This window comes from Chanos chanos, chromosome 15 (assembly GCF_902362185.1).
Source record: "Chanos chanos chromosome 15, fChaCha1.1, whole genome shotgun sequence".
NCBI lineage: Eukaryota > Metazoa > Chordata > Actinopteri > Gonorynchiformes > Chanidae > Chanos > Chanos chanos.
In genome coordinates this window covers 3,544,947-3,679,946 of record NC_044509.1, presented here as the reverse complement: position 1 = coordinate 3,679,946, position 135,000 = coordinate 3,544,947, and the positions used below count along the sequence as shown (strand labels likewise).

At 42.8% G+C, this 135,000-nt stretch overlaps 7 protein-coding genes across 7 annotated transcripts in view; 4 read left to right on the top strand and 3 right to left on the bottom strand.

Annotated features, from left to right (window-relative positions):
* Positions 1-31,890: 31,890 nt before the first annotated feature.
* adamts15a (ADAM metallopeptidase with thrombospondin type 1 motif, 15a) lies at positions 31,891-48,604 on the bottom strand. The gene is made up of 8 exons (XM_030792415.1): positions 47,642-48,604; positions 40,347-40,479; positions 39,501-39,668; positions 37,473-37,759; positions 36,590-36,767; positions 36,023-36,198; positions 34,443-34,618; positions 31,891-33,849 (listed from the first exon to the last, which is right to left on the bottom strand). The coding sequence occupies exons 1-8, from the start codon at positions 48,602-48,604 to the stop codon at positions 33,036-33,038; spliced, it is 2,895 nt and encodes a 964-aa protein (XP_030648275.1). The 3' UTR covers positions 31,891-33,035.
* A 2,901-nt stretch (positions 48,605-51,505) lies between these two features.
* Positions 51,506-64,169, top strand: adamts8a (ADAM metallopeptidase with thrombospondin type 1 motif, 8a). The gene is made up of 9 exons (XM_030792935.1): positions 51,506-52,231; positions 55,092-55,331; positions 56,536-56,668; positions 57,366-57,533; positions 60,077-60,375; positions 61,785-61,971; positions 62,154-62,326; positions 62,887-63,062; positions 63,434-64,169. The coding sequence occupies exons 1-9, from the start codon at positions 51,506-51,508 to the stop codon at positions 64,167-64,169; spliced, it is 2,838 nt and encodes a 945-aa protein (XP_030648795.1).
* Positions 64,170-69,303: 5,134 nt separating this feature from the next.
* On the top strand, positions 69,304-78,027 carry zbtb44 (zinc finger and BTB domain containing 44). The gene is made up of 5 exons (XM_030792913.1): positions 69,304-70,378; positions 71,956-72,040; positions 72,975-73,126; positions 74,117-74,200; positions 77,705-78,027. The coding sequence occupies exons 1-5, from the start codon at positions 69,304-69,306 to the stop codon at positions 77,728-77,730; spliced, it is 1,422 nt and encodes a 473-aa protein (XP_030648773.1). The 3' UTR covers positions 77,731-78,027.
* A 16,768-nt stretch (positions 78,028-94,795) lies between these two features.
* On the bottom strand, positions 94,796-95,614 carry timm8b (translocase of inner mitochondrial membrane 8 homolog B (yeast)). Its single transcript, XM_030792859.1, has 2 exons — positions 95,418-95,614; positions 94,796-95,249 (listed from the first exon to the last, which is right to left on the bottom strand). The coding sequence occupies exons 1-2, from the start codon at positions 95,535-95,537 to the stop codon at positions 95,082-95,084; spliced, it is 288 nt and encodes a 95-aa protein (XP_030648719.1). The 5' UTR covers positions 95,538-95,614; the 3' UTR covers positions 94,796-95,081.
* A 315-nt stretch (positions 95,615-95,929) lies between these two features.
* Positions 95,930-98,972, top strand: sdhda (succinate dehydrogenase complex, subunit D, integral membrane protein a). The gene is made up of 4 exons (XM_030792933.1): positions 95,930-95,978; positions 96,884-97,000; positions 97,961-98,111; positions 98,791-98,972. The coding sequence occupies exons 1-4, from the start codon at positions 95,930-95,932 to the stop codon at positions 98,954-98,956; spliced, it is 483 nt and encodes a 160-aa protein (XP_030648793.1). The 3' UTR covers positions 98,957-98,972.
* An 8,471-nt stretch (positions 98,973-107,443) lies between these two features.
* bco2a (beta-carotene oxygenase 2a) lies at positions 107,444-114,189 on the top strand. Its single transcript, XM_030792755.1, has 12 exons — positions 107,444-107,513; positions 108,313-108,499; positions 108,869-109,080; positions 110,342-110,457; positions 110,642-110,744; positions 110,906-111,034; positions 111,224-111,384; positions 111,690-111,857; positions 112,013-112,150; positions 112,433-112,615; positions 112,775-112,885; positions 113,058-114,189. Exons 1-12 carry the CDS (start codon positions 107,486-107,488, stop codon positions 113,172-113,174), a joined length of 1,653 nt encoding a protein of 550 aa, XP_030648615.1. The 5' UTR covers positions 107,444-107,485; the 3' UTR covers positions 113,175-114,189.
* A 19,197-nt stretch (positions 114,190-133,386) lies between these two features.
* LOC115828834 (E3 ubiquitin-protein ligase TRIM39-like) overlaps positions 133,387-135,000 on the bottom strand; it is a 3,092-nt gene continuing 1,478 nt past the window's right edge. The window contains exons 3-6 of the mRNA XM_030792932.1: positions 134,722-134,952; positions 134,594-134,616; positions 134,257-134,375; positions 133,387-133,994 (exon numbers count right to left, since the gene is read on the bottom strand). Of these exons, the coding sequence (XP_030648792.1) occupies positions 133,387-133,994; positions 134,257-134,375; positions 134,594-134,616; positions 134,722-134,952 (981 nt within the window). The remainder of the gene's footprint in view (positions 133,995-134,256; positions 134,376-134,593; positions 134,617-134,721; positions 134,953-135,000) is intronic.

Here is a 135,000-nt window from a genome sequence, read left to right as displayed (position 1 = left end):
GGGGGGAAAGACCAGTGTGTATGTTCAGATGTATAGATGAGACTATTTAACACAAGCAAGACCCTAATGGGACCTTGCAGGTATCAAAGCAGTCTTTCGTGCTTATAACACACAAACCCTTTATCCCTCAAACAGTTCTTTCCATGATGGCCTCGTTCTACCTTGCAGGCATTCTACCTTTCTAGCTTTAGCAGAATCAAAACTCTACACCCTTCATCTCATAAAAATGCTATTAATGTCATTGTCTATACATTCTCATATTTCTGGAGCACCATTCCTGAAGACTTAGGCCATAAGTACATAGTGCATGATGAAGAAGCAAAATTACCCCCCCCCACCCCCCTTAGAGGAAGAAACTGTCATGCCAGACCTCCATCTTGCCTTTTAAGTCCAGGAGAAGCATTCAGCTCTGGACGGAGGGGAGGAGTAATTAAGGAACGAGCTCCAACGAGGACGAAGCAGTGATGAAAACGATCACGCCCACACACAAGCACGCTGCCCTTGTTTCAGTGAGCGAATTCACTTCGGCAGTCAGTACATTAAGAGAGATTAATCACGGTAGTCACTTTACAAACAAAACCCCTGGCATTATGAGTCTAGTGTACCTATTACAGGACTATTATGAAACAGGGGAACATGTCCAACCAAAAAAGGAAGGTGTTCCACAAAGGTAGACCAATAAGTCAGCGCTAAATGAGATGCCTGGGGAGGACCTAACTCTGCCCCAAGCCTTTAACTCAAATGGAGACAGTCAACTTACACCCCCCACCCCCCCACCCCCCCCACACGCAGCTCTTAGTCCTTCCACTCTAACACTCTCCCGTCCTTAGGGGATCCTAAATCACAAAAAAGCACGCATTTTTAAAAGCGGCGAACTCTCGCAGTGTTTGGATGAGGAGAAGCGTACTGTAAAAAATCTTGGACGAAAGGTCGGAACACACTGAGCCTTCCCACCGAAGAACCAAGATCGCGGGGATCTCGGCCCTAACACGAGAGCCCGCGATGGCGTGAAAGGGAAGGCTGCTTTAGGACGGAGCCAATGAAACCCATATGGCCAGTTCTGTCAATGAATGTCATTTCAAAATACATAAAAGGAGCTATTTTGACAATTCGGTCTAAACACTTACATATAACTGTGAGAGGAACAGAATGTTTTTTCACTTCAGAACAAGTTATGACTCCCTTTTCCCTCCCCGTTTCTTTCCTGTGTTCCTATTTTGACGGGGCTACTCTCACTAGACTCGAATAAAGGATGAAGAAAGGCCTTTTTTGTTGCACTTCTGGTCGATTTCGAATGCTTTTTTATCCTCCCCTCCTGTATCGTTTTTTTTTTTTTGTTCCGTCCCAGCTGTAACCTGTGCCTGTCCTCTCGCCTAGCACTTCTGGCTGGGTTTCTCCGTCTAAAGATGCCATTACAAGCCCAGTGACCAAGATCTGGCAGCCGAAAACCGGGAACGTAATCACCTGCAGACTCCTTTCCGCGTCGCCCGCTGGAACCCATTTGTGAATGCGTCATGTTGTTGATTGTGTGTGTGGGTGTGTGTGTGTGTGTGTGTGTACGGTGTGTTTTGGAGTCCTGGACATTGTTTTCATTGTGTATTCCAGGTTTTGCTTTGAACAGCTTATGTAATACATTCATATTGTGAACAGCCAGTGGTTAATTGGTGACTGAGTATGCAACCAAACAATTTCGTATTTAGTAAAATCACCAAGTTTTCCGTTTGAAAGGGGGAAAGGAAAGGAAGGAAGCAGGACCAAAAGTCTGTTGTCGGCTGTGAGAATGTCACGGACAGGGTCCATCCAGAACCATCACCGTCGGTCCAGTACACTCCTTGTAGTCGTATCGCTTGTTTTATTCTGGTTAAACTGGTGGGCCTATACTTGAGGGTTTGAGCCAGAGTTCGACTGTGTCACTCTAACTGCTGAAAACATTTTTCAAGGGGAATTCCTCTCTCACAGTTCAAGAGAATGATAAGTCTGTTTTCTTAGTGAGACAGCAGGTTCCGGGCAGAGGTTTGGTTCGCGTGAGGTCCAACTGGTCTTGCTTAAAACAAACACAAAGGAGAGGGTATGATCCTTAAGGTCACATTGAGTGAGGAATATTTTAAATTAATTTCTTAAATTAATAGTTTAAAAACCATTGTCATCCCGTCGCTAGGAACTCGTTCAGGCCAACCCCTGATTCAGAACTGTTCAGTCTGAGTCACCGTGAAAGTCTTTAGGTCCAAGTCTGAGGTGGGAGAGACCAGTGTGTATGCTGGAGTAGTTTCGTCCCCATGGTGAAGGATCAGGCCCACACTGTTTTTATAAAAAAAAAAAAAAAAGAACCTTTCGACTATTATAAAATTATAGTCGCAGATAAAATATGATAATATATACTTGGCCACCTGCTTTTCTCGAGGGAATTTAGATATCTTTGTTATCTCTCAAACACCACACACTGTCAAAATTTTTATCATTTACACTAAGACTCTGGCAAACCTGTGTAATTTTTTTTTTTTTTTTTTTACATGGCGATACCAGATGGCCAGTATCCCACTGCTGTGAACCAGAGCTTGTATAAGCGACCCAGAGAGCTGAAGCTCTTTCCTCTCAAAGTTATGCAACGGAGCTGGTTAGCAGATAAACACAGGATAGATAAACTAGGTCATAATTGAGCCCTTATGTTCTCTGCCGAGGCGAACTGTTGTAGAAATTGTTCGACATGAAGTTGTGTGAGCTCGTAATGAATTGGATTTCTTCCTAGAAGCCACATCAGCATGAAAACTCACTGTCCAAGTGTCACCAATGCTTCCAAAACGTCATTCACTTACAATGCGTGTCAGCACGGAGAAGCCGAGAGTAGATCTCAATACATCATGTCCCTCGGTCTGGATTTCATTATTCTATATGACCAGCTGATGACCTTACGCATCTGTTTGAGAGCCCTCTTTTAATATACAGCATGCATTTATGTGCCTGCGCACACGCACGCACACACACACACACACCACACGCGCACGCACACACACACACACACACACACACAGGCACACAACTAGCTGTCAGCAACATCCATAGCCCACAGAGAAAGGAGCCAACGGCCCAGAACAGACGAAGCACACCCATAAAGAGACAGTTTGTCTCCCACTGCGCTAATGAGCGGGGCTCCAGCCCTGCCATCTCTGTGTGTTGTGGGGACCTTGACCTGAGAGGACAAGGAGGGGGAGTTCATTAAATCTCTCTGCGTTTGGGGGGGGGCTGTGGTTAGAGGGGGGTGAACATTAATTTCTGTGTGTGTGTGTGTGTGTGTGTGTGTGTGTACGTGTGTGTGTGTGAGGGCTGGGTTTGCTGAGTGGTGGGAGAGAGTGAAGAATCTTGGCTTGTGGCTGATATGGGGTGTGGGGTTGGTGTGTGTGTGTGTGTGTGTGGGGGGGGGGGGGGGGGGGGCGGAGGGGGCTACTGGGTGCGGTTGCTCCAAACTTGGTCCACATCACACCCCTGCTGACTCCTTTTCAGACACCCACTGTTTCCTGACTCACCCCTCTGGACCTGGGCCTAACTGCACAGCCTCAGTGTGTGTGTGCGTGCGTGCGTGTGTGCGTGTGCATGTGTGTGCGTGCATGCATGCGTGTTTGTGTGCGTGTGTGTGTGAGTGCATGTGTATGTCTGGGCGTTAGAGAACTCCACACCCAACATCCATCCACCATGCCTTTTAAAAAATGGCACGCAATTATTCTGAGGCTCCAAAATATATTATTGGCCTCACAGCGTCTCTTTGTGTGTGTGTGTGTGTGTGTGTGTGTGTGTGTGTAAATGTTTACATCTGTGCAAATACTGAATCAAGACACCTAAATACACATTGCCTTTGCCAAAACTCTAATTATGCACATAGAAATTCATCTATTTGATTAAAGGTGGGGAAATGAAAGTCAGACTATTTTTCCTGCAGCAAAAACAATGTGGAAATTCAGTTTCCAATACACACACGTATACAAATTCACAACAAATACAACACCTCAGTCCTCTTATCTCTAGTTTTAATGTTGTCATTCATCTTTTCATTTTTAATTTCAGCACTGTGTCAAATCCAATGTAATTCTCAACTCTGGCCTATTAGATCACTTTTTCACACGATTCCTGTCCAAGCCTTTTCGGGTTTTACGGGACACTGCATTTTGTATGAGTGCATCTCTCCCACTCTACATGTGGAACCAATCTACAAATCACTAATGACTTTAGCAGGTGGCTGGAATCATTTTTAAGCCCCAATAAGCAAGAGAATGGGAAGAAGGGAGAAAGTGAGACAGAGAGAGAGAGGGAGAGAGAGAGAGAGGGAGAGGGTGAGTGAGAGAGGGAGAGCAAGAGAGAGAGAGAGAGAGAGAGAGAGAGAGAGGGAGAGAGAGAGAGCAGTAGACAATCATTCTCCATATTAACAGAGTTCAATTTTTCTCAAGTTAATATTTTCTTCATTTTTCAGAGTAATTTGTCCCTGAGCTACAGGCCTGAAGCTGCCAAAGATAAAAGTGAATTGATGTAGCCATGGGGACCGCAATTTGGTGTAGTTTCATCTTCAAATTCAACTGCTGTGAAATGGATACTCAGGCTGTCAACGATACTACTTCCTCCACAGAGAAGGTTTGGATTAACTTTGATCCGTTCATCGTCACACAGTTGAGGGAAATTAGAAAATAAAAAGACTACTTTATTGTTCGTTGATGGTGTAGGTATAAATGAATTATTTTAAAACTGACCAATGAAGTCTAAAAGAACCGGTACTCTAACCAGTGGCCATTCAAAATATCTGCACCGGAGACGAGAAGCTGAATACCCAGTGTGCATTTTAAGACAGTTAGGCCTAAATCTTCCATACCCCTATGCCATTTTTTTTTTTAAAAAGTGTCTCCTAATGCTTGTGAAAACTCGTAACCATGCTCCGTTTGAGCCCTCAGCTGCTGCAGACGTGTTTCAAAATAAAATGGATGGATTGCCTGTGAGGAGAAAGAAAAGAATAGTATTTGAGTGAGTCAGAGGGTCCAAGACTGTGTAACGTCTATTGAACTCTGAAAGGAGAGGAAGAGAAACCATAGAGATCTGTCATTCCACCAGGACCAGAGTTCATCTGGTCACTCATGCACCACACGCACACACACACACACACACACACAAACATACACAGACAAATACACACACACACACACAAACATACACAGACAAATACACACACACACACACACCCTAACACACACACACACAAACAAATACACACACGCACACCCTAACACACACATACACACAGACACAATTGGTAATTGGTTTTGGAATGTCCTACATTTTTATAGTATTAACTGTTGATTCATCTATACAGCTGAGTATAGTTCAGCGCAGCCCTTGGATTTGTTTCCTCTGAAACCTCACAAAGAGCTCTCTTCTTCTTTCCCTCCACAGCCAAACAAGCTGATAGGTTCTCTGAGTGATGTTACCCCTTGAGAGAGGGTTGGGAGGTAGAGAATGTCTTATCTTCCTTTCTTTATCCCCTCATCTTCAGTTCTGTGAAGTTAAAAGAACATACAGAGCCTCTAACACATATATCAGGACTTTAAGTTTTTACTTTTTACCTCTGCTTTCTCTCTCCCCCCCCCCCCTCTCTCCCTCTCTCTCTGTCTCTCTGTCTCTGTCTCTGTCTCTCTCTCTCTCTCTCTCTCTCTCTCTCTGTGTGTGTGTAATGTGAATTCATCCTTGTTTTAATTATTATCTGCACTCGCATTAACTCTTAACAGATGCGTGTATCTAGAGTGACTCTAAACCATAACTGTCTATTACTGTCTATGTCAAAGGTCAAGGACCTCTGGAGTGGTGTTGAGGTTAAGTGCGGCGCTCAAGGTCACCTCAGCAGTGACCTCAGTCGTGACATGTCATACTTACAGATTGAACCCTTTTCTCACTACATCATTTGTTGCTTGGTGAGTACCTGATTACATTTATAACATTACATGTATAATGAATTATCTCTGTTTAGTTAGTATTACATTGACATTCAATCATTTACCAGGTATGTTGAACTGTACACAAATTCTGAGGTGTGTGATTGTAACATAAATGAAACAATAACTTCAGTGCAAGTGCCACGCCCAAAACTAAAGATAAATAAATAGCGCCATGCAGCAAGATGTGACTAGAGCAAAGGCTAAACAGTCAAGCAGTCATATCAACATGTATCATAAGTCATAAAAACAGTAAAGAAAATATAGAGTACTGCATGTGTAGCACGTGATGAGTAAAATGGAAGTGGAGTTATTACTTTCTAAGGTGTGTGGAAATGCATGAGGGTGACTGGATAGACTTGACTGATGCTAGGGGTATGTTCCACTTCTCTGGGCCAGGAATTCACTTACTTTCAACCAATCAAAACCAGGATTCTGAAAGAAACAAATCCAGTCATTTCAAATCATACCAAACCATTGCAAGTATATGTGGATCTTTCCTGTGTCGCAGGCCATGTATCCGGACATGGTTCAAATCAGTCAGAGCGAGAAAGAGAGAGAGAGAGAGAGAGAGAGAGAGAGATACACGCATGTAATGTAGAGAGCATAGTGTTCCAAGCATTGATCTCTGTGGAACCCCGGGGGGAGAGTCTGAGTGCTACACAGGAGGATCTTCTCCATGCAAACTGAATGGGATCATTCCTCTTAATGATCCAAACCAGGAAAGAACTGAACCTCAGATCCCCACATCCTTTTTACATAGCCGGCGACATCTGACAGTTTACTGCGACAAAGTGTCAGAGGGAAATATGACTAGCTTTAATGTTTCTGTGTCATCAGAGGGACTGAAACAGACCTTGTAAGAGGGTTGCCATTCTTTGTGGAGTTCTGATTCACTTGTTTCCTGTTCACTTTGCCGTTCTAGCGAAGCGCGTTTGGAGCCAAAAAGACAAGAGACCGCATCTCCACTTAACGAAAGCAAGCTCATGCAATGATGAAACCAAGTACTCCTCATTCCAGGGAAAAAAAAAAAAAAAAGAAAAAAAAAACCACTGCTCCTTTTTTCTTTCAAACGCTGTAAATCACTTAAGTAATGTATCTGTCATAAATGTGGCATATTGGTATGTTCACACCTTACCCCCTTATCCATTTCCTCTAGAAAAATGAGGAAAGCTAGAGAGCTCAGGCCAAGAGGATTTGCCAAAGTACCCAATGGGGGATTTTCTGCTCTGAATATTATACATTATTTTGCTGAAGTGTCAAAATTTATTGCTCTAATGAAACTGTAGGTCTCTCTCTCTTTCTCTCTCTCTCCCTCATTGTTCTGCCCATGTGTTTGTGAATGTGCATGTGAGTGTGTGTTTGTGTGTGTGTGTGTGTGTGTGTGTGAGTGTGTTTGAGTCATTCCAGGACCTTGTAACCCAGACCACCAGCCCTCAGTGGTACATGGCAGGGGCAGACTGATGTGAGTTGCTTTATCGACATTTCTGGCATTTAAAGGCTTAGGTTTAGGGTTTTTTTTTTTTTTGGATAACTGTTTTGGTCCGACTTGCTGGAGTCTGGTTTCTTCACTTGACCTCAATTCTTTCTGGGAGTAGACTGGGAAGAGCCCGAGTGAGGTATTTAATCAGTGTTCCTCAGAGTTTCTGTGAATTTAGCCGACTGAAGATTTATGGTTAGGGATGAGGTAAAGGATAGGTTAACAGTTAGGTTTAGAGTTAAAGTTTAGAGTTAGACTTAAGGTTTGGGTTTAAGTTAGGCTTAGTTCAAGGTCTGTCCTAGAATAAGTTTAAGGTTGTGAAACCCCAAACGTACTGTATCTGGTAAGGTGTAACCAACACAAAGCTGTGAAATCGATATCAGACCGATTAGAAATCAGTTAAAATAAATCAAGAGGTTATAACATCCCCGTAAAGGAATGATCATTTTAGGTGGTTTATTCTTTATGCCTGCATGTTTAATTTGAAAATAAAATTTTAAAATGTGACACAGAATCGCATTTCCGGTACTCAGAGGCCCTTCCACACCCGTACTAGAGATCCAGTCTGCATTTGCTCTCAAAAGTCAAAACAGTCCATCCAAATTCCACACTTTCTTTTTTTTTTAACAGACAAACCATGTTCCAGTGGCCCATATTAACACAAAAACATACACACCGACATCTCATCGCTCCCCCTTTCCGATACGCAGGAAGGGATGCTGGTTTACACCTGCATAGTCAGCTCCAGGCCAGAGAGAGGGGGAGGAACTGTTGACAGACACCCCAATCCCCCCCCCCCCCTCCCCCTGGGTGCCTGCGGTGACACCCCCAAATAGAGACGTACATACCTGAGACAGCCGTCTCCCCGCCCCACCCCTGACGGGCGCTACGGGAGCCAGCCGGCGTGTCTCTGAGCCGCGCCGTTTCCGTACAAGCGAAATTAGCTCTCTCTTCGCCGGGCGGAACTCGACCCTTTGATCGTGAAAGTACTCGCTGAGTGATTGCGACACGTTTTGCACAACAGGGTGAGAGATGTCTTTAGCACAAAGTGCCCTCACATGAAGTACTCAGGCAGAGCAAAGTAAATATCCTGCTTATAATTTGTCAAGTTAGAAGTTCATTGTGTGACTCCATTTCATTAATTCCATTTCAATTCCATTTGTTATTCCATTCCAAATTTAAAAAAAAAAAACTGAAATGGATTTAGCTACAGGAAAGAGAAGGCTCCGCTCTAGACACGTAGAGAGAAATCTTGGCTTGTTGTTGTTTAGCCTTCTCTCGCTGTTAGGACGCATCTCTTCCACCAAAGCTGTGGGTGTCGCAAAATTCAACGTGTTCGGTAACCGTTTCCATGGTTCCATGAGGTGAGAGGAATGTGGGCCGTTGACACATGCAGGCAGAATGTGGCCATATCAGCTCCGTCTGATTCACTGAGTTAAGTCCCTGGTCGGAAGCATCTCCATCTGGACTTGGCCTGCGCTTGCGAGAGGGACGCGTGGCCAGATACTGAGTCTAGTCCTGTGGACGTGACGCATTAGTAGCCTTCTGTGCCGCAGCTGAGGGCAGGTGCAGTTGAGATCTTCATACTGACCTTTAGACAGTCTGGATTCCGTCCTTCACTTCGCCACGGTAACGGCATTCGGCAACCTCACATCACTCTCCCTCTACGGAATATTGGGTTACCGCGATGACGCATGGCTACGTGTCACAGGGCTTTAGTCACAATGAAAAAGTCAACGTGGCTGCTACACAGGTGCATGTATGTTTCTCACAAAAGCCACACGTCTGTGCAGATATTCCCTCACACACACACACACACACACAGACACACACACACACACACACACAGACACACACACACCCACACACACACAGACACGTGCACACACACACACTTCAGTGCCAAGAGTAAATAATCAGAGACACTCACATGCATGTCACAGTGTTCTACACTCCAGGATCTCCAGGCTTCCAGCGACAAGACATCTACCATCTGTGACACGTATGGCAGGGAGAGATGTCTGTTTTCCGTCTGTTTCGTATCTCTTTCAAAATGCTGGATGCCGCATCAGTTGCCCGTAGCTTTGTGGTAACATGTTCATTTTGTGAATGCGCAAAAATGATAATAATACAGAGGAATGTGTTGGCAGCAAAACGCTGAACGAAAACCCACTATGAAACTGATAAAATCTGTAAAAATAAGTTTATTTAATTTGGAGCCCTAATGAAATCCATTGTGCATAGTGTAAACAGATCTTTTAGGTTTCTGTCAGTGGTCCTTGTTCTGAGAACTGGATGAAATTTGAGGAGTGAAGAGAGAAATACTGAGACATAAAAAGAAAACAAAACGACACATATTGTACCAATACATCTCTCTCAAACAGGTCCCTTCTCCTAGGCCTCTCTGAGTAATGACATCACCTTCTGAGGGGGGAAAAAAAAGAAAGAAAAAAAGAAAGAAAAGAAAAGTTTGCTCATTTTTGTGTCGAGTGTTTCTGGCCGAGCTGGTTAAAGGCAATTACTGGCAGTGAGGTAAGGGCCAGTCTGAAACTGGGTCCCAGTTCAGGTAATACACTGGAGAGAGGACAGCTTCATGGTGGGATAGACAGACTGATCCAGGCCAGCGCTGCAGACCGTGTTGTGTTTGCAGTCATGCAGAAAACAATCAAACACATGTACGGTTTAATTACGCTCATCTGTGCAACATGACACGGTTGAGCACAGACACTTTTTCTTTCTCTGCGTCTCTCTTTCTCTTTCACACACACACACACACAAACACACACACACACGCACACACACACAATGTGAGCAACATGCACACACACACATACATGGAATGAAGGGATAGAGTATTGCAGGTATAATTTCATCTTCACATTTAAACAGTTCATATTTTTTCATGCAAGAGTGCAAGAACTCATAAGTAATATAAACATCATACGTATTTCAAGCGCACACAGTGCATGACGTATTTTAAGAATTCAAATGCATATGTGCACTTAAGAGCAGAGAGACATGTTTAACGATGCCTCATTGAAAGGGAAAGTGAAGCGTTCTGTAAACCAGCGCTGGTCTCACTGGGACTCTCATGACGCTGGTTCCTATACAGTTTCCTTAAGCACTTACAGACCAGGAGCTGTGGTCCAGGTCACGTGGTGCACAGTTCTCTGAAGCCACGGGTCACTGACCTTTGTCGAGAGGAAACGAAAACCGTTTGACCATCTCTTCAAAATGACCTGGCTCATATTACCGGACAGACAACGTTGGCTTTTAACGCACATAAAGCTTTACAAGAGCGCTGTAAAGTTTGTACGACTACTTCTATAAGCTGTTTGTAACATTTTATATTTGTTTGTAACATGTTTGTAACGGTCATTGCGTTTGAATGAAACTTTCTCGAAACATGGTACTGTTGTGAGCACACATGCTAACAGAGTGAAGTGTGATGTTTTGCTGCGTTGAGACGGCAGAGTGTGGGACACTGTGGTCAATTTGTGTGTTGCCATGGTGATATTCTAACACCTTACATGGACCTTAAGAGAGCGAATTGAAATCGAGCGCCAGCCAACCGACTCAGCTGCACGTAACGCTTGGTTTAGTCTAGTCAGGCCATTAGCTTGTACAACAACGCAGTCTTTCCCCCTGCCCTGCTAGGCCTAGCATTGCAGTCCTCTGCTGTCATCGAAATGGTTTCCACATTAGACCTGCTATTCCTCTGATTTTCTCATTTCTTTCTTTCTGTCTCTCTCTCTCTTGCTCTCTCTCTTTCTCTCTCTGTCTCTCTCTCTGTCTCTGTCTCTCTCTCTCTCTCTCTCTCTCTCACTCACTCACTCACACATCCTGTTCTTTTTATGTCTTTTCTTAAACCGATTTAACATAAGAACAATTTCTTGAAAACAGGTCTCTCAGGTCCTTGTCATTCAAAACTTATTTCTAACTCCCCAAACCCCTTCCATTTTACACTCCGCAATGGGCCAAAGTCATACCACGACTGGGGTATGGCGTACAAAAGCAGTTGGCAAGCCAACCGAGTCACTGAGGGTTGGTCTGTGGTGATGTATCACATGTCTGTGGAAGACTGGAGAGAAAAGCAGGAGAACAACCGGTCTCTCTCTCAGGTCCAATTCAAGCCCCCCCCCCCCCACCCCCACCCCAACCACCACCAGCAGCCCACCTAAAAAACAGTGACCTCTTTTTCATAAATGCACATGCTTAGACCATATAAAAAAGTGCTTGTATTTCATACCTCAAATGAACCTAAAACGGGACAAAGCAAAATGCAGCAGTGCTCTAACGAAACTTCAGGGAGCAATTTTCTGACCTGACACAATCGATAGAGCTGGCTCCATACTACGAGTATTTATCCTGTACATTAAATGAAGGTCGTATGCGGAACGATTTTATGGAAAATAAAGCAAACATGATTTCGGCTTCCCCCCAGAGATTCCCAGTGGGAATGGTGATTAAGGATGGCATGAGGCAAATTTTGAATTTAAGCCAATTTTCCCTCAAATCCATGGGCCTGTGTTGTGTGTGTGTGTGCGTGTGTGTGTGTGTGTGTGTGTGTGTGTGTTTTTCTCCATTCTTTTGTGGGTTGGAGCTACATGCAAAACAGTAAAAAAATTCAGTACTAGGGAAAATGTCATAAAACATAAAACAAGTGTTTAAGTCATAACCACTTAATTACGCTGCAAGAACCTGTCATCAGCCTTTTTTTTTTAAAATTTATTCAATTAGTTCTCTGTTTCCATCTTCAAGTAGTCTGCAGATTACTGTGTCTTAAATTCTTCACTTTTCAAAACGCTTTGGGAAGGATTTGAAAAACATCCTGATACTGGAACACACTGTAGAGAATGCCTGGGTGAAAGGAAGACTGTCTTTCTGAGGTGAAAATGATTTAGTTACATTTTCTTGGATGTTGTTTGTGGAAAAGTGGGAAAGCGTTCCGAGTCTAGGTGGAACGATTCACATCAGAGAAAAGGAAATGCAAAGAATTTCATATCGCCATGGAAACTGTTCGAGAGCAATTTAATAAGGCATACATTTCTGGTGATCCGATATGTACGTGACATGGACACACAGACACCAGTCGGCGACGGTGATTTTCTCAAAGCTCCGAATGAGTGTTGTCTCTGGTTTTTTGGCGGCGTGTTCAAGTTTCCTTGTATACTTCTGTGTATCAGAATAAACAACCAGTCAATGCATAAGAATACATATTAATGCATGTTTGGTCATTCATGTTGTATCTTGGATTCGTGTGTACATTACCAAGGCTTTTTCTTCTCGTGGCCTCTCCTCCCTTCTTCCTGATGTTTCTCTTTTCTTTCTTCCCTTTTTTTCTTTTTCAAGCCCCTCCTCTCTCTTTCTCTTTGATATACAGTTATGCACAACTCCTTTCCTTTCACAAGACTCTCCCGTTTCACAAGACGTCCTCGATGCTTCTTCGCCCTCTCTCTCTTTCTTTCAATTTCATCTATCTCTCTCCATTTCTTTTCCTCTGAACCTCCGTTTCCCCCCTCTCCCCCTCTCTCTCTCTCTCTGTCTCTCCCTCGTGTCTCTGTCCTCCCTCTTTCTTTCACCCAGCCATTTATCAGAGTTTGACCCAATGTACAGCGAGAGAGAGAGAGAGAGAGAGAGAGAGTAAGAGAGGGAGAGAGAGAGAGAGAGAGAGAGAGAGAGAGAGAGGGAGAGGGAGAATCAGGGAAGGAGGTGGACAGTTGGGAGAGGAAGACATTGATCTTGAAATAGCTGATTTGTCACCGAGCCTGTGTCTCGACTCAGTCCAGCAGGATGTTTGGATTACAGGCATTTCTCTGATACTTCAGCTGTTACTGGGAGTTCGTGTTGCCCCAGTACTCCCACCATAGCAGCCTACGTTTACAGCCACTCTAGAAAGTCGTTTTTTGATGATTCTTTGCTTTTTGGCAAGTCTTAGCAAGGGCAGCATGGCAGAAGGACAGGGCTTCTCTTTCTCCCTCTCTCTCTCTCTCTCTCTCTCTCTCTCACTTGACTCCATTGGTTAATTTCCATTTATCTCCAAAGATTTTTAAGGGATGGGTGATCATTATGATGATTATGATGACGATGTTGCTGGTTTCAACACTTTGCTACTCCGTAATTTAAACTCCAAGACCAGCGAGAAAACACGGATGAAACAAGCAAACACGGATGCTAGTAAAATGAACACAGAGGTCTCCCAGAATAATACGGTAATGTTGTATTTGCTGTTAGATGATCTTGGGAATAACTGTAAGCGTCTTTGCTGGTCAGAACCTCGACATTTGGAGAGCACACATATTGAGTGGAGGGTTTAATTCAGTATCAGGAAAAATATCAGTAAATGAGAAATATTTCATATCAGCCTTTACACCAAACATTACCTCCTAGCAAAACTATGTTGCATCGCTCTAAATTTGTTCGCACTTTCTAGCGCTTTCTGTTTGCAGTTTTGAGTTAAACAACCCCCCCCCCCCCAAACCTCCTCAGATTTCTTCAGACTCAGTTTGCTGTGTCCATGTGGCTTTGATTGAAACTCTGTAAACTTAATGCGTTTCCTTTACCTCCAAAAGCTGATAATGGCGTGACAAATTTATCTTCACAACCTACTTTAATAGCCAATAACCACCTCAGGGAGCAGTAATAATAATAATAAAAAACAACACCCTCTTCCAGTGTTTTTTGCCCCCCCCCCCCCCGAGACACGCCAACGTTGGGAGGCATGGCCTTTGTTCACAGGAACTTTGGAAAAGAAACTGATATGGAAAGATGCAAGGGTCAGAGTCGTGGGGATAAACCAGGTGCATGTAATTCTCTGATACTATGCAACTTCAAAAAAAACCTACAAGGACCACTCACTGTGGGCATCTGTACGCACAGCGGGTCTTTGCTTAGCAGAGGAATATAAAACTTTGGAGCTTTTGAGCCTCTGAGGTTGCCGGGAGAACAAAGTTATTCGGACAGTCATCTCTTCGGCGTTTTACAAAAAGAATGTCGTGCAGGAATTTTGTGTTATAAAACTCGTGCGTCATCGTTATCTGTTTCCCGCACTCCCGAATCCAGATTCTACGCCTAACCTGAACTCCCAAGACCCGCACGATCGACGTTCGCCGATTAAAGATATTTATCCACTGACCATTCGTTCCCATCATTTTAGTAACGAGCAGTCCACTCGTATGCACGGGCTGTTGGCTGCTGTGTCGTTTACGTCACGGTTGCATGTCCATTCTTCGCATTTCCAGATTGCGCATAATTAATCTGATTAGAATTACTCAGACAAAACTGACCTCACACGCCCGAAATTCTGACAGAATCCCGTAAAGCTGCGTGCGCTGACAAGGACATGAGAAGGAAAAAGTCGTCTGTCTGCGTGTTTGTTTTGCGAGAGCTGGCTGTCTGTTCTCCACTTATGAGGGCCAGTCATGGTTTGAGGTGAATGAGAGCAGATGTGGGTGGGGTTAATTGAATAATGGGGGATGAAAACTATAGTGTGACCTTCATCCTCCTCTCAAAGTCACAGAGATGGTAATTAACTGATTACCCATGGCTGGCTATAATCAGATGCTACCATCATGAAGATGAGTTTTTTTTCTTCTTCTTCTTCTTCTTCTTTTATGATTGTTTTGATTGTGTCCAGATGTCACAAATAAAACATTTTGTGGTGTTGTTCATGTCTTTTTTCAAAATTGGTTCCAAAATGGCCTCTTTCTTCTATGGTTTATCCAGATTGTAATATTCAAAAATTGTTTGAAACATATATCTTGAGGATTTTGTGTGTGTGTGTGTGTGTGTAATTTATTTTATTCTTGGTTGAGATGTTTGAGGTTGTTAGGCAAACAAGCCTAGCAGTAACCAGCATTGCTGATGTTAATTTTCGAGATCTATAAATGAGTAACATGAAAACACATTTAATTTTTACGACTCTGTTGTTATTAACTTGGACTAAATGAACAGCGATGCTTTTGCGGTAGATAAATGGTTGAAGACTTACAAATGAACTTGACCCCCCCCCCCCCCACCACCACCATTTCAAATGGCAATGCAACGCGTCTGGAGGAAGGGGTCGTCTGAGAGCGTTTTGAGTTTTTCGTTCAACCCGGAGGGGTGACGGTCGTAAAATTTTATGGCTGAAGACTGGGGTGTGGTTGGGTGAGAGAAGTCATCTGGCTTTAAATCAGTTTTTAAAGCTGAGACTTTTAAGGTTAAACTCAAAGTGGTTAGATGGCTTTTTGAATAAGCTTGCTCTTGTCTCAGCTTTTGGGAGGGGACTCGGTTTGGGTTTTGCTTATTTATTGTGGTCGGTTATGCCGCTTGATGTACAATTGGCTGCAGGATTATTTCTTTAATCTGACAATTCATAAAAAAAAAAAAGAGTTTCTAATGACACAGCAGACAGTATGTCAGGGTCTCTAACAGTCAGTCTTTCCTCGACCATTAAAACTTTGGCTACAGTGGCTTTTAGCCTGAGCAGGCTAATGTTCTGTATGAAAGATTTTTGCTGAATGATTTTTAGACTTTATATATATTTATATATGTGTGTGTGTGTGTGTGTGTAAATATTTCTATATAATACAACATTATATGGCAAATTGAACTACATGTTGTATCGTTTAGGATATGTTCTTTCAAGATGTAAATGGAGTCCTAATGCTCAACCAAATATAGTCATTTGGTCTAAGCGCTTAGCGTTCCGCAGGGAATTAGACAAATGGATATGATTTTCGCCAGGGCACATTTTGCCAGATTCTCTGTTTTTTTGGAAGAGGACAACATGGCTTCCACATCCCCAGTTTTCTAATCCTCGCTGTAAATCTCCGTGATGCTGCCCTGGATAGGACTCAAGTTCTGTGTTCAGAAGAAATATGTAGTTAACCTCACCGTTTTCTCTCAAAAAGAAAATGCGCCCGTTTTCATGGTCTTTCTGACATTATCTACCAGGGATGGAGTCATTAAACTGTGCAGTTCATTGACTTTTAGGAAAAATAAAATAGAAAAACCAAACCACTCCATTAGTAAGAGCTTTTGTGTGTCGTTTTTCTGCCAGAAGAAAAAAAAAAGGGGGGACTTATAGAGGCTGTCGTGTAACTACCCTTTTTAGGAGGCAAAGCTTCACTCTGGTCAAAAAACGTAGTGACGAAATGCGGACATTACATGAGAAAACAATGGTCCAGTTTAAGAACACAGAGGCCTGCGTTCATTGAGACTGATCGATTGGACACAGCAGACAAACAGTAATTTATCAAAGACTTGTCAAAACCAGCCATCGCGAAGACGGAGGCAGACGGCATGGTCCAGACCTTGAAGCGAGTCTTTTTGCGAGGTCGTAAAAAGCAAAACGGTCGTTTCCTATTGTTTGGACTGACCCTCTGAGTGTCCGGCCATCCTGGGTCCAGATTCCTGGTCAGGGATGCGTTGCGTCATTGTTTTTCTTTAATAAGGAAAAGTAATTCGTGTTTTTGCTGACCAGGCTTATGCAGGCAGTGTTGACTCAAGCGGATTCAGGCATAACATGTTTATAGGTAATTTGGTCGAGTTAATAAAAAGAAATAAAAAAAAAAAAAAAAAAACCTTCTGAACATAAACAAAGGCTTCATTTCAGATGGTTAGAGGAAAAAGGGTTAGGCGGTTTTATGACAGCACAGAATTTCTGCTCCAGAAACTTTTACTTGATGTAAGACACGGTTTCTTACTCAACCAAAGTTGTTTTCAGTTGGCTTTGACTGATCCCGCTCTATCCACTCTGCGAAGATTACTAGATTACTGTAACAAAATAAATAAGTAAATAAATAAATACAGAAAAATTACACTGGCTCATTTGCATCTAGCTCATTTGCATATAAAATTGTCTGGAACTAATATGCTGCCAACTCCCATGCAAATCCCTCACAGACAAGTGACTCCTCTGGTTTGAAATGAGAGGGGGGTGGAGAACCTCTTTACCGTCCCCTTTAATGATTTATGGCTTTGCTAAACCCACTCCGCTGTTTTGCATTTTCAAAGGAGGGAGATTCCAAGGTAGTTTTCCATTCATGACCCTATGATTGAATGTTACTGTATTTCTAAAAGCTTATTATTTACGCGCTTCATTAAGTACGACGTGTGTATGTAGCAATAGAGCGCTTTAAAAAAAAAAAAAATCTTATCCTGCCTCACGCTGATGTTTAGTCCCTTAGTCACTGCAGTTGTAACCATTAAAAGACGTCGACAAAATAATCGAAGGAACATGTTGAGACCATATGGACGAGATGCAGTAATTCATGATAGTTTATGATTTTTGTGATGACGAATTCCTCTTTTTGCCAAATTACAGAGAATGGTAAGACACATCACTCATAATGGTAAGACATCTGATCTAGTTATTTTAGTGTGCGGGTCACTGGAAACAGCAACGCAGTCCAACAGTGCACACAAGGCCCTGTCCGTGTAGCAGATGTAGCCGACATGGAAATGATACAAAAACATTTGTAATTAATAGAAAACAAGGCCATAACTTATTACCAAGGCTTTTGACTCATTTGAGTATTGAAAGCGAGCCTTGTTTTCCTCTCTGATTTAGTGGTGTTTTTTTGTTTTGTTTTGTTTTGTTTTTGTTGTTGTTGTTGGTTTTTGTGTTAGTCTCAGTTAAGTGCAGAGTTTAGAGTTTTAGAGAATCTTTCTCTTATTTGGGGAAAACACTGAGAATGCTGCTTCATATTCATGCTTAGGGAAGGCCACCCATGTGGAGCGGGTGTGCTGCCCTCAGGGTAACACACACACATATACACACACACACACACACACACACACACACACACACACACACACATTTACGCTGTGTTTGCAGTTTGTGCAATTCTTTCTTTCCTTGCTGAGGCTGAAAATGTGAACAGGAGAACAACAGATGCTGTGTAATAAACTTTTATATCTATTAATAATATCAAAGAAAGTTTAAAAAAACTACAACTTAGTAGCAGTTGTCTCATAATTCTGACAATAAGAAAATCATACTTTTACAAGTGCCCTCTCTCTCTCTCTCTCTCTCTCTCTCTCTCTCTCTCTCTCACTCACTAACTCCCTCTCTCTGCATCTCTCTCTCTCACTCATCCCCTGTCATTCACTCTCTCTAAAACTCTCTCTCTCTCTCTCTCTCTCACTCACACACACACACACACACACACACACACACACAAAGCTGGTTTTGATTGAGTATTGCATGCTCTGTTTGACTTGAGCACTGGAGTTAGATTGGGATTATGGGCGATGCATTTTTCCAAGCACTTTTTTATGTTGTGTGATAGCCTGCTAGCCTGCAGCCGGGTTACATTAGTTTGATGCTGGCCTTTAGCCTGCTAGCCTGCAGCCGGGTTACATTAGTTTGATGCTGGCCTTGATTAAACCCCTGTTCTTGGAAATGTGGGTTTCACAGAACCCTGTCAACTAGAGAATTATCATTCATCATTTGTTTTAAAGATAGATTGTAGGAGACCACCTACAGAATTCTTATAATTACATACTGAGAGAAAATAAGAGTCATTTGTGTGAAAATATACATCAAAAGCAAAGAAAACAGACTAAGAGAATCATCTGTCTATCTATCTATCTATCTATCTATCTATCTATCTATCTATCTATCTATCTATCTATCTGTCTATCTCTCTATCTGTCTACTTGTCTACTTGTCTGCTTGTCAGTCTTTTGATTTTCTTCCCCCATTTTTTGGCTTTTGGCCACGGAATTCTGTCAAACAGAGCCAAGCCAGCGGCAAAGGGGACATTAACCCCCGTGTTCCCCTCTTTTAATGACAGAAATTCATTAAAGACTCAGAAGACTCAGATGAAAACAACATGGTTGTGGAGGATATTTTCTTGTTAAAGAAGAGGAGAGATGCAGAGAGCAGCAGGAATCCCTCTTCCTTTCCTGGGTCAGTGTGTACTCATGAAAAACCCTCAGTCCAACACACAGCTCTGTATCAGGGGACAACACAATCCAATGACCTCATCTCTCTCTCTCTCTCTCTCTCTCTCTCTCTCCCTCTCTCTCTGTGCTCCATTCAAGATGTGTTGTCTGATGAGTAATGCAGCCCATCTTGGTCGACTGACAGGCCACGCTGACGTGGTTGACACACAAACATTGGGAAACGACAGGAAGGAGGAGGTTGAGAACTGAGTCTGCAAAGACACACATCTAAGCACAATGCAGTACAAATGCGCACACACACACACACACACAAACACACACACACATTCATACGCACTCGCACACATACATACACACACACACACACACACGTGTACACACACACATGCATACGCACTCGCACACATACATACACACACACAGACACACACACAAAAGTACACACACACGCGCGCACACACACACACGTGTACACACACACACACACAAGTGTAGACATACACATGCGCGCACACACACACACACACACACAAGTGTACACACACACACACACACACACACACACACACACACACACACAAACAGTGTTTGTTCATATGAATGCCCATACACATTCATGCAAAGATACATATTGCATGTAAATGATGTGCAAAATATTTTTTGTCCCGTGTGTGAGACTGTTTTCTTTGGCGATGTGATATAGTAGCTGACTGGTATACTGGCCATTGTTCACTCTCTCCCTCTCTCTCTTCCCGTGTGAAGTCTCTGGTCCAGTTTGGTTCAGTTCCCAGAGTTCTGAGAAATTCCATCATGTTCTGGCTCCACTCCACTCCGATACCACAACAGGTGAAAGCCAACTGAAAACAGGCCTTCTGTCTTTCTTTCTTTCTTTCTTTCTTTCTTTCTTTCTTTCTTTCTTTCTGTCTCTCTCTCTCTCTCTCTCTCTCTCTACCCGCTTTCATTTTGCCATCCCTGTATTTAACCATTAGTTTGTGTTCAGTCATATGACTCTGCACCTTGTTCTGTCCTTTTTTCTTCACTCATCCGTTTGGTGGGGGTGACATGCCCCACCCTGTGAGGGGTACACTATGTAACCACTGACTTGACTCAGGATGACTGAGATGGCAAAAGGGTTCTAACTCCTGCTGTAAACGTAATCTTTGTTCTCATTTAGATTTCAGTTTTCAAACGCAGTGGTAAGTGCAGTTTGTCCATCCGGTAATCTACAGAAACTTGATGTTAGACTAGACTTAGACTGATTGGACCTGAGGATTTGTATCGACACTCTGGCACCCTGAAATGAAGTGAGTTATATTCCTGGGGGACTAATCGTTTTTCTCTCTCTCAGATCCCGCAGAATAGATAAGATGCCCCTATCTGAGAATATGTTTAGCCTGTGGCCTCTTTGCTGGTCAAAAAAAAAAAAAAAAAAAAACATTGCAGGCCTTAACGAAAGGACAGAAGGTTCTTATTCACATCTAGTTCAATGTTTCACTCAGTAATTAGGTTAGTGCTAACTGGACTCAGACAAAGGAAACATGCGCAGGGGGAACATCAGCTGGAAGGTAGAGTAACATTCGTACAGCTCAGTTGTGTGTGATTTTTAGGGATAAATTGTTTGTTTTAAAAAATGTAGCTGATTCCGACACCTGTGATTCATCTATTGCAGCAAAACAACGACCCTACGCTAACTGTTCGCTTCATTGCAAATACACCTACCGTGGCCCTACGCTCACTGGCCAATTTATGAGGCATACGTACCATAGAGGTAAACTATTTAGATATAGAATTACAGACTGTAGCCCATCTGTTGCCATGCACAATTTGTCAGCCACTCTGTACACTGTTCATCAACAGTCAGTTTCTGACCGCAGAGCCATTGTCGACTGGATATTATTTGAGCGGCGGGTCATTCTCGAAACGGCAGTGACGCTAACGTGCTAACGACACGGGAGTGGGTGTCACACAAGTACGAGTACATCAGGCACTGCTACGTTACTGTTTTGTTTTTTTTCCCGCATGTCACTGTCACTTCTGGGTTGAGGGTGGAACCGCCATCCAAAAATATCCAGGCAACAGCAGCCATGTGGTCAGAAACAGACTATCCACAAAGGGCAGGAGGATGGCTAACGGGAATTCTGCATAGCACCACAAGGGGCCACAGTCTCTAACCCTACGCCAGAAAAATGTGTCCACAAGGTTACCGCTTCCAATAAAATGACCGGTGACTGTGGCGTTTTGCTTCGAAAACTTCCATAGCTTCTATTGCTCTTTAAATGTTGCAGCACCTTCTCAAGAGGGTACATCTCACACTCTAGACAATCTCGAAATTCTGGAGCCTTTTCTGAGAGAGAGAGAGAGAAAAAAACGTATCGTATTCAGACATATATGCTCCTTCCCTGTCCTCCACTCTCTTTCTCTTCTGCTAATGGAAACGCTGAGGAGAAAGTTGTCAGTGTTTTCTTTGGAAAAGACCAGACATCATTGTTCTAAGGTCACCGCGCGTAAGTCTGAACATTCTTTACGTTTTCCAGAAGTTTTCCTTGACTCCCCAAACGCCTGTTGGCATTAAACAGAGCTCTGGTCTGATGCTCTCCTCTTTGTAACGTGGCAGACATTAATTGTCTTCTCCTCCATAAAGACATGCAGATGTTTCAGCCCAAAGCTCTACCATCTCATCCTCGTTAAAGAGGGGAGGAGGGGGGGCGGGGAAGGTCCTTTGATTGTGGTTAGTGAAATAAGAAACCAGTACTTTGGCTTTGATGACCTGGTGCCAGCATGGCCAAAATACTGGACCCAAATGGGTTTTGAGCACTGAACGACAAACAGATACATAACTAATGTAATTTACATAACATTCATATAACATTCAGTTATGTCTATAATACCGATGCCTCCAAGTCGTATGTGTGTTTAACGTAGTGTATTTGCATAAACATTTAGCATGGAGACTGTATCCCTGTTGTATACTAAGTAGTAAAATACATGGCTAAATATGGCTTGCAGCCCAGCACTATTGCAGTCCAGTACTACTGTAGTCCAGTACTATTGTAGTCCAGTACTACTGTAGTCCAGTACTATTGCAGCCAGTATTATTGCAGTCCAGTACTATTACTGAGCAGAAGAGGCTTCTGTAGCTCCTCTCTGAACCTTATATGGAGAGACTCTGTCCCCCTATATAAACAATGAAACTTGGTAAGAACATTCAAATGTACTCATGCCTTTGTGCCAGGGTGCCAGGATTTTCCTAGAAACACACGGACACACACACACAGGCACACACACACACAAGTTTGCACTCATATCCTAGTGGGGACTTCTCATCGACTCCCATTATTCTGTAACTAAAGAATATTAACCTATCTCTAACCCTAACCCTAGCCCTAACCCTAACCAAAAACCATTGACACTTTTTGTTTTATCTGTAACAACAATATAGTTTAGAAAAAAATTGTTCCCCTAGTGGAGACCGGCACTTTATTTTACTGGGGATTTACCAGTCCCCAGAAAGATAGAAATACATGCACATGCACACACTCACACGCACACACACACACACACACACACTTTCTTCTCACTCTAAAAAAGCTTATCCTAAGTGCATGGGACAATCTGCCCCATCACTTGACCCTTGCAATTTTTCCTCTTCTGTTTCTCTCTCTCTCTCTCTCTCTCTCTCTCCATCCTTTTGAGACTCTATCCTTGCGTGTCCCATGCCTTGCTTGCTCAGCAGGGCGGCTCTGAGAGCTGAAATGAAGCTTTTAGAGTAGAGAATCTTTTTAAAGCTACTCTGCAGAGGATTACATAATGTTAGTATTCCACATGTTAAACAAACCTCTGTCCAAATAAATATGAAGGTCACAAGGTCACAAATAAAGAGATGCTTGTTTATTTCAGCTGTCATTTTTCAATGATGATCACCCTTTTAACACAGACTGATTATGGATGGCTCACGCTTTCATAGTGTCATATACAACTCTGAGAGCATGGTGCCTGTGTCACATTCCGTTGCTAATAGTGTGTGTGTGTGTGTGTGTGTGTGTGTGTGTGTGTATGTGAGAGTGTGTGTGCGAGTGTGAGTGTGTGTGTGAGTATGTGTGCGAATGTGTGTGTGTGTGTTTGTGTGTGTGCATGTTCGGGTGCGAGTGTGTGTGTGTGTGTGTGTGTGTGTGTGTGTGTGTGTGTGTGTGTGTGTGTGTCTGTGTGTGTGTGTGATATGATGTTGGGCTCACGTGTCGGTACCAGTGACTGTGAGTCAGTGACTGACGTAGTCTTGGTGGCCTTTTTGTTTCCCACACTCTGTCCTGGCTTGCATTAAGCTGATGGAGGTAAAAGGATGCTCAGATTACACAGAGAAGGAAGCCCTGAGAGAAAGGGATCAGACAAATGGCTAAAATGAGGTTTTTTTTACCTGCTTATCACATCTTGACAAAGGCTATGGATTAGACAGTGAGGAAGAGAACTACCCATACACACAAGCACACACACACGCACACACACACACACACACGCACACACACACACACACGCACGCACGCACACACACACACATACCCACGCATGCACGCACGCACACACACACACACTCACACACACGCGCGCACACAAGGACACACCCTCCTAACTGTGTAATCACTTACAGTTTATGATGTATCCACAGCAGTCTTGCTGTTCTGGAAACCAAGGTAATAAAAACAGTGTAACGTTTAAGAGTGGGGACTACACAGAGTTATTTAGCCTCTAAGTCACCATGCTCATTTGTTTTCTTGTGCCCCAATTATACATGGATTTGTGACGGGAATGGTAGTTAGGCATTTAGGTGTATTTATTATTATTATCATTATTATTATTATTATTATTATTATTATTATTATTATTACATGATATCAATGAACATACAATGGGATGGATGGATGGATGGATGGATGGATGGATCAATCAATCAATCAGTCTCTCTGTCGGTTAGTCAGTCAGTCAGTAAAATGACATCTCTGCACACTGAAGGTCACTTTGCTGTAAATGTGTGTTTCTTTGTACAATGGTTTGGTTGTGTCAGTAAGACAGAGACATACGAGGTGATATTTTCCCGTTCGGGAGGTCAGCAGAGGTGTGACGGAATCCGTGGTGTTAGAGAGTATTGCCGACACAGGGACTGAAACAGGCGGTGGACACGCCAACCTCTTACCCAAGTCTCTCCGCTCTCTGAGACAGAACTTTCATTTTGATCTACTGATTCTCACAAATTCTCACAAATAAATACAGTGTTTGTCTCTTTAATACAATTAAATACCTCTGTGTTTGTGCTCTCTTACCACGGCCAACACATGACTGAAAAATTAAAGTGAGTTGAAATGACGGTTCTCGGTGTCTCACATAAAACCACGACCCAGTGTCTTGATTGACAACTCAATGAAAAGGAGGATATGGTACGACAAAGCACAGTCTTCATTAGTGAACCCCCCCACACCCCCCAAAAAAAAACATTAAAAAAAAGTCTCAGAACTGTCACAGGGATTTTTCATAGTAATGAATTTGGTTCATAATCCAATTTAAACTCATTTAAACGGCACTGGCAAAACGTGTACATCAGCCTTTGGCTACCACAGTTTAGCAGTGCTACATTCAACTTTCTTTCTCCCTTTTTCCCTCTCCACACAAAAGAAATAGCTATAAATCCATTACGTAATGGCAGGAGTGAACAGCATGTACAACAGAGCATAACGCTGTATTTTTTTCCCCTTTCCTTTCTTTGGGCCACACATGCAAAGTTTCAAAGCAAAACTCTGACCCAGAATGAAGTGTGTTTCCTGCAGGTCAACTCTGTTAAGCAGGCAGAGGGAAAAAATTGTGCTTTGAGAGTGAAATTGGAAGGGTAAGGAGTCAGACTGGAGAAACTGAGATGGATTCGTTGTCTCCGGATTGCTTCACTGGTACTGGAGAGCACTTGGGAGTTCCTCCACTAAAACCCATACTTTCACATGGTTAGCATCAAGGAAAGCTCTCCTGAAGGATTCAGCAGTCTTAATTATGGCTGACATTCCATAATGATACTATGTCTCAGCTCTCCACCAGGTTGCGCGGGAAAAAAAAAAAAAAAAAAAATTGATGTATAAAATCAAATATGATGAACTCAAGACATCCATTCAACTGACTTTACAATGCGTTGACTTTTCTCCTGTCTGCCCTATCATTTGTAACTGTGATTACGGGTTACACTACACCAAACATCTACAGGAACAATGGTATTACAGGGGTTAGTAAAAACTCTCTTTTTGTAGGTCTTCTGTCATATGAGCCAACTCTATGTTTCTGTAGCAGTACAACAAGCAAGGAACCTGAAGTCTTGTGACAGCAAAGTTTATCCCTTTCTTCTTCTTCTTCTTGTTCCTCTTTTAGCCTTGGTTATGAAAGCCTTTAGGCGAGGGCGTAGAGTTTGGTAGGGACGGTAGGGACATATTCCTACCAATATCCAGCGACTGCTGAATTGTCCCTGGCAATAATCTCGTTCTCTACCACGAGTCCCGCCTCCCTAACCCAATATCGCTAATAGGATTGGCTATGCTGTTTCTTGCTAACGTGTGAGAGGCTGCGGCTACATCAGGTTGTAGGAAGCACCAAGCTCTGTCAACTGGATGTACATGTAGTCTAGATGTGCATGTAGGCTTGATGTGCATGTAGGCCATCCTTATACTAACAGTTCTGTGCACGAAAACACGGGACAAATTGCATCTCGTATTGATTCAGTGCATTGTATTTTTCAATACGGGACGATCCTGTATTATACGGGAAGGGTGGCAACCCTAAACGTTAGCGTCTCTCTTCCGTTTACACGTAATGTCCTAAAGTTTACTTACTTTTAATCTTTGACCTGTTACCGTGTATAGATTTTATTTAAATGCAAATACAGATCTTACATGTTAATAAACCGTTGGGTTTTCAGCATAAGACTGTGCTTTTTTTTTGACACCCTCCCTACTCAATGGTTTTGCATTAGGCATTTCGCAATGAATGGCGGCGGGGGGGTGGGGTGGGGGGGTAGTTGTGTCCCTACTGATGTTGAGACCAAGCCTTCGCCCTTGCCTTTAGGTGACAAAGTCCTTCAGGTTCTATGTGAACGTTCTGAGTCACAGATTTAAATTGCTGACACCTGGTACAGCTGCAGGCCTTGTATCTTTTTCTGCTGGAGCTGTGAATCTCCAAACGTGAAGGATCACACATTATACCGCGAGCTACGCTGGTGGTAGCTGTGTGGTGTGAGAGTCTCTTACATATGATGCAGAGAGGTATGAAGAACTTCAAGCTTCCTTCCTTCCTTCCTTCCTTCACTTCGACCTTCAAACGCATCCGTTTCTTTTTTTAAAATAAAAAAAGCCTAGATCATGGCATGTCAGGAAGAAGAGTATCTTCTTCCTGACACGCCACGATGTAGGCTTTTTAAAAAAATTTTTCCTTTGGTAATTGTTTTTTCACTTGTTTGTGTCATTGGTTCCCTTCAGTCATAGAAACGTCAGTTTTGTCCTCGGATCTCTCCTGAACAATAACCAGAGTGGTGATGTCAGCACCCAGTCTATAGGCTAGACCTGCAAGGGACATTCTAATCTTGGCTCAGTTTTGGTCCGGCACTTCCAGGCACGGTTCTTGATTTCTAAGAGTGTTGTCATGGCCTGGTAGTTGTAGCTATGTCCTGTTGCTATGTTGTAGCTATCTCCTGTCCCATTATCCGAGGCATAAGCAAATGTGATTGTGAGAACTGACTTGTTACTGGATTTGAAGAGCTGTTCGTAACGTTAGCCCTGAACTGTTAGACCTTGCCGTGCTTCCTTCATTCAGGAAGGTTCATTCAGAACTGCATCCTTGACTGATTTGACAACCCGGAAGTTGGGCCGGATGATGATCTGAATGCGGAGACATCAGCCTGAGCAGGAATATCATGTATTGCCACTAGGTGTGAACTGTCATGTAGCAGCTCTTTGGAAATTACAAGGCTCAGGAAACTCAGCGTTTCCTGACAAAACATACACTTTCCTCAATGGAGCCACGATTGGGTTCAATCGAGGCAAACGCTGGACTGGCAGTGAAGAACTGCTTTCAGATGTATGTCATGCCACAGTGAACCTGTACACAATGAAATCATCTAAATAATGCTGGACATTCAAGAGGCTGGCAAGTATGGTAGCCATCAGATTCTGCAACGCTGTAAACGCTATTGAAACAAAGAAGGCCTCGATGAGTTATAAACGTAATCAAATCCCTGTTATCTTCATGGAAGGGGGACCTGATGGTAGGCATTTGCAAGGTCAGTTTTTAGAAAACAACCGTAGAACCTCTTTGTTTTGAAAAGAGTTCCTCAGTGAGGGGAACAGGCCAGCAATCAGTGATAACAGCTTTGTTTGGGTGAGACATCAGCTTTGTTTGGGTGAAATGTCAGGTTTCTCGATTGTTTCAGCATTCAGTAAATAGTTCAGCTCTGAAGAGCCCAACATCTGACCAAAAAGAAAGACCACCTGCACAGTTTTTATTGAACAGGTATGGCTTTGTCTTTGTCATTTTCGCTATTGTAACAAAGTTATAGGCAGTGTTCAGTCAAACGCTGATGCAGATGGAGAAGAAACCTGCACAATGTATCTAGACACATGGACTTTGTTACCTGAAATGCACAGGTTCAGTGCAGTTATCCATTCCAAGAAAGGACTGGCAGACCTAACAGACGTCATTGGTAAACCAAGTAAGCCAAGTCATTTTGATGGGGCTAAGCAATGTATCAGACATATAATGGCATTGAGAGTTCAAGAACTTCCAATGAAATCCATTATGCCTCTGAATAAAACAAAATACTTTTACGTGATGTCCACTTTTCCCACAAGACCAGTGAGTCAAGGTGTTACCTTAAGTATTTTGTGAATTGCATTTTGCACTTTGCAATTGTGAGCTGCTCTCGGTTGTCTCTATCAGAGTCTTTTCAGAGAGAAAAACGTGATTTTGAGAGTTTCATTATTTCTACTGCATGTACAGGATGTTCATCTGGTCTGTTCAGATGAATTGCAATAAGCACGAAACTTACCATTTGGCTAGCAATTTGAAAAGCTTTATCCAAAGTTAACAAGGAAACATCTTTCATTTACCCCTCCCCTTGTTTGACTCCTCTGACTGCTGCAAGTTAAACACAGCGTTTTTGAACCTCTGCAACAGAAGGTCAGTTATAATGTGTCAAGAGAAAAGATGAAAGGGAGTTGGAAGACTTCAGATGACTTGTAAAAGAGAACTCATTTAAAAAAAAAAAAAAGAATAGCTTCCTTGAACCCTCTGTAGTCCCAAAGGACACTCCACCCCACCTCAGATGTTTTGTGACCTTGGAAGAGAGAGGGTCATTAGAACAACTCAAGCAAAGAACTGGACTTTGCGAAAAAGTCACCAAACTCCAGTCATTATTCCCAACTGTGTCTGCTGGGAGGGAGGTACTGTTTGAGTTTATTCAAACAGTTCGAAAGCTGTAAACAAAACGTGGGGGAGAAAAAAAATTATGAGAAAGCGTATGCAATGTGTGAGAAAATGATAAGGAAAATCAGAAATCTCAGAAACTTATATGGTTCAAACAAACAGGATTAAATGGTTTACACTTGGGAGTCTGAGGAGGGAGACTGGGAGATTGAAGTGGATTAAAATCCTAAGAATGACAAGAATATTTCTGAACAGGTCTCATATAATGATACAGCATCTTTATTAAACCCTACTCTCTGCTGTTGAAATCTCAGCTTGTATTTACCCTTTAGAAAGGGGTTTGGGGAGGGGGGGCAGTTCAGAAAGAACTTCTGCTTTCAACTCAGTACTGTTAACAATGAGGAACAAACATTAGATATTACTTTAGAAAAAAAGTCAGAAAGACAGACAGAGAAAAAAAAGATGATAGTTTTTCAGGGTCATGCAACTCCTAAAAGCTTTTTTTGCTTGTTGTGTTTCTTCTGCTATGTGACCAAATTAAAACAAACCATCTACCACCTCTTCTTCTAAATGGAGAGTGAGAACGAAAACAAACAGAATCAAGAAAAAAAGACTCGATTTATGGGTCAGTTATTTTAAACAGGAAATACAAGGACGGTACGGCACTGATGAGGTCAAATTTTCCCCTTTTTCCTCCATCGACTTCCCCTCACCCCCCTCCCTCCTCTCCCCATTCCATCCTGTCATCCTCTGGCAACTCTTGCCTTGGCTTCATCCCTTGCTTCCCACTGTCTCTGAGCATGAGTGACTCACATGGCCGTGAAGCAGGAGGATACTTATGAGGGAGAGGTGATCCGAGGCAGGGAATACTGCGGTTCAGTGTTTCCCGTTCCCGGGGTAAATTCCCAAAATGTAGGTCCGAGATCCATAAGACCGCTCACACTCTTCTGTTCTAAAAAAAAAAAACCAAACAAACAAAAAAAAAAACAACACACAGTCCACAATCAACACACGGGCTCTCATCAAAGGCCCAGTGCTTATTGGATGAATTGAATCAGGTGTTGCTTTGCTTCATCGGGACAACAGACGGGTCTGTGGAATCCCAGAGCTGAAAACTGGGAGCTGCGGCTGCATCTCATCTATTCAGTCTCTCCACACATTCTTCAACGGCGACTGTGCCAGCATGTTTTTTAAGAGTGCATTACTTGGTTTTAAGGCTCCAAGAGATGCATCCAAGAGAATTTGTCTTTTTTTGCTTATGCCAGGATGAGAAACAGAGACAAGCCAGGAGGGAGTGGAGAGAGAGGGAGAGAGAGAGAGAGAGAGAGAGAGAGAGAAAGAGAGAAAGAGAGAGAAAGAATCTGTCATACAGCTCTCACAGATCTCAACACTCTTCAAAGATCCTTCATATTTTCTTTTTTGACATTTCTAGCTGGGTTTTTTTTGTTTTGTTTTTTTTTTTATGTAGGTCAGCCCGAAAACTGACTTTGTGGCCAATAATATAACAATACCTTCTGCTTGATGTAACATCCCATATCTGCTCCAACGCCCAAGCTGCACGGACATGACTCTGTTCTCCCAGTGGCCAAATATACACAACTCATCTAATGAAGTCAAAATGCCTTATATGGTCTGAGATACAGCACTAACAGCTGTTGTGCTGAACTACTGGAAATGCTCCTCAAGCATTCTCTCGCTCTCTGTCTCTCTCTCTCTATCTGTCTCTCTCCCACTCTCTGTCTCTCTCTCGCTCCCTCCCTGTCTGTGTTCAGATTACTGTTTGCACAAGTGCATCATAAACAAGTAAAAAAAAAAAAAGAAAAGAAAAAGAAAAAAAAAGATAAAAGACTTCAATACAACTAGATTGAATTTGTTTATGAATGTTTTTTATTTGGAATAAATACCTTGATTTCATGACAATTCAAAATGCCAGCATAAAAAAAAAAAACATACATGTTATGAGACATACGAAGATATTCACATGACTTAATTGTGCACAGCCAGAAGTATGTATACATGGTATACAGGGAAGCCCATGCGGGACGTTGAAATCTTTTGTCGCAGAAAAGCGCAAAAGAACAAACGAAAAGATAACAAAAAAAAAACAAACAAAGGACATAAAAAACAGAAATGAAATAAAACATTCCAAGTAATACAGGAACCATCTCTTAGATGGACAATATGTTCACTCTGAAGAACCTTAAACAAGAACATATATGTTTACTGAATGTTGGATAACAAGTATGTCTTTTTTTTTTTTCCACTAACTCTGTACAAAAGCACGTCACAGGGCATAAGGCACCAAGCCATTCCACTCCACACAGCCTAATACCTATGCCGCCATTTTCTCCTCAACCGTTCTAACGGTAATAATAACTTAGTTACTATGGCAACTGTACCAGACAGGGCGTGATTTTAGCAGCTGCACCTCTGGCTCAATGGTAAGAGTGGAGGAGAGGAGGACAAGTCAGATAAAACTCAAACAAACAAATGAGTCCCGTGACAATCGAGTTGAGGAGGTGGAGAAGGAGAGGAGTTTTTTTACGGTGTAGTCACCTGGCATGTCTCTGGGTGTGACGTAAGCCAGGCAGACTAGCTTTACAGGGGGTCTACGTTGGTGGAAACTCTAGCTCTAAGCAGAGAGGGATGCCAAGATTAACGCGGAAGAGCTAACATGCTAACATGGCTTTGAACGCTAAAACACATGTTGCTAATCAGTGGGCGGAGTTCCCGCCCTGGTCTGTTTTGTCTCACAGGGCTGTGACAAGTTGCTCACATCCATTTCCATTACCTCTCTTGTGAAGGTAGAAAGGAATAAATCCTTTTAAGCCTTCTTGTTCTACATCACGGCGCTAGCAAAGACACTGCCGTTAGCAGAGAGAGGCACATGGGAAAGCAAATGGCTGTAAGGTTTATACAATGTTGTAACATTACTATGAATTCAGTTCCTTGCTTACATGCAGTAATGAGTATTTTAGCACTTTATTTTGACGCAAAATGTCTGCAAGTGCTTAAGTTAATTACGCTTTCAGAAAACAATAGCTAATTCTTTTTCACAGAGCATGGTCTGTTTTGCTGTAATTTAGGGAGGGAGGGAAAAAAAAAAAAAAAAAACGCCATGCAGTGCTGTTTTCCATAAACCTGCTTTGTGTGTGTGTTGGTGTGTGTGTGTGAGATCATTAACTTGTGGAGGACATAACCCAGATACATCAGCCAACTGTGAACATGACCCTGTTAAAATCCAACCATACCCCTCCTTTACCTCAGTCCCTCAGTCCCTAATAACGATCTCCATCCAAGAGAAAATATTCTGGTCAGGAAGCTGCTGCCAGTCCTATGCAGTATAAGGGCATTTTCTGAGCTAGTCCCATATCTACATTGTGGAGCTTTTCCTTTCTTTTCTTTTCTTTCTTTTTTTTTTTTTTTTTTTTTAAACCTCTGTCGATCCTGCCAAAGTTTGGGTCGACCCCAACCCAACCCCTCGCTTTGGTAAATATTCTTTGAAAGGCGTCATTTGTCCAACAAATCAATAGCTCACACAACCGTTTTACAATCTGTCGTTCATACAAGACGATGGCGAGATGATTCTGCGGAGAGCTTGTCAAACAGCTTTGTTCTTAACATAAACTTTAACCTGTCTGATTAGAGATGCTAGTGTAATCTCTTTAGCCTGAAAAGAGATGTGCTAGAAACTCACTTGAAGAGATCTAACACATGGTCTCTGAGCTTTAACAAAGGTTTGTGTGAGGCAATACAGTTTTGTATTCTAGCCATACTAATTATGAATTACCTCAGGTCAGATCTAGAATGAATTCACGTCTAACCTTTTGAGTTATGCCTGTGTGAAATCTTGTGAGAAAGACTTGTTTGGTTACAATCAGAGGTAGACTATTGTGTGTAATGGCATGACTGAGATCAAAGCTAAAAACCATTCTCAGACCTCTTCTTGTTCTGTCCTCTGTAGCTCTTTGTCATTCCCTCCCTCTCTCTCTTTCTCTCTCTCTCTCTCTCTCTCTCTCCTTTTCTCTCTCTTTCTTTCAAATATTTATTTGTTCCTTATGTCTATCCTCTGTTGCAGGCAGATGCAAGAAAAATGCACCAGAACACAAAAAGGTTCTGGATCGTTAATGTATTTTTTTTTTTTTTTTTTAGTTTTGTTTTGTTTCTTTTTGCCTCTTTTTTTTGCACTGTCGTATACATCACTTGAGGAAAAATGATAGTGTTCGTGTAGAGGGTAAATGAAGACAAGGTAACTGTCATTAACAGGGTTTTAACGAACAGAAGTCCAGCTCCTGCGGCTTGCGTTTGCCCGTGCAGCGTTCACGGGGCAGCAGAACTCCCATCTGGGTGGTGCAGCGGATCGGCCGTCGTTTGAAACCCTTCCCGCAGGTCTTGGAGCAGGCGGACCACTCACCGACATCCCACATGGGGCAGGGTTCCCCGCACGCCCGTATGGCACTCGGTCTTTGGGCCGGGTCGCAGACTGTTCCCGGACCCCCATCTGCCCTTAGACACTGCACCATCCTCCTCTGAAGCCCACCGCCACACGTCACGGAACAGTCGTCCCAACCCGCTGCTACCCACTTCTCCGACGCAGGGCTCTCTTTGGCGTAGGAGGGAGGGATCTTCTCGTTCAAGAGGTCTCCTTCTTTCCCTCCTAAGTCTGCTCCTCCTTCCTCTGCCAGGACGCTGTTCTGGGCACGTACACGGCCCTCCTTTTTCATCGTGCGCTCCCCCTTGTTCTCCCGGGCCAGGTAGAAGGAGTAGCGGATACGGGGAGGAGTCATCTTACCCACGGACAGCACCTCCACGGTCAGCGCCTCCCCGAGGGGCTTCACCGCCTGCAGGGTCTCGGCCATGCCGGAGGTGCCGCTGTAGCGGAGGAGGCTGCCCCGGACCATGATGTCCCTCTCCACCGCGGAGACCACGTAGTTCCCATTCAGCAAGTACTTCCCCTGGCTGTTCTTCACCGCCAGGTAGTTGTCGTCGTTCACCATACCTTTGTAGCCGCGCTGGCGAATGTCGATGTTTGACGCTCCGACCGGAAGCAGGACGACGAAATTGTAGCCGTGTCTGAAAAAAGGAGAGAAAAAAGGAGGTAAAGAACATGGTTAAGATTTGACGGAAAGAAACTCAGACGGCGCTAAAGGTTGTTTTTCAGAGTCGAGAGACGTCTGTGATTTCAGCACAGGAGAAGTTAAAAAAAAAAAAAGAAACATGCTAGAGGTGGTGTTCTGTGTGTGTGTGCGTGTGTCTCGTAACTCTCCGCCATGTGCACTCTTACTTTACTGCTCCTGCACTTTGAACAGAATACTATGTCTTTCATCATCCCTGCTAGGCAATTGCTTGTTACAGGTGAGAGTGAAACGTGAGTTCTCTATCACTACCTGTCATCTGTGTCTCACATATGCCCACAAACCTCTAATTCAATAAATCTCTTCAAAAACGGCTACAGGTGAAGGCATGATCAACACCTCGTAAAGTCTACACGAAGCTTTTACTGGGTACAAAGCTATGGTATTTACTGACCACTTGAAGCTGGAGTAAAAAAAAAAAAAAAAAAAAAGAGACGTTAGCATGACTGGAATGTACAGTAGGGTTATACAGACTCCTCCGCGGGTTATGGGGTATGGGTGGTTTCACAGTCACGGGCTCTGTTCACTCACATGGGCTTGGTGAAGAGGCCGGAGACCTTCTTGCAGTTCTTGTTGTCTCCTCCACAGATTCCACACTTATCAAACTTCTTGTTGGAACCCAGTTTGCCGTCACAACCAGCTTTCATGCACTTGCCCTGGACACAGAGGGAGGAGGAATCTGGAGAGCAAGGAGTTCCATCCACGACCTGAACAACGAGAGAGAGAGAGAGAGAGAGAGAGAGAGAATAATAGCCTGTTATAGGGTGGCCCGCAGTATAATGGGAGCTTAATGCTGAAGTATCTGAATGTCAGTCCACAGATACTGAAAACAAACTCTGCTAACCAGTTCTGGGCTAACTTTAAATTCCGTGACCAATGTTGTAGTTATTCAGCGTAACACCAGCCAGTCAGCAAGCTAGACAGACAGACGGAGAGGCAGACAGACAGCCTGATAGATAGATAGATAGATAGATAGATAGATAGATAGATAGATAGTTAGATAGATAGATAGATAGATAGATAGATAGATAGATAGATAGATAGATAGATAGATAGACAGGATATAGGTGGACAGAAGGAAAGCATTTTTTTTTTTTTGCTAAATCATTCCATCAGGAGATTCCAAAGTTATGCCCGACCGAAAATAATGAATCACATGCATTACCATCTTGTGAACATTTCCTAAATAGTGCAGAGTTATAAGTAAGAATAATCTTTTTGTGGTAATTTAAGCCTCTTTTTAAGAGAACCAAAAAATGTGTTTTCTGTCTGCAGGGTGAGAATGCTTATTTTCCTCTCTGACTTTTGTGGTGAGACGCGGTATGACGCACGGCTCTGATTAGAATGCCAGCGCACCTCTGTATTTCAGCTGCACTTCAAAAGACATGTCAGCTCTTTCCATGGCTCTGGACTCAATGTCTGTCTGAAAGGGTTGACCCCGGCTGTGAAATCTCAATCCACACCCTTGTATCTCAGAGAGAGATAAACTTCTAACCTTTCCACTCTTTTTTTTTTTTTTTTTTTCATCTCGATACCTTCATCGTTCTTTTTATTTCTCGTGTGCTGTCTCTCTCTCCACACAGACAGGGCTAATGTCTGAGGAGAGAGACAAACTCAAACACTAACTACTAACATCTTGACCATGTTACGTCTTTATCTCTCTCTGTCTCTCTCTCTCTCTCTCTCTCTCTGTCTCTCTCTCTCTCTGTGTCTCTCTGTCTCTCTCTCTGTCTCTCTCTCTTTCTCTCTCTCTCTCTCTCTCTCTCTCTCTCTTTCTCCCTCTCTAAAGTGGATGATAATAACATAGCATGTTTACATAAGCAGGAGACTCAGATTGAACAGAAGTGCACTACCTAACCATAAAGCTCTTAAGTTATGTAATCACCAGGGAACAAGTGCTCTTGATTCAACTATCACAAAGTTATTAGTCTTTAAGACAACACATGGCACCCACATTTTTTTCTGGGGGGGGGGGGGGGGGGGTGGGTCGAGTGGCTTAGCCTGCAACTAATAATGCATCTTATACCCACAAGAGTATTCAGTCTTATCCTACGTTGACACTTCAGAGGCACTTAATAAAGTCTTAGTAAACATTGTTTACGTATGCTTACCTTTGGGGCGAGAACGTAGAAGTACCCTGTGCCGTTTGCCCTGCAGATGAGCTTACACTGGTCTTTAGGGGAGACGCCAGAGTACTTGGGTACCCAGACCACAGAACTGGTGAGACGGTTCGTGTTCAGACTAAAGCCGTTAAAGGCTTCACACTGCTCCTCCCGGTACGTTTTGCCTGCGTAGGGGGAAAAGACGAGAGAGCGTGAGGAGGGGTGTGCGAATCGCGTCATTCGTCCCAACCGTAAAAGGTCACGACCAGGTATCAGCGGGGATGTAGACATGAACTAAGCAAAAAAACTTTTTTTTTTTATCGCACTGTAAAGGCAGGTAAGTACATAAAGTGCCAAGAACCAGTCAGATGTTGCCTTCTATCGGCATTGTGTTTCTAGGATAAGGATGATTTAAACAAACAAACAAACAAATAAAAAAACCAAAAAGTAAGACTGTGATACGATGTTTCGTCAGCCGTCAAACACAAAAACTTTTTTTTTATTATTATTGTTATTATTCATTGTTTTCTAATTCCAGTTTCTAATTCCCGCGGGGCGTGTTCAGATGATTTATACCTGTGTCGGGACATGGGGTGAGGTTGCAGGAGCGGTATTTTACACGCAGACCCTGACAGTATTTTCCCCCGTTAGCCGGCACTGGATTGTCACACTCTCTCTTCGCCAGCTGAACTCCACCACCACACGTCCTGGAGCAGTCTCCAAACGCGCCCCATCTCCCCCATTTACCATCCACCTAAAAAGAGAGGGGAGGGGTGGAGAGAGAGAGAGAGAGAGAGAGAGAGAAAAAAAAGGAGAAAACAAATGAGTTTTAAGAAGACAAAGGACTATATTACTTTTTTTTTGCTCTTGACCGGTCATGAGGCTACAACTCACCCTGACAAACGACACTCTGCTGTGACTTAAACCTTTCAAATTTGCGCGCAGAAAGCGTGTAGCATGTCTACATCATAAAGTTGCTCCCAGGAGATGTTGCTTAGCAACAGGGCCGTCAACCAAAGGCAAGAGTCAGGGTCCACAGGATTGTGTTTTTAACAGATCTGTGTGTTTATATGTTGTGTTGGCCAAAGCCATATAACACTGCAGTGGGATTTCCCGGACCCTGATGAGTGAGCCGGGCAGTTTGTGTGTGAGACAGAGAGCTTGTTTGTGAGTAGATGTGATTTGTGCTGAGTTCTCCTTGTGACTCTTTAGCGTTTGGCTTATTTCTGTGTTTGGGGTCTGAATGAACCTTTGTGTCATCTGAGAGTGTGTATCAATACATCTACAATAGCATCTTTCTTTTTTTTGTTTGTTTGTTTCAGTACGTGTATTTGAACATGTATGCATGTGTTTGTGTGTGTTTGTGTGTGTGTGTGTGTGTGTTCCTGTCTCCACGTGAATGCTTGTGTGGTCACGTGCGTGTCTGTGTGAATTTTTCTGCGTCTCTGCCCAGATTTACCTTCATCTTGCTGACTTCCTGTTTCTCCACGCAGACTCCGCGCATGCACAGTTTGCCGTCGCCGCAGGCGGTGCCGTCTGCCCAGGGGAAGTGGCGCGTCTGACACACCAGCTGCCCGTGGGTCTTCCCCGTGCACCAGAGTCGGCTGCAGGGAGGTTGCATAAACGGGCACGGTTTGGAGCCATCGCCGAAGGCCAGCTCACACTGTCTCTCCAGGGTGTAGGAGGCTCCGGGGAGGACGTCGGGCAGAGCCAGGGGCTTCTGAGGCTGGTCCAGTAAACAGTCACCTGTCACAGAAAAAAAAGACAAAACATGTTCACTCCCTATTTCAGCGAGAGTTCACTTCTCTTCTGATACTTAGATGCTTCAGAGTACACTCATGTACAGTACACACACATGGATAGACAGATAGATAGATAGATAGATAGATAGACAGCTAGCACATGCTAGTTAAAGTAGGACATGATAAGATAATTAGGCATATTTTCTTAACCCGCATTTTCTCAGTCAGGGGGTTGTTCTCAGCCCTGGGCTGTGTGTATTTGTGTAGGTGAAGAGAAGTGGGCAGAGGTGAGGGAGCTCTGTGAGCCTGTGTCAGCACTGTAAGCTCTCTGTGGCCCTTCACAGATCCCAATGTAAACGTCCCCTCCCATCTCTCTCCTCTCTCTGGACCTCTTACACACACAAACAGTTATGTCAGTACTGTTTCTGTACTTTGCTCTTTTCCTGTCTCTCCGCAGGGGATCCATGTGAACGTGTGTGTGTGTGTGTTTGAGCATGGTTACTCCATGTCTGTTGTACACGGCCTCACAGGCAGGAACTCCACAGTCAGCCTAATGACATCTCCACCTTTGAAGATGAACATTCACAAAACAGTGACATTTCCTGACACAAAGTTACTAAAAGCCCTTGATACTTACGAACCCACTGGAACATACTCTAACTCGTTCACTGGTCACAAAGCAAATTCAGGCGCTAACTTAAAGGACATTTGGCATGAGGTTTTGCTATCAATGTCAAATTTGAGTTCTGCATCTGAGTACTTGCTGCAACTTTAAGTCTCCTCATACATTTGACTCTAAATGTAAACTAATGCGAGAGATTAAAAAAAAAAAAAAAAACCTCAAAACCAACTAAGTTTCTATTTTTAAGCAGTATGGGAGAGAGTAGACTGGGTAACACCTTGTGTGCCAGGGACACCCTGACCACAGCAGGTAGTCTGTCATAACCCTGTCTAATTTCAGACAGATGGTTGGTCACAGCTGCCCCTGAAATAATCGCCTGTCCCCGCACAGTTCCTCTCCGCTGCCAGGAGGAGCCGGTCGCCGCAGCGGTTTGGCCTGGTTGGCAAAGGACTCGGGGTCTGTGTGGCACATAGCAGACCGCCGTGGAAAATGTACCGGTTTGCTCTGAGATCTGCTTTAGCTCCGAGAAAAAGCCCTAAATAGGCAGTGTAGTGTGGCATGCGTGTGGTCATCGTCCGCGTTCGGGACAGCTCCGATGCACGATTGCATCTTTATGAGGGATGCTCCTATGTGTTTTCTCTTCACTGAGGGTTGGCATTCCACCGAAACCGTATCCAGATTGAATGAAAAAAGAGCGCTCAAAAAGCACAAAGAAACACAAAAGACTGTAACTGATGTTTCTGAACATCCAAGCACTTCTAACATGCTTTTTTTTTTTTCTTTTTTTTTTTTTTTACCTTAGCCTTAACAAGTTCGTGTCACAGTCTCAATAGCAGTTTAAGCAGTGGTTCTGGATCCCTTATGGGGTCTGTGGATGGAACGGTTGCAAGCAGACGCGAGGACGAATTGGTTTAAACCTTTCTGAGCCTCTTCAGTCCACTTGCGTAGGCGTCAAAGCAAGTTTACAGCGCACTTTAGCATGACTTTAAACTCGACAGACACCAGACCACAGTGTTGCCATGGAGATCAGAAGGCCAGACCCTGGTTCCAGACTGGGGTGTGTGCAGGATATTTAAAGCCGTGCAGAGGTTAGCAGGCTGTCTGACCGACCGTGGAGACTTACCATGTCCGTTATCCAGGAACTCGGTGATGATGGCCGCGCTGCAGGGAGACCAGGGGCTGGTGCGGTTAATCTGGATTAGAGTTGGAGACATCATATGATTGTCCTTCAACTTCCCAAACACCTCCTCACAGGCCTTCACGTTATCATGGGGCATGTTAAAAACATGGCCTAGGAAGAGAAGAGAAGAGGAGAGGAGAGGAGAGGACAGGAGAGGAGAGGAGAGGAGAGTAGAGAAGAGAAGAGAAGAGAAGAGAAGAGAAGAGAAGAGAAGAGAAGAGAAGAGAAGAGAAGATTTAATGAAAAAAGTGGATAAATTCTGCAGTCATCATCAAATACCAAATGAATCAATTTCCTAAGTTTCTCCAGCAGGCATCTCTCCAGGCATCTCCTGCTATTTTCCCGTCCCACAACTCAACCCACAACTTTGTGAGTCATCTTAGACTGTACCTCCAACTGTTTTACCCACTTCCCCTGTGAGCCTTGCAAAAAAAGTTCTACCACAACCGTCAGTTAACACATTCCATATGGAAATTAGGCGACAGTGCAAATGAGACTCATCTCATTTAAGTGTTTTACGCTAAACCCTCCAAATGTAAATAACTTTCAACTCGTAAAAAAGGAATCATAGCTGTGAGGTTAAGAGTGAAAATCGAAACCCAGCATCCTTTTTTGGGCAACCTCCAGCTGTTCATTTTCTCAGTTCTATCCTCAGCTGAATTATGAACCAGCGACATCAAGGCTTTAGGAATTAGATGATCATTTTAGTCAGGTTTGCTGGAAATTAAATGGGAGAGGCTTGGTGGAGGACATGGGGAACCAGTGACAGAGGTAACTGGGAATGCTTACCCAGCTCATGGGCAGTGGTGAAGGCAGATGGCAGGCCATCGTCCTCAATCACAGAACAGCTTCTCTTCGGGTCGCACATGGTACCCACGTCCGCCATACCCAGAGTGTCACAGGTGGACGCCCCGCACAAATCCTAAATGAGAGAAAACCAAAGTGGGTTAATGTCTGTCATGCAGTTCATACAGGTTCATTCAAAAACAAACAAGCAAACAAAAAGAACAAGGCGGATCGGGATCGCGATATCGTAGTTACGCAGGTCGGGAGTTAGATGGAACAGCGTGGGTTTGCTTTGGCGTTGTGCATCAGTAAATTAGTGACATTGTTTGGTTTACACAAGTCCTAGATCACACAGAATGACGTATAGAATGACACATATTGGCTCTGCTATGAATCTGTATAAATTTTTAGATAAAACAGAACAACGTGGATTGATTTTTTTTTTTTTTTTTTAATCAGTTTCCGCTGCAGATGCACATCAGCGTTGGTATCTGCATGTGAAATCACATGGACATGAGATCCAGATCAAGTCTTAGTGGAAATGGACATCATTAATCATAAAGGCCAAGAACATGGCCAGAATTATGCACAGTGTGTTCCCCATGGAGTTTTATCATATGATAGATGACAGGTGACTTACAGACTCGAAACTAAGAGAGTGTACAATGTATTCCCTCGCTGTCTTTTCCACATAGACACTAAACAGAGGATTCAGTCAAAGGAGCAGACTGAGGTGCTGAAGATGAACCACGGTTCTTTGGTCCTTTGCCTTTGCATGCTCAAATAAAGAGATTAAAGGATTTCTGGAAAAGTATGTTCTGCATTACCAAATAAAAAAAAACCCTACAATCCTGGGGTCAGCAATAGCCAGGATGGAATTCCTACTCTAGTGTTTTTGATTTACCAAGAGATATTTGAGGCGCCCTGTGAAAATCTTCCCGAATTTTAGTACTACATGAGGTAATCAGCGCTGTGAAATATCGATGTTTCAAGCCAACGGAAAACTTTCCAGCTGACCTATATTTTGTTTCCATGCTTGTTTTAAAAACACAAGCGTTTAAAATAAAAAAAATAAAAAAAAAAGAAGGAGAAGAAGAAGAAGAAGAAGAAAAGTGAAAGTCTGCTGAACGTACAGTCTAAAACTCTGGGCTTCCTGTCAGTGAAATCTCAGGATGTAACACCCTTCACTAACCAGTTCCCAGAAATGCCTCAATGTGACCAGATTCATAATATTCGGATTCCGTTAATGACAAATTGATGCCTGGCCTTGGCAGAGTTCCTCCCACCACAACCAGTCCAGGAGACAGGAGTCCAGGAGACTCCGACAGTGGGACTGAATATATCTGCATGTTAAACTCTTCTAGCTCTTCAGTCACTATCCCAAACTTTGGCGGTTTTGATCAAACTTTCAAAAAAAACCAAAAAAAACAAAAAAGAATTTATCTCAAATCAGTGTGACAAATTGTTTATGGGCTATAGTTGTTGACTGATGGAAAACACAATCCAGATGTCTGAGTCTGTGCGACTGGGAGAGTTATTAACAAGACCACTTAAGACGTGTGGGGGGAAGAAAAAGAGGGGTGGGGGGGGAGGGAGACTACTTTTTCACCAAGAACTATGTGGCTTACTGGCGACCTAGTTCTCACATCCGCCATACATCTCCTTGCCTGTCCACACCCGGCTGTGGAATCATTGTGACCAAACGCCGGCAAAACAAAGCCCCACTAGTGACGGTCCTGGTGACCAGAGTGCTCCCACTTTCCGAGGTTTTTACCCTGTAAAACTCACTGGCAAAGGTTGAGGGAGCGCGTTGAGCGTTCAATCGTTGAATGTCGTGTAATGTAACAACAACCAACACTCAATAACCTTTACACTGTAATATACGTTGCACGGCAACCGCAGCTGGCCTCATTCAAAGGGACAATGCAGCAATGTCCCAGGAAACCAAAAACCATAACGCATACATTTTATAAGACCAATAATGCAGTGCATAACCAACCCTAAAACCACAATACCTCATTCCACAACACCACTGTCACAACAAAGCATTCCACGGGAACCATACAGCAATATTATACGTTACGTGATGACTGAAAACGGCATGGGTCAAGTTCAATGAGGCCTAATCCTGCACTACATGGCATTTTGTGTAAAGAATCTCTGTTCAGTCTGCAGCTTCGCTCATGCATAGTATAAATACTTATCTTGGAAACTCTCCCATCTCGAACAGTCTCTGGTGTTTGTGTAAGATGTGTTGTATGCACGCAACAACTTCCTCAGTTTGGACTTACCTAGTCACCGCGGGTTGAATTAAGCACTAAGATTTGTCAGGTGTCTCTCCAGACTACAGTTCTGAGTAAGCCTGTGGCTGGAAAACCATATATTTTCTTTGAGCGTCAATAAAAATAAAACAATGCAACCCTGGGAAAGTAGAGTTTAAGAGCTGGAAGACATTTGTAAAGCAGACCTTTGAGTGTGTGTGTGTGAGAGAGAGAGAGAAAGAGAGAGAGAGATTATTTATTTATTATTAATTTTCTTTTAGTTTAAAAGAAATAAAACCTTAAGAGGATGTGAACAGTACTGCCAATTCTGGGTTCGATTACAGAGATCTGGCACCCACTGGATACAACTTTCTTCTTTACTGCTTTAGTAAAGAGGGCTATACGTCAAATCTCTGTTCAGAGCTCTCTCCCACAGAGCTTCCTTAGGGCTGAGTGGAGTTTGCACCCAGCTATGACTTTGAGGTTTTTTTTTTTGTTTTTGTTTTTTTTTTTTTCAATTAAGACACTCAACATTTGCAATGACCAACTGAAGCAGGCATCCAATTGAAACCTCAAAAGCTTAATGACACATCACACTCAATTAATTCACCATGTGTCCTTTGGAAGTGCTGGAAGTCTGCTGACGTCTATTGAGACATGAGTGAGCTTGACAAAGCCTTGTAAAATAGATTATTAGAGGATGTTGCATCCTTAACTTCTGCGGCTGAAGGTGAGCTGTTCTGTGCTGTGACCTAAGCTAAGTGATGTTGTTGCTGTTGTTGTTGTTGTTGTTGTTGTTGATTGGTTGCATGTCACCATCATCCTCTGTGAGCCTGGCTAAACCTCTTCATCATCAGCAAAGAGAGAGAGAGAGAGAGAGAAAAAAAAACCCAAACCACTCTTCTCATAGAGCTGTGACCCAATTGGCACCCAACAATGCAAGCATATGATTTTCATTACTCCTTTATAAAATCCAAACTGTTCCATGTGTGCATTCTCTCTCTCTCTCTCTCTCTCTCTCTTGCATTCTTGCTCATCGATCTTTTCTGCTCTACCCTTATTCTTTCATACACTCCTTTCTTCAACTGCCTCTATGTCCTTTGTATGATAGCAATAATTTGCGATATTTCAAACAATTCACACTCATTATCACAAATCTATAGCTGTAAGATGTCAAATAGGAGTCACCCAGTCCTTTTGAAGTGGTTCTGCTGGGACAGATATACGAAACCCTACCAAAACCTTTCCTTTGCTTTTCATCCTTTCTTGAAAGTCAGCACTTTGTAAATCTAGCCTCGGTCTCCAGTAATTGGGTACGTGTACACATGGTCCTACAGCCAAGGAGCTGACAAACCCCAATGTGTCACTCTCTGGAAGTTCCCCTTTCACAGACCGTTGCTTGGTTACGGACCTGGTGCTGGTTTTTATTAAACGTGAGCTGTTGAGAGTTTATATACATGACGTGGATCGAAACGGATCACCATGAGAGTTAGTCGCCTTTTGGCTCTCAGAAAGAGACCCACAAAAAGAAGTTCCTGAGACCTAGCTTAGGATCTCCTCCAAAGGTGTTGACCCTGCTCCTTAACCAACGTTTCCAAAGCTCACTTTATTATGTGCTAATGGGGCACTGCCCACAAACTCAGTGAAAGTGTAAGGAAGGAAAAAAAGAAAGAAAAAAAAAAAGGAGGGGTAAACTGAAAAGACTGCTGAGAAGTCACTCTGTAAATGGTGTGTTAAACATAACTGCTGACTGACATGGGGAGTACTGAAGATGTGATTCATCCCCAAACCTTGTCCAGACCCCTTCAATGGGGTCATGGCAACAAAGCACCGTGAAAGCACCCAGAAAAAAAAATGACTCACAGAAATGAGGCGTAATTTGGTCCCCCCAGATGAAAGCACTGGGTGTTGTTTTGGGGCGGGGGGGGGGGGGGGGGTGTCTAAGGATTTCGGAACGCCGCCCCATTCCTTTGCCACCCGTGACCATCCTCCACTGGCGATGGGTCAGGATGTGTTAATCAGCCTAACTAAAGGCTAAGTGTAAGGTTTACTGAAACAAACCGTCATCATGGAAGGGTGATTTCACTGAGTGCCCTGGTCAGTTTTATTCATTTGAAGTGTATGGTGACAACACAAAAGGCAAGATGTAAAACATTCAAGGGATTACACTACAACATTAATGCGAGGGGAAAATAAAACATTAAATGGAACAAATGTTGCAATGAAACCAAGGGGGCTTTTCCTGCACTGCAGCTGGGGAGGGTTGATCTGCAGCAGGCAGGACTGGTTACTGCGGGATATCTCTCTCTCTCTCTCTCTCTCTCTCTCTCTCTGTCTCCACCCTGGTTCCTCCCTCTCTTTCTCTCCATTCCTTACTGCAATCTTGTTCTTTCTCTTGCTCATCCCTACAGAGGTTTTTTTTTAATGGGAACCAGGTTTCCTGCTCTGGGAATGAGGTTGAGAGGGAATCAGATTGCTCCCAGCTGGAAGTGTGATTGGGAACATCCTGGAGTAACTGGACTCTTCACCTTATTGCAAACGTAGGATCGGACCAAAAAAAAATCCTTCAATCTTATTGATGAAAGGTGCTCGAGCTGCATATTCTATCATTTGCATCAATCACCTAAAAGTCTGAGACATTAAGGTGGTTCAGAGTGATTTTTTCTGTATTTTAAGTAAACCGTTTGTTTGTAATTGGCCGCAGCATGTAATGTGGTAACCATCTAATGTCTTTTCTTCTCATCAGAGGTACCGAAATGGTCCAAAACATGACTTTGTCTGTACTCTGAAGTAACTTTTCCTCTGATGTCACCTGAATGACATAATGCAGTGGCTGTGGAAAGGGTGTGTGCATGTGTGTGTGTGTGTGCAGGCGTGTGTGCGTGTGTGTGTGTGTGTGTGTGTGAATGTAAAAGGGATCAATCATATTGTGTGTCAATGTTACTGGCATTGCTGACAGCTGGTTTGGCTGTCTTTTCTGTCTGGTAAAGTAATATAGATATTATGATCTGTGCAGCCGTGTAGGCTAGTATTGGAGGAACGTACGAATTTCTTTCGATGTCTGTTACAGTCTACTATTTTGAATTATTTATTATAATAATAAAAAAAAGATAAGAAACGTGAGTAATTGCCAAAAGATGGGTCACGCTAATACTTTACTCATCCACCCATTCCACCATCCATCACTGTCCAACCGCGTCCTTCAGTGGTCGGTATCCCTTGAGTTTTCTCACAACAGTTCTGCCCTGACTGATCTTGGGGCATGAGAAAACAATGCTGTCCTGGAATGCCAGTTCACCATTTCATTTTCCCAGAGTAATAATTTGAAAGAATTTAGGGAGTGACTTTTGGACTGCGGGTTAACACAGCCCAGAGGGATATGAGGGGAGTAACAAAGTAACCTTCTGGTGAAATGATTCACCCAGACGGACCTGAAGAAGGAGGAGGACGGTTAGCATGATCGGATCGGGTCATGTGCGGCTGTGAACCGGTCATTAATGGGGCCAGCTCAGCTCGTTTGTTATTGTTGTGCGTGTGTGTGTGTGTGTGTGTGTGAGAGAGAGAGAGAGAGAGAGAGAGAGAGCGAGAGATAGAGAGATAGAGAGATAGAGAGAGAGAGAGAGAGAGATAGAGCGGCTGGGTAGGCTTTCCAAAACACGTGGGAGTTCCCCAAAAACAGCTGACGGCTCACGCAGAGTTCATACGGGTTTGTTGGGGTGATTCGGTGCATGGCCCAAAGTTTGTTTGCTCATGCGATAGAGAATATAAACAAAAGGTTCAAAATATTTAAGTGAGTGAGCTTGTCTCTGTACCCTCAAGTGTCATATTCTTTGGACTGTTAAACCTCATATCTGAACGGACAAACCCCCCTCCAAAAAAACTGTTTTTATCATTGTTCTACAACTTGCCCACTGTTTTCACCATTTGAGTACCAGAGGTTATGAATGATAAAAAAGTGAGCCCATTTCAGCGTACAGACCTATAGTAAAAGCCATTCGACACAGGACCACACTTAAACCGTTGGGCTGTGTTTAAAAACACACACAGCCAGCTGTGAGTCTCTTGTAAAAACCCTAGCAGGGCTGTTTCTGGCCTTCCGCTTGGTATTAAAACAGGAAAACCTGTCAACCACCCGACCGACGCATGTCTCCAAGTTTGTCCAAAATCCCAAAGGGCAACAGTCTGTTTGTTTGCTAGTTTAGTAATAACAACCCCTAATGCACTGCAAACGGGCCACTCTCAAACCCCTCTGAACCGTGTGTGGAATAGGCTTGTTTGTTTACAGCTGGTTTAATCTCCTCTGGATGCTCTAAACTCCTGGGGAGAGAACCTTCATGTGAGTGCTTGTCCAAAAAAACATATTTCCTTCACCTACTTTTTTTTAACCTGAGTCATTTTCAAATTGCAAATTCAAAAAAAAAAAAAAAAAAGAAAGAAAGAAAGAAAAAAGAAAAAAAGACTCCAGTTCAGCTGAACTTCTGACCATCTGGCTTTTTTTTTTTTTGGAGATGTTTTGATTAGTTGTTCAGGTTCTCCTTACACATTCTTCCTCAAACTTATCTGCCAACAGAGAACAGCGAGCTGCCTCAGGTCACTACTGACCTCCAACCTTAAGCAATACTCTTAAAATACAATACAATGCCCAGAGGGACAGGAGAGGAGTCAAGACGATGCTCCTGTTGAAGCCTGTCCATTGCTTGGTGAGACAGAGCCTTGAATCTAAACAGAGGCACCTTCACCCTGTACTGGTGTTTTGAGTCTATAAAAGACCCATTTACCCATGACTCATCTCTGATACATTTTAATGTTTCAAGGGGGATTTGATGGTATAGAATAAACCAATTAAGTATACACGTTACTTTGAATGATAATTGATGTGTTCCATATGATTTCTTGATTTTTGGCAAATACATTTTTAAAATGCATTAAATGCCTTTGTTGATATTCTTGCAAGTTTGGATCATTATTGGCAAGATTGTATGTTGGCCCCTCTGAGAGGACGCTGTCCCCTATTGGTGCGATGCGGTTCTACCTCACCTGCTTTGTGAACAGGATCGCTGTATCCCAGTAGTCCGCGTGCTTGTCACTGTTTTTGTTCAGTTTCTTCTGCCAGGTGCAGAAATTACGCAGGGTCATCGCTGCGTTCCCGGAAACTTTAGGTCCCTTGTCAGCCTCATTAATCACCATAAACTTGACAACTACGATGTTGATGGAGTTGAGAATGCTTGGGTGCTTGTAAAGTCGAGCTGCGACTGACATTAAGGTCAGAAGGTAGTGTTTCAGATCGTCACCATGGAATTGAGCCATAGACTCGTCAGCAACGACCAGAGTTTCCACATATCTGGGAATGGAGGCGAATCTCTTAGATCGACTCAGGCTCTTCAATACAGACTCTGTCATTTCTTGCATGTGATGTTCTCTGAAATGTTTATACTTCTCCAAAGATCGTGCAACATCCTGTGTCACACCTGAGTCTACAGCGCACCTGGATGTAGAATTGCCCAAATTCGCGTTGAACCTACGTTGGATAACGTGTGTGTTCTCTGTGCTCCAGTGCACTCTCGATGACACGTCGTTGAAAACCGGTTTGATAAAGTATTCCCAACCATTATAACCAAAAGCACCCTGTAAGCCCTTGCACAAACTCAGCGCCGCGTAGGAATCCCGGTCAGAGTTAACGTCGCCGGCAAAGAAACACCGGCTTAAATCTGCGCTCTCAGGCGAACTGGGATCTGCGGCATCGCTCTGCGTGGACAGGGTTGGCGCAAGGAAACTTGAATCTGGATGTAAATCGAGAATAAATTCCTGCTCAAATGCATTAATTCTGAATAAAACTTTTTGTGGCAACGCATTCGTCTCGGCACTGTCAAAGCTATTCTTTTCAAAACGTTGATGATCCAGTCTGACAGGGGTGCAAAGTTGACTCTGCATTGAACGCACAACTTCGCACTCCACAAGTAAGATTGTGAAGAAAAATACCGTCCTTAAAAATAAGAACATGATTGAATGAAAAGTAAACTGCAGCTGACAATATCAAGAAAATTAACTTATTTGTTTTAAAAAAAAATTATATATATAAAATTCAGCGATGCAAATATAAGTTGAATCTAACAGTAATCCACAGCGCAGTGGAATAAAAAAGTTGCCTAGCGTTTGCTCAGTTTGAAGTCCTCCAGTATATGGTCCATTCCCTCTTTCTACCTGTTTGCTGAAAAGCCTCTCTCCTTCTGTCGTCTTTATGTGTGCACGTCATGTGTAAACATCGAGGGCTTGTAATCAGAGGTTTTTGGGGAGGTGCTGAGGTTCGTTCATTGGGTATGTCTTTCAGTTTAAGGTTAGGTTCACGACCACTTGTAGCTCTGAGAGCTTCAGCATCATCACTCTGTCGTGCGGCACGAGCAGCGGTTCCCTCCCACTTCGCGCGCTTGGCATGAGTAGCACCTCCACCATCCATACGAGTTTCAGCATCCACACAGCTGCGTAGGCTGGAAAGACTTGAACCTCATAAAGTGATACTGTTTCCTTTGAAAGTCCCGTGTAAAAGTGACGACCTCTACGAAATTTGGCTTCAAAGATTACTTTTGTCAAATTTTCGTTAATTTAGTCGAAAAGTCATTGAATAGCAATGGTGTTACAGTTTGAAATGAGAACTTGGACACACACACACGCATGCACGCACAGACGAACACGCACACACACACACACACACACACACACACTGAACAAACTGTACACATCTGTTCAAACACCGAGTGTTATCATCATTAATAAAGAGTGATAAAGATTGTGGAGTTACATAACGGTAGAGGGAGAATTTTGTCAGGACATGTTATCCTGTGTGTTCTCGGTTTCTCGGTGTGCCAGACACTAATTAGTTTAGGGCTTACTTATGATTTTAAAAAATTCGCGGTGCTCGTTCCTGCACAGAAAGTGTCGATAATGAAAACTTTGCGTTACCACTGTGTAGTGGTGTAATCTCTTAATTTGGTCATATTCTTTCAAAAACACACATGATTTCCATACCCATTTTACAAAGCATCGAAAAGTCTTACGTCTACGCGTCAATCTTTTTTGTTACATATTCCAATTTAACTTGCAGTACTGCAAACCGAGGCTTGTTGCAACACTGCGCCTTTGTGCCAAAATGGAACTTATTGTCACTTGTAGCTTGATCGCAAAATAAACAGCATTGCTGTAATTGACAGCCTGGAATAAACATTGATTTATACTGTCACTGAGTGGCTTAAAACGTAATTAAGTAAACAGAGAAACTATCCGTTATCTTCATTCTGTACACTTTTCTATGGTTTAAAAGAATAATGTTGCATTGGGAGCACATGAAATTAAGACAAGCGAAAACAGACAGCAAGGCTTTCATGAAACCTCTAATGCTTTCGGCGGCACCACTGCGCAGTTTGACAGTATCTGAAACAAAAGTCAAATTTTAGGAGATACAAGTGAGACACCTCGTGGCGAAAACTTCATTACGGCAATACAATGCGACAGCATTAAGTTTGTTAGACTAACAAACTCTGCTCTCTCAGAATAATGAATCAAATCCCAAACGAATAAAAATAAGTTTCGATCACTTTACTTTTAGGATTTATAACCTTTTAAACATTTAAATTAGCATAATTAAGATGAGGTAAGATCGCCAAGACAACCATTCGTGCTGACCAAAAAGCCCTTTTTTTTTAAATTGATACAACACTGCCACCAAGTGGACGAAGTAGTGGACATTCAACTGACTTGCAGTGTGCATACACTGTACACCACTGTGCCGCGCTAAGACATTTTATTACCGTCTACTTCTATACAACACCGAGGAGTAAGTGACAGCCCTGAATATGAAAGAGTTTGCATCATGCTTTTGTCCGCACTATGCACACAGACGATTTTTCTGACCCCCCCCCCCCCCCATACACACACACTCACACATAAATACACACACACACATACACACACACACACACACACAGACACACACACACGGACACACACACACACACACACGTGTATTTTGGAAGTTGTTGACAAGTATCTTGGAAAGTATATATTGGGTTTCTCTTGAATGATGACTTCACTAGGCAAGAAAAAAAGTTGCAGGTTGCAGGTTAGACCACACAGGACTCATTAATACACCGATCTACAATGACACCTGAGTAACCTACGTCCAAAAAGATTCTCGGGGCAGTTTATTTCACTTTTTTTTTCAACCGCTCATTTGAATTTATAACTATATATCAAAATTAGTTTGGTAGTAACAATGTCAGTTGTACGTGTGCCTGATTTTTGAAAGCTTTGCACGGACTTAACGCGCTCATGCAGTTAACATTGCTGAGCAGTCACGCATGCTTGGTGCAGCTAACAGCATTCCGCCCGCGAACGCTGTCCTATGTATTAATAATAGCTGCCAGAAAGTCAACGCCGAACTATTGAAAAGGGGGCGTGGCGGAAACCCCCCATTGGATCAAATTGATCTTGGAGTTGTTGAGGTTTTGCTATGAAGTATGAGGGGGAGGAGAAAGAAAAGTAAGGATGGATATCAAAAATAAACCGCGTATGTTCAAGAAGGCAAGACTGTATAAATACGGGCGACACGAGCACTCATCACCGATACCTGAAGCTGGAAAGATTATATTCTTTAGCAGACGAAAACACTTCTCTTGAGCTTTTGACAAACTTTGAAGAAATAAGTGTGACTGACTTACTAGCGATGGAAAACGGACTGTGACCCGAAGTCTCTCATTTAGAAGAGGGTTGGTTTATTTTAGCAGCTCATTATATTGCGAAAGTAATTTATTTCATGCCGTTGCTGTTCCCTGTTTGTGACTGTTTTCAAAAGCTTGACACTGCTTAACGTTTTGCTCATAATATATGAACAAACATAAGTGACAGAAAATGGGTCATTATCTGCATGTCATGTTTTTAACGTTTTCTCTGACTGGAGTTGCATTCTCTGAGGTGGTCCAGTCGGAGGAGACTATACCTGTGAGGCTTACACTCAGAAGCATGGGTCGTTTTTCGAGAGGGAGCGAAGAAAGGCAAAGTTTCAAATTCAAAGCATTTGGTCAAGATTTCACATTAGATTTGGCTCCGGATAACAGTTTCGTCTCTCCAACGTTGAGCGTTCAGCGCATCCGAGGGAAGCATCTCTCTGCTTTTTTAAAGGGCTCCGGCAACGAGGATGTCCGAAAGGGTGTTAACAAGATAACAGAGAGTGGAGAAGACCTCAGAGGCTGTTTTTACACGGGAACCGTCAATTCTGACCAAGAGTCGTTAGTCGCTGTTAGTCTCTGTCATGGTATTTATGGGACATTTGTTACTCACGGGGAAGAGTTCTTTATTCAGCCTAAATCTCGTGGCGCCCAGGCGACCGACAGATCTTTTTCGCAGGTGCACGTCGTTCAAAGGAGGGTTCTCACTCAGCCAAAGGAAACTTCAAAGACTACCTTTGATCATGTGGAGGACCGCAGTCAGAACTTGTCGGACGGCAGCTCGGGGACCCACAGAGAGGAAGAAAGTAAAGGGAAGCGGGAAAAGAGATTCGTCTCTGCCGCGAGATACATTGAGACGCTGGTGGTGGCTGACTCGACAATGACACGTTTCTATGGAGATGAGATAAAGGTAAATTTGTCGGGGAAGAGTGCGTATAGAGTGCGTATAGACAATGACATTACCTGTTGTTCTTTAGAGTTTCAGTGCAGTTCATTGTCATCTTCATTGCCTCATTGCCAAATGGTTTATTTACTTTTTTCATCTTTAAGAAATTCACCCGTATATCTTTCTAGACGCTCTGGAGTATCATAGGCAGAGCAGCATCATGTGAAAAAAGTTAGATACACTTTCAACAGCATTTCAGCTGAATAGTATGTCGCCTATAAATGTTTTTTGTTTGTTTGTTTGTTTCTCTTACATGCCATATGCACACTGTTATGTCGTTTCGTCATCCAATGCGATATTAAATTAAGTAATTACGGTCACATGTACCGAGTCACAGTTAATAATATTTTCCGTTTTCGTGGAGACTCTTCGAGAGGCCCATCGAATTTCCAAGAGACAATTAATTTCACATTTCGAGAAGCGTGTGGGCGGCGGAGCCAGAGCACTAGATTTTTGCGTAATCTCCATAACTACCGTCCAATATCAGCCCGCATTCTTTAAACTATGACGTGAGCTTTGAACCCTGCGAGAGGCGAAGCCTTAGCTCAAAGTAAACTTGTGCGATTTAAAAAAAAATCTGGCATCCAGGGGATATAAACGTAAATATGCTAACATTTAAACAATCTGTGCTCCTCCTGCACATCCGAGCGCGAACTTGCTTATTTATTTATTTATTTATTTTTAGATGTTGACGTCCGTCCAATAAGCATATAGGCTACTTTTACACTGAGGAAAGGTCAGATATAAAACGCGTTTTTGCTATCAGAATTTCCGCTATTTTTGTTAGTGCTGTCAAAATTTTCGTTTGTGACACACCGTAGTTGCGTAACCGATGGGTGAACAGCTCTGATTGAGAAAACAGGTTTCATTTTGATCCCTCCACGCCAGAAGAATGAACATACTTTTAACGCTCGTGTCATGAGGATAGCCCTGCCTGTATCCATATCAATTTATCTTACTAAACTAGATTGAGTCCAACGTGTTTTTGATACTCTGTTGAAAGTAGTAGGCGTAGTGACCACAAATATGTGTTACTAACAAAGTTTTGTAATCCTTTTTGTTGTTGTCTATAAGTGAAAGTGACAGCTGTCGGATACTGTGAATGCGCTTGAGCAAACAGACAGATGCAGTTACAAGTGCATGTATTTCATATTTGATGTTACCGTTAAAATAACTATTTTCCTCTTGCCGCAATGTCTTAAACGGTTAGGTCTGCGTTGGATAATAAAATCCACAGCTGTTGAATGAGTAGAAAGGGTTGGGTCCTACCACAGGCCCACTGGATGAAGATAATGTTCATCAGTGAAAATTCTGGAAGAGTTTGGAACGGGTATGAAGTGCAATATTAAACATTTATGAGGGCCCTCACACCACCACAAGAGCCAAAGACCTGGTGTGTGTCTTTATCTCACCTCGCTAGCTGTCATTAATGCATAGTTTAGAGAATAGCTTAAGTGAGAGTAGAGAGAATTGCTGCTCTGTAAGCCTGTTTATGGAGTTCTTGGGCTGTGATTAATTACCTATTTGTATTCGAGATGCCACAACCCTTTGGGGGTACGAGCTTTCCAGTCCTGAGGAAAGTGGGGATGTCTCAAACTCTTTAAAATTGCCTACTGAAACCCGAACAAGTTTCCTCAGAGTACATGGGAGAGAGAGAGAGAGAGAGAGAGAGAGAGAAAGAAGGAGAGAGAGAGAAGGACGATATTAAAATGCTGGCACGAGGGGCTTTAGTTTGAGTTAGCACCATCTGGAAGAAAAGGCCAGCCCAGAGCAGTTTGTTTTCAAGCAGCTTCCACCCATTTTATTGATGGAAAGAAAAACACAAATGTTTAAATATTCGAGTCCCGCAGGCTTATGGATTTGGGTCATGGCTAACCCCGCCTCATCCCTCACCCCCCCCCCCCCCCCCAACCCTCAACCCTCAACCCCTGCATCTCCTTAGAGCACTGGGTGTCAGATTTGATAAAGAGAACAGTCTTTTACTACGTTGAGAAACAGCCACGGTTGCGTCTTCATAAAATGTGTCAGGCTGATCTACATCCAACAATGACTTCTGCAAAATAAATGCCCTTAACACTGCATTTCTTGTGCGCTCTCTGGACTCGCGTTGCAACAGCAGTGTCGATGCACAATTTTTTACTGTTACATTTACTTATTGCTTTGTCAACTAGTGACACAGATTTTTTCCATGCATTTTCATAGAGATAAAACTATCCTGTTTTCCCTGATAACAGTATATTTACTAATTGATAACATTAGTACAGCATAACCTCTGGATTATGACATGAAACCATCCCTCAGCTAATCAAAGGGAATGCAATTAGCCGCTTCCATGAAAGTTACACTTATACACACAATCCAATATAAGGTTTCTGAGCTTTAAATGGTTGATCACATGTGAATTTTGTGTTTTTACTGAGAACGGTTCATTGCAGGACAACATAATGGGAGTTGATGTATGATCCGATAAAGAGTTCCAAGGGGCAGGGCTGAGAATGAATTTAGTGCCAATGTAAACAGCATTTACACACCCTGAAACTGGTACTGCGTGTGTGTTTCTCTACTCCTTTACTGCCTCTCTCTCTCTCTCTCTCTCTCTAGCTCCGCCTCTCTTCCTTTGCTTTCATGTGGTTTTATGAGATCTATCTGCCTGTTTTCGATGAGGTGTCAGAGCAGTGGTCTCTTTGCTCCTCTTCTCTTCACTCCTTTCTCACTTTCAGTCTCACTGCAAAATCTGAGCTGTTTGTTCACATGTTTACTATACATCTCACAGCCTCTCTCTCTCTCTCCCTCTCTTTCTGTGTATGTGTGTGTGTGCGCGTAGCACTACCTGCTGACTCTGATGGCCACGGCGGCCCAGGTGTACGCCCACCCCAGTCTGAAGAACGCCGTGAGTCTGGTGGTGGTGAAGATGTTGGTGGTGGAGGATGAAGAGGTCGGGCCTGAGGTGTCCAGTAATGGAGGAGTCGCCTTGCGTAACTTCTGTGCCTGGCAACAGCTCTTCAACCCTGGCAGTCAGAGACACCCTGAGCACTATGACACTGCTATTCTATTCACCCGAGAGGTGAGGGGGCCACAGTACACCCAATACACTTTCAGTTCAGTCCTGTCATACTATAAAAGGATTATTTGACCTGGTATACTGTAATTCATAGTAACTCCGTAAGTCTGGGATACAAACTGAGCATAGTTTAGCAGATGCTCTTTTTCACTGCACTTATAATCAGTGAGGTAAAGTAAGTGGAGGCTGAGTGTGTAGTTTTGCACAGAGACTATCCACATTACTGTAGTCACAACATGTATTCACTGAAAGTAGACAAGTAACACATGGCCTGCATCATTTAGAGGAAACTGGAGGGAAAAAAAAAAAAAAAAAACGCCTGCAGAGTTTTAACCAGCACAAAAGTGGGACAAAACCTCTAGATGTGTTTGATTTTTAAACCCCACCAAACCAAGCAGAAAACAAATCTGAAAACCAAAAAAACATGATTGTGTTGTTCATTAGAGAGCTGTCTGTCCGTTCCCCCTCGAGACGGCAACGCTGAAACTTCAGCGTTGCCAAATGCAGAGGGTTAGCACAGGACGGTAATGAAATATGTGCTCTGAAAAGAGTTTTGGCTAGACAGTCTGCACAGAGCAACACAGCACAAGCCATGGTGGTCCGAGTACTCCTTGGGCTGGACTTTCCCCCCAGGTGGTTTGTGTTAGCGTAGGCCCGAGTACTGGTCGTTTCGCTCTTTCTCGGGGAGTCGGCGCGTATGAGACATCTTCTCCAGTCAAGGTCAACCAGGTCAAAGCGTGTGCATGCACGAGAGAGAGAGAGAGAGAGAGAGAGAGAGAGTGGGAGAGAGAGACGTTTAAGTCCTTTCAGTCCGGGTATCTCACAGTTAAAGTTCCTTGTCTGTTTTTTTTTTTTTTTTTCTTCTTGAACAGTCTGCCATGTATTTGCTTGATTTTACGATGGAAACACTGACAAATATGTTTTGCTGGCAAGAGTACACTGTGGGAAAAAAAGCGTCTGTCTGGAACGAATGGAGTGATGTCTGGATATCAGTGTCTGAAATGTGTCCCCTTCTCTTCTCTCAAACCCTTACTTTCCCCTTTCTTCCTCTTTCTCTGGCTCCTCTTTCCATTTCTCTCACTCTGTCCTGTCTTTCTACTTCTCCTCTTCGATACCGTCCCCCCGTCCATGTCCCCCATTTCTCTTCCCTTCTGACCCTCTCTCTATTCCTCGCCCTCTCCGCGTCTCTCACGTTTTTCTCCTCCAGGATATTTGCGGCCATCAGAACTGTGACACTCTCGGGGTCGCGGATGTGGGTACAATGTGTGACCCAAAAAGAAGCTGTAGTGTGATTGAGGATAACGGCCTTCAGACCGCATTCACGGTGGCACATGAGCTCGGTATGTGTCACGCACACTGCACACATATACACAACCACAACACCAGACCGTATGTCTGTGTTTGATAGATCCGCTATGCGTCTGAACCAAAATGGATGTCCTAATTTTAGACGGAGTCTTTCAGTAATGTGTGTGTGTGTCGAGTCCTCTTCAGTTCTCCTGACCTCAGTTTATTTTCCACTGGGACATTTGCACCATTGACACGGCACAGCTGAATTGAGCCGCGTTTACAACCGAATCTCGAGGATCACTCCAAAACTGTTCTTAAAAACATTTGATCACCTTCTCAGCGTGACTTCACATCATTCTCGTCCGTCAAAATAAAGGGGAAAAAAAGGCAGAGAGAACAGGACACCCACAGACTTATATGCTTTTGAATTAGGTGAAAGAGCAGTCTACACACAGCTCACTGGACTGGTAAAAAAATGAAAAAACGGTTTTAACTGATATAGCCGCAGTTTTTCTCTCTGGGTCTGATAAACTTGCATATCTCGTGGAAAGTGAAGAATTCTGGAATGATCTCTGACAGTGAGCAGACGTAATAAACAGAAGTATAAGATATATAGACCTCTTGTCATATGGAGCAACATGTGGATCCACTGCAATATGAAACAGTTGTTACAGTCATGCAGACACTAACTCTTTCCCTCTTCTCTCTCCCTCTCTTTTTCGACCCTCTCCCTCTCTCTTCTCCCAGGTCACGTTCTCAGCATGCCTCACGACGACTCCAGAAACTGTGAGAAATTGTTCGGTCATCTGGATTCACACCACATGATGGCACCTTTCTTCGTGCACTTCAACCGCACGTTTCCCTGGTCGCCCTGCAGTGCCCTGTACATCACAGAATTCTTCGACAACGGCCACGGTAAGATCTAATTCCTGCCCCAGCACCCTCCCAAATTCTCCGCACTCCAAAAGATCTGAATTTAGAAGCGCTGAAAGCGTTCCATTTGGAACGCTCCAAAAAGATCTGAATTCAGAACGGCTGAAAGCATTCTGCTTGGAACACTCCAAAAGACCTGAATTCAGAAGTGCTGAAAGCATTCTGTTTGGAACGCTCCAAAAGAACGCTGAACAAAACAATTCCATCACATGTATTTCGTTTTGTAGTTGTCAAATGTGGGTGTATCTTTTATTGACAGATGGTTTTCTCTCTTGGTTAACATGAGGTTTTGTGTTTTTATTTGGTTTTGGCTAGAAAACCAAGCATATTTCCCTTAAGATCCAAACCAAAAAGTAATAACTTTTCAAATACATTTTCTAGACATTTGTCTTAAATCGGCAGTCTGGTATTATACAGTTAATGGAAAGCTGCCACAGAAGACGCGCTGTGTAATTTTGGTCTTAAGGTGTGGTAAGAAATCTCTCTATAATGTGGGGACCGGTCTGTCACAAGTTTATTTTCTTTCGTTCACCCCCTCGTGTTTTCATCGGTTTTTTTTTTTTTTTTTTACATTTTTTATAGTACCTCTTCTGCCTTAACTCGCTCCCCAACCACTAATAACAGGTCCTGGAAACCGCACTGTGTAATTTTGCTGAGAGTGTCAAAACTAACAACCTTTGCAGAGTAAGCCCTCTCTCCCTCACAGGAGCAGTGTCTCATTGGCCCAGTCTTGCCAGGGCCAGGGCGTAGCATAAGCAGTCGCTCAGGTGAAAAACACATGGAGGAAATGGCTAAAGCTCTCACATACCTCCTCACAAAAACTTACTCTCTCCACCCCCAGTCATTAATAAGCCCTCTCTTTCACGTGGGGGTACACTGAACCCTTGAGTCAGTCCATGACAGAAAAAGACGGGGAGAGGAAAGGAAAAATGACAGTGAAACAAACATCTGCGTTGCAAAATAGCAGACATATTTTTCTCCAGTTGTTGATTTATCGGAGTCGATATTTCAGTCTGCGCTCTCCTCGGCCGTTCCTCTGACTCATCTTCTAGTGACTCATGCATTCCAGCATTAACAACTGTTTTCTCTCAGGGAGAGAGAGAGAGAGAGAACAGAGAGAACGTGAGAGCGTAGCCAGGCATATGTTGTCTGTACTGGTCCCACTGCGGTCCCACAGGTACATTGTGAACTGATGTGACTCCAGGTGTGTGTGTGTGTGTGTGTGTGTGTGTTTGTTTCTCGCTGATGATTTAAAGAGGACTCAGCAGTTCTCTGCTCATGTCAGTCACCACACTAACATGTGGCCAATGAATGTTTGAAGCACACTGCAGGATCGAGACAAACTAATGGAAATAACTCACTAAAAAACAGCTGTTAAAGGGAGTCTACATATTTCCTATTCATTTTCAGTGTAATGTCCAGTTGCTTTGGGCTGTACATCATAATAAGCCTTAATATCAGCATTTGAATAAGTAACAGATCAAACATCAAACTGTAAAAAAAAAAAAAAAAGTCAAACAACTGAATGTCCACATTTCAGTTGTGTCAGTGACACAAATGGAAAATATACTTCATGTGCCCGGGCAGCTATGTCAGAAATCATGAAAGCATACATGCAGTGTACAACATGTAATGGAAAATAACTCCATTTGGAAGAGGGGCGCTGGTTCTGACTAAACGCTTGCCAACTGGCATAGACGGACAACTGACAAGATAGTTGCTCATGAAAGGTTCTTTTCTTTTGCTGTTTTGTTGTTCTTAAATGTACTTTACTGATTTATTTCACTGGTACCACAGTCTTGCCGGCTGAATACTGACACTGAATTCCTTAAACTTTTTTAGTGTACTTCGAGAGCGGAATAGGACAACTTACTCATTTATGCTCTCATCAAACGAACAAACCAAACGATAGCTGTATGTTAAAATCGCCATGTATTTGCCATGAAGAGAACACAGTTTATATTAATGTATTTTCCATGAAGAGAACACAGTTTATATTAATGTGTTAATGTATTTGCCATGAAGAGAACACGGTTTATATTAATGCTAATTGGTAGGTTCCATTGTTGGACTGTTGAAATAACTAGGTTTATATGAATTTACAAAAACATCCTGTATATGAAACTACATTCCAGTTGTCACCTGGAGGGGAAGTAAGTGTGCAGGGACCCATCTGCAATGAAAGACATTCCCTCAAGCTAAAAATGTGCACACCTGTTTCAGGATCATGTGAAATAATGCCACTCAGGTACCTTAAACCCACTTGGGTGCTTTGTCAACGTGAATAGAACGGCTGTCGGTGGTAAGATGTCAGTGCCGCCCAGCTAAACAACGTAACTGAGTGGAGATGGTGCACTCAACGCAGCCTGTTCAGCTGAGTCAGACTGGGCGTGTGTTGAGTGAAATGTACAGATTCACATTTTACATACCTGTAGCGCTAAAACGCGCTCTTTCTCTCCGTGTCTCTCTCTCTCTCTCTCTTTCTTCTTTCTCACTTCTTTCGCTCTTCTTCTGCCAACCCACAGGTGATTGTCTGCTGGACAAACCAGAGCAGACCATTCCGTTACCTATGGATCCTCCAGGCTTCACATACAGCCTTGACCGACAGTGCCAGCAGGCGTTTGGGGAGGAGTTTACCCGCTGCCCCAACGTCCCAGAGGACCAGGCCTGCGCTCAGCTCTGGTGCCAGGAGGAGGGGCAGGTACAGTGCACCACCCGAAACGGAAGCCTGCCCTGGGCGGACGGCACGCCCTGCGGGGCGGGGAAGAGCTGCCGGGAAGGCATGTGTGTTCCGAGCATTCCGGAGGAGGAGAGAAAAGAGGAGGTACGCGTGGAGTGGAGTGTGACTGAGTCATCCCCGAGAGTGATTTATCTTGTCATCTACCTGTCAGGACTCACACATTTTAAGCGAGAAAAACGTCCATAAAAAAAAAAAAAAAAAAAAAAAAAAATGCCTCCGTGTAGATTTATGATCCGTGCTATCGTTTTGTTTTTCAAGGACTGTTTTTATGATTCTACAACCCCTTTTATGTCCTGCTGACTCTGCTTTCTCGTACTTTGTGTCTCTTCTCTTTTCTTCTCTCCCGGAAAATTGGTCTGATTGGTCTTAATCTCTCTCTCCCTCTGTGTTACTCTCACTCTCCCTCTCTTGCAGTTCCTCTCACTTGCTTCCATTACCTCTCCAAATTTCATTTGACTTTATTCACTTCATTTCCACTCTTAAGATAACTGTTGGGTTGCTCTGCCACGTTCTTTTAACCGCATTGTTCTGGTGAAGCTGTCTAACTCAGGCCGATTGTCAGTTTCCTCACCTTTAAAAATAAAAATGTTACTCCTGGTGGTGGAGCCCAGTCTGGAGCCTCACAGGCATCGCAGCTTAAAATAATCAATCTGCTTTAAACCCCACTTCTAAATGCCAGACTGACTCTTACCGCTCGAGAGAGTTCATTTGGACAGGGCTTTTAAAAAGCCAGATTATTTTTGGAGCAGTCATTTAAAAAAGAAGCCATACTCTATTCTGTAAAGCCCTTTAAAAAAGTAAGCTTATGTTTGGAGCTGCTCTGTTAAAAGCCCCCCTGTTCATGATCCCAGCTGGCCTGGCTGTGAGAAGACATCTTGCAGCCAACTCGTAAAAAAAAAAAAAAAAAAAAATGCAGAAATGAAATGTGGTATTTTTGCATGCCGTGAGGTCCATGCATAGAGGGAGGCGACGTCTGGGAGGCCTTTACACACGCGCTAGATCAGAGGTCATGACATGCCAATAAACAAGAGCCAACAGCCACAGTATACATACCACTGAGAGAAACGTACATAAAAACGGCGAGAGAAGTGGTCTTTCATTTGTAACGACCTCAAAATTAGCATTTATTATGAAGTCGACACAAAACCCCGTGTGTCGAATGGTGTTTTTCGGGGGGTTGATGTTTGAGTCTGTAAAAAAGTGAGTTGTAACAAGTACCGCATGTCCAAGTCACTTTTGGTCTTTCTTCATGCTTCCTGTCAGTTTTGCAGAATGAATCTGCCCCTGACAGAGTAGAAACAGCCCAAACCAAACGCATGACTTAGAGGCTTACTTGACTTTATAGCTCATCTTTTACAGATGTAGCTGAAATATGCGCAAGGGTAGAAGGTCAGATGTTCAGGTTTATATGACTTAGTTAATAACAGTCTTCGGCGTCTTTCTGATGCTGCAGAGACTGTCTCTGTGCCTAATCACCCTCTTTGTGTTCTCAGGTGCCCATTGATGGGGACTGGGGTGAGTGGGGTCCCTGGGGACCTTGCTCCAGGACCTGCGGGGGTGGAGTCGAATTCTCGCACAGAGAGTGTACTAATCCGGTGCCAAAGCACGGAGGCTCCTACTGTGTAGGGCAGAGGGTCAAATACCAGTCCTGCAACATTCAGGCCTGCCCGGAAGACCATGGTAACCATTTATAAATACATTGCTCGTGTTTTTCCTATGTACATATAGAGTCCATAAGGCACGTTATCAGTGCACCAAGTTTTCACAGTTGAACCCAGTATCAGCTTTGACGTGTTTTAAATTCACAGAGCATCCATCTCTACCAAAGGTCAGTTGGTGAATGTTTTTGCTTTTCCTTGCAGGGAAGAGCTTCAGAGAAGAACAATGTGAGAAATATAACAGTGACCGTTACCTGGACATGCACGGGAACGTGAAGCAGTGGATCCCCAAATATGCCGGGGTGTCACCCCGAGACCGCTGCAAACTGTTCTGTAGAGCCAAGGGCAGCAACGAGTTCAAAGTCTTTGAAGCGAAGGTATATATCCATGGAGAACCATTTCCTTTGTGTTTATGTACGAGGGCCGCGTATTTGATTTGGTCTGAGTAACAGCAGTAGCTTTAAACGTAAATTCACGTCCTTCGCCCAATCGGCGTTGACTGTGTGAAAAAGCTTTTCGGACTGTTGGATCCATTTTGCGTTCCTTTTGGAGCCTGCTGTGGCATTGCTGATATCAGCACGCTCCCACTACTCTCTCGTGCATGGAATAGTTTCCTTGTTGTAAAATGTGTAATCTGAGCTCTCCTAACCCCTACAGTTGGACTACTGTCTTAAGCTCTACCAGTCCTCCTCGGTGAAAATAACAAGTATCGGTTACATTTAAAATATAGCTAGCGTAACATAACCCTCCAAGTATTTTGGTTTTAAATTGGACTTGTTATTTTTCTGACTACGTGTGGTAACCTTAATTGACATTTTATCCCAAAAGCCTTTGTGGTGAGGTTTCACCCTTTCCCCCATCAAAAATTCCAGTGTATGGCACACTCCGGTTCAAGTGGGCATAAATATATTTCTTTATATTTGCTTTGGTTGCATAGGTTGTGGATGGTACCACATGTGGGCCAGATACCACATCCATCTGTGTCCAGGGCCAGTGCATCAAAGCGGGCTGTGACCAGGTGATTGGCTCCAGTCTGAGGCTGGATAAGTGTGGTATCTGTGGAGGGGATGGAACAAGCTGCAGGAAGATCACAGGAGCACTGAACAAAGCTACGTGAGTAACACCAGTAGATCAATACCATTCAGTGCCCTCCAACACCTTCAGAGAAAGTGAAAAACAACACTAAGGCTTTGTGTCTAATCACTTTTAACTTAGAGTCTGAATAGCTCGGTTGGTAGAGCATAGTATTCTAGCTGGTTAGATAGCAGCTCATGAAGTTTGCCACGAGAGAAACCAGTTCTATTCAAAACAGCAATATTGGACCAAAAATGCTAATTTTACTATTCTTATTTGGTGTAGTGATTGTGTGCTGTGTACTGATTATGCATGTACATACTATTTACCAAATCTTCATGAAGGCTATATTAGCATCTAGTGTCATGTGGCTTTTGCACATGGAAAATCATCCCACTGCATTTCCACAGGTTTGGCTACAATGACGTTGTAACTATCCCAGCTGGGGCCACCAACATCGACATTAAACAGCGCAGTAACCGTGGCATCAAACACGACGGCAACTACTTGGCAGTGAAGGCCGAAGATGGAAGCTACATCCTCAACGGGAACTATTCCGTGTCGACAGCAGAACAGGACATTCCCGTGCCCGGTGCTGTCCTCCGCTACAGCGGCTCCTCGACCACCCTGGAACGACTCCTGAGCTTCCATCAGCTCCGACAGCCTATCACTGTCCAGCTTCTGTCCACCATTGGGGACATGTCACCCCCTAAAGTTAAGTATACCTTCTACCTGCCCCATGATGTCCCCTTTAACAGGCCCAGCTCAGAGAGCCGGCTGTCGCCCCACATCATCCTGCCTCTAGGGGGCGCCGACTGGGTCCTGGGAGAGTGGTCTGAGTGCTCCAAGACCTGTGGCTCTGGCTGGTCCCGAAGAACCGTGGAATGTCAGGATGGGGCAGGATCCTTGTCCTACTTCTGCGACCCAGACCTGCGGCCAGCCGACATCCGGCCCTGCGGGGACCTGCCGTGCCCCGTGTGGCAGATGGGCCCCTGGTCTGCCTGTTCGCGGACTTGCGGCCCTGGACAGCGACATCGTAGCGTGCTCTGCATGGACTACACCGGCAAGATCGTGGAGCCCGAAAGGTGTAACCCAGACAAGAGACCAGAGGATGTTTCAGGAGAGTGTTTTTACCAGGACTGCTGAGTCCTCTGAAAGGGCATCCTGTGCTAGAGACGCTGAGATGGCGTCCTGTGCTAGAGACGGAGAAGGTAGTGGTAGGGTGAGGTTCATAGTCAAATGTAGTCAGCGTTTTTTCGCTACTAACACAACATCACTACCACTCTGATCATGCTTCAGAGACATGTGTGGGGGCGGGGGGGGGGGCTCAGGAGTAGAAAGCAAGTGGAGAGATCACTTATCGAGCATAACCAGGGCATTTGGTCTGGGCATAGATGTGTTTACCTGTATCACAGATTAACTTAAGTCATATTTGTTGTTCATTTTCTTCAGTGTCGCCTTGTATTTGCATAACTACTATTGAAGTTTGTTTTTCACCCCATAGAGATCTACCTCAAACAGTATGAGCATTTTAACACTTTTTCACTAAAGTATCTTTAGTAGAAGGTTCTGTCTAAAATGGTTCTGTCTGTTGCTCCTTTTCAACAAAAGGAACAAAATCTTGGATCAAATCCTGCTGAATCACTGTTCAAAGACTGGTCAAATATCTCCACTTCAAACTGCCTGGTGCCCTTGATTAGGTTGTAAACAGAGCCAGAATGAATGAATAACAGTGAACTTCTCCTATTCCACTCCAGTATGCCTGTGGATGATGAAAATAGCAAAAAAACAATTCGTGAGAGATATCTCAATCACAGACATTCTTATTGCATGCTTATACGAACTGACTGATTTCATATATTTTCTTTTAATTTATTTGCCGGTTTGTACTCAGTACATTGCTATCTTTCAGATTTTTTTTTTTCATATTTCACAACACTGGAATATATGGTGGAATCTAAGCAGACTATTAGTATTGAAACACACAGTTAACTATGTGTGTCAATACCTCATACACCTTACACACCATGAAGAGAGCTATTTAATGAACTGAAGGTATTTTATTTCAAAACATCAACACCTAGACGATTTGTTTGACTGTGATTGTGTCAGTTCAACGAGTCATACTTAGTTCATGCGCTAGAGTGGTGAAAACACAGTCCCTGAGAAGTCAAACGTTAAAATCTGATTTTCCCCCCTCTGCTGCTGTTTCAAAAACACATTGTTAAGTAACAGCTGCGCTGCCATTTGGCCTCCTCCAAGTCTGTTCTAGGAACATACAACGAAGAACATATGAGGGAGACGAAAATTATCTCGTAATGTGAAACAATTTCATTAATCAGTGGCAGATACTGGACATGGAATGTTCGTCCCGACAGTAAGATGACTAACGGTAAAATAGGTAATACGTAAAATGCTTCAACTGTTAATAATTTATACGTGTTTTTCCATGCCTTTTCAGCTTTCATTAACACTGTATACATCATTTCTAAACCTCTCACATTCAGTTATTAAGCTCATCGTTGTTCTTAGAGGTCGCCCTGGAGATGGTAGCGAAGATGATCGATCTGTTGCATCACACTCCTGTTTTGTTGCGAGAACAGAGTTGGAATCTCTCTAAATGCATTTAGCATCCTAACACGGACTAGTGGAAGACAGAGGTAAAAATGGCTCCTCTGACTGTAGAACAGACTATCATTCAGAGTCATTGCACGTTGTGTGTGTGAGAAGAAGAAGAAGAAGAAGAAGAAGAAGAAGAAGAAGAAGGCAGATTAGATGCAAAAAAAAAGTCAGTGGAGACAAAAAAAAAAAAAAAAAGAGGCATCAGATAAAAAGATCACCTCCCACCCCCGTCCCACCTCACCCGCTCAGCATTCAAAGACAGGATCTCAAACTAAAGATTAGCATTCCATTTGATTAAGGGAAAGAAAAGTGGTGAAATGCTGTAGATCTGAAACTGAGGCATTCTATCCCTTCAATGAAGGTCTGTACAATGCTATTGTTATAGCTTCCTTTTAAAGCTATTTATTTTTTATTTTCTACCTTCAAAACATCTATTTGTCACATTATTTCTTGATGCTGCTGTCTGTCCTCCAGAATTGTTATGAACTGAAATCATCTGAAATACTTAATTAAAGTTGTGTCTCGACTGATTTTGGTGTCGCCCAATAATTTGTGTTGGTGTCTATTCCAATTCCATGAAGTTCCAGTTGTGAGCGATCATATCACATCACCATAACTGTAAGGGATAGACCTTGCACTCCTGTTTCCAAGTGACTGAGGGAACAATAAACGCATGATTCTAGATGTTATGGTTGGTAAATCATTAGCTTAGCGCACCAAATTTTACTAAGTAATTTTTTGCCCAATTTTTTTTGTACACCTGTCACATGAAACACGGTGTCAAACTGCAAGCTCGTGATTGCAACATCTGACAGAATGTGGCCCTGAGGATCAGTGTTATGAGAGGAACAGACTGACATTTTCATTTATAACTGACATATCTGGGGTACGGCCATTTTTGTACTTACTGTAAGACACTGATAGTTTGCTATGTAAAGAGCATAATGTGAAATAGCAGGTGGCAAGTCCTAGGAATTTTTCCTATGTTTAATCACTACTTAGTTATTCCATAAAGCTTACTGGGTAAAGAAGTGTATCGTCGTTCAGCGTTAATATTTATCACAGTCTCACTACAACGGCAGATCCGTTTTACAGTCGTGACAATAAAGGAATGCGTTCGTCATTGTACGAACTTCTGACCGCATCGCTAGAACGCGCACTTTTTCGTGCATGCATCATGTTGGAGCGCAAAGCGAGGTGCATCCTGGGACAGAAAACATAAACATCAGGAGGTGGCTAGCAAGCTTGCAAAAAGGAACAGATGCCAGGGAAGGCGACAGTTATCACATTACGTATGTCACAGCCTGCTGAGTAGTTTAGTGTTTTGCCCACAAAACAGAACACCAGTTGTCACAGAGTACCTGGGTATGATTATGTTTTCGGAGAAGGAAGACGGCTCGTGTACAAGCATCTTAGTGCCCAGCTAGCATAGCTCGATAACTCGTGCTAACGTCGTTAGCCCCATGCCCACTTCGTTTTTCAACTATTCTCTGGATTGTTTCTCTTTCTGTTTCTATTGGTAAGTAAACCAGACAGTGGCGTAATCACGCCTGAGCTCGTTCAAATCGGGTTACGTTTCTCTCATATCTATTGAAACACCACTCTGTAGGCCGTTACAGTGAAGTTCCAAACACTAGCTGACGTTTGTATTAGCTACACGAATGTCTGCCAGAATTGCGGTTTCGGCACCCACCGTTCTAATGTACAGTTTTCCTGTTCAACTTATTATATTACGGTCGATTCATCACGCAGCTCTCTATGCTTACATGTCAACTGTGTTTTTAAAAATAACGTTAGATACTGTAGGCATGAATTAGCCAGCAAACCTTGGCTAACAGTACCTCTCAAAGTGCGGCACTGTGTTGGATGTTTTGCTATAGGCCATGTCTTCGTTTGTCGTAAGCATGAGACTTTACAGACCAATAATTTACGTCGTAAAGATAGCCTTGAAATTAATTGTACTATTTGGTCACAACTGGCAGTTAAAAGTGTTCTGAGCCAGCGCGCCAAACACACTGTAAACATAAGCAACTCGTGGGGAGCCACGCCCCTCCCACTTTCTACCGAGAGACAATACTGAGGTAAGCTCCGTTGTTTTTTTTCCAGGCAGTTGTGTAGTATTTGTCAAGCAGTCGAACATATTTCAGTTGGAGCTTGTCTTTTCAGTTACATTGCAAATTAAATTAACATTTCTTCTACCCAGAGCTCTTAGACTTGAATTAGACCATTTGGGGCAATTGGCGCAGTTGTTACAATCCAGTGACTGCTGTTTGGATGTCTTAGACATTAAGTGTGTATTTGTGTAACAGATGTGTCCTTTGTGTATCTGATATTTGAGATTTGGCTTCTGAATTTGTAGATTTGACAGTTAGGACTTGCCCAGACACTGTCATTAATTCTTCTTAAAAAATCCGCTGTCCACTTAGCAAAATATTTGGATGTGGACTTCGGTGTTTTAGAGAGTTTTGTAGCCCTTACAAACCTGTTGCCCCCGTTAATTTATGCAGTTCGGTAGAGGGATACACTGTGTTCTTGGAAACCGTTCTAATGGCATCACTGACAACTGCTGATTAATGTAGAGGATGATCTGGAGAGCCAAAGTCATTTCAGTGTTTGTTTAAATAAATGCTATGGAGAGCCAGCGATGTCCTCCTGCTACTTCAGCATGAAATCTGGGAAACAGCAGAAATAAAAGGCCTGGACTTCTCTACTGTATGTTCCTCCCATTTGTCCCAAAAGTCTTGTAAAGATTCTGCCACGAAGGAATGCAGAGTGCCCTTCTGCGAATTCAGAAATATTATTTTCCGAAGTATTTGGCGAATCTCTCCGTTGTAGGCGATTTCACTTCAGATATGTGAAAGATACTTTAATTGTAAACTTTTAAATTGCATGGGTCAGGGACTGTGGGCCTTATACAATTCTGTGTGTAACCTTAAAGAGGCCCGGTTTTGTGTTCAGTACTCCGGGATTTAGACGTATCTGCTGTCTGTCCCTCGCAACTTGTCATCTGAATCCATGCAACGCAATACAATGCAGATTTCAGGCAGATGTTCGTCGAGAGAGTTTGTTTGGGCTTGAGAGAATTACAGAATCAACGCTGAGCGTTCCTGAAGGTTTAGTCACACTCTTGTGTCGGTGTGTTCTGTGTTAGTGTCACACAAATTCCATTTGAGTCAGAGGGATCATTGGAATGGAAAGAAACTTAAGGCGAAAGCTGAGACTCTCTGGCTGTCGCAGGCCTTTGCTAAATCAGCAGTAGAGGAAAACAGTTTACTTAGTGTTATAAAATGTTTTGCAATATAGCCTCATCACTTATTCTGAGTAACCACTTACAGTGCTTACGTTTAAAGCCCCTTTTTTTAACTGTAAATATAACCATTGCTGAGGCAAGTTGAATTTCTTGATTTTATAGAACTAACAGTCACTAGATGCGTGAAGAGTGATGGTATCTTCCTCATTGTTGAAAGCTGGAAAGAAGGCAAATAATGTGAAGTATGTGGTAGTTTTGCCATTTACATTCTAACAGGATAAGCACAAAGTCCCCTCTCCTTCATTTTTAAACGTTTTAACTTCAGAGTACTAAGCCTATTGTTTCTATGTTAACTTCACCTTCTCACCTCATTTAGGAAACCTGTACCACACTCTGCTGAACTTCAACATGGGTGTGAAGACCTTCATCCACAGTTCACCAAGCCACAGTCAAGAACTTCTGGACAAACTGAACGCTCTACGCAATGAGGGCCATTTCTGCGACGTCACCATTCGGGTCCAGGGCCAGCTGTTCTCTGCCCACAAGGTCGTCCTGGCCTGCTGCAGTGACTTCCTGCGGGCCAAGCTCTCGGGCAAGCTGAGCGAGGAAGAGGATGGTGCCGGAGGAGAGGCGGACAAATCGGTGCTAGACCTTCAGCACGTGACCGTGGCCGGTTTCGCTCCTCTGCTGGAGTACGCCTACACGTCCACGTTGTCCATCAACACGGAGAACATCATCGATGTTCTGGCTGCTGCCAGCTACATGCAGATGTTCGCTGTGGCCAACACCTGTTCGGAGTTTATGAAGTCCAGCATCCTCTGGAACTCTTCTTCAGGCTCGTCAGGATCCAGCAACGCTGCTCCAGCATCTGGACTGCACAGGCCTCAGGAGGCTCCCGAGGGGCCCCCCCTGGCCCCCCTGGATGCTTTGTCGCCTTCTCCGGTCTCGTCCGAGTGCAGCGTGGCGGAGCAGCGTCCCCTCACCGTTTGCCGGGAGTCGCGGCGGAAGCGGAAAGGGTTCGCCAGCCCGCAGCCCGCGTCCTCTTCCTCCCCACAAGTCCCCAACCCGTCCCCTTCGTCTTCGTCCTTTCCGGAAAGCTCCGCTCACGCCCTGGAGCCTTCCCTCACTTTCTCCTGGACGTATCCATTCGGCTTGGACCGTCGTTTCGCACCCGAGAAATCCAAACTTCAGGAGGGTCTCCTGGAGCCCTCGGGGCCTCCTGGTGCAGACCCTAGCGGGCGAGCACTGGTGGAGTACCTCTCCTGCGAGAGGCCACGGGGTCTGGGTGTAGGAGGAGCGGCAGGGGTGGAGGAAGAGGAGGACGTGCAGGTGAAAGTGGAGAGGCTCAGTGACGAGGAGGTCCACGAGGAGGCATCTCAGCCGGTCAGCGCATCCCAGAGTTCCTTGAGTGACCAGCAGACGGTACCCGGCAGTGAACACGCTCAGGAGGAACTACTCATTAGTCCCCAGTCCTCTTCTATAGGTGGGTCTTTTAAACCGCAGCCTCTGCATGTGTGTTAAGAAATCCCCAACCTAGTCACAAGTCCAGTCCCTCGCTTCACAATTAACGTTTCCAACGATTTGAACAGGCTACTGTCAGATGGTTGGAACAGATTCATGTTGCAGTTTTGCTTCGAGTGTCTGTTGGTTTCTCTCCTCCTGATCTTCCAGAGAGAGTGCTTGTTTGCGGTTTTGAAACAGAGTGAAAGACCAGAGCACAGTTGGTCCTCACAGACTTTCACATGGCAGGAGAATCCAAGTTCTGTGGAGGCTGTCTAACTATTTATCCAATTTCTTTTACCTTAATGTTTTAGTGTTAGTTATTAAACAGCAGATTTATAATGCAAACGTCATGCTAAGAAGATAATGCTACTAACGTGAACATAAATATCAGCCCTTATTCTTCACACCATGTCTCCCTTCCCAATATCCTTATAACATTTTGACTGGGGATCACATATTCCTCTGTAGGCTATTTCTCTACCTCCAGTATCAGCTGCGCCTCATCCATTTTTAAAATTTTAACATAATGAATTTAACATTTCGCGTCCTTGTGGTTGTTTTTCAAACTTCTACTTCGAGTTAATGCAACACAACCTAAACAAGGTTGTTTATTTCCCATCAGTTTATGTCCCAAACACTTAACACAACCATATAAACAACTACCTTTTAACAACAGCAAAATGGGGCGTTTCCTAACGTGACGTGAGTTTAACCTTTTGAAAACGAGCTAATGGTCGTTGACTTTGTTTACTAGAAGTAATAGTTGCTAAGTCATAGCCAGCTAAGGTCTGGCAGATCCCAACAGTAACAATCACACCAAATTGTTGAGAGTATTCAAATACATGTTGAGTGGACTGAAAAATCAACCCTTTTGTATATAGAAGAGTTGGAAAAAAAATTGCAACTGTGGTTTGAGCTGTCCCTCACTGACACTTGTTTGCATATCCATGCGACCAGTGAGTGTAACACCATTGAAAAGAACAGGAACACAGCACTGACACACTGGAGCTGTCACACACCCCCAGTGGGTTTTGGCCTTTAGCGTCTAATCGCTCTCATTTTAGCCCTCTCCATTTACAGTATTTTTTCATTTTCACTTCAGATTCTGAAATTGGCTAGGGCCCCAACCTTGGATTCTCTTTTATCTCAGTCATCCTCTTCATCTGTCAGAAAATCAACCGAAAACAGACATTTTTTTTTTATCCCCTACTGCCCACCCTCTCTCACGCACATATACTCAGATTGCTCATTCAGCATTATTCCAGCTGATCTCATCTCTATCTCCTCAGCGCAATAAATCTGATCCCCCCCCCCCCCCCCCCCCCCCGACATTCATCCATAAGCGCAAGAAGAAATAAGAAATGTTCATGCCAACTCTCAACTGATGGTGACTTGGTGTCTGTTTTAAAAGTTCTCAGTTTTTTTTTTTTGTCTGTTATATTCACTCAAATCAAGTGGAGCTTCAGTGTTGTTTCTCTCACAGGCCACAGACATCTTTAAATTGGTTTTGGAACGGAATAGCACCCCTTTTTCTTGAGCTGTTGTTCTCATCCACAGGTTCCATGGACGAGGGCCTGACCGAGGGCCTTCATTCTGTCCAGGGTACTCCGAACACTACTGGCCCAATGGAAGAGGAGGATAGGTAGGGTCTGCTCTCCACTGCATTGTTTTTACAGAGTGTTGTTTTACGACGTCTCACTTTTACGATTGAACCAAAAGGCCCCTCTGAGGAAGGACGTCATTTTTCATCCTTCCCCTCTCCATCTTTCTTCACTTATACTCGTTTATAAGGAGTGGAAGCTTATGCGATATTGTCGTGGCTATTAGCGTGTAGCTTTGTTGCCAAGGGGCCAGAAGCTAGTTGGCAGGGAGCTGTGGAAAGTTCTGGGTTTCCTGACTTTCTCGTCGGAATACTGGAAGAGAAGCGAAGTGTCACAATGCAAAACAAAGGAGGAGAAAAAGACACAGCTGTGTGTCTTGGGAGAAGAGTTGTGCTGTTATATGGCAGTATGATATGCCTGACTGGAGCTGTTATGTGCAAGCCTTAAAAACGCTTCTGGGCTCGCTCGAGCGAAAGACCACGGAGAGAAGAGAACGGACCCGTGCTAGATAACGAGTCGGAGAAATGACCCAACAGACGGTTCATAAACTCCTTAGTCTCAGTAAGCTCGGCGAGAAGTCGTGAGCGTGTTTTTACCCGAGAGTCAGACGACGGTTGACGTACAGTCAGACCAATAACCGCGCGACTCTACTCACGAAATGGTACCAGATCTTCTGAATCTCATAAAACCTTGACTCGTCGCGTGATTGCATTGACATATGTACCTCCGTTATTAGCGGGAACCTTTTTATTATCGAAAAAAATGTGCTGGATTGTTTTTTATTTTTTTCTTCTTGTTCAACCTCGATTCACAGATACTATGTAGTCTCATTAAGGATACATTGTTAAATAAAGATGAAGATAAACAATTATAATATTTGCTGTTATTACAGTAACAGGTCTCTGTATGTGTGCATTAGCTACTGTGAGAGAACGTATGGTTGCCTTGGTAACACGTCCCTTTCTCTGTCCTCAGACTGGACAATGTACATTACCCCTACCACCTGTACATCAGCCCCTCCACGCGAACGGGCCTCAGCGGACCTGAACGACCCTTTCAGTGCCCCACCTGCGGGGTCCGCTTCACCCGAATACAGAACCTCAAACAGCACATGCTCATCCACTCCGGTGAGGAAGCCCTGGTCACACATAATCAGACCCTGTGTCACACCACTGCACTCAGTTTATCCCTCTAATCCTGCCATTATAGACCATTACATACACACACACACACCACACACATGTGTGTGTATATATATATAAACATATATACATGAACAGATAACGCATATATATGAACACAAATGTATAAAAACACACACATACATATATCAGTCTATATCTAATCTCTCTCTCTCTCTCTCTCTCTATATATATATGTGTGTGTGTGTGTGTATGTATGTATATGTACATATATATATATACACACACACACACGGGTACTCATTCGAATCTGTTCTTCATTCACCCCAAAACTTATGTGAAGCTGTACCGCTGAGTTCTACGTTATGAAAGGATACATTGTCTTGTCAGACATCCATATAAGGAAATGTTTATGGTGTCTCTTTGAAAACATACACAGGCTGTTTGGGATTTTTTCACCCAGTGTACTTTTTACGAGAAGGCCCCAGTTGAACTGTATTCAGTGTAAACAATCACTTTAGCACAGTACATTCATGTCATTTCACCTTGATGACATCATGTGTTACAGACGAGCATTGTTAACAGTTGCTGCATGTTAACAGTGTTGCGTGAGCACATTGTCATATCTCACTAACGTAAACGTCTGACAGGGTATTGCACTAGTTTACAGGGGTGTCTTTTTTGTCACTGTGTCTTAATGGTATTTGTTTCTGGCTGGTTTGATATTGTTTTAATGTTTCATGAGTATCTCACAATGAAAACAATATGTTTCTGTTTTGTAAACTTGGGCACAGGCCCCGTGTGGCATGATAGAAACACATACGCACACACGCACAGACTTTTTAACCTACCCATTTCTGACCTTTGACCCCTCTGTCTTTCTCTCTCTCTCTCTCTCTCTCTCTCTCTCTCTTTCTTTCTTTCTTTCTTTCTTTCTTTCATGCATTCACTCTCTCTTTCATTTTCATTGCACAGGTATAAAGCCCTTCCAGTGTGACCGCTGTGGGAAGAAGTTCACGCGGGCCTACTCCCTCAAGATGCACCGACTCAAACATGAAGGTGAGCACAGGTTCCAGCGCTAGATCTGTAACGCTAAAAACTTTCATCTCCCTCACTCTACATAAGCGCCACGCGAGGGCGTCTCCCCAGGCCTGTGAGGGCAAACCACACACTGCCGCGTTTACCGAGTCTGAGGCCGTTTAACCACGCGCCTGATGAGTCACAGCCATGAGGAGTCAGAGCTCGCGAACTACACCTGGACCAGAAGAGGAGGGTAGCTCCAGGGGGTCCCAGACGTAACGCTGGAAATGTCAGACGTTCTGTTTTTTGTGAATTGGACAATAAGCCGAAAACGGCATGACTGTAGCACAGCAGTCCTCTCCCTTTCTAAAGATTGAGGCGCACGTCATTGGCTGATATCGTCAGAGGTCAAGGGTCACATGTCTGCTTAATATGGTGAGACGCGTTGTTTTAATACTGCGTGGAATTACTTTCATCTTCATCCTGAACACCCATATAACTGCGGGGGGAAAAAAAAACTCTGAAAATGAAAAAAAAAAAAAAAAAGATATTTTGGGAGGAAAAAAAAATCAACTGCCCCTTAGATTTAAAGTCTTTCAAGTATTTTTTGGCAGAATGTGGTTTGTATTTGGATGATATTTGGTAGAAGTTCATCTATCACTTTGATAAAGATAGGAATAGATCACTTCTAAGGCCCTCTTTCCAAAAGTCCGCTCTACAGTGGTGATTTGTTCAGAGAGCACAGTAAACTAAAATCATATTATGGATCATATAGTCTTTTCTTTTCTTTTCTTTTCTTTTCTTTTCTTTTCTTTTCTTTTCTTTTCTTTCTTTTGGAGTTGGTTGTTTATTCTCAGAATCTTTTGAAGAAATCCTCGGAAACCGACAGAGAAGACCCCGCCATCCAACTCTTAATCACACCTAGATGATTAAGAGGAGCCTTTTGTCCTCTAGTATATTTTAAAAGAGGGGTGTGTTGTTCGCTCCGCCTAATGACTTGTTGTCATAGCGAGCATTGTCTTTTGTAATGTTTTCTGCGGTTTGTTCCGTTGTCCTGTGGACACGTGCATACTGCATACGTCACTTTGATAAGTCCGTTGTTCATATTCGCCCCGTGGTGGTAGGTTGATCTGTTTCCGTTTCCGTACATGCACACACATGAGCACTGCCTTCATATCAGTGTGAACAAGCTCCAGAGAAACCAGAGCAAGAGCATTAGGCTCTGTGTACATACGTATTTCCCCAGTGGAAAGATTGGAGCTATTGTCAGAGATTTTTCCACCGAGGCATCGTGAAATATTTTAGCTCGCCGTTATGGAAACAGGTGGAAATCTACAGGCAATTAGAAGAACTATTTGAAGGATATGATCAGGTCACTAGTTCCATTGAAAATATTTCTATGTTGCCTCCAGACTATTCGTCTCAGAAAACCTCTGGATGTTTGGCAGCGTCAGGCGTCAATACGGTTTGTTGTCAAGTAGGAATAACTGTCATTAAGCGCTGAGCAGGACCCTAGTCGACGTATGCTCACGTGGACTTTTCGAATAACCAAAATACGCCAATTTTTTTTTTTTTTTTTTTACTGAGAGCAACTTTACAGTTTACAGGCCAGCAGTCTGAACATAAACTGTGGTGAACAGAACATGCAAACCAGATTTCTTTTAAATGCAATATCAGCTGACGACTTTAGGAAACTTGAGGATAATAGAACAAAGTAGGATGAATGGCACGATCTGCCATACGTCCATTGTTCAGAGGACCCTCTCCGAGGAGCTCTGTCAGTATATAAATAACCACCAAGATGCAAATAATGTAAAAAACGCGTCTTTTAAAAGAATTGGCTAATACCTTTAATCAGAACAGAAACATCCCGCAGGTCGTGGCAGGCAGAGGGAAGCTAATCCTGGTTCTGTTGAAAGGGAAGGGGGTTAAGTTCTTCCACTGTCCTCCCTGATTTTCCCTGCTGCCATGAAGTTTCCAGTAAGGGCCTGGTGAAGCAGACAAGAAGAACGAGCTGAAATCTCCCAATTTCTTTGATTTTAAAAAAGAGAGGGAGAGAGAGAGAGATGTTACCTGGTTTACTTCTTTTTTTGTTTCATGGTTGGTTTGTCGGTTTGTTCCAACCTCCAGCAGCGTTGCAGTTTACCTGTCAATGTAAAGCCTGGACTTCCACACCCCACCACCCACCCACCCCCATCTGCAACCCCCCACCCCCCGCACTCTGGGCCTCTGTTGGCCGTCTGCGTCCAGCACAAATAAACAGCGTCTGGTCTGGCCGGGCCTGCAGAAGTGAGGCAATGTGTTGGCACTCACTCAGGAATGAACGCGTGGAGAGAGGGGCGCTGGCAGGAGGAACCGCGTCTGCGTTACGTGTGCCGATACGTGTTTCTTGCTCTCCCGCTCTCTCTCTCTCTCTCTCTCTCTTTGTTCCGATAACCAGAACCAGCCGCTGTTTAGCCCCCCCACTCACCCACTAGCTTACTCACTTACTCACTCAACCAACCATCAGCCCCCTCAAAACAGGTGTGTGTCCAGGACTCCTCTGTTCCAGCAGACGCAGACAGCGAAGGAAAAACTCCAGTCGAGGGGCCTGTGTTATCTCACGGCTACATCGCGATTTTGGAGATAAAATGGCTTGAAGGACAGGAGGAGTGGGGTGTGGGGGGAGGAGGTGTTGGGAGGAGGAGGAGGAGGAGGAGGAGGGGTGCGGTGATGGATTTGCAGGTTTCGAATTGGGTTTTGGAGGTTTAACCGATGTTAAAAAATTGATGCGATTTTTCGGCTTGGCGCTTAGGTCCGACCCGTGTCACGACTGTTTTCAGTTCTCTCTCTTCTTCTTCTTCTTTTTTTTTTTTTTTTCTTAATCTGTCATTTAAAGAAAAAGCACAAAAAGAACAAAGAATGGAGAAATTGTTATCGTATGCTCACGCTTCTTAGCGCTAGATGAAAGTTGTCATGTTTAATAAACAAATTTCTCTTACTCCCAGCTCTCTCTCTCTCTCTCTCTCTCTCTCTCTCTAACCTCAGTATCTTTTAAAGAAATTTACAGACAGAGACAGTGATGATTACAAACATGATGACATTTATGGAGTCGTTGAGCAACAGTGTATACCCCCCCGGGTTATAGTTACATCAGCATTAGTGGAAAGTCAGCAGAAAGTGTTGTGTTTTGACAGAACGAGTCACGAGCAAACCTGGAACAAAACCTATATTTGGTCTTTTTAAAGGACGGGTCATTTCCCAGTGCTCCTCAGTGCCCTATTTCCTTGTGATTCTTTTTTTCTCGCTTGGCTGTTAATCTTACATGACCGGACAAAGAAAGCCATTATAAAGTCCATTACAAGGTCTCTATATGATGCTTACTGCTTTTAAAACATTCAGTATATTGAGTAACTTTGGTAGAGAAGGACACAAAGAAAAGATTAGTCATTATTGTAAGTTGTAAGTCAGTGTTTTTTTGTTTTTTTCCTCATGCTCTGTCTCTTTCTCGCCCCCCCCCCCTTCTCTTTCTCTCTCTTTCTCTCTCTGTCCCTCTCACCTCAGTGAGCTCCTCCTCCCCAAGTACCTGAGTCAGGTGCAAGACGGGTCTTCGGGCCACTTTCAAGATGGCCGACCACACCCTCACAGGCTCCTCCTCCTCTTCCTCAGTCCAGACGCCCGTCATCTCCCACATTTCCTCCACCCGCAGCTACGACCCAGCTCAAGACGGGACGAGTCTTAGTCCAGCACCAGTACCTCTTCACTACAGGAGCTGGGGGAAGAGGAAGAGGAGGAGGAGGAGGAAGAAGAGGAAAAGACAGTCCGAGAGGCTGGAGCACATTCAGAAGAAAGAATGCACTAGTATCTATTACAGTAGACTGAGATATGCCCCCCCCCCGACTCCCCCTTTTTTTATGTGCACACACCCCAAGTCTGAGGTAAAAAAAACAACAGCTTGAGATGCAGACCAAGATTAGGACCCGTAAGATCTAGACATAGACCAGATATTCCAGATATTGCCTGATATTCCAAGATCCTGACCCTGGACCAAGATGTTCCCTCACCCTCCCCAAAGACTGACACAGACAAAGCCTGTTGGTGTTTTGATAAGGCCAAGACCTTTGACCAGAGCCGACCCTCATGCATTTATACATCTTATGTTTCTCTGTTACTGTTAAAAAGTGATGAGTACGTCACAGCATAGGCACACTGGTTTTTCTTCTCTCTTTTTTTTTTTTTTATTTTACCATGACCCAGGTCCAGACCAAGTGTCCAGGTTAAAGGATTCAAGCTAACGCTGACACTGAGGACTGACAACTTTGAGATCCAGACTCTGGCCCTGATGCACACACACACACGCACACACACACACACACACACAGAGACGCACGCACATACATACACACACACACTTATCACTTAGTTCAAAAGATGCTCAGTGCACACTGGACTGAGACAGTGTGAGGATCATAGACTCTTCATGTTTTTTTCCTGTTGCATGGAATTTTATTTTAGGAGTTTGACACTGACATGTCCCCAAAAACCGTCTCTGCTAAGCAGCAGAAAACTGTGGAGTCGGTGTGTTATGGCTCCTCTTGGACTCACAGTTTTCAAACATTCTTCTCACAGACAGTTACTCCTCTTAACTGTGTCTTCTGTTCTTTTGTGTGTGTGTGTGTGTGTGTGTGTGTGTGTGTGTGTGTGTGTGTGTGTGTGTGCGTAATCTTGAAACTTGAAATACGTAAATTCTACTCTGTGTTACGTCATTCATATGTTTTTGCTTTGTTCTGTTTTAAACTTGTTTTCAACTTTCAGCCTTTTGAAATACTGTACTGCTACTTCATTTTTTAACAGAATACAGCACTCCATAATACGTTACCTTGTCAGTTTGAAACAAGTTAGAGGACTTGTGCTAAGAGGACATGACGCAAACAGACACTGAGGGATACGATTGGATAAAAGCAGTAATAACTCTTTTTGAAACTTGTTTTTACAACTTTGAGTAATTACAGTCTTAGTAATTGAGTCACAGAGGATTTCGATTTCTTTTTTCCCCCTCTTTAAACCAAAAACGGGTATCAGGAATAATTTGGTACCAATGCTTTTGAGTGTCCTGATTACAGGTACATGTGGCATAATTTGGACCTGCCTTTGTCTGGTTAGAGACACTGCATCGTTCTCTTGGTCTAATCCCATTTTAAGGTGATTGTTTTGACAGACTTGGAATATGAATGTCAGATTGTTTAGGTTCGCTCATAGGAGCTGATGTGCTGTTCCGTTAGCGAGCGTCTTTTGCTTAGTGATGGACAGAGAACAGTGAGCAGAAAAACTGTCAGTTTTGCCAGAGCAAAATTAAGCCTGAGTGTTAGCACAGATTGCTGATCATCAACAGAAACCCGTTTTGACAGTTGGTTTACTCAAGCATTTTGCCAGCAGCGTTGACGCTGGTGTGTTTTCTAGGCCGCCTAGAAGCTGGCTAATGTAGTCTGTCAGCTAAACCAGAGTTAGTCAGTCCTCTCTTCCCAGAGAGAGAGAGAGAGAGACACACGAGGTATGTTGGATTTTGCTCCAGACCTACAGTAACGCACCTGATTCGGCCAGTCGGTTTGAAGAACCGTTTTGATTATGAGGTTCAGGTGTGTTAGGTTTGTGTTGGACCAAATCCTCCATCCGCACCTGCACAGCTCTCTAAAGAGAGGAGTTTCCCCACCCTTGAGGGACTGCAGTAATTTTATAACGTGTGTAGCTTTCATGGTCTTTTTGGGGTCCCAGTAAAAGCTCTTTGTGTCGGGGTACTTTGAGCTGAGAAGAGCACAGTGGGATGAAATGAGAGATTTCTCTCTCTCTCTCTTTCTCTGTCTTTTTCTTTATTTGTTTGTTTGTTTGTTTTAAACTAAACATATGTCTGTGTTCTGCTGCATCTTCCAAGCTGCTCCTGCTGCTACGCTGTCCCTGACAGTGTCTCCTGAGAATCAGAACAGGAATTTCCCCGCTGAAATGTGACATGCCAGAAGAGGGGACACACGACCAACAAGCCGTCGCAAAGAGCACACAGTTTACTGAGGGAGGATTTGGTCACAAATGAGGATAATATTTTGATATCCTTTTCATTGTAGTATTGCCTGTGAATGGTGGAACTGAGGCTACGTTTTAGTTAATCACGGGCCCACATCTGAATGTGCCTAATGATGTTTCACGGCAAAGCCCCTAATAATGCCTAGCCTGACGTGGACAGAAAAGAGCAGTATTTGAGGTTTAGTTTAGGACGTCCAGAGATTCCAACTCAAAGAATATTTTAGCACTTGCTGAAAGTCTGTGGTTAGAGTCTGGACGCGCGTCCTGTTACGCGTGACTGAAATATTGCACAGGGCAGTCGTTTGTAAACACAAGGCTGTTCCATTCCAAATGTGATATTTTTTTAAATATTCAACAACGACAACAACAACAAGAAGAACTCCCTACTGTTTGTACATTGTGCAATACCTTTTTGTAGAATACCTTTTTAATTTTTGGTCGTTTTATACTGCAGTGGACAATGAGCAGTGACAATGTGAAATGGACTCGAAGAATAGAGAGGGTTTGCACAGTCCGTGAATTTGGATGACTTTACTTTTTTTTTTTGAAGACATTCAGTGTTTCATCATCCGAACGCAATGTATTGTATGTTGTGTTACTGTCTCTGCACTAGTGTGTTTTTTTTTTTGCTGTAGGTTTAGGAGAAAATACTTCAATATCTATAGCACTGGACATAAAGCAAGGGAGGGGGGGGGGGAGCAAATACAGGATGTGAGGAGGCTCTGAAGTCAGTGTTTTTATCGTGTGTCATGTAGCATACCTGTATGATCCCGGCCTCTCTCTGCGTCTGACTGAGATTGCTGTGGTCAGATGAACTTGTGTGCCTCGTCATCCTCGTCATCTGGGAGTGCGTAGTGACGCATTTTTCTAGATGATTTCGCCCCCTCTGTTTCAGATTTCACAGTACCTCTTGCATGTTTCCCTACACAACAAAAATACCCAGAGGAAAATAAAAAATAATAATAATAGCATGGTTTCATTTACCTGTTGGATGTCGTTTCGGATGTATGCAACTACTGTTACGTGTACAGTATTCAGTTTTGTCTGTGTCCAGTTTGAAACAAAAGTGGTTTTAGTAATCATGAAACTTTTTCCAGTCGTTTCTGGATAGCCATCACTTTTCAGAGGGGGTAATTTTGTACATTTCTTTTTGAGTGTGAGCGAGTATCGTCTGTGAATTTGAGCCTTATAAATGTCTGCTTTGTGACTGTTTTTACTGTATATGCTCTGTATCTTTTGTGGGGGGTTTTCTTTCTTTCTTTCTTTTTTTTTTTGACTTTTTAAAGCCGTTTTATTTGTAACTTGTGCCTTTGGATCTGTTCTGCAGTTTAATGGCTATATAAACATCCATTGACAGATTCATAAAATATTTTTCAAAGTATGCTGGTAGACTTATTATGTAGCTAGTGTTCTGAATATTTCTTCTGTGAAAAACTGTATATGGATTTTGTGTGTGTGCGTGTACGAGTGTGTGTGTGTGTGCGTTTGTTATTTTGATAATGTCCGAAATGTACTTGACGTGTTTTGTATTTTATCAGTGGTCCTCATAAAGATTTATTGTGCTAATGCAGATTTGCTGAATGATGTTTTGTATAAACATGCTCAAAATTTGGATCGAAATTAAATGTTTGTTGCTCATTCGTCCAGTTGTCTTGACTTGTCCATGTTCATACAGCTTTCAGCACTGAAAATTAATTCATTCACATCCGAGAAAGACAGGATCAAACTGTTTTAAATCATTTATGAATTCGTTTAATTTCGTTTAAACACAATGGTAACACTCCAGTGTTACAATGTTTACTAAAATGCCATGGCAAGTGTACGTGCGTCAGAAGGACATAATAAAATTAAAGAGTCAGTGTAAACAACAGCACATTTCTACAGATCTGTCCTCCAGCTCCTCAACTGAAAAGTTTTTGTTTCCACTTCTTCCGTTGCCCTCCGTTGTTGTCTCTCCGTAAACAGTTCTATCGATCTGGATTAGTTTCTTCTTACTGGCTGCCATATCCACGTTTTGGGATGCTACCATTAGCATCCTTGGATGGAAACAGTGACTGTATGAGCTCAGGGTTTGGCTAGGTCAAAATTCTGGCCTAACACATTCTCCATTGTTTCATTTTCCATCAAGGACGTTAATATTAGCATCTTGAAACTTAACTTTCACAGCCAATGGGAGGTATAAAAATCCCCATCCTCGGGTCAGATGATCAGATTTCTTAAAGTAAGAAAAACACTATTAAAAGGAGCTGAGCTGACCGACCTGTCCTCTGATAAACCCTGTAGCCTTTTGTATACAGCGGTACGTAGGAGGTTGTTACTTAAATTATAAAAAGCTTTGTATGTAACATGTCCTTCGACCATTCACTCGTGAGTTGCTTGTCACGCTACGTGAACAACGCGGAGCATTCGGGGATATGCGAACCGTTCAGCCGTGTTGTGAAAGGTCACGTGAGCTTGTGTGACGGTGACAGAGTTCATGACTCTGGGACAGAAACTTGTCGTCAGTCTGTAAGGGTCCTTACACGAACACAAGGTGATCATCACGGTATACAGCTGCGCACACAGAGGATGGTTAGGCGGGTAAGCTCCTTACGTTTGCCTTGGCTTCGCAGATAAGCTCGTTCGACGTAACGTTGTGTTCGCAGACTCCAAACACCTGCTTGTGATTTTCTGTCCTGTTCCTCCGTGACCCATGTCAGTCCTCCAAAAGAAGGAGGGATAGAGGGAGAAAGAGAGAAAGAGAGACAGGCTCCAGTAAAAAAAATTAGGTCAGTTCTTTTAAAATGGGTCACGCCATACAAGAGAATTAATTTGCATCAGACGTTGTGTTAAATGATTACTTTTATTCTTAATTAACATTCGTTACAGCGTAGCTGAGGTCGAGCAAACAAAAATGGTAACACTGTGTGTCTTAATGTCTATTAAAAAGTTTAAAGGGATCTTTAAAAGACTTTTTACACACACTCTCACACATAACAGAGGCCCATGACAAAGCAAATTTACGATTTACAGTGAAAGAGATCAATAGGCATGGTGGACATAAATCCAGAATGTTTTGAAGGGTACATCTTGTGCCAAAATGATCCCTCTGTGCCCACACCTGCTGAACTCCCTAAAATACACGGTTGCAAAACAAGAGAATACCGCCTTTCCATCACCTTTTTATGTGTCAAAACATTTACCAAAGCAGCAGTTCACAGTGAATGATTATTCCTATTTTAGTCCACACTGCCCACACAAACTCACTTTTCCATAAAATGCATATAAACAGTGTCCGTTGAACCTAAGATGCCCTTTTTTTTTTCTTTTCGGAATATCAGATGGACAGCACCTTATTTTATTCTTCGGTAATGCAAGACAAGAGCGCGGAGAGCAGAATTTTCCATGCTCCTTCCAGCTTTTCCATCTTCCGATTTTTGTTGGGATTTTCCATGTTCTTTTGTCCACGCGTCCTTGGAGCAGATGAGCTATAGCGGGTACATGGCAGACTCCTCTAGCTGAGTGGATCCTGGTGTGAGGGTAATTGGCAACATGGCAGGTACGGCAGACGTCCCACGGTCTGTCTCGCGGTCCGGAGATTTATCGTAGTTCAGTCGAGCGTGATCCGGGACGACCCGCTTTGTTGTAATGGGTTTCATTACATCATCTTCGCCCACGGCTGCAACGCGTTCCGCTTTTCCGAGAGGGAAGGAGATGGGTCCGAGACACAAGTCCGCGAAGTAAAAGGCCTCGGGGGTACATTTTGTTCCGTATTTTTGCGTTTTGCTCAGACACGCATTGATCGCCTGGGAGGCCCGACGGCCACCACTGTTGCGCAACCGCGGAACCGAGAACTCAGACCGGGTGGCAAAGGCATTTTCATTGGTCTCTTGCTCGGAGAGACTTCTGCCATTTTCAACAAGGCCTCTTCAACACCTTGATGAATTTACAAAGCTTTTTGGTGTCCACAACAATCTGAAGCCTCGCGCTCTGGTGAAGATATCCAATAAAAGTTCCAGGAATGCGGCCAAAGAAATCAGTCTTCCATCAAACTTTGCCCTTATTAAACAGAGTGGAGTTAGAGCCAAATCTATGTAAAACCCTGTGGGCTTTAGGTGACTCTTTTACTGTGAATACCACACTTTTTTCCACCTTAGACATTATATTACTAATATTTGTTTATTTATTTATCTTCACTTATTTTGGTCAGCATCTGGTATGGCTGATCACATCACAGCTTTTAAGTTGAAGGTTTGCTTCGTGTAAGAGAGGACCTGTTTATTCCACTTCAGCGTAACTGTACAAAACATCACATTCTCGTTAATTTTGACATGGTAAACTGCAGTAATGAGACCTACCTCAATCATGGTTACTGTTTACAGTGAGTTTTCCAAAACTGAGTTTTCCACTGTTGTTTCAAGTCAAACATCTGGCTTTAAGATCCCATTGATCATAAAATTCTCCTTCCTTGCACTTTCCTGGGACACAGTTCATCACAATATCCTCCTAAAAGAGTTTCAACACTCCGGACAAACCAACTTTGATTAGAGACACTAATGTTAAATGAACCTGGTCTAATTAACAGAACTGGCTTTCGCTTCTTAAAGCAGTTTCCGTGCCGTAGGGTAAGGTTACCTTTGCTAGGCCAACGCTCTGTATCCTTCTCTCTGTCTCCCTTTCTCTTCGGCGGGAGGGACAGCTGCTGGTGTTTAACCTCTGATCGCATCACACAGTGTTTGAGCCCACCTGTGCTGGATCTGAGCATGGTGCAGAGTTTCAGGTCTTATGTAATGTCAAAGATACCAGGGAAACTCAAATCAACCAAAAGACTTCAGCAAGGGGGGAAATGGGGGGGAAAAAAAAGAGAAAAGAGTACCGCCAGTCACAGAAAACACATGATTTGTTATTTTAAGGGGGAACAAAAACGTATTGACTTTAAAGTCAACACTGTTTCACTTTAACTATTACCAAAGAACACAGAATTTAAAAAAAAAAATCTGATCATATTCTGATTCTGATCAATTATCGATTTTGATTCTTGAAGTATTGAAGTAGAATTGGTTTTTTGTTTTTTTGTTTTCTTTATTAAAATACTTGTATGAAAAGTTCAGTTGATGCACAGGGAGTTTTTGTCGTTTATTTCCATGACTCCTGAAAACACAGAGGACAAGCAGTGGCTTGCGCAAGAACCAGAGGGCGAGGAATAGCGGTCAAACTCGGTTCATCCAAAAAAGGAAAGTCAAACAAAAATTTTTCCTCAGCTCCGTCTTTGTCGATACAAACACTTTTTTTTTTTTAACGGTCGGCTGAACGAGGTGCTAAAGCAATGGAGGTCTTTTTGTTTAAAACCCAGCAAACGGTCAGTTCTCAGACAAAGAGGGTCAGATCAATTGCATGTGAGGAGATGAGAACGGCTGTTTTCTAACTCTTCATACAGATGAGATTAGCTGACGACTGATGGTGATGGCTGTCTGTATCCAGGTGCCTCAACAACAACACGTGCCTTATTCCCGTTTCTGTTTCTACGCAATTCTTTTGGATCTTTCGGGCCTTTGGTTGGAAACAAGTAACTTGACAATCCAATGTTCTGGACAGTTCTGAGGGAACATGAGTTACATGTGTCCTGATATCACCACAATCAATCAGATTTGTGTCACTCTAACAGGCAACTTGTGAGGACAAACTCAATATGTATGTGTTGGCCAAGAACCGTGACCCACGTAGACAGAACTAAATTCTGACAGCAGTGTTGTGTTATGTCATGCGAATGGCAATGTCAGTTTAATTACACAGGTAAGATGACTGGAAGGTGACATCTTGGATGGAAGGGGAATCGCTTTCGCTGCCAGTATAATTACATAAGGAATGATAACAGAAGATATCATTGTGCAACAATGCACTGAACTGGGTACAGTTCACGAAGCCTATCGTTAAATCTGACCCACCTAAGGCAGGCCAGTCACCTTGTTCTGAGGATGGATGTGCCTCCACCTGCTCTCGAATAACAAGTACATCTAATGTAAACCTCATATAAACTCATAACTGAGTTATGACAGAGAGAGCGCGTCTGATTGGCTGATTGTTGTTCGATCTGGGCCTCGTTGTCTCGGTGAAGGGTGCTGAGAGAGATAACACACCATGACTCATTTTCGCGGGCTCCTGTCCAAAGATGTTATAATTCTTCCCGCAACGGCGGAGTTTAGTATATTTGGCACAAGCCTGGACTGTAGCATGTACTCAGTCATTCTGTCATCTCATGTTTGCCGCTGTCGCCGGGGAAACGGTCCACGTGGCTCCGTCTTTTGGATGTGGATGCCGAGGGAGCCAGGAAGCTGTCCAGTCTCCTCACAGAGCGAAATGAAGATGAAGAGACAGAAAGACTGAAGAAAGTCTCCTCTTCTCTTCGTTTATCCGCAAAACACAAACAAAGCTATTTTTCGTTTCTAGAATCCTCAGGGCTAATCCTTTTTAACTGACAGGTCTCTCTCAGGAACACGGCACACTGTCTCCCATTGGTAAAGACACATTCATAATGTCCTTTATATCAGGTCAGAGGCTATTTTGGGAAGAACAGATGTCCAAAGGAAAGGTTTTGGTGATGCCAGGAAAGCCAGTGTCAGATAATTGCACATAGAGAGGAACAGTCACTGTAGTGCCCACCTAATCAGGGTCGGTTGAGACATAACGTAAGCCGTCTGGTTCGGGGCGTTATTGTAAATTCGCTACTGTACAGTGACTCTGCGTATAGACCTGCAATATATGGTAAAAAGTGATCTCAGTGACCCATACGGTCACTCACGCCAATAGCACGCGCTCCATCCAAAATTTTTATAGACCCTAAAGATATCTATTTTAAAACTCTTACTCACATGCGTCGATAATTAGTTCCAGGATGGGCTTCTAGTACAGCTTGCAAATGCTGTTGGCCAGACGCAGTGTCCCATTTTTGCTAAGAGAAAAAAAAATGTCCCTGGGCTTAATTGTTCCTTTCTCTCTGCTTATTAAATATTAAGTATCTCATAACAGTTCTACTTCCTAACAGTTCTACTCAATGCTAAGCCAGAGGGTTGGGAAAATCAGCGATAGGCTGTGTTTTTTTTCCTGTATGTTCCATTCTTTCACTTGCATGAGTGTCTTTTTTTTTTTTTCCACTGCAGTTTTCCATTACATGTCGGAGAATAGATGGAAAACTCAATCTGACGCAAAGGACAGAAAGTTTTAAACATAACATGATAAGAGTGATTTTTTCCAGAAGACTGGAATGTCAACTGATTTGTGAGTGTGAGTAGATTGAAAGGTTCTCTTATTAACGAGCGAAGACTTTTTCCTTGCCTTTAAGACATCATCCACAGTCCACAGTCAGTGAAACCTATGGAAGGCTGAGAGGTTCGGCTTTGAAAATGAATAGTCAGATCATATAATACGTTCATTTTAAGTCTTGGGACTGCAGGCTCTGTGCTTTTTTTTGGTTCTAAATTCTTGAATAATACCTTTTGAACATAGGTTAGGTAGGTCTTCATGCAATGACTTGTCCATGAGACTTACTGGAAATATCAAACAAGTTTTTAAAAATGTCTCAATAAATCAAAAACTGCTTATTAAACGATGCTTATAAAAGAAACACAGCAAATATCTTCCAGGAGCTCGGACTGGAGAAGAAGAAGAAGACACGTCGGAGGGCCCCTAGCCAACTCTAACCCTCTGAAAGCTGTGAGTAAACATTTGAGGCTTTGATTGGATGTGCTGTAGTGTTTGAGCTCCTTGTGAGCGGCGATGAGTAGGTTGTAAAAAAAAAAAAAAAACACTCATGAATTATCTTTCTGCAATCTTACTCCTGGCTGATTAGATCTGTTTTCATCTTGGTATAAACACTGTCAGGCCGTCTCCTGTAAATAATCCAATGCTGGCCCGATCGGAGAGGTGACCTTGAGTAAAGCTCCATGGATCCAAAACAGTGTCGAGTCAGCACCAAATTAAGAGAGTCCCACCCAGCCCGGTGTTCACAACAGCATCGCAGACCCAAATGTTTTTTAACCAGTGGAAATCTAAATTCAAGGATGTGTTTCCTTTCCTTGATATTTGACCTCATGTCTTAACCAAGAGACAGATTGTCTGATTGACTGAGAATGATGGTGACCCAGAACGTTTCTCTGCAGGGTTGCTTTGAATTACTTCATGTATCAAAAGAAGTTGATGACCGAACGCTGCCATTGACATTGATTCTGCATGTCAAAAAAAAAAAAATAAAAATTCCCTTTGCTGAAGGATAAGTTCTCATATCTGCTTTGTTGCATTTCATACTTGACCCTTGCGTAAAATATCATAAGGACCTGTGGGGGAACCTATAAATTTTGTATCATGATTTATCTGCTACAGTTAAAGTAAAAAAAAAAAAAGTTCTAAAGCACTCGCTGTCATTTCTGTAGGTCATGTATATCTGATTCTTCCCTGGAACATAATCTGGATAAAAGCTACACATAAAGGGTAGAAAAGCTAAAACGTCGTTTTGTTCTAGTCCTAACACGACACACCTAAGTTTAATTTCCAGAGGCTGTTCAGAGCCCTGACTAGTTGAGTCGGGTGTGTGTGGCGAGGCCTTGTTTAATAAGCTGCTGAGGATCGCCCTCCCTCCGCATGCCGTGAAGAACTGTGTGAGCGATGACCTGAGCTGCTGTATCTAATTCTTGGCTTCCACATGCTCCATCCAGAGAAGACGTGGGCTCTGATTGCATTCACCAAAGTAAGAAGATGAAGCTGACATCATCATCTAGATTCCTTCTATGTTTCCTCAAAAAAAAAAAAAAAAAAAAAAAAACCAAGGGATTCATGCTTCATTCATGTGTCTCCCACGGAGTTGGAACAACCCTCAATATGGAATTCCCAGACAAGGAGGGACAGAGAATGCAAGCTAAGTAAGGAGGGGGTGGGGGGTGGGGGGACAAACCTGTACTCTCTACATTTTTAAGACAAGGGGTCATGATCCAACCTTCTGACCTATGGGTTAGGAGACAGAATCCAGAGAAGCAGTCAGATTAACACCCAGTATGTGTGCTTCAGCAGCAGTGGCGTCCCCTTAGTCGGAGAAGGAATGTCCTTACGCACGAGCATCCAAGATCTTTGACGTAAAACACTCCAGTATTCCCTGTTCTGTCCAAGGATATGTTTGTTACCATGGTAGCCAAACGCTGCTCTGGGACAGCTCGCGGTGCACATCCCACCGTTCCTCACAGCTGGGTGAACGGAAGTGCATTCCTAACCGTTCCTGACAAACGTTGCTCACCAGTTAAAAGGAGACACCATCCACTCACCCTACTCTGCAGTTATTTATCGAACCATTTGAGAGAACCCCCCCCCCCCCCAATCTTTCAGTTGTATTGAGACAGATAGTCAGAATTTAGTGGACTTTTACACTTGAGGAGAGTGAGTGGGTGTTCTTATATTCAGTCAAATATCCTTCAGTCAACAAAAAGATCTTTTTTTTTAAAGAGTTATATATCTATACATATATTTCCTCTGATTGATCTATCTTTTTTTTTTTGCAAAAAAACACTCATTATTCCTCCCTGCTGTCGAGCTGTGAAAACAATCACTCAATTTAAGTTTCTGGAGCTTCACAGCATCGCAGTAGGATGTGAATCAGTGGCTGGACAGCACGTCTATCTTTAAAAAGAAAAGGGGAGAGAGAGAGAGAGAGAGAGAGAGAGAGACGTGGAGAGAGAGAGAGGAAAGGAAAAACTTCCAGCTGAGCCTGATCCTTCCCATCATAAATAAGGAAAACGTTTGAAGGAAAAAAAAAAAAAAACAACTTTAACCAAGCGACCAGGAGAAGAGCTGATGACCGTAGCATGTGTGCATTTCCTCTGCACTCTCCTCAAGTCACTGCGATAGCTTTCACAGACTCCAGGGTCCTTAGTCTCTGTCTGCCCACTTACGCCCTAGCACCAGAACCAAGCTCTCCTCACACACTAGCAACGCACAAGCACTTTGCTCGGGATTTCAGATGGTCTCAAGTGAAATGTCCAGAAACTAGTTGAACTGTTTCTGTAAAATGTGTAATAAAATGAGCGTTTTACCTTAAATTTCACAGTCTCTGATTCAAAATAAGTACAAAAGTAGCTGGAAAAAATGTAGAAATTGCGCCATGCATCATAAACGTAAGTATGTTTTTCGGATCTGGAGAGAAAGACCACTTGAGAAAGAAACGTCTCTCTGAAAGGATGAACACTGGACTGGGTAAAAATTTAAGGAAAAGTACATAGCGTGAGATTATCTGACATGTTGACATTAGGTTTCAGTTATTTTAGCACAGAGAAATAGTTGAACACTCTTTCATTTTCCCTTTGAAACTGAATAAATGATGAACTCCCCAAGTCCTAGATCTTTGTATTTCAGTTGGTGCATAAACAGTTCAACTCTCTGCATCTCAACAGTACTTGAAAAATCATAAGATCATATGATTTTATTTATTTCTCGATAAATCACCTACTCATCGTGGTCCTCTACCTCCTGGATTCTGCCAACCCAGGAGAGTTACAGTATGGACTGGAGCCTGCAGTAGACTACAACTCAGTGTCTGTCCTCTGACAGATACAAGTGAATGCTAGACGAGAGGGAGAGAGGGGGAGAGACTGAGCACACAGTTAATTGGTCTATGGGCAAGGAACACACAAACATAGAAAAGGTTAGACGGAGAGAGTAAGAAAGAAACCGATGAAAATTTGTGGCTCGTCTACTTGTCTAACATAATCATGGAGTTACAAGAGAGGCCAGGGTCTTGGGATTGCTCAAACATGTACAGACGTTCACACACACACACACACACACACACACACACACACACATCTGAAATACAGGAGAGGCCAGTGTCTTGGGATTGCTGAAGCACACACAGACGTTCACACCCGTTCACAGTTTGGGTAACTCTCTCCACTAAAACGGTCCACATCTGGACACCAACCTCCACCCTTACGACGAGGCTCTGCTAACAGCATGAAGTGAACCATACAGGTCCGGTTTTCATCGTGGAGATAAATATCATCTCTCTCTCTCTCTCTCTCCTTTACACTCACACACACTTGACATCTTGTTTATAATCTTACTTTTTCTGCCCACAGACGTCGATCTTTGTTCCCCATGAGGAAATCGAGCCTTACGTGACACAGTAAGCTACTCTGGGGCTTGAGCCGAGAGAATATGACCCCGCAGGGCAGAAAGAGAGCGATGGTATCTCCAGGAGGAAGAGGACGAGGGTCCTCAGATGAATGAGACCTGTTGTTGGAGGCTTGTGATGTTAATCCACGTTTGAGAGATAAGATCTGATGAGGGCTAATATCAGGGCTGTGAGGATTTTACACTCATCCACGGAAACAGCGCTCAACTTCATTACAGAGAAACAATCCCTGTGTGCTGATATAAAACACTACCCTCTAAAACTCCTGGCTCAAAGAGGTCTGAGGACACTCAGTTAAAGAATACTCAGCACATGTAAGAGTGTGTGTTTGTGAGTTACTGTCACCGGCCTTTTAAAAGGAACGCAGCCAGTTTCATCCTGATGTATAAATTCTTTGGTTTATCAAGTCCTTGCATTCTAAGGATGGTCGTGTATTGAATTATTCCCTCAAAAAACAGATTGCATAACACGTTGGGCAGGAGACACCAGGTCTTTGCCAATCTACCATAATGTGCTCTGTGAATGAAAAATGAAACAAAAAAGTAAAAGAAAGAAAGAAAGAAAGAAAGAAAGAAAGAAGTGACTAAAGAGCCCTTTGAAAACTGATATCTGCAGCAGACGGAATTTGTTAACATGTATCTGGTGTCATGATTCAGGAATCTCCGTAGATAGCTTCCATACTCATCCCCATCTGAACATTATCTGCAGTCTAAATATCCATAACTTAAGCAGATTATGTTGTCAACACAACAGGCTAAAGGAAGATTTCAGAACTTTTTACAGCAGTCCAGATTCCTCCCGCAGAGACGGAGAAGAGTGGAGAAACACTGACCCCTCGTGGCAAAATGACAATAACAATAGAAAGACCGAGAGAACAGTTTACTGTATCTACACTGAACATACTATAATGCCTATTGCAACTAACAAAAGTACAGGATTTTTCATGCCAACGTTCACTTCCTAGTTATCTTATCATCTAATAGTATTTGTCCAGCACATTAACCATACTAATTACATGTATGATTATATTGCACTTTCTACAAATATAGTCATGTTGGGTAACGGGTCCTTATAGTTCCTGACGTTTTGTCTTGAATGACGGTCTGCTGATTCAACACTGTTGCAGATCGTTTGAACCATTACGTAATGGTTACCTTATGTCAGGATAAAATCACATAGAGACGTGGAGTCCGAGGGCGCACAGCAACCAAACAAGGATAAACAGAGGTAAACTTCTGCCGGGTATCCGGGGTGGCACGTGCTCGAGGCGAACGTTAGCCTGCCAGCCTGACAGGTGACGATAAGCCCTAGGATGACATCATGCGTTATCCGCACCCAGGTGAGGTCACCTACCGCAGGCAACGCCCGGAGGAAAAACCGATCACCTCGTGCGCGTTCCGGACGACAGCATCTGCCCTAGTTAAACACTAAAGGCCCGGTCGGCGAGTGCTATATCACATACTTAATATAAGAGAGCAAGCGTGACAGCTGGGATTTTTTTTTTTTTAAGTCATCTGCATTTGAGTTCCTGGCAGTGTGATTTACGCCTCAGGAACACACGAGATTGTATATCATCAGTAGATGTCTTTCGTCAAGATCTGGGTAGATCAAAAAAGCGCATAAATCGGAAATGTCACTGTGATAGCATTATGGATCCGTTTCATGTTGGCTTGCACGTTCTTTTCCGGAGATGGCTGGATTATCGTTCAGGTAGTTTGAAATGACTTTACAAGGCTATGGGCGCAACACTGATAACATGAACACAATGGAGTTATGGAGTTAGGTATTAACAAGGCTTTCCTGCTGGCATGCAATTTACACAGAGATTTACAAGCGAGCACTTCTGGGTTTTTTGTTTTTTTTTTTTAAATCAAGGCCTAAGGTCACAGTGATTCATTTCAACATCTTGTGAGTTCTCCACAGAAACACCAATAAAGGTGTTAGCCATACACTAACAACAACAAAAAAAGTGTATTGTTTTGTTTTCTCTGTTAGATGGGAGTTTGACTGCATTTCTGAGAGAGTTTAGTTCAGCTCCTAAATTATGAGCCTCCCAGAGAGAAATGCCCTCACAGGACACACCAGTGAATCTCGAACTTGAGCGGGACAGAAGTTGGGCTTTGGCCAAAACGGGTCGTATTTCCCTGTTCGGCCCTTTGTAGTCGCAGACAGACCTGGGTCCCCGTGCCCACTCAGGTGTCAGTCTTACGGCCTTTCTGACTGGATGTTCATACACTGGGCCTCTTTTAGAGAGACAGAGGAAGAGAGATGGCACCAAGTCTCTCCTTATGCCAGGATTAGATCCTATTAGACTCGTTTTTAATTAGCGACCCATTGATCCAAAGGCCTTACGCACACAGAACTCCTTTGTGGGTGACTTGATTTAAGGCGGGTTTTGTTCCACTTTGATAATTAAAAAAGGATATGAGGGATTTAAAGCATTAGATCATGTTTCCTCATTGCTACACAAAGGTTGAAACAATCATCTTTGAGTGAACCTGAAGTCAACATTGTGTCTTTTCTTTTCTTTTTTTTTTTTTATCCTGATACAAATGTTTAAGCAGAATATAACGATTAACCAAATAAAATGTTTGTCTCTCTAGAATGACCTCATGAAAATTTGTTTTGGTCCACTTTCTCCTTTTAATTAAATCAACTATATTTTTGAGGTGTTTTGTATATTAACTATTTTAAAACACTATTCAGGGTCCTTGATAAGGAAAAGAGCGTTTTCATTTCAAAATATTGTACAACCACACGTTCTGTCTTCAAGTTTGACATAGAAGTTGGTTTTTAGTCCAATTTAATTAGCTGTACTCCATACTAGGCCACTCATTCTGTCTCCAAAACACCAACAGTCACTCACACTCACACACGCTAGCTGGCAAGGAAGGGCAGGAAAAAGAGGATGACTTTGTGTGTTGTCCTGCCAGATTCTGTCAAACCTCAAAAGGTTGCCGTGGTAATGAAGAACCGTCTGTGTGCTTCCTGTATGTTCTGATAGGCATCGCACCAGCGTGCTAAGCTAACCTATCTGCTTCCTGTCTTTAATTATGAGTGCTGACAGACATCCAGCCCTGCACGTCCCGCAGTAGGGAGAAATCTATCAAAGGCCACTTTGTGTCCAACACAGTGAAAAACAAAAGAGAGTACTGCTTCCAAAACCTCAGATACAGGCTCCGTTATCCCTCAGGTTTCCCCAATCTGATTGAGCTGCTCTTCACAGCACGGTGCGCGGCTTTGAAAGGAATTAAAGGATAGAGGTAGCCAAAAAACAAGTTACATATCAGAGAGGTGTATTCTATGGGTTAGGCTCTACTTCTGAGCAATGTCACGGTGCCATTTTTACCTTTCTTAATAGCTGACCGTTAAGGAGGAGTTTATTAAATTGGCAGAGGGTTTGTACTTGACAAATTATTTATTTTCTGGCTTTGTGACTTGTGAAGGTTTACTTGTGGATCATAATTTTAAATCAAGACAAAATCACAGAACAACAGCATAAAAATAACAACAAGACAGGGATCAAAACACTGGATAAGTCTCGGCGCTGACAAGAAACCAATGAGCATGTACAGTATTTGGGCACTGATCAAGCTAGCGTAGCGTATTGTAAGTCATATGTGAAATTCTATGTGATTCAGTCACAAAGGAGGACGATGGCAACTTAAACCGCATTATGAGGTAATAGTCCACGCTGAGGGTCACGGAGTCCTTGAATCAGTGAGCGCCTTTCTGTACCAGTTGCGTAAAACGGTTTGTGATGGTGAGGGTCGTGTCAATGAAACGCTCCACACAGCTCACGAGACACGTCTCTGTCCTCGAGTCCAGCTTGGAACTTGGCTTATCCATGCACTTGTCCCAGCAGATGTCTGTGAAGTTGTGCACCTATAAAGGAATTACAGAGAACCTCAGTCAGCGACACATAACCACATAACCACCCTCCTGACATCACACGTGCAATAACCAAACACAGAACCACAATTACAGACTTTGTTCCATGTCTCTCATGTTAGCAATGGAGCTAAATATGCTCATTTTATGTTAGCGGCATACCTGTGCCTGGAACTGTGCTTTCTGCTGCTCCACGGCGATCATTCGTTGAAGTTCAGCGGCCTCTGCGTTTTCAGATGAACTTGTAGAAGGCATATCAAAACTAGAATGAAAATCAGCCATGTCAAAGTTATGTTATCTAAAGTAAGTGCACAATTACAAAATATTTTACGTAGGTCAAAGCCGGAGGGTGCACGCGAATCCAGGAACCCACAACTTCTCGTCGCAGAAAGATGACGTCAAGTCATCAATTGCAAGGTGTATGTACAAAAATACGGTGTAAATAGATTATTGTTCGTCATATATCAAATCAATATATTTTTTTAGTTTCAGAATTCTACTTTAAGCCTATAGAATTCGTTGATTGCACTTTCTATTATCTCTGTTTAAGCTTAAAACTTCTTTTCTCCAGTACGGTAGATGGCAGTATTGGGACTGTGCGCGGTGAACTCCAACGCGGCCCGTTTTATAAACTACTCGCAATGTCTTGGTTGTGACCTTGTATATTGTTCACCATGGCGAGTCTTACACGGATTGGCGTTGTCTGCCGAATTGGAGCCAAACGTACGTATATAAGCAAATAATATCCTTTCTCTTTTGTGCAAAGTGATTTAGTATTCAGTACTCTCGTCTAATAATCTCAGCGCACAAGAAAACCTTATAGTTAAGCCTTCTGAATCAGCCAGAAAAATAGACAGCACAGACTGTTACTGAATTTCTCAGACCAAGACAATTATGTATGAACAGATAATCCAGAATGACTGATTAAGATTTAAACAACTATACTTGTCAGTAAGCAACTGAGCTGTTGTCTATAATAAATGTAACGCTTTCTCTTATGTAAGGGAGAGTTGTAGTTATATCATTTACTTCGCCGGTGTTGGTTTTCCATGGTTCATTTTATATAGCCCATACTGTGACGAATTTACTTTACTGTGACCGTTTTGTGTTAACTAGCCAGTGTGACAGTCATGAACTTTTATAATGAAATCTCATTTGCATTTCATAATTGCTTGAAACGATATTACATAAGTGAGGTAACTAAGATGCGCACTTGAAGTCTCATAGCACACTGTAATATGTAACTTATATAACTATGTAAGAGCTGTAAACCTATGCAAGGTGGAAAGAGGTGAAAGGTTTTTTTCCCCCCACAATATGTTTACATTGTGATATCTTGTATATCTCAGCTTGAGCAATGCTGTCTGTGTATGACTGTCTGGCTGAGTTAAGTCTCAGTTCATGCAAAACTCTAAAGCCTCCAAAACTCTGAGAAATAATTTACCACGTGCCAGTATGAAGATGTGATACTCATTTACTAATCATTTTTAATTTTGTTTTACAAATGGAAGCAGTGAGCTAACTTTGCAGCATTGTTTTGAGGTGTGTGTGTGTGTGTGTCTCCGTATGTGTCTGTGTAAAGAACTGAGATGATAACATCACCTTCTGCTGTTTTGGGCTTCCCTTAGCTCTGCTCCTTAGCAACACCCTCCTTCCTCGGGGATTGGTCGCCTACCAGAAGAGCCGTGATGTGGAGCCATTCCGATTGGCCGTGCCACAGATTCAAGCTGCTCAGTCACACACAGGTTGGTGCAGAATATTAATAACAGATTTTGCCATCTTTCAGTAGGGCATAGACACTGTGCATGTTGCTGTTGCTGTTGTTGTTGTTGTTGTTGTTCTGTGTGATACAATTAGTCCAGTTCCTTGTTTGGACTACTTTCATTCACAAATTCTAAATCGTTTACATCTTTGCGTATGTGTAGTTGCGTGGTTTAGTGCTTGTGTGTATGTGCTCTGGGATTTTTGCCTTTCTTAGTCCCCCCCCCCCCCCCCCCCCCCCCCATGATTCACTGATTTGAAACAGCAGCTTTGATATAACTAATGGCCACTAGCATGTGCTTCTGCTCTTTGTCACATAACAGTGTATGTTGGGAATGGCTAGCACAGGCTTTCTCTGATGCATGCATAACTAACCTGAGCTGCACAGGGAGGCGTGATGTGGCATGTTTGAGAAAGAGCGAAGGGTTTGTCATAGCGTCTCCTAGAGCTCAGCTCACGTACTGACCGCATGAAAACATGTTACGCCTTTCGCGTTCCCCCCTTCACTCCTAACTGCCTCTGGCATCCAAACTCTACACTCTGTATGTTGCATCTGCCCTGTTTTTCTTTTTTCTTTACCTGTCCTTAACCTTTTGACATCTAGCCTGCATTTTTTTCCCTTTACCTGTCCTTAACCTTTTGACATCTAGACTGCATTTTTTTCCCTTTACCTGTCCTTAACCTTTTGACATCTAGACTGCATTATTTCCCTTTACCTGTCCTTAACCTTTTTACCACCTTTAACCTTTTGACCTTTAGACAACACTTTCTTTTGCCTGTACTGTATCCGTTAGCCCTCTGGACTACATTTCTTTCTCTTTCTTTTTCTTTTCTTTTCTTTTTTTTTTTTTTTTTAAATAACCTTACCTCCACTTGTCGCCCTGTGTTTCTCATCTCTGCTTTTGTGTGTCACGTTTCTTTCCCCCTTCATCGCCCCCGTCCAGCGACCTCCGGCTCCAAGGCAGCGTCCATGCACTGGACGAGCGAGAGGGTGTTGAGCGTGCTCCTGCTGGGCATGGCGCCCGCTGCCTACCTGTACCCAGGCCCTGTCCTGGACTACACTGTCGCCGCTGCCCTCACTCTCCATGGGCACTGGTAAGAGAGCCACCGCGCTGCGCGTTATACCCACGCTCGGCAACCCTCCGGTGGGAAAGCCACGGGGTACGCGGGCCTTCGGTCCAACCCTGTGGAAACTCACCTGTTTCAGCTAACTAAGGTTTTCTGAAGGGGAAAAAAAAAAAGAACCAGATGCCCTTGCTTTAGAGTGGAGTGTTTTGTAACAGTAGGAGAGAGGTTGCCAAATTCTGTTTTTAACTCTTCCCTCACTCAGGTATTTGACCTGTTTTGGGGTGGGGAGGTGAACAAGTTTGTGTTGCATTCGTGACCAGGCCAGGGCTTTAGTTCAGAAGTGGGGCAGGAGAGGGTTGGCGACCTCTGTTCTGTGGGGAGGGGGTGGCTGGGTTCTGCTGCCTTAGTAACCTCACCAGTGCCATGTTTCGTAAGTGAAAAGTTCAAGTTCAGAAGAGAAAAGGTAAAGTTCAGAAGAAATAAAGCTGATTTTTTTTTTTTTCTTTCTTTCTTTCTGAACTTTTGAAACATGTACCAGTCACAGTTTACAATGGTCTGTCTGCAGCTCTTAAAGCAACTCAAGACAAAAAAAAACAAACAAAACGAAAACAAAACCTTTTTGCATGTAAAAGTTAGCGGTGGTCCGTTCACACCCTCGAAACAGCTGAATTCAATGGGCGTCTTTGGTTTTTTTTTCCCTCTGTAGGGGCATTGGACAGGTGCTGACAGACTATGTCCATGGAAAGACAAAGATCAGACTGGCCAAAGCCGGTCTGTTCACCCTGTCCATGGTCACCTTCGCTGGTCTCTGCTACTTCAACTACAATGACGTCGGTGTCTGCAAGGCCATAGCCATGCTGTGGCGCGTCTAAACCCGGGGGCTGATGTTACCCGCACCGTCTTTTGGGAGGGGGGGGGGGGGGGGGGGGGGGGGGTTCATTATAGGGATTCAGAGCTGTGTCGAGCTAATTCAAAAGATGCCTCAACAAGACAAGCTACACCTTTTCCTGTTTGTTTTGTTTTTGTTTGTTTGGTTTTTTTTTTTTGGAGGGGTTTGTTTCTTTTGCCATGTCAGAAACGTTGCACTTTATTGCGTTTCAAGGACACTGCACAGATGTTTACTGTTGAGTCATGTGACCTGTGTTAATTTATTATCATTGCCATTGAGAATTTCAGTGGTTAAGTCCCCAGTGGGATTTTAATGTTGATGTTGTTGTTGTTGTTGTTGTTTAAATGTACTCAGTTTTGTTGGACATTTTACATCACTTGGCACCCAGCCCATCACAAATAGGGTTAAAATATTGAAGTGCACGACTGAGAAAGTCTAAAACTGTCAAAGTTTCGCACTATATGAACATTCCAGATCATCTCCATGAGATGTTGTACACAGTTAAATGATGAAAAGGTCTAATGATTTGCCCATGCGAGCAAACAGCCGCTGTCTTTAACAGCTACTGCTACAGTTATCCGTCTAGATCAAGTTCAAGCTCTAACTGAATTTTTTTTTTTTTTTAACCCAGCGGTGTTTGTTTAACATCAGACTGGACTCTGTTAGCTTTATTTTTGGCTCCTCTGTTCATTCATGTATTCAGACCAGATTTTTTTTTTTTAATGTTGAGTTTTACTCTCATCAGATTCTGATGCAAACACAACCTTTATACCTGTTTCTCTGTCAGTGCATTAGTGTACACACACACACACACACACACACACACACTACACTAACTCTGTTTAATGACCTAAATACCATTATCATCAATGTTCTAGTCCCATTAGAGTAAACAGTCCCACGTTCCCGCCTGACAAAAGGTTAAGAGTGGGGCAGATCACAGATATGGGTCAGAGGGAGGAATATGAGGCATAGGCTGTCACTGTCGCTAATGTAATAGGGTTATTTCCCTTCTGTATTGTGCCTCTTTGAAGGGAAGAAATTGTGTTTGTTTGATCGGGTTTCATGGCAGTAATGAGGCCTATTGGAAACACCTCACTTTTGTCAATAAATAATTACAAAAAAAAAAAAAAAACCTTGGCGTTTTAGTACAACTTTATTTAACTTTGTCATGTTCCTGCGTTTCTCGTATGACCAACACAACTCTCAAAAAATAGCTGTACTACTTTATCCATTCAGTTATGATCAATCCATTTGATCTCTTCTTCCCTCAGTTAACTAAAAAGAAAGAATGGTAATTCAAATTTATGTAGTATTTGTGTGTGTGTGTGTGTGTGTGTGTGTGTTTTAATGATTGAATGGTCCTTGTTTTATCCCTTATAAAGATAAACCTCTTATTCAGCTTGAAAGTCGAGACCTTGTCTAAATTCATACTGTTGTAATACTGACATGTAATACCTGTCTTTGAGCTCCCAGCTATCACAATTCGGCAAGCGTAAAAAAAGTCCAGACACTGTGGGCCATGTTGTGCTACATCACAGCCACGTGGGGGCGCTAAAATACCATTCATTTAAGTCAGCGATGCAAAACTGCAAAATTTCAGTCTTTGAAAAAATTAAGTAGCTAGCTGCAGTTCATCAGTATGTAGAAGTTAGTTGATGCAATATACTGTGAGGTTTCGTTTCTTTTTCTCATTTCAAGACTCCATTTTACATGTCTAATTCAGGTCAATGGTAGGGTCATGCCAAGGTCAGCGCAACACATGTCTGTTTAATAGTTAACAAGCCAGAATCTACTCATAAACTGGATACTGTACAGGAGACTACATGACTAGAGAGAACTAGTGATGGAGTGGGTTAAAAAAACTGTACCCCATAAAACCCAACTGAGCCCTAGAAACAGTAATGTGTGTGCTAACTGTCTCTACATGTTTCCTTTATGAATGTTTTTTCCAAAAGTTTAAACATTCCTGTGAGAGACCTGCATGAAAGTGATTGGCTGCAGGGCGCGTTCTCACACCATGCAGTGTGTGTGTGTGTGTGCGTGTGTGTGTGTGTGAGAGACAGAGAAAATAATCATTTCACTCTCACTATCCCTGTCACAGCGTTTCTCTTGACTGATTCCAGAATTAAAGGCAAAACCTCACCTGCCAGAAAGCACTAAAGACCGTGATTTTCTCATAACTGGGGGGTCGTGTTAGAGTCATCTCGGGAAAACATATCCAGTCTGGGCCTTCTTTTTTTTTTTCTCTCGTACTTGCATATCACCACAAACAGCAGTCATGACCTAGAGGACAGACGGCACACGGCTGTCACAAGGCATCACATTTTGTAATAAAGCAAGCTCAAGGCCCAGTCATAATGTCACTGACCTCTGTAATAATAATAATAATAATAAAAAAGACGAAAGACTGCCATGTGAATGAAGGGGGAGGAGCCTATCCTCACTCCGGTGTCTCTAGACACAGTGTTTTTACATAAGCCAATATCACCACTACGTGATCTCGTTAAACAGCATGGCTACATGCGTTTCAGGCATGTGCGCCGACGTGAAATTTCACCTCAATTCATGATAGCAGCTGACCAGTGACAATGACCGACTTCTGACGTCATAACATATAAGTTAAGTGTCAAGGCTTCCATTAGCAACACAAGGATGATTCAGTATCCTGTTCCTAATAATTGAGCTTGAATTTCAACAACATTTTCATATAGACGAGCATTGAAGTAACTACACTACAGGGTCAAAAGTCAGTTGTTTTCATGGAACCTGCATTTTGCTTCACGTTACAGAAACCTCTGCCTAAACCGTTATTAGGCCGATTAGATTCGCGTAATCATTGCCAGGCCTCCTGCGGTGCAAGTGGGGAAACCGATGACTTAAGTTTTTAAAACAATTCGCGGCTGTGTTGATTCATCAGTAATGATTGAGTTTCATGTCTGTCACCAATTCACATTATAATAATCAGATGTCTAATCATCCTACAGATCAGAACTCTTTCACTGTTGAGAAATGTTCTAGATTTCTTATGTAGGCTATGTGTCATTGTGGGGAAAGAGAATACACCAGCAAGTGACAATCCAGGTATCTGGAACATATTCGGTGTCCGGAAAAATCTGCTTGCAACACTCACTAACTAAATGCTGGGGTTAAACTACTTTATTTAGTTATTTATCTATATGTTTTTTTATTTATTTATTTATGGAGACTTGTGGCATAAATCGGTGCTAAAATATATCTAGAGCTAAAGCAAAACTGACAGGGCGAGATTTGTACATTCAGATTTGTTTGTCTGGTCAAACGACACGTGAAGCATTTTTTCTACAAGTTGTAACACCTGGCAGTCTTGTCAAAAATGCCACTCAAGATTACTGTACTGCATTCTTGTCATAACTGGGCTTGATAATAAAAGAAACTCGGCTGTTTACTGTGCGAGATGTTGTGGGTGGAAAAAAAAGGCTGTTCAAGATTCACCATTCCAGAGGCTGAAATCAGAGACAAATAAACCAAAGGTTTCTGCTCTGGCTTGAACGACCACAACTCTCCACATCCAGCGAACGTAGTCGGTCAAGAATAGAGAACATAGAGCCGTGCTTGGTTTACACAATATGAGTTCCCCAAATTCTTAGTAGTGAGGACAGACTTAAATTCCGAAAAAGCAGGTGAGTTCGGTGAGCTCTGTTGCTCATTTGCACGTCGCATCAATGACGTCCATGTCACCGTGCGGGTCATTTCACCTTGCCGGATGGACACCCTGATTCTAGCTTGTGAGCCAGGCAGGCTACTGCTTGGGAAGGTCTCCCACAGAAGTACGAGATGGGGAGGGGGGCAGGGTTCAGTTGACCTCAGGTTTCCACACTGGAAGCCTGAGGTAGGGGGAGCGGGGGAATCTATCAAATAACACACCCTCTAACTTTGCATAGCACTAATGCAATTAGTAAAATCAGTCACACTACGAAATGCTACCAAATAAACCACAATTCATTCATCATACTGTGAATATATAGTTTTAGAGACATATTGTTTCATTTTTTCTGGTTTGTGCGAAATCGTTAAGAATAATACCCACAATGGTCGGAAGACACCATCACACAACTCCAAGGCTCCCTGGCATGCACCAACTGGGACATCTTCGACGGGGACTTGAATAACAGGGTCGCTGTCATTACGGACTAGATCAGCTTCTGCATAAATACCACCATACCAGTCAAAACAATAAAGAGATATCCCAATTCCAAACCCTGTATCACTCCTCAAATAAAACAGAGCCTGAAAGAGAAACATAAAGCCTTCAGGATGAAAGACTGGGATGGCAAACCGCAAAATTAAAAAATGAGGTTCCCAAAGCAAAACTGAAATTCAAGAACAAACTAGAGCATAAATTCGTCAACACGAACACAAAACAAGCTTTCCAGATGGTGAAAACCCTGAAGGGCGTGAACCCAAACGCAATTCATGAACATCAACCCCCCCCCCCCCCCCCCCCCCCCCAACCCTGACCCTCTGAACTCAGTCACCACCGCCCCATTGCCCTCACATCCGTAATAATGAAGTGCCTGGAGAAACTGCTGTTACAAATTATTCTGCCAATTGTTAACCAACAACTGGACTCCCTCCAATTTGCCTACAGGGCCAAGAGAGGCATGGAGGATACAGTGGCCTGTCTGCTGCAGCACCTCCTCCTCCAGCACCTTGACTCCCCAGGCACCTTCCCCAGGATCCTCTTTGTGGACTTCAGCTCTGCTGTTAATACCGTCCAAAGGCACCTGATGATCCAGAAGCTACACCAGCTCAACACTCCCCCACATCTGATCCGCCTCCTGCACAGTTTCCTCAGTGAGAGACGGCAAGCAGTGTGCGTAGGCACAAGAACATCACCTGCACTTACCACCAGCACTGGAGCACCGCAGGGTTGTGTCCTGAGCCCATTTCTCTACACGCTGTACACCAATGACAGCACCATTCTTGCTCTTCTCGCAGATAACCATAACACCGTTGCACACTTCACCCTGTGATGTGAGCGTAACCAACTCCATCTCAACGTCAGGAAAACAAAAGAAATAGTAATCGGTACCCTGTCACCCCAGCACCCCGTCTTAATCAATAACGAAACTGTTGAAATACTGCAGCTACAGGTCCCTGAGGTGCAAAAGGTCTGGCTTTGGCAAAAGCCTTATACCCACAGCCATTGCAGCCCTAAACAGGATAAATCACAGAAGGAATTAAGAATCCTGGCTATATGTTGTGTCTATGTTACCTATGTGTGTACAGTGTGATGTTGATAGTGTAATGCTGATTCTCGCTGTGTACAGTGCTGTGGAAAAGAATTGTGGGGTTTGAGACAATCGTACGTCGTCTCCTCACCCAGCACAGGTGTGTCTCCAACATATATGACTTGAGTTGTATATTTGTAACTCACTGAGTTACAACCTGTTCAGATTTAAACGCGCTAATTTTACATACAGTTTGTTCAGTTTGTCCTACTAATCAGTAGCGTGGTAAAGTTGGTTTTATATTCGCATATTCGCTTGATATTCGGCGGCCTTGTAAGGGACCGTCTGCAAATTACACATTTTATGGATGTTTGCCTTTTCACATGCTCGTTGGTATTAAAAGAATATTCACTGAAAATTAATAAAATCAACTGTACACCTCTTCAACATTCTAGTGATTCCAAAATGAAGTAACTGACTTCCCACAACGCATATTTAGAAAAAATTCCTCTGTTTCAGGAGGTTTCTTAGAGAAATAAACACTAAAAATACATAAAATTACCTTTTCTCATTCTACATTAAAGTGTATCACTTACTACAGGTGAGAATTTGTCTAAAAAGTGAAATTACTAGTAACTAAAGAGGATTTACTTCTGAAAAATATTCACTAAAAAATCAACGACATGACCTTTTCTCATTCTGATTGCTGTAGTACTTCACAATAACAGTGTCTTGCTTACTACAGGTGAGATTTTTCAGAAAGGTCAATATATATGAAAGCAGGGGTCATTTATTATTGAAAAATATTCACTAAAAATCAGCTAAACGACTTTTTCTCATTCTGATTGCTGTAGTACTTCACAATAACAGTGTCTTGCTTACTACAGGTGAGATTTTTCAGAAAGGTCAACATGCATGGAAGCAGGAGTCATTTATTTCTGAAAAATATTCACTAAAAATCAACGACATGACTTTTTCTCATTCTGATTGCTGTAGTAGCTCCCAGTTACAGTGCAAAACTTACTACAAGTGAAATTTTTATGAAATGTCAACATCTGGAAGCAGGGGTCAATTATTTCAGAAAAATATTCACTAAAATTCAACTTAATGACCTTTTCTCATTATGATTGCTGTAACATTTCCCAACTACAGTGTGTAACTTCCTACAAGTCAATTTTTTGTGACATGTCAACTTATATGGAATCAGGGGTCGATTATTTATGAAAAATATTCACTACAAATCAACCAATAGACATTTTCTCATCCTGATTGCTGTAGTAATTCCCAACTATAGTGTGTAACTTACTACAAGTGAAAACTTTGTGAAATGTCATCTTATATGGAAGGAGGGGCCAATTATGTCTGAAAAATATTCAGTAACAAACAAAGACATGACTTTTTCTCATTCTGATGGCTGTAGTACTTCACAATGAGAGTGTGTAAGTTACCATGGATGAGGTTTTTGAGAAAGGTTCATGCTCTAACTAGCGACTACTACAGCCTTTGGAATTCAGTAATGTCATTTACTTTTTTGAATGTGTTTAAAAGAAATAATTCACTCCTGTTCCACTGATGGAACCGAACTACTGCTGTTTTCCTGTCTAGGCCACCTGTGAAACAGGAGGGCTTTGCCATATTCCTGAAAATAGACAGTCACTTCTTGATCCTATGCTTGAGATGGCTGCCAGTGCAGGTTGCAGGCTGAAAAAACCCTCATGTCCTTGACTTCATCTCCCTGTTCAGCTCCCATTTCACAAAATTTCCACATGCAGTAAGCAAGACACTCTAAAGTGGATCTGCTACAGCAATCAGAATGAGAAAAGGACATGTCGTTTATTTTTAGTGAATAATTTTCAGAAATAATTGACTCCTGTTTCCATGTAAATTGACATTTCACAAAAACTTCAATTGTAGTAAGTTACACAATGTAATTGTGAAGTACTTCACCAATCACAATGAGAAAAAGTCGTTTAGTTGATTTTTAGTGAATATTTTTCAAGAATAAATGACTCCTGCTTCCATGCATGTTGACCTTTCTGAAAAATCTCACCTGTAGTAAGCAAGACACTGTTATTATGAAGTACTACAGCAATCAGAATGAGAAAGTCATGTCGTTGATTTTTAGTGAATATTTTTCAAAAATAAATGACCCCTGCTTTCATATACATTGACCTTTCTGAAAAAATCTCACCTGTAGTAAGCAAGACACTGTTATTGTGAAGTACTACAGCAATCAGAATGAGAAAGTCATGTCGTTGATTTTTAGTGAATATTTTTCAAAAATAAATGACCCCTGCTTTCATATACATTGACCTTTCTGAAAAAATCTCACCTGTAGTAAGCAAGACACTGTTATTGTGAAGTACTACAGCAATCAGAATGAGAAAGTCATGTCGTTGACTTTTAGTGAATATTTTTCAAGAATAAATGACTCCTGCTTCCATGTATGTTGACCTTTCTCAAAAACCTCAACTGTAGTAAGCAAGACACTGTAATTGGAAACTACTACAGCAATCAGAATGAGAAAGTATTGTAGTTGATTTTTAGTGAATATTTTTCAAGAATAAATGACTCCTGCCTCCATATAAGTTGACCTTCCTCAAATTTTCGCTTGTAGTATGTTACGCACTGTAAGCAATCAGAATGAGAAAAGGTGTATTGGTCATTTAGTTGATTTTGTGAATATTCTTCTGGAAGGAAAAGAATCCCTCTGAGTTCCACGTAATTTGACTTTTCAAGAAATTCTCATTTGTAGTGAATATTTTAAAACCTACTATTATGTCAGAAGGCGAACATCCATGAAATGTGTAATTTGTATACGGTCCCTTACACAGACGTAGCGACTGGAGGTATAATGAAAGTGTCGTGAAGCTGTTTTTGGATAAAAATCGATAATGACAACAAAAATTGTTATTTGCTTCTCACACACCACATTATAGTGTACAGTCCATGCCCTCGAACATGTAGGAAAGCTTAAAACCGAATATCCAGCGAATATCCCAATCTAAAACCAACTTTACCACGCTTTAATCAGTCTGGATAGAGTGTAAATTTTGCGCATTTAAATTATGATAAAATCGACTCGTCTCTTGTTTGTTTTCTGTCAGTTCTTTCACACCGTGTTCTTTCACCGGCCGTTTCTTGTTTCCCGTGATCCGCTTTCTACTGTCCCCTCCCCCTATGACCTACTGAACTGTTTGATGACGTTCGTATAAAAAGCGACAGCCTCCGCTCCCTTAGCAGAATCGCGTTGCCTTCTGGCGTAAAGTGGTCGTAAAAGTAAGACGTTATCTTTCAGCATGTCTTGCGTCAAGCCTCAAACTGCGGGTAAGGCTATGCACCAGTCTCTCCCTCTATCCTCCAAGTGTGACCTGATTATATTCTTTATTGTGGAGAACCTATTTTCAGCATGACAGGTAGTATGTACGCTTTAGTTTAAAGATTACATCTTTACCGTTGGGCTGGAAATGCAGCGTTCTAGAACTCTTATTGTATAAGTGCAAATACACAGAGGTATATGTCTGGGTATCTGTGCATGTCTTTGACGAACAGGTTGCAAAAGCTGGTTTCTGTATAAAACTGCATGTAATATAATAATTATAATAATTATATAAAATTATTGTTATTATCATTAATTATTTCTTTTATGAAAAATAGCATTATGTGTTGGGTGTGTTATGGCTAGAGACAAACTGCTATTCTTCTGAACTGAAACCAGAGAATATTTGTATTATTAGTGTTGTTCGTTCAATCAGCTCACTGACTTATTTACTTACCTACAGTGCCAGCTTATGTCCTATTGGGTAATGCCCCTCGTGGGGAAAATAGGGTAATATAATGACACACTTAGGGGTAGGGGGAAAGGGTCCAAACCAAATAATCTTTGCCTTGGTTGGCTTAACCTTAATATATTGGTTATTTGTTTATTTATGAAGAAAAGGGACAGCATACTATTTCAGAATTACTTTGCCTTTCCTGGGGACTGTGAAGAGAGGGCCTTTTAAGGACTGTGCCGAACCTTTTTCTTTTAACGAGCGTAGAAGATTTAGGTCGTTTGACAGGCGGGAAAAATTGAATCTGACAGCTCCTGACTAAGATCTGATTGGCTGTGTCTGTCTCTGTGCAGCCGAGAGCGTGAAGGCGGATGGCTACTACACAGAGAGACACGGCCTCCAAAACATCGCTCCACTCGTACGGACCGTAGAGGAAACACCTGAGCCCATCTCCACCACGGTCAAAGGCACGATTCCCACCTGGATCCGTGGAAGTCTGCTCCGGAATGGCCCCGGAAAATTTGAATTCGGGAACACACAGTATGTACAGCAACAGGAAAACTGACACTGACTTGCCCTTTGAATCGACCTCTTGGTACCTTATGGCGTCCCCTCGCATTGCCGTAAAACTTCCAGCAAAAACGCCATTCCTTTCTAACTGTGTTATTACTGATAGTATGCATTGCTACATAGCACATTCATAGTTATGGAATATTCAAATGCTTATTGTGTACATGAAATCAACGTGTTGGTGCAGAGGGCGACAGACTATGTACAAAAAATGACTATTCTCTAGTGATCCACTTGTTCAGTCTTTATCACCCTCACCCCCCACTCTTTCCCTCATTCTCTCTCTCTCTCTCTCTCTCTCTCTCTCTCTCTCTCTCTCACTCACACACACACACTCAGCTATAATCACTGGTTTGATGGGATGGCCATGTTACACCGCTTCCAGATTGAGGATGGTAAAGTGACCTACAAGAGCAAGTTCCTGCGCAGTGACTCCTACACGCAAAACGCCGAACGGAACCGGATCATGGTGTCCGAGTTTGGAACCCTTGCCATGCCTGACCCCTGCAAAAACATCTTCCAACGCTTTCTCTCACGCTTCGAAATGTTCAGTGAGTACATGGAGATTGAGATTCAACCAATCAAATTGTTCAACCACCATTGTCTCCTGGGGGCGTATGGGGAATACATGTGATGGTTAAAGATATCACAAGTGATGGACAGACGACTTCCCTTTGCTTTGTTTTTCCCTGTCAGTGTTTGTTCTGCTAAGCTTCTCTTTCCTCTAGTTTCTCAATTACACTATCATGTTAACATTTTTATGGAACACTTGTATAACTCTTAGTTCACCTCTTTCACCTCCTTTTTTTTTTTTTTTGTCTGAAACTCCATATCTCCCGATACAGAGCCCCTTCAGTTCAACACAGCTGACACTGGGTCAGCTATGTGCAATGAAAACTGACAGTTACTTTTTCATCCGGAGCTTTTTGACACCTCAGCACGTCAGAATTCTCGCAACTAATTTGATTTAATTTCACCTCAGGCACTGACACTGAGTCTCCCTGAAGTCTCTCCACGTTGTCCCCTGTAGTCAGCAGTGTTTTGGCACCCGCCCCAAACATTCTTTCACTCAGAGACTTATGCTTTTACACACCGCAGCTGCACAGCGGAACGAAAAGAATCTTTTAAAAAAATTGCAACGCTGAATGGGTTATAAAGATAAAGAATCTGTCGTTCTGATGTATGTGGCTGATCTGTAGATTCGCCACCTCGCAGAGAAAACCTCCCGACAGACGCTGTGTTTGGAATTGCGTGGTTCTGCCTGAACCGCGCCTTCGTTGTTTTAAACGAAAACACATGACTTCAATCTGCAGTCCCTGAAGTGCTCCTCTGCACAGGCGGAGGGGAAGCTTGGCTTGAATCCAAACTCTTACATAAAAGAGGGTGAGAAAGGGAGGAGGGGAAGGAAAGATTTCTCCTTTGGGGACCTCAGACCCCCCCTGCCCCCCCCCCTTTTAGGGTTTTGTTCTCTTCCCTTTTTCTCTGCAGCTGATCTGACCTGTCTTTCATAATGCAGTTGGGGAGAAAAGGAAAAGGCAAAATTCTTACAAAGCATTTTTTTCGTTGGGTTTTTTTTTTTGTTTGTTTGTCTCATGTGAGGGACACAATGTACTGATGTTAAAATTCGCCGGTTTATCTGTAGACTCCATGGTCACTATACGCCGTATTGAAGCAGCCCATGACTGAAGGCCCTCACTCATAGCTTACAGTGTTAACATGCTCTTGTTTACTGCAGGGTCCCCCCCCGCATACATATTTTTATGTTGATGTCAACACTCAACTCAGCCTTCTTTTTATTGTCTGTGTTTGCAGAACCCACTGACAATGCCAGCGTGAATTTTGTTAAATATAAAGGGGACTATTATGTCAGCACAGAGACCAACTTCATGCACAGAGTGGATCCAGATAATCTCGAATCAGTAGAGAAGGTATGAAGTCATGAATGTAGCCATGCTGTAACCATAAAAGACACAAAATCTTAATATGACACTATTAAGACTTTGTCTCTTTGAGAACACTGCTATTTCCCTTATTTGTGCATTGTGTATAATTATCACATATTACACAGTGATTCTTTGTCCCCCATTCTAATTCGTTTTTTCCTGGTTACAGGTGGACTGGAGCAAGTTCATTGCCGTGAACGGGGCCACTGCACACCCCCACTATGACCCAGATGGTACAGTCTACAACATGGGCAATTCGTATGGTAGCAAAGGTCAGAAGGACACTCTCAGGCTGACCCCCACAATGGCCTGTCTGTATGCAGACGAGTCCACACATTTTCTGTTTTGTAGCCTTGGGTATGAACTAAAATATCTCTCTCTCTCTCTCTGTTTCTGTTTCTTTTTTTTTTTTTTTTTTCTTTCCCCCATCCAGGGGTTTTTTACAATATTATCAGTGTTCCACCGGAGAAAGAGTCACCTGAGGACACCCTACAGGGGGCAAAGGTCATATGCTCAATTGCCCCAGCCGACAAATCCAGACCCTCCTACTACCACAGCTTTGGTAAGGCCCACATAATTAACAATAATAGTAGTAATAATAATAATAATATTAATATAACAATTAACGGGTTATAAAGTTCTAGAACTTGGAAATGTATCCTCTTTGTCATTGTGAAATTTTCTGGAAATATCAAATCACCACATTTCGTTATGTTCTGTGATTTTCCTGTTAAAAAAAAAAATATTCCAGCCATGTCGGAGAACTACGTGGTGTTTATTGAGCAGCCGATTAAGATGGACTTGTTTAAGATCCTCACGAGTAAACTAAGGGGTAAAGCTCTGAGTGATGCCATCTACTGGGACCCAAAGCAGGAGACTGTCTTCCACCTCATCGACAAACACACAGGCAAGGTGAGGCTGGGGACTGAAAGAGACTGAAAATGGCCACAAAGCAGTAAAGATGGAAACTTAATTTGTTGCTATCTAATATCATCTCTGTCGCTCCTGTAGGACTGTTTGCAGCATGTTCGTCGTACAATGTCCCTGCGCCTTATAGCGCGCTCTGTGTGTGTGTGTGTGTGTGTGAGTTTATACATGCAGTGTGTATGACCAGTACAATGGCTGTGTGGGGAAATAAGAAGGAATGCATTGTGGGAGATGTAGTTTCTAGGCTACTTTATGAGTGTGTTTTTGCTATGCATTTCTGTGTTCAATAGGAGAGCCGGGTGAAGTACCACTGCAAAGCCATGTCCACCTTCCACCAGATCAATGCGTTTGAGCAGGAGGGGTTTCTCATGGTCGACCTGTGCTGCTCCGACAATGGTGAGGCCATCAACAATTACCTCATCCAGAACCTCCGCAAGTCAGGAGAGGCACTCGACAAGGTGAGCACTGTCACATCTGCAATGTCCTTTTCGTTTCTACCTCTACGCGGTTAGCTATCTCATTTCTATGATGTTCTGTCCGTATAGCTTCCATTCACTGAGGCATAGAGATATCAGTGCAATAATATAGTTTACTGCACTGATGGCTGTTTCAGGTATACAGCACCATGGCCAGGGTGTTTCCACGACGGTTTGTTCTGCCCCTCAACATAAGCGATGAAACACCGCTGGGCCAAAACCTGAATACCCGACCTGGCAGCGCCGCCACTGCCGTCTGCCAAACCAAAGACAAGGTAGATGGAAATATTTAATCCGCTTCCGCCATATAAAACAGAATTAAAATGCCAGTGAAAGTATCATTTCTGCAAAATTAGCACGTTGTGAGTTTAATAGACAAAGTCCGGTTGGGGGGGGGCGGTTTAGAATATGTGTGAATCTCATTGTGGTCCCATTTGCATTTCCTTTCAGTTACAGTATTAAATCGAGAAATGTTCTTATTTCTGCACCGCATCTCCTTTGACCAAAGCATTTCACTCCTCACTTTGCCCTTTTATTTATTTATTTTTTTTCCGTAGGTGTTTTGCACCTTTGAGGATCTCCATGGCGATGACCTGCTTGAGTACGGCGGTCTAGAGTTCCCTCAGATCAATTACAGCAAGTGTAACACGCGTCCTTATCGTTACTTCTATGGCTGTGGCTTCCGTCACCTTGTGGGAGACTCGCTTATCAAGATGGATATGGAAGGAAAGCACCTGAAGGTGAGTCTGGGAGTCGTAAACACTATATGCCCGTTGGCGGCTGCTTAAAGTATGCAGCTGAACTGGAATACAGTTCCTGCAAGTCTTCTGTATTTGGAAGGGACGAGGAAGGCAACCGTGTCTGTATGCTGAACCATCGTGACTGTGTTTGATTGACAGGTGTGGTCTCAGCCTGGTTTCTACCCATCTGAGCCTGTCTTCGTTCCTAAGCCTGACGCTGAGGAAGAGGACGATGGAGTCATCCTCTCTGCGGTCTTGACACCTGTGGAGGTAAAACCTGAAGTCGCGCTCGATTTTGTTTATCTGGAAAAACAAATTAACACAAATTAACATGAGTTGTTTTTCATGCTTCGTCATTCACAAGGGCAGTTAATCAACAGTCTGTAAGACTCAGAGTAGCGAATTAAGTTTATTTTATCCTAATTTTACTTTCTCTTATAAGGATAAGGGCACGTTTCTCCTGGTTTTGGACGCCAAAACCTTTGAGGAGCTTGGAAGAGCCGAAGTACCCATCAACATTCCCTATGGTTTCCATGGTGTTTTCAACCCCTCAGCGTAAAAATTCCCAAAAGTAGGCCAGCACATGTATGGCCGATTCAGTAAAGATGAAGGTTTGTCACAAAGCATGTTCCAACATGCTGCACTGCTAATGGACTCCACGTTTCTGTGGGTAACGGGGAGAGATACAAAGCCTTACTTTTCAATCATGGAAGAGCTTCCATGTGAGTTGTAATTTTAGTCACTTCAGACCCTCATTCCTAGCAACTCCACAAACCTCAAGCAGTGTTTAATCCACTCAGGTTGAAATCATTTAACCACAGACCCTAAGGCTGGAGAGCTGAGGCCAAACGTAAGCATACAGTTTTGCATTCAGTTGATTCCAGTGGAAAGTAAAGTACAGTGAGGATGGAGGGGAGGAGCTGACCGAGAGAGAAAAATTAGAGTTTGCTCTGACTAAACAGGGATGGAGCACAAAGCACGGAGTGGTTTTCTAACAGTGTTTCTCCAGTAAGGTCTTGGAAATATGAAGTTCCGCTGATCAGAAGTTCTTTCTTATCCAGTAAGTAAAGCCAAACAAAACCAAATCAAGATGTCAAAGATGTCCCCTCTTACACCATACCATTTTAATTAACAAAGCCTTTACATACCACTGAGAGTGTTTTCCCCTCTAAGGTATCTGAGGAGGCTTTATTTTGAAGTGTCCTTCAAGTGTTTATAACATTTTGTAAACAGTTCAGCATCAATGCAATGAATGTTGTATTAATTGTCATCTGACATTTTAGCCGCAAACAACTATATGTTTTGTAATACACTTCATAAATAATATGGGAATGTTGCCAAGCTAGCACTTCTTACTACTTACTTTTCAGTTATTTCGTTTTTATATCATGTTTTTTTTCAGTTTCATTTTTTCCCCAAAAAATATCAGCATGTGGCGGTTAAAATATACCATATTTTTATTTTCCATTTATTCATAGAATACTAACACAGCACAAAATAAATGTTTATTATCTGTGCAACAATACAAGTACCAGTAATTTCTTGGAACCTGAATGGGTTGACTATAACTGAAGTGTCACTTTTCTACATTTTAATTGATTTTATTTTTTTTTCTACATTTTATGTATTATCATTCTTTTAAAAATGTGTAGTAATGCATGCACTTTTTTTTTTTTTTTTTTTATAATACAATGTTTTTTTATTGTAATAAATTACTGTTGATAAATTTGCTGTATTTGTCCAAGGTTTCTTGCATACAAGAAATTAACTGTGATTCATGTTTATTTGTTACATTTATCTGTTTATATATTGTATTTTAATATAATCGAGAGCCTCTATAATGAGACCACAATTTGAACTTTTCTAGTTAAAATAAGACTGACATGCATGTTTCAAAATCTTTACAGTTTTAAATGAACTTATTAAAGAAAAAAAACAAAAACAAAAACAAACAAAACCAGTCAGTGTTTTCATTGCACTCTGTACAATTGTTTTGACCAGTCACCTAAATGCATTTAATATCAACATTCAAATTCAAATCAGCATTGGAGTATTTACCAGGTAGCTAGTTACACTAACAATGATCATCCTTAGCTTTTGTTTTGATTATTCAGACAACATCAGCAAACAATTTTACTGTCATTACACTTGTAAACCTTCACATTGCCCTCAAAATGCTGAAGAAATTAAACGCTTTTATAACAATTCGTTAAAAACAGCCTCTACTGCTCTCCTTGAGGTCTTTCTCAGATATCTCTAATATTTCTGAAATATTTTTTTTATTGAGTGAGGTAACAGCAAATGTCTGTGGGAGAATGGATACACCTGTTGCTTACTCTCTCAATAGCAAATTTGTGATTTTTGGTGTTTAAATGTATGGAGACATTGTTGGGGAAGTTTGGATTCTCCTCTGTAGGAGAGTTGCTAGTTCTAAGAAGAATCTACACACTTCAGATGTGATGAATCAGTCTTTATTTCATGCCGCAAGGGAGAAGTACACCTCTGAGTAGAAACGCAATTCACTCCAGAGTATGCACGTCTCTGATTAACGGAGAGAAGTACAGAGCTTACACAGTGTGAGACAAACAACTGTTGAGGTGGCATGATGTTCTTGAAGGGCAACTGCGGGGGAGGGGGGGGGGGTCAAGCCTATTTATCTGCCCTGACACAAAGACCCAAACACACATTTCCTCCTGTCACTTACCTCAGCAAACTGTCGACAGATTTCTCTACCATTAATATTGTCTTGATGGACATGTCAGACTACAACATGGTTATGGTGGGGTTGTGACAGTGCAGACGATGTTAGCTAGGTTTTGAGTCTTCCAAAGCACTGAAGCTTCTCTCAGCTTCTGCAGAAGACACAGGGATGATTGACAACAGTCTAACAAGGACCTTAACCTGATCAAATAGGTCTCTAACCTTAACTGACACTCCTCGCAGGATACAGGTAGCTTCATTACTGTAAGTGTTCTTCATCCTGAATGTAGCCAGTTGTACTTTCAGGTTCTCCCTGTGGATCTATGGACACTGGTCTATTAACGCATCTACTTCCTAAGTCAAGAGGATGTTGTCAAGTTTGCCAAAGTCTTGCAAGTCTGATGAAACCTTTCTTGAAGCTGCAAGTCCAAATTGTCTAGGACTCGGACAAACTTGGCTCTGTAGAATTTTGCAAGGGACTCTGGGATATGCCATCTTGCCTCACCAGTGTACCTTTTTATTGGCCTCCTTAAGTGTGACATTTGGACTGGCATAAGGAGTTGACCATTTCCACAGTCTTGTTACACACCTTAACTCATTTCTTTTGCTTTGAAGAGTCACTTTGGGCACAATCTACAACAGCTTTCATCCGTCCAAACATTTGCATTTGCTTTCGTACTTTTGATTTGCTCATGCACTGAAGCTCTATCACCTCAGCTGCCATCAGGAGCTTAAAGATGGTTTTCCCTTGCTGGCCACTGGCCTCTCTGCATGTGTCACATGGTGCTGATGCCACTTCCCTTCTAGGCCGTTAACAACAATTGAGGGGCTAAAGGTAGCAGGTTGAGCAATGTGTACATTTTTACATGTTTTGTACAGCACAGTTGTGCACTGCCTGATTAGTCTATGGTAATATTACTGTCTATTGTAATCCATTAGCTGACCAATTTCTATCTTTTGAAGGATATTGGCAATGCAAGGGAAAGAACTGATCCTGACATTTTAGACAACTGTTGAATTTTCTTGGCAAAACTGGCCCCATTCTTGCGGGCTGGCTAACATGTAGTCATGTCACGCTGTGACTGTCTGTCACAATCTGAAGTTAGTGGCGGTTCTAGCTCAACAGTTAGACAATTGTTGAGTTTTCTCGGCAAAACTGACCCCATCCATGGATGGCTTTTCTCTCTGATCAACCATTGAGTAGGATGGAGAGATTTTAATGTCCTCTGCCTTTCTGTGTAACATTTGCCCTCAAAGATTGGTCTGAAATACCCTCTCTGTTTGGTAAGAGCGCTCTTAAACCCACTGCAGTGAATCATGAGTCAAGCTACAGATAGTTCATGCTAGGCAACACAGTCAACAGAGTGTGCTATACTGTGTACATACATGTCTTTTGATAACAGCTTGAACTTCAGAATATTTACCTGCCATGTTGACAGGACCATCGTACTGACATGTGCACATATAACCTTAAGTGAACATCAACTGCTCCTCTCTGTATGCTCCTGAGATTACATATAGACCAACAAACACTATGTGAACCATCACATTATGACCGACAAATCTTAGATACACCAATTCTTGCTTCTTCCAGAAAATATCTTAGATGCCATCCATTGTTATCACAAACTGCAGAACTACTCTGGAACGGATTGTTTCGGCAAGGTCCCTTACAATTTTCTCTTCAAACTAGTCCAGAATTTCATTTCGACAATGTGGACTGACATAGTCATGACTACATGTTAACCAGCCCGCAAGAATGGGGTCAGTTTTGCCAAGAAAACTCAACAGCTGTCTAAAATGTCAGGATCCGTTCTTTCCCTTGCATTGCCAGTATCCTTCAGAAGATAGAAATTGGTCAGCTACTGGATTACTGGACAGTAATATTACCATAGACTAATCAGGCAGCGCACAGCCATACTGTACAAAACATGTAAAAATGGACACATTGCTCAGCCTGCTGCCTCTAGCCCCTCAGTTGTTGTGATTAGTGATCATTGTTCCGTCCTCTCTCCAACCCTTTGTGTAAACATTGTTCAGCCCACCACATCGCTCCCGGACGAGCTCAACACTTTTTATGCTCGGCTCGATGCGGACAACGCGGCGCCCGCCATCCGTCCACGTGTGGCCGGGGGGGGCCCCACATTGACCTTAGAAACAGCTGACGCGTGAGACTGTCCTTCAAAATGGCAAAACCCCACAAAGCTCCAGGGCCAGATGGTATCCCAGGCCAGTGTTTCCTGTGGATCAACCGGTTTGGCATGGGGGTAATGTGACCGGGGGGGGATGGGGGGGGTACTACTGACAGAAATGCAGACATCATACCATTATTCTACACATGTTTTTTTTTTTTTTATTATTGTTATTATTTAGGGATGGCAAAGCTGGCAGGACTGGTTGGGGCATATTACTCTTTGGGGCTTCTGGTAGAGCACTTCCAAAGCCCTTTGATATGGGAACTTCTTGAGAGGAGGCCCATTCATAGACAGATGTGTGCAGGCTGCTTGGTGCTCGTCTGTCTTCACCTACAAGCAGGGAAAGAATAATGACAGATGGTGGGCAGACAAAGAGTATTATAAATTAATATTAATGAATTCATTTCAATTGCTCTTACTCTACTCGCGGTGGAAAAGTCCCTCTCACAATTCACAGAGGAAACAGGCACCATGCGTGCCCTGCTAGTTGGCTGAGGCATGGGTAGAGCAGGCCCCACTCATCACTTTGGGAGGCCAGCTTACTCATAATTGACTGCTGGTCTATGTCCTAAAACACGTGCATGAACAGCAATTGTGGTGCAAGATTAGTCCAAATGCTTCCAACCCTTCCTCCTAGATTGACAATATGTGTCTATAATGCGTGTAATAGGTCGGTCAGATCTTGAATGCTCCAATCATCCAATCAACACATGATGCTTGAAAGAGGCACCACTCTTGCAGCGCAGTGCCCTCTGGTTCCTGGAGGAACTACTTTGCCATTGTCTTCAGGCTAGCAACATTTCTCTCCTCAATTGCTCTTGTGGCTGGAGGTCCCAGCACACTGAAAGCTCCCAGAACACCGAGATGTTGAAACCTGTGGACCAGGCTGTGAATGGAACCGAGCATGTAGTATTAATATTACAATATCTTACATATTAGATTATAATGAAAACATCAAAATAGTACAGAATTGTACGGAATCTTTTACCTTGAGCTTTTCAAAATAATCACAACCAAGTAGCTCTGCCAAGCCCAGTAGCGCTGGATAATTGGTGTGATGGGACTATCTTTGCTTTGTCAGGTGGCACAGACATGTAAAGGCCCCTATGACAGCTTCATGCTCGAGGGCAGCAACAGGCTCGAAGACAACCAAGACTGAGGAATCTGTGTGCATTGTAATTTGTAAAAACATATAAATAGAAACATAAAACTTTTTCTGCCAAATACAAAATGAATCTTGATAATTGAAAAATCTTACCTTTTGCCAGCATGGCTTGGGATTTAACAGTATCCCTGTGGTCTTCACTTGTCATGTGTCTGTCTAAACAGCCCAGGCGGTAAACCAGTGAGCCCTTTTCAATAAATGGGGGCTTTGACACTCCCCTCTTGGCAACATGTCTGTGTTGCCTACATAAGCAACAGAACATTCCTATAAAATGATGGATAGATTCATTAAGAATATTTTCATTTATATATTTTAACCTATTTATTTTACACAGTAATTTTGTATTTGAAATTTACCGTTTGAAGTGCAGTACAGTCAAGGCTTGAATTTTGGAATATTAGGCCAATCTGGGTCCCATCCAGAGTTTTGTTTTGTCTCATCTTTCTCTCTTTCCTCTTCCCTCTCCTCTCCTGCTCCCCCTTGCCTGAACCCTTTCCTCTCCCTGCCTCCTCTCTTCTCTCTCCTCATCTGTCCCTCCCTGAACCCTTTCCTCTCCCTGCCTCCTCTCCTCTCTCTCCTCATCTGTCCCTCCCTGAACCCTTTCCTCTCCCTGCCTCCTCTCCTCTCTCTCCTCATCTGTCCCTCCCTGAACCCTTTCCTCTACCTGCCTCCTCTCCTCTCTCTCCTCATCTGTCCCTCCCTGAACCCTTTCTTCTCCTTGCCTCCTCTCCTCTCTCTCCTCAAGTTCAAGTTCAAGTTCAAGTTTATTTAGAGCCCAATATCACTGTTTACAGTCTCAAGGGGCTTTACAGGCCACAACAGTCAAATCAAAATATGACGGCACCCCCTGACTTAATCCTCATGGCGGGCAAGAAAAAACTCCCCAAAAACCCAAGAGGGAAATGGGAAAATGGGAGAAATCTTGAGGAGGACCACAGAGAGAGGAGACCCCTCCTTGGTCAGACAGGTGTGCAATAGGTGCCGACCACGTGGGCAGTTACAGCTGAAAATAAATTGGGGCATGAACAAAGGGGATGGTGATGTAGACAGGAGGCTGACGGGGGATGGAAGATGATGACACCAGGATGGATCAGTCCACAGGGCGGGAGGAGTCAGGATCACTGGTGTCTCAGGAGTAGCATGTGTGGCTCGACAGAGAGAGAGAGAGAGAGAGGGAGAGGGAGAGAGAGAGAGAGAGAGAGAGAGAGAGAGGGAGAGAGGGAGAGAGGGAGAGAGAGAGAGAGAGAGGCACATTGTTAGATGTTCATTTCCACATAATGGTTGAGGTAAATATACATCGTGTGCCGAGTGCAGGCAGGGACTCCAGCAAGACTAACTAGTACAGCATAGCTAAAAGGGAGAGCTAGAAGGTAATATGGACATGATGGCACTCTGGGACACAAGGCGGCCACCCACTCCACAGTCAACAAACCTGAGTGAACATGTTAAAGTGGGGGGGCGACAGCATCCAAACATCCCAGTTCACCAAACAATCTATGCCCGAGAACCCTCCAGATCAGCTCCTTTGCCTAGTAAAGAGCTATTAGCAAAAGGCTTGGCTAAACAGATAAGTTTTCAGCCTTGACTTAAACATAGAGACTGTGTCTGAGTCTCGAACATTAATTGGGAGGCTATTCCATAACTGTGGGGCTCTGTAAGAGAAGGCTCTGCCCCCTGCTGTAGCCATCATAACTCGAGGTACCAACAAATAGCCTGCACCTTTTGATCTAAGTAGGCGTGGTGGATCATAAAAGACCAGGAGTTCGCGCAGGTACTGTGGCGCAAGACCATTTAATGCTCTATATGTTAATAGTAAGATTTTATAATCAATACGAGATTTGACTGGGAGCCAGTGCAGTGTGGATAAGATAGGGGTGATGTGATCATATTTTTTGGTTCTAGTAAGAACTCTGGCTGCTGCATTCTGAACTAACTGTAGCTTATTTATACACCTAGTAGAGCATCCAGACAGTAAGGCATTACAGTAGTCTAATCTAGAGGTAATGAAAGCATGAACCAATTTTTCAGCATCTTGAAATGACAATGCATTTCTTATCTTGTTAATATTTCTAAGATGAAAGAAGGCTATCCTGGTAATATTATCTACATGAGCTTCAAATGAAAGACTGGGGTCAATAATTACACCAAGATCTTTTACTGCTGCACCTAATGAAAGAGAAAGGCCATCCAGAGTAACTATGTGGTCGGAAAGCTTACTCCTAGCTGCATGTGATCCTAGTACAAGTACTTCTGTTTTTTCGGTGTTGAGTGAGAGGAAATTCGTAAGCATCCAGTGCCTAATATCCTTTAGACATTCCTCAATTTTGTTAAGTTGGTGTCTCTCGTCTGGCTTCGCTGAGACATACAACTGTGTGTCATCAGCATAGCAGTGGAAGCTAATACCGTGTTTACGAATAACATTACCTAGAGGTAGCATATATAAAGAGAAAAGCAGTGGGCCTAAAACAGAACCTTGCGGGACTCCGAACTTTACCTCAGTATGTGCAGAGGACTCACCATTTACATCAACAAACTGATAACGATCGGTTAAGTAGGACCTAAGCCATAAGAGGGCCGTTCCCTTAACTCCAACAACATTTTCTAGTCTATCAAGGAGAATGGTATGATCAATGGTGTCAAAGGCTGCACTGAGGTCAAGTAGCACAAGCAAGGAGACACAACCCTGATCAGAGGCCAGTAAGAGGTCATTTGCAACTTTAACCAGTGCTGTCTCTGTGCTATGATGAGGCCTAAATCCTGACTGATACAGTTCATGGATGTTATTCTTATGTAAGTATGAGCATAACTGCTGTGCTACAGCCCTTTCTAGGATCTTGGAAATAAAGGGGAGGTTAGATATTGGCCTGTAGTTGGTCAATGAACAGGGGTCAAGGTCAGGTTTTTTAATTAGGGGTTTGATAACTGCTAGTTTAAAAGATTTAGGTACATAGCCAGTACTAAGGGAGGAATTGATTATTTTTAAAAGCGGTTCGATGACTACTGGCAGTATCTGCTTAAGGAAACGTGTAGGTAAGGGATCTAGTACACAAGTTGGTGATTTTGATGAAGAAATTAGTGAGGTCAATTCGGTCGCCTGAAGGGGAGTAAAACATTCTAATCGCTGATCTGATATAGTTATATTGTTATCTACAGTGTTAGTGATCAAATTATCTGGTTTAAAATTTATAGCCTGGATTGTTTGCCTGATATTTTCAATTTTGCTATTGAAAAAAATCATAAATGCGTCCTCATCTGTCCCTCCCTGAGCTCTATCCCTAATCCATGTTCCCTCTCTGTCTGTGGGGGTAAATAAACACTTAATAACTATATGAATTAATATAGGCCAGTCATTTTTCAGTGACAGTTATAACTATGTTTTTTTTAAGCGGCTGCTAAATAAAGTCCTCAACAGTTTGCCCGTCTCCAGTGCTTCATTCAGACAGCCTATCTACACCTGTGTATGTCACTCAGTCTAACTTAGCGGGTTTGTGTGAGAGAACAGCCAGCATGTTGCCGCAGCCACAGAGCAGTATATGCCGTCAGCAGTAGTCACATTACTATCGTCATAAAATGTGTAGATAAGTTCAGGTCGCAGTGTAGTTGCTACTGAGAGGGAAGAGGGCCGAGATAAGAGCTAAGATAACTCAGCGTGGACCTAAGAGAGCGAGGACAAAGATACGTCATCCCCCCCCCCCCGCCTAACTAAACACCTGCTCTGTTGAGCTTCCTCATCTGTTTTTCTTTTCCTTGGACAATACCTAAGTAAGCTCATTTTATTAGAGCTTTATAAGAGTGTCTGCTAAATGACAACGTAATATAGCCTATTATTGCCGTTAAGCTACTGAATTCCGTAATACGTGCATGGGGGGGGGGGCAGAAATTGGGGCTTTCCGGGCGAGTCACCAGGGCATTGGATTAGATGATTGATTGTTGGATTGATTTTTTTTTTTTTTTTTTGCTGTGGTGGCAAAGATGTTGGCGTGGCAAACTTCTACGGTTGCACCATCAAGAGCTTGCTGACGGGCTCTATCACGGTTTGGTACAGGAACCGCTCTGCTCACAGCCGCAAAGCGTTACAGAGAGTGGTGGAGGCAGCACAGCACATCACTGGCAACAGGCTCCCTGCCATTCATACTGTTGACCCTGTGTTAACCTTTCATTCATTCATTCATTCATTTTTCAAGCCGCTTATCCTTAGGGTTTGGGCCGCGGGGAGTGCTGGAGCCTAAGGCGGGGAAACACCTTGGAAAGGCGGGGAAACACCCTGAACAGGTCACCAGTCCATCGCAGGGCAGACACACAGACAAACACACTCATACACACATTCATACCTAGGGGCAATTTAGTGTCTCAAATTCGCTTGACTTGCATGTCTTTGGACTGTGGGAGGAAACCGGAGCTCCCGGAGGAAGCCCACGCAGACACGGGGAGAACATGCAAACTCCACAAAGAAAGGACCCTGGCCACCCGACCAGGAATCGAATCCAAGACCCTCTTGCTGTGGGGTGACTGCGCTACCCACTGGGCCTCATCAAGGTGCGGTATTAATTACCACAAACTCTAATGTGACTAAATACAGAGAGCAACACCGTGATTATCACTGTAGTGTGGCCTAAAGACTACATATTACATGAGTATTAAAACACTTTACTAGCACATGAGCTCAGTGACGAGAGTTTATCTCAAAAGTCAGAGACACAATGACATGTCATCTCATGCCCTGCTGTTGCACAACCTGTCTGTCTGGGTTGTATGCTGTTCACTTTTCCTGGATCCTTTGCTTAATTTACCTATTGACCTAACTCACTGATATATGCCACTTGCAAAACAGACCTTCCCAAATGAACCGAAAGACTATAAACACTAATAATCTTCATATTAATTTAGGATGGTCAGCCGTTGGATATACCACTGGTCTGGACATCAGACTTATTCATCTCATACAGGCATCAAGCCTAGAGCTAAAAAAAAAAAACCCTTACCTGAGACTCTCTCTCCCCCTGTTCTGCTGTTCCTGCTGCCCTGAGCTATCTGAGATGTCACACCAAATGTACTGTTCCTATCTTACAGTACAAAATAATCACAATACTACTCCTCACTCATGCATTCATTTTCTAAGCCACTTATCCTAGTTAGGGTCACAGGAGGTTGCTGGGGGTTGCTATCCCAGCTCATTGAGCGAAAGGCGATGGAACACCCTGGACAGGTCGCCAGTCCACACCAGTCCATTGCAGGGCAGACTCACAGACAAACACTCCCACTCACACACAGGCAATTTAGTGTCTCCAGTTTGCCAAATAAGTACTAAAATCCCAGCGAGCTGCTATCCAGTATCCATGCTTAATTTTTTCCCTCGGAACCATAGATCCAATAACCCCACTTGTCATGTTCTCTTACGACTAAACTAAACTTATGACTAACTACTGACTGATGTCAGGTCTGAATCCTCACTAGAACCCCAGAAAATGTGATGTTTTTAGGTTAAATAAATTAGAGATCCTTCTCTTTGTCTTGGAAATGAATCCTTTTTGAACACCAGACACATCTCCTTTACTCTAAAGGTGACAACAGGGGAAATGAATAACTAATTCTCTCTGAGACCTCTGGAGCTACTGAGAATAAATAAAAAAAATGTCAACAAGCTCCACTGGAACTCACCGGTTACCTTTTACAGGTGAAGCTTGACCTACTTTTCACATAATCAGGTCACTCAGACCCAGATCTAAACTTTCTTCTCATCACTGTCAACTAACTGACAACTATGGGTAACCGGAGGCTGTGTGAAATGTACGTAACGGACGAGAGGGTCTAGCAATTGTACTATTCGTCACTGGCTATTGCTAATTACCTGCACTTCTAATTGCTAATGACAAGTACTTATTTACTATGACTGTTTTCCAAAGGACTATGTAGCCCTGTGACAAAAGTGTAGCCCCAATTGACTGTGCTGAATGTGTCTGCCTGTACATCTGTTAGCCATGCACAGTTACGACATAGAGCAGTTCTGGACTAACTGTAAACAAGAGGAAACCAAATTTCGTAAGCGCCCTTAGGGTATGACACATGCATGTCAGACCTGTTCTGCAGAGCGACTGTAAAAACAGGCGTGTTCCTGACAGAATATTTATCAGTTGCCTGATTAGACCCATGCTCTTTGTTATTCGCCCGTCCTGAAAATGTGGGAATCGACCCCCTCTTTTCAAACATGCCCTATCAGCACCGCACAAACACAAACTGTACATCTGTGGTTCTGGCGAGACCGATACGATAAGAGTCGAATGAGGTTAGCACTCTGTGATTCCACACACGTGGAAGTACACGTCTTCTGGGGTTTTTTCTCTCTTCTTGTCTGAAATTTTCGTCCATTGTGTCCAGTGTGTTATATCTCCTTTAGAGCAATGAATTGGGAGATATTTTTTTTCTGTAGCTGCACCATCAACTTAGTTACAGGGTGCAAGCTGTACATATATCCACTTTTAATTATCCTCTTTTTTGTTTTACGGGATAGCAGGGCAGATGCCTCTCTCTCTCTCTCTGTCAGACACACACATACTCAAACTGTTTCTCTGCCTCTCTCTCTCTCTCTCTCTCTCTGTCAGACACACACATGCACACACTGTGTGTCTCTCTCTCACTCTCTCTCTGTCAGACACACACATACACACTCTCTTTCTCTCTCTCTCTCTCTCTCTCTCTCTGTCAGACACACACATACACACATACACACATGCACACACATGCACACAAACTGATCATACATTTACATGTAATTAAAATGAGAAAATAATGAGAGTAAGATTTCATGAAAAGCAAAAGTATTAAAATATTTCTGGTGTTGATTTCTCATTGTAACCCTTACACATTGAAAGTAACCCCCAAACAGAACTGAATGTCAGACAGTGTCTGCTCTGACTGACAGTGTGAACTGGATGGTAGATGGTGCATGTCCACTAGATGGCAGCAAACACAATCAACACACAAACTGTGGACATAATGAAAACTGAGGACCGAGGAGAGATGTAAAATCATAAACAGAAAGAAGAGAAACAGATTGTTGTTGAAGATTAGACTTTCTTTAAATGATAAAGTGACTCAGTATGTTTAACGCTAGTGATCATTAAAGGGCATGTATTTCTGGTCTGAAATGAATCTTCATCTTTTAACAGACTCCCAGACACCAATTCAATGATAATTACAGCAGAGTTGGCGGAATGTGTAAGATTAGACTGATTATATTGATAATATCATGTTAGTAAGGTTGTTGAAGGTAAACAGATCTGAATATATTAAAATTACTCCAGTTACTTGTTCATAAGTATCTGCTGGTTTACCGTACAAACTGGTGTTCCATGGGACCGAACCGTGACCGGATGCAAATGATCAGGGAGTACTCGCTTCCTGTTTTATCAGGATAAATAAGACATAAACACATATCCATTGATATCACCTTAATCATGGAAAAAGCCTCACTGTAAAATGAGAACTATGAAGTGAAATATCATATAATTTTCATGGTAAATTTCTATAAACTGAATGTTTTATCTGTTCAGGATCACAGTGAGTCTGTGAATTATGTTACAGCATAATGGTTAAGTTAATTATCTAATATCATATTATGTGACAAAACAGAGAAACAAGCCTCACTTTAGAGCTGTTTGTTCATTTAAAAAGACAGGAATGTTGACAGCATCTGTGGAACAAAATTAGTATCCATCTATCTATCTATCTATCTATCTATCTATCTATCTATCTATCTATCTATCTATCTATCTATCTGCATTTAAGAGAGCACAGTAACCATTAGTGTCGTGATATTGTGAAATTGACCTTAAACACCAGGAGTGGTTCATCATGGAAAGTAACAAAGATAAAATCAAATGATTAAATATAACTTCATAAAATCAATATATTAAGATGTACTCACAGTTCTCAAAAAAGAGCAAGGGGGAAATGTAAAACACACACACACACACACACACACACATGCATGTGCACACACACACACACACACACACACATACGAGCACACACAGTGTGTATATGTCTCCTTCAGCTGACATATGTTCAGCATTCCTCAGCTATGGAGAAAAAGACAAAAATGTGTCAAATTCCTCACTGATAATGTGACAGAGGGATATTGTTAGCCCCCTCCCCCCCCCCCCCCCCCCCCCCCCCCCCCCCCCCCCCCCCCCCCCCGCTTCTTTCTTTCTCTCTCTCTCTCTCTCTGTCCCTCTCTTAAGGTAACAGCCCTTAACATATCTAACCTAACAATATAACAAAGGATGTTCATCATATTCCCTGTGAATACAATCACAAACAATTATCACTATATAATAGTATTATAAATTATGACCCAAAGTAATGTTTCTGTATTAATGGTCTGAAAGTTCTTTTCTCTTGCAAACGGGACATGTGTCAGAATTCTCCATAATTCCACCTTTATCTGTTGTTGTTTTTCTGTCTTCCATAGGTCGTGTCTGAGCAGAAAAGAGAATGGACATATTTAAAAGAACTGTGTCTGGTGTCTGCTTCATGCCTGACATTACAACACGTAGGCATTAGTTTAAGTCTACTACGCTCAGTTACCATAGGGAAATTTGAAATGGGTTAACTAGTGATGTCGCGTCGCAGTAACAAAATATCCACTGTATTTTTTACTTTTGATTTACCATTAACCTGCTTCGCCTGGGATTGCTTGTTCGAAATGTTCTCTGAGAGCTTTGTTCAGGGGCATGCAAACCAAGCTGGTACACGTTCAACTTCGGTTATGTTAACTTACAAGTTGAATCACGTCTTAATTTTGTAGGGTATATATACGTTCAGTTTAGGCATTATAGATGAGTGGATGGACACCGCTGCTGCTCCTCTGCTTCCATCATTAAATGCTCTCGTGTCAAGCTCTTTCAAACCGCCTTGTGCAATAGGCAAACTGATATCAACAATATTTAACTGTAATACACATTATCTACAGTCAGAACACAACTTGCCTGTAATTTTACAGTATGTTACCTTGAAAAAATGCTGTCAGCTACTGTAATTATTTTGGACCCATGATGCATTGCGATATACAGGTAAACTTTGTAAAATGACAGGACAAGAAGCTACTATAAATTTTACTGTAGAAATTATAGCAGTTTATTACAGTGTACCATGGGAAAGGAAGATACAGTCAAATTATTTCTCTGTTTAAACTTGAACTTGAACTTTGAGCTGATTCATATAAGACAGTGGGTGAGTTTAGCTGATCATACTCCAAACCATGAAGAAAATGGAGTGTGAAAATACAAAATGGGCTTGGTAAGGAGCAATAAAGAGTAATAGAGTGTCCTGCTAATGGTACAGGGAAATTCTGTTTAATGGTTCACTGTGAATATTAGACTTAATGCTAATATCATTAAACTGTAACCATAACCTTATTTCAGAACCTGAGCCCAGTAAAATTACAGTTCTTAATACTAATATGACTCAGCTGTAACCAGAGCCTTATTTCAGAACCTGAACCCAGTGAAATCACAGTTATTCTGAATAAGTCTATTTATAGCTCAGGGCTTTGATCACTGAGCATAGAAATGATTCAGAATATCTCCTCATTTGCCTTAACATATTGTAAATAACAGCATTAAAGCAGAAAGTACAATAATACTCCTTGAATTCAACATCTCCAACTAACCAAGTTCCTGGATTAGCACATTCAGTAAACTAGGAGATGATTTATCACGTTCTCAAAGGGTAGAAAAACTAATGTAAACATTTATTACAACAACCACATTCAAACAGTACAGAATGAATCTAATGTTGGATAAACCAGGATTTAGGTGAAATTAAGGCACATTCGCTATACACACACACACACAACAACAACATCTAAACTACACACGGAGGACTAACAAACTAGAGATACACAGTTACAGCCAAATCCTCACCACCTAAAGTATGTATGAATAAACAATTACACAAGTATCAAGTAGCCTACATCTCACAAAGAGACACACTTAACCAAAAGAAACTACTCTGCCCATCAACTAATGGTTTGGTCGACTATTAGGGGGCAGCCTTAGACTCTGGTATAGACAGTGATAACTGCTCAACATCACGTCCACGGTTAGCTCAGTCGGCTGTGGTGACAAAGGCCTAAAAACAAAGATCTTCAGAACAAAGAGGCCCTGGGGAGCCGATCGAGAACAGTGAGTTAAATGAACAGAATTAGAGAACAAACGTAACCGATTTATGCTGACTCTATTCAGTCTGTGTATGAATACCACTGGACATAAGTCATCATATTTTCCTCTGATGTCCTTTCAGTCAGCGTTGTGTTCCAGGAGTCACACAGTTTCAGTGAAACCCCAGCTTTCTTCTTCTAGCAAAGTTTAACTGCAAGCTTTTGTGTTAGCGTTTATTTTATGTTATGTTATGTTATGTTATGTTATGTTATGTTATGTTATGTTATGTTATGTTATATCTTTTTGGCTTCCCAGACAATGAAATATGCCTGATTAACCCAGTGCTGAAATTGAGGCATGCAATGGGTACTGATTTTGTAGGTTTGAATGGGCTGATGGTTTTGTGTGTGTGATCAGTGTGGAAAATATCAGGTCTTAATCTGTTTGTTGGGAAAGGGTCCATTGCCCAGCTGTTCTCCCTCACTGGTCAGTGCCAACACTCACCGTGCCACATGTGGTTTAGGAGCGACAGACTGTATATGGTTCAGTGTGTGTTATGGTGATTTCATGGATCTGTTAATGTGTGTTAAACATAAATGTTAAATGTTAAATGTAAAATGTAAAAATAGTTTCTGCTCACAGGGCAGCTGCTGCTCGGTGAAGGTTAGAAACTCATGAAGACAAAAAGAACCACATTCAGCGTGTCTTAAGAGTGGTCAGGAAATCTCACCAATTAATTAATTTATTATGTATTAAACAATTATAACATATCACTATAAAGTGTCTTTGGTAGTTGAAAGTGTGTGTAATAGTGTGTTTGTGTTATTGTCTCTACCACTGATCATTTTAGACAATTGAGCTATGAATTAAACATAATTATCATATAAATGGCTCTGTTTCACTGTTTCTTGCTTTACAACCTTTTAGTGGGAAATAAGAAACTTGTATGCAGAAATTCATTTAATCAGTCTTTATTGATATTTTGTCATTCAGGGTAATTAGGCCAAAAACACAAGAAAAATTACATAAACAAATTCTGGTTATATCAAATACATATATGGTGGCCTAAGGTTTGAACGACGGAGACTAACATTCATAAAAAATGGAAACAACTGAAATTATTGAGCTTGAGTGTTGCATTATGTAATTGCACAGAGTTTCCCTTTGCATGCCTCTGAAACAAACCAAATGTCCTTCAATAAAATCTATTAAAGATTGACATGCTGACATCCTACTGGATTAAAAAAAAAACCCCAAACAGGTAGCAAAAAAGAGGTAGCCGCCATATTTCACATTCAGTGTCTTTGGAGTCACTTTAATGCCTCCAATTTTCAAAGCTACTGAGCAGCTCTTGGGATTAAACTCTGCAGTTGGATTCCACATACTTGTCTCTACTAGAATAACAGAAGCATAACTGCCGGTTCCAGCTCAGTCAATGTTCATATTTGTCGGAGTATGTATGGAAGATTTCCTGTGCTAACCCAATCGATAGTCATATTTGTATGAGTATGTATGGAGGATGTCCTGTACTAACCCAGTCGATATTCATATTTGTATGAGTATGTATGGAAGATGTCCTGTACTTACCCAATCGATATTCATATTTGTATGAGTATGTATGGAAGATGTCCTGTACTAACCCAATCGATATTCATATTTGTATGAGTATGTATGGAGGATGTCTTGTACTAACCCAATCGATAGTCATATTTGTATGAGTATGTATGGAGGATGTCCTGTACTAACCCAATCAATAGTCATATTTGTATGAGTATGTATGGAGGATGTCTTGTACTTGCTTAGTGTTGAACATGCTCCCCACTTGGCTTGAGGACCAAACTTGTTAGATCTTGGTGTGGAGTCCATCTTGGAGACATCTCTCTCTAAGGCAGGGGTCTCAAACTCCTGTCCTGGAGGGCCGGGGGTCCTGCTGTTTTTCTTGTAGATCAACTAAATAGAATCTCTGATTGGCTGAAGAGTGTCCACACCTGTTTTCAAGGTGAAAATCAACAGGTAACTAAGAGGTGAAAACAAAAATCAGCAGGACCCCGGCCCTCCAGGACTGGAGTTTGAGACCCCTGCTCTAAGGGAAGAACTTGTATTGAGGTAAATGGTGCTGTCCCGTGATGGTCATCTCAGTCTGACAAGGCCTCAGTGGTCATGTATGTAATGGTTCTGATGTGAGGCAATGTCTGTGTCAACAAACCCAACTCTACCCGGTCTCTTACACAGAGGGTATTCTGTCTGTGTTAACAAACCCAACTCTACCTAGTCTCCTACACAGAGGGTATTCTGTCTGTGTTAACAAACCCAACTCTACCTGGTCTCCTACATAGTAGCAGTATGGTATCTTCAGCTGGAGGATGTTCTGGTCTGTGCTGGTCAGCAAAAAACAGGCTCTGGATTACTTGTACTGATAAACAAAGCTAGACACTGGACCTTGGTCAGGACAACAAATGAACCTCAAGGCACAGATGCCATACCACAGAAACAGAAAACTTGTTTCTTAGTGGTTTCCACACATTCTGACTACACTGTAAAGCAAACACATTCACACATCACACCAGCATAAAAAAAACCATGCAAAGTTGTAATAAGAGCCATGCTCCATATTTGCTGTGTTAGTATTGCATGTCATGCACACAAAAATGATGCTGAAAAGACAAGGAAAGGCCATTATGCTCAATAAAAACACTCAAATAACTATTTTGTCATCACGGTACTGTTACATTTGAAGTCTGATATTTATAGAGTAATGTAAAGAAGCATTGCCAAGAAAATTTAAAATTTGCTACAGGACTTCAAGAAACTGTACAATGATGCAAGTGACTGACCACAATAAATTACTACGACGGAGTATCAGGGCCAAATTGAGGGAAAAAAATTCTGAGATTTCGAGTATGAGGTCGTAGTGTTACGAGAATAAAGTTGTAATATTAAGAGAATAAAGACATAATTTTACAAGAAAAAAGCCATAAAATCACGAGAATAAACTTGTAATTTTATGAGAAAAAAACCAACAAAACTTAATTTTTAGGCAAATATATTACCAGCAACAAACAAAACGGGTGAGAGGGCAGTCAGTGGCAGCCTGAGCCTGTTTCATCCTGAGCCTGCTTCATCCTGAGCCTGTTTCATCCTGAGCCTGTTTCATCCTGAACCTGCTTCATCCTGAGCCTGTTTCATCCTGAGCCTGTTTCATCCTGAGCCTGCTTCATCCTGAGCCTTATTCATCCTGAGCCTGCTTCATCCTGAGCCTGTTTCATCCTGAGCCTGTTTCATCCTGAACCTGCTTCATCCTGAGCCTGTTTCATCCTGAGCCTGCTTCATCCTGAGCCTGCTTCATCCTGAGCCTGCTTCATCCTGAGCCTGTTTCATCCTGAGCCTGCTTCATCCTGAGCCTTATTCATCCTGAGCCTGCATCATCCTGAGCCTTATTCATCCTGAGCCTGTTTCATCCTGAGCCTGCTTCATCCTGAGCCTTATTCATCCTGAGCCTGTTTCATCCTGAGCCTTATTCATCCTGAGCCTGTTTCATCCTGAGCCTGTTTCATCCTGAGCCTGCTTCATCCTGAGCCTGCTTCATCCTGAGCCTTATTCATCCTGAGCCTGTTTCATCCTGAGCCTGCTTCATCCTGAGCCTGGTGTGTTCTCTGGGGCAGCCGTGGCCTAATGGTTAGAGAAGCGGTTCAATCCCCTGGAGATGTGTGAAAAATGTGTGGGCGGGGGGGAGTGGGTGAACAGCGCTTTCCCCTCCCTCAACACCCACGGCTGAAGTGCCCTTCAGCAAGGCACTCGACCCCCAACAGCCCCCCGGGCTCAGGTGTGCTGCCCACTGCTCCTGCGCCTGGTGTGTGTGTGTGTGCTCACTACCGGGTGTATAGGATGGGTTAAATGCAGAGCTTAGATTCACTGCTCACTGCTCACAGTTTGTGTATGCGACCATGGAGATTCTATTCTGTTCTGTTTCTCTGGCGACTGCTGTTTGTCTCAGGCGTAGGGCCGTTCCGCACACATCGGTCTTTCTTTGGAATAGACTAAGTTTCTTGCACAGTCTTTCAAAGTCCTGAAACTTTTGATGATGTGGTGCTGATGTGCCAAAAAGATTAAATAATTCGTTGTTTGTGAAACCTACGTATGTGCCCTCAGTGTGGCCCTAATACTCCGTCAAAAGTTACAAGCTCGTTAAAAAATCAACTAATAGAATCGGTGACAGTCAGGGTTTCAGTCTTTTCCATTTAAATTGATTTGGTTTACACTAACGGATCTTGCTTAAATTGATTTGGTTTACACTAATGGATCTTGCTTAAATTGATTTGGGTTACATTAATGGATCTTGTTGGGGTATTTGGTCTAAAGATTCTTACTTTGATTCAAGAGATCAACACATCCACATTGCCTTTAAGAGTTCATCCTAGGGTCAAGGTGTTGAACTCTATATCAGAATTGGTTATGCAGGTTTTAGGGATCAACCCTCAGGTTCAACTAAGTTCTTACATCAATTCATTGTTTCAGAGTGGGATCTAATTTGGAGAATGTGAGGTATAGAGTCTAGGAGATCTGTTCCTCATGGGCGGGGCTGTTTTCAGAATCCTGGTCCCCGTCCTCAGGGATCTGATGTTTCTCAGTAACCACAGAAACCTTCTGTGACAAAATGACCAAGGGACGGACTTTGCAGATGCTCTCAAAATAAGGCAGTAACGGTTCAGTGAAGGTGTGTGTGAAGGTATAGAGGTGTGTGTCACAGTCTGGGTCCACGAACCTCACAAACCCCTCATCCCAGTCGACACACACCCTGATGCGACGTGGGCGTCTCCCCCGTAGCGACAGGGTCTGGCAAGGCGAGGTCAGAGCCACGTACTGTCCTCGCCTCAGGCTGATGGTCCAAAGCCCCGCCTCCGGGCAAGCTTCAAACTCCTCCCCCCGTTTGACGGACGCCTGAGCCACACCCAGAGTCCAGTTGGAACTGTCGCCCACGTCCACGTCCCAGCGGCGCCGGCCGGAGGTCATCGCCTCGGACCCCAGGAGACAGGCGTAAGGCCGGAAGCGTTCGGGGACGCTGGGGAGGCGCTGATGCTGCTCCAGCTGCAGAACCTGCCTGAGGTCTTTAGATATGACCAGGCAGGATGAGGCAGTGTTTGGGTCCAGAGTGACAGGAGCTACAGAGACACACACACACACACGCACACATACACACATACACGCACACACGCATGCATGCACACACAAACACACACAAACAAACACACGCACAGACACACACGGATACACATACGGACACACACACACATGTGCGCGCACACATGCAAATTGATTTATTTCCACTTGCTCTCCGGTCTTACTGCCTTCTTAGATGCTTCATGAGAGTAACACAGAGAGAGAGAGAGAGAGAGAGAGAGAGAGAGAGAGAGCTGTACTGACTGTATGGAGTGATCTGCTGCATCTTATTCCAGACTCGGAATCTCAGGTTCCCCACGTGTTCAGACACATTAATCAAAGAACTGTTCACCTTCTCAGGGCTCTGTTCACACTGCCGTATTCTACAACAACATTTACACACACACACACACGCACGTGCACACACACACGAACACGCACACACACACGAACACGCACACACAAAATAATATTAGACCACAAGAGGAAAATTGGACAGGGAGAGGGAAGCAAGACAGGGAAAAAGAAGCGAAAGAAAAATGCAAAAAATCAATAAACGAGAGAACAGAGTTTTTTCAAAAATTACATTACATATGCAAACCTTTTGACCAGGCTCTCGTAGCTCTGAAAGAAAAGGAAATCCAGTCATTAAATTCTGGGTCTGAGAGGATCTTTTTTGTTGTTTTGAGAATTCTCATTTTAAAAGTCACATTTCAGACACTTACTTACCCCCTGTAGGTCCACGCCGTCCACTTTCGTCTCTTTTTCGATCTCTCTGATTGTTTCAGAGAGGACGTCAATCATTCCGTCCATCTTTTGAGCGTGTTCCTTTATCCTTCCTGTTTTCTGCTCCTCTTCCTCCCTCAGTGCCGCTATCCTGGCCTCCTCTTCCTCCCTGAGGAACTGATGAAGTTTCTCGAACTCCTCCTTTATCTGCCTCTCTGTGCTCTGGGCCTGAGACTAAAGGACAAGAGGTGAGGGATAAACAGGAGGAAGAGTGAAGAAGCA

Coding starts and splice junctions, on each gene's coding strand:
- adamts15a (XM_030792415.1), bottom strand. CDS start 48,604: ATGTTCTTATTTTTAAGGACGGTATTTTTCTTCACAATCTTACTTGTG. Junction 40,480..47,641: donor CGATCCTGTTCACAAAGCAG/GTGAGGTAGAAC, acceptor TCTCTCATTTAG/GATTTGTGCGGGGCGTCCAC. Junction 34,619..36,022: donor TCTACGTTCTCGCCCCAAAG/GTAAGCATACGT, acceptor CTCGTTGTTCAG/GTCGTGGATGGAACTCCTTG.
- adamts8a (XM_030792935.1), top strand. CDS start 51,506: ATGGGTCATTATCTGCATGTCATGTTTTTAACGTTTTCTCTGACTGGA. Junction 55,332..56,535: donor CTATTCTATTCACCCGAGAG/GTGAGGGGGCCA, acceptor TTTCTCCTCCAG/GATATTTGCGGCCATCAGAA. Junction 62,327..62,886: donor TCAAAGTCTTTGAAGCGAAG/GTATATATCCAT, acceptor TTGGTTGCATAG/GTTGTGGATGGTACCACATG.
- zbtb44 (XM_030792913.1), top strand. CDS start 69,304: ATGGGTGTGAAGACCTTCATCCACAGTTCACCAAGCCACAGTCAAGAA. Junction 70,379..71,955: donor TCCCCAGTCCTCTTCTATAG/GTGGGTCTTTTA, acceptor TCTCATCCACAG/GTTCCATGGACGAGGGCCTG. Junction 72,041..72,974: donor CCAATGGAAGAGGAGGATAG/GTAGGGTCTGCT, acceptor CTCTGTCCTCAG/ACTGGACAATGTACATTACC.
- timm8b (XM_030792859.1), bottom strand. CDS start 95,537: ATGGCTGATTTTCATTCTAGTTTTGATATGCCTTCTACAAGTTCATCT. Junction 95,250..95,417: donor AAGCACAGTTCCAGGCACAG/GTATGCCGCTAA, acceptor ATTCCTTTATAG/GTGCACAACTTCACAGACAT.
- sdhda (XM_030792933.1), top strand. CDS start 95,930: ATGGCGAGTCTTACACGGATTGGCGTTGTCTGCCGAATTGGAGCCAAA. Junction 95,979..96,883: donor CTGCCGAATTGGAGCCAAAC/GTACGTATATAA, acceptor GGCTTCCCTTAG/CTCTGCTCCTTAGCAACACC. Junction 98,112..98,790: donor CTCACTCTCCATGGGCACTG/GTAAGAGAGCCA, acceptor TTCCCTCTGTAG/GGGCATTGGACAGGTGCTGA.
- bco2a (XM_030792755.1), top strand. CDS start 107,486: ATGTCTTGCGTCAAGCCTCAAACTGCGG. Junction 107,514..108,312: donor CGTCAAGCCTCAAACTGCGG/GTAAGGCTATGC, acceptor GTCTCTGTGCAG/CCGAGAGCGTGAAGGCGGAT. Junction 108,500..108,868: donor TTTGAATTCGGGAACACACA/GTATGTACAGCA, acceptor ACACACACTCAG/CTATAATCACTGGTTTGATG.